The sequence below is a fragment of the Ruditapes philippinarum genome, unplaced genomic scaffold (genome assembly GCF_026571515.1).
Source record: "Ruditapes philippinarum isolate M1 unplaced genomic scaffold, ASM2657151v2 ctg133_1_1_1_1, whole genome shotgun sequence".
NCBI classification, from domain to species: domain Eukaryota; kingdom Metazoa; phylum Mollusca; class Bivalvia; order Venerida; family Veneridae; genus Ruditapes; species Ruditapes philippinarum.
In genome coordinates, this window is record NW_026864453.1 from 474,046 (window position 1) to 618,224 (window position 144,179).

At 32.3% G+C, this 144,179-nt stretch overlaps 5 protein-coding genes and 1 long non-coding RNA gene across 7 annotated transcripts in view; 4 read left to right on the plus strand and 2 right to left on the minus strand.

Annotated features, from left to right (window-relative positions):
- Nucleotides 1–24,615: 24,615 nt before the first annotated feature.
- Nucleotides 24,616–32,634, minus strand: LOC132725648 (putative autophagy-related protein 11). The gene is made up of 5 exons (XM_060710826.1): nt 32,461–32,634; nt 31,246–31,475; nt 30,910–31,022; nt 30,109–30,209; nt 24,616–26,338 (listed from the first exon to the last, which is right to left on the minus strand). Exons 2-5 carry the CDS (start codon nt 31,469–31,471, stop codon nt 26,104–26,106), a joined length of 675 nt encoding a protein of 224 aa, XP_060566809.1. The 5' UTR covers nt 31,472–31,475; nt 32,461–32,634; the 3' UTR covers nt 24,616–26,103.
- Nucleotides 32,635–55,527: 22,893 nt separating this feature from the next.
- On the minus strand, nt 55,528–75,533 carry LOC132725645 (acyl-CoA 6-desaturase-like). 2 transcript variants are annotated; one of them, XM_060710823.1, is made up of 13 exons: nt 75,341–75,533; nt 72,556–72,762; nt 68,140–68,280; nt 67,174–67,320; nt 63,865–63,966; nt 62,207–62,266; nt 61,757–61,822; nt 59,540–59,600; nt 58,757–58,833; nt 57,978–58,075; nt 56,723–56,899; nt 56,243–56,368; nt 55,528–55,756 (listed from the first exon to the last, which is right to left on the minus strand). In XM_060710823.1, the coding sequence occupies exons 2-13, from the start codon at nt 72,736–72,738 to the stop codon at nt 55,696–55,698; spliced, it is 1,299 nt and encodes a 432-aa protein (XP_060566806.1). In that variant the 5' UTR covers nt 72,739–72,762; nt 75,341–75,533; the 3' UTR covers nt 55,528–55,695. The 2 variants fall into 2 exon arrangements, with proteins under 2 accessions (XP_060566806.1, XP_060566805.1); XM_060710822.1 differs by lacking the exon at nt 75,341–75,533 and adding an exon at nt 74,226–74,357.
- A 3,126-nt stretch (nt 75,534–78,659) lies between these two features.
- LOC132725660 (uncharacterized) lies at nt 78,660–80,390 on the plus strand. Its single transcript, XM_060710838.1, has one exon. The coding sequence runs from the start codon at nt 78,660–78,662 to the stop codon at nt 80,388–80,390; it is 1,731 nt and encodes a 576-aa protein (XP_060566821.1).
- Nucleotides 80,391–82,813: 2,423 nt separating this feature from the next.
- Nucleotides 82,814–108,556, plus strand: LOC132725647 (dnaJ homolog subfamily B member 11-like). The gene is made up of 10 exons (XM_060710824.1): nt 82,814–82,927; nt 88,457–88,613; nt 89,666–89,760; nt 92,312–92,441; nt 104,124–104,266; nt 104,679–104,761; nt 105,118–105,175; nt 105,699–105,810; nt 106,735–106,894; nt 108,023–108,556. The coding sequence occupies exons 1-10, from the start codon at nt 82,857–82,859 to the stop codon at nt 108,085–108,087; spliced, it is 1,074 nt and encodes a 357-aa protein (XP_060566807.1). The 5' UTR covers nt 82,814–82,856; the 3' UTR covers nt 108,088–108,556.
- A 5,672-nt stretch (nt 108,557–114,228) lies between these two features.
- On the plus strand, nt 114,229–116,753 carry LOC132725646 (uncharacterized). The gene is made up of 2 exons (XR_009625091.1): nt 114,229–115,804; nt 116,157–116,753. It is a non-coding gene; the product is annotated as an uncharacterized LOC132725646 (long non-coding RNA).
- Nucleotides 116,754–120,282: 3,529 nt separating this feature from the next.
- LOC132725649 (thrombospondin-type laminin G domain and EAR repeat-containing protein-like) overlaps nt 120,283–144,179 on the plus strand; it is a 26,347-nt gene continuing 2,450 nt past the window's right edge. The window contains exons 1-8 of the mRNA XM_060710827.1: nt 120,283–120,485; nt 132,881–133,067; nt 136,730–137,253; nt 140,208–140,319; nt 141,065–141,214; nt 141,711–141,970; nt 142,561–142,747; nt 143,921–144,150. Coding sequence (XP_060566810.1) covers nt 132,989–133,067; nt 136,730–137,253; nt 140,208–140,319; nt 141,065–141,214; nt 141,711–141,970; nt 142,561–142,747; nt 143,921–144,150 — 1,542 coding nt within the window. The 5' untranslated portion in view covers nt 120,283–120,485; nt 132,881–132,988. The remainder of the gene's footprint in view (nt 120,486–132,880; nt 133,068–136,729; nt 137,254–140,207; nt 140,320–141,064; nt 141,215–141,710; nt 141,971–142,560; nt 142,748–143,920; nt 144,151–144,179) is intronic.

The following is a 144,179-nucleotide window of genomic DNA, read 5'->3' on the forward strand; positions in this document are numbered from 1 at the left end:
TTCTTTCTGTATTTAAATTGTTGACATTTTCGTAAAAACCTCTTTATTCTCGAGAAAACCGTGAAGAAACCATTTGCCTTATTTCAATGCGGATTTAGTTTGGTTCCAGTTCTTTTTTTTTTGGCGTTTTCTTTATAGTAATATAGAGCCTAAAACCCAAACCCAAACAGTAGAAATTTTGTTAAAAACATAATATTATCGAGACCTTGAAAGAAATGCCTAATTAAAATATAGATTGTACAAAATTAAATCTGCATTGGAATCAGGCAAACAGTTTTTTACACGGTTGTCTCGAAAATGTTGTGTTTTATACGAAAAATTATACAGTTGGTATACAGAAAGAACAAAACTGCAAGTACAAAAAATGACCATAACTCGCTGAACCTTGCAAAATCTAATCTGCATTGTACTCCAGCAATTTGTTTCTCCCGTTTTCTAGAGTTTTTTTTTTTCCTTTTTTTACAGGTAACATAAGACCGAATCGCAAGAGCAAAAACGCCCATGCCACGCGGAAATCCACTGGCATTGTTTCTTTTTTTTGAGCTGTGGGCCTTATATTACTGTCAAAATGACTTTTTTACAAACTCCAATCTGCATTAGAATGAGGCATATGGGTTTTACGGTTGCCTCGGGAATAAATATGTCGGTAGATTTCCGCGTGACATGGTCGTTTATTGTTCCGGCGATTTGTTCTTTCCATATATAATTTGTATAAAGAACACCATTTTCCTGAACCAACCGTTTAAACACAATTTGTCTGATTCCAGTGCGGATTCAATTTTGTACGAGTTTGAAGGGTCGTCTTTGCAAAATATAAGGCCCAAAGCCCCTACAAAAGGAATATGTCCAGCAGATTTCTGCGTGGCATGGTCGTTTTTCGTTCAGGCGATTTGTTCTTTCTGTATATAAATTGTATTAAAAAACACCATTTTCCTGAGCCAACCGTTTAAACACCATTTGTCGGATTCAATTTTTAGGATTCGATTTTGTACAAGTTTGGAGGGTCTTCTTAACACAATCTGAGACCAAAAGAGCAAAAATAGCATAGGCATGAAATTTCCATAAAAAATATTTAATATCCAATTGTTTACACACCATTTTGATGGTTTATAGGGCAATGTAAGGCTCATGATAGCAAGCGGTTCGCATCAAACGGTCGCTACAGTCTACCGTTTAAACACCATTTGTCTGATTTCGTTGCAGATTAGTTTTCCTACAACTTTGGATGGTCTACTGTGCACAAAATGAGCACCAAAGCCCTAACCAAAGCGACATGTTCGTGAGATTTCCGCGTGGCATAGTCATTTTTGGGACCGGCGGTGTGTTTTTTCTCTATAAAATGTGCAAGAAAAACACCTTATTGTAGAGCCAACCTTTAAGACACCATTTGTTTGATTCCGTTGCTTATTCGTTTTTGTCCAACTTTGGAGGGTCTTCTTTGCACAAAATGAAGAACAAAGCTTTAACCTAAATAATATGTCCGAGAGGTTCCCGCATAGCATGGCCATTTTTTGCACCGGCCTTTTTTTCTTTCTGTATATAAATTGCATAAAAAACACCATATTCTAAAGCCAACCATTAATAGGCCTACACCATTGATCTGATCAGTGTGTAAAGCCAACCTTTAAGACACAATTTGTTTGATTCCGTTGCAGATTCGTTTTTGTACAACACTTGAGGGTTTTCTTTGCAAAAATTGAGAACCAAAGCTCTAACCCAAAAACTTTGTCCGTGGGATTCCGCATGGCATGTATCAGTAAGCATTCATAAAAACTCACATAATTTCAACGATGCGCGGGACTGTCAGTTTCTGATATAAAATATCAAAAGAAGCTTACCTCGATCAAAACTCTTCGATATTCCAGGATTTTCCATCAACTCGACATCGGGCACGAACGATGTCGAAAGACTGCCACTGATTTGAAAAAATATTTTTCACACGATACGTTGTCACAGCTTAATAAAAGTAGATGTCGTAGAAAATGACTTTATGTTCGTGAATAAAACAAAGGACTACATTTGAATAGTAAATGAGCTTTTAAACGAGGTTTACACATAATTCTACCAGAAAGAATTACATCTCTCACGGCCCCGTCCGACAACTATGTGCGCATGCGCAAGTCTTACGTTCCTCAAAGGATCTGACAAATTTCACGCCACATTGATGTAAAATTGTAAGAAATTTAAAAGAAAAATGATAAACCCATGGAAACTCTAGAATGTGAATTGATAAAAAACAATGTTCCTTTTTGTTGCAATTTACCTTTATCTTTACCCAAAACAGATAAGTATTTACAATTCATAAGATATCAAGGACATGGTAAACATTTTTATTATCACACTTCCTAGCTTACAATGTCATATATCATACCTCATGTTTGGTTTAAATAAATAGTTTTTCCTAAAGTCCTATTTTTACTATTTAATATTGGGGCGGTGCGCCAAATGCCTATGATACAACAGAGAAAGAGCATCAAAACACTTGACAATCTGATTTTATACTTCCCCTTGTACATATCAGATCGTCCCGTGTTCTAATTCTCACACGTCGATATTAAATTAAGTATTTCAACCTCTTGAACTGCGAAGTAATTGAAGTAATGCACGTTATAACAAAATATAATTACATAATGTTAAAAGCACGGGTGCGGTCGAATTGTAAACACGTCGGACTAGGAAACTAAGACTTTAAGTCAGCTTGAGTTCTTATCATGTTAGGGTCAAGACATTATTCCTTGAAAAAGACACCTTATACAAATTTTAAAGCACTCATTACACCATGTAAATAAAATGAATAATGTATAAATAATTGTACTTTAGCTTTGAAATATTTTATGACGATTTATTTTCTTTATAATATTTTAATTTTAATGGATCAAATTCGTTCGAAAATGCAATCCTTTATCAGATAGCAACAACAACAACAAACTTATTTCAATAGCTTAAATAGTAAAAATAGCTTAGAGAAATAAAGGTATATAAGTATACGCGTACTTGTGTTATGTTGATATATATTTTCTCAGTCTGCACGTTATCCATTTAGATATTCCTCATATTTCAAAGAATTTGTGTGGTGAGTGTTTTATTTAACAATTTCCATAATGTAAAAACAATGTAGATAATTTATTTTATTTTTATTTTATGTATTGCAATTAGCATTATTTCTCTGTGTAATAAAATGTATCATCTGTCATACTTGGTGAAATTCAGTATTTATTGAAATTGCGATTTGTCTGGAAATATTTTTTTTTCTCTGAATTTTACTACAATTTATCTGAATAATAAAACAATAAGTGCACATAAACGCGAATAAATATTCAAATCTCAAATATTTTACCACACGTATGTTCAGAACAATGCCATGCGTACTTGCAAAGCTAATATTAACTATCAGGTTACACTGGGCTAGTGTCATTTTATCATCTTCATTTCAATGGGATATTAAAATATCATTGATATATGAAACGTTGTGTGAAGTTGAATAAGATATATTCTATATATTGAAGGATACAGTAAAAGATAATGCAAAACGAAAAAAGATTTTCATGACGTCGCGTTAAAGCCAAATAAAACACCCTTATAAAGTGTAATTGTTACCACAAACTTAAAAAGTATTACATAACATATGAAGATGATATAGAGTGACTGTTAGTTCAATACTGAATTCATTGCACGATTTGAATAACATGATTTTATGCGAGCCTCTGGCGAGCAAATATTATTGTATTAAACGAGTTCAATAAATTCAGTAATGAACTGACACGAATGTAATATTCTTTTTATCACACAGCCAAAATAAAGACAGTTTAAATTGAAAAAAGTCATTTTTCACTGACGCGCCTGTAGTACTTATAATGCTAACATTGAGCGTAGCGTATGTTTGTATAACGCTTATGACGTGACGGTCGTGCAATACCATTTTTACGGAGTCACACGATCGGCATGGGTGTGTGATAAACATAGAATTTGATTGTTTTATGTCAGTATGTGATTTTATTCACATCAAATTGAAATCTTTTATTTTTTATTTTTACTCGCTCTTTGCCCTTCATAAGTTGTTCTCCTTAATGAGTAATTTAAGCAAACAAATATTCTCTAAACATTCTAAGTGTAGAGCCGTGACACTCTGTTTGCATGCAGAGGAGTTTATGTAGTTGAGGTGTGTGTCCAGAAAGGCAAAAGGTGGTTAATTGTCTTTTCTTTCGTTCCGTATTTGTCATATAAGATTCCACTTTAGTTTAGTGGTCTTATTTTTTACAATGGAACGTACCACTTAAGAATAGCAACATTAGGGCATGCGTGCTTTCCAATTATATACATATATACTATATACTTTAATATACATACTACACAGACAATGTCAACACCAAAGCCAGGAGCTAAGATTCGTACCGGAAATTATGTTATTACCACTTAATTGTTTGTTAAAGAATACTTGCTGTTGTAACTGATTTTTTAACGTGAATATACTAGCACGTAAACTTGTCATTAACTTGTCGTTTTAAATAGAACTGATAACATCAATACAAGACAGCCACGTGCTTGCGCAGTGTCTCATCGGTTGATATGAGACTAAATGTCGAAGATATTTATTATACAACCTTATATTTTATTTGGTTGTCAATGTAAGTTTGTCATCAAATTGCTATACAAAAACAAATTAAAAAGCAGCTTTATACACTTTTATAATGTTTCTCACACATTCAATTAAATGCCTCCCTTGAAGTTCTGTTATTTAATTAGAAATATTAACATTGTGTTTGTCTTTGAAATTCCATTCACCCCTATGACTTAATTAACTTGTCACTAATGCGTCGCATGCCAAGATGGAAAAACATCTTAAATTACATAACCAGTTAAACAACATTTGCATGTCAGAACTAATAACATCATTTTAGTCTATGGCTTTCTGCAATGAACTGACTGTTCTAGTTATAGCATTCGTCATTGTTAAACTCTAGAAAAGTGAAGACTTGTACTTTTATATTTTAACATAGTAAAGGCCCCGCCTTGCGTAGACAATAGGGAAAAAACCATGATAAAACCAAATTTCTTTGATTTCAACAAATCTCTGGTTACATTGCTTCAAAAACAAATCCATTGCTTTGTCCAAGAAGTGCTGGAATGATCGAAAGTGGGTATCTATGTTACCCTAGCATTTTCCTAACGAAGGGACATGGTAACAATGACATAATATACAAATAAAACAAGAATGCATTTTTTCCTTGAAATTGATGAACTAGCAACAAATGTGGGTCATTGCAAATAAAGCGTTAATTTAATTATTGTCATTAACCAATGCATTCTATGTGAAGCTTAATTTTAATACTGGCATATTTCATTGCAATATCATTTTACATAAGACATGTGTGGTAGAGATAAACATGTTTCTCCCTGTGCAAAATTTCAAATCATTCGCTTAGTACGTTGTTCCAGAACGGTAATTTTTACTGTGAAATTTGGTCTAATGGTTGCAACCTTATTCACTCAAATCGAATGCTAAGCTTAAGAATTACACAAAACTACGATTTTCAAATAATTTCTGATTATTTTTTCTTATTAAAATTTTGCAAATATTTCTGTTTAAAATGCCCAAGCTAATCTATAACGGAATCTAATTTTATGTTTATAGATATTAGGACCTCCTTTAAGATAGATAAAAATTAGGCTGGTGTCTAAAAATCGTACATAACAAAATGTTTACAATATTCAAATTGTTAATGCATTTTCGTCTTTACTGTCATGCTTATATTCTTCGATAATACAGTTACAAGTGGAAAAGAACGTTCAACAAGCAATAGCTATGTTCACTGAACAAAAGTGTGTAAAAAAGAGAGGACCTGTATCAAAAGCTGCTTAATAACTAAAATTTCAAATCAAAATTATTATAGTAATTTTAACAAATGCGTAGCAAGTATGTAGGCATGGTACCTTGAAGGAAAGACGACGGTAGTTTAGAGAAGAAAACATTTCTCAATATTAACTCAAGTACCATCGTGTTTTTCATGCATTAGGACTTGTTCCTATGAATTTCAAAAATTTCTAGGGATTCATAAAATGATGTAATGTATGTCTTCATGAACTAAAAGTATGTTATAATGCTTGTATGTGAAATCAGGAAATAAAAAAGTTACAAGTTAAAAAATATGATAGGAAATAAAATGAAGACATTAACAACGGTATTAGATTACTAGAAGGACTGAATCAGGAATTACAGGAATAAGGGTCTAGGGATAATGGAATAGGTGTTAGGTACTCAGAGGGAAACCAATTAGGACAAAGTGACCCAAGTATCACTACATATAAACAAGTAACAAGTCATGCTTTTAAGGGGCACATATGGTCACCGATTTGGAACGGTCAGCAGTAAAATCATTTCTTGGAAAAATCGCTCTTGATCCAAAAAAAGCACCGTCTGCAATTGATGGAGCAAAGAATAGTAAAGAGGAATGTAATTACGAAGGCATGAGTTTTAGACACTTTTGATATTGTGTTTGACATTTAGAAAAGTCAGTACGTCAATATCATATTCGTTGACATATATCGCCTATGTTTATTAGAGCAAGGCATACTGACATTGAACATAACTTTATGATAACGTTTATCATACTGGTTCGCAGCAAACGCCCGATCGACGGTGTCTTGGTTTTTATCCATATCTGTACATGTAGGTCATCGGAAACAAATAACCAAAAATTAAATATACACATTAAAAAGACTTGGCATTTTGGTATATTATTATACTATTATATATAGGCATTTACGCGTCGGTTAATACTTCTTGAGCCGACGAAAGAGGGCTTGAGGGATGTTGCAGTTAATATTGTCACTCATTGAACCGAGTCTGCGATTTTCAACCATTTCGATTTTTGCAAGTTCTTTCGAGGGAATCTATTACCTACGCCGTCTTTTGAATGTCGGTCTTAACATCCATATATGTAGTTTAACAATTTAATCATTTTCTTTATCGTGTGTTGCTCTATGAGATGCATATAAATCTGAAATTCCTGGCCCGTGTTCTCAAAAATTTAAGGATCAGGATCAAGAACAGGATCAAATTTAAAAACTGAAATATTCTCTATTATTTATCCTCATAGATTAATTTTACAGTTACAACTTGATTAAACTGGACTAGAAATAGCATGTTTATGAAATTTTTGAATGAATTCATTGTTATTTTTACAAGATGGGTATTTGACAGTTGATCCAAATTTAGATCTTGATCCTAAAATTGATCCTCATTTTGATCCGATTATTTTTGTATTTGTTTTGTTATTTGTTGATTTTATCCCAAAACAGTTTGGTTTCTTTGCAAATAAGCAATTATTTATATTTAAATATTTACCATTTAATTCTAGCATAATACGATCAGTTTTAGTTTTATAAAACAATGAAAATAAGATCAGTATCAACTGATCCTTATCCTGATCTTTTTGTTTTTGTGAACATAAGGCCTGATTATGTTATTAGATGGTTCATAGTGCATCAAATATTTTTTCAAAAGAGAGTTGTTTAAATTCTCGAAGTGTCCTTTCTCCGTTTCCTATCTTAAAATAAAAAATTTGATATCACTGATTTTTTTTAAAAACACTCTACACATTCATGTCTAAAATTGCGAGTCGAAAATCCTTAGTAAAATTTTGTTCTATCTCCACTGATTGGACACATTGAGAACACTATAAATGCTTTGTCTCTAAGATTTAGAACATGTTAAGGGTTAACGTCAAAATCAGACTCGTTAATTATATCACATGACCACTGGTTTTACTTACTGGATGATATAAGACTCTTGTTAAGAAGTTGGAAGTGTTGTAAAGATAGCTAAGCGTAAACAAAGTAATATTTTAGGTCCATACAAAATACCAATTCAATATAAATATACCAATAATTAACAGGGCGAAAGAAGCAAAAGATAATTTCTGTACGAGTATATGTTAAATGAGTATTGTTTTAAGGAACTCTAACAAAATACAAATGATCAATATAATAGCAAAACTGAGGTTCAGCAAGAACATCAAATTTACTTTTTTTCTAATATCATCAGACATTTTTATCGTTTTATTCCGACTTTAGCCGATATTTTTCGAATCATTCTATCGTTATATATTTTACGAAATATCTAATCATCTTAATTACAATTAAAAATCCTAATATATGTTATAACATTTTTTGAGGTCTCATATTTAATCAAATATCATCGTTCAATGACAGAAGGTAAAATACTTATATTTTTTGTATTATTTAGTACAAATAAAAAATATTGTGCAACCTTCAAACATTGACACACTCTTGGTGCTGAAGATTTGACATTTGAGGTTGAAACTTACACTCTTTAAAACATTGAATATTTACTATTCATACTTGTCCTGCTAAACCAACCTTGTCATAAATATCATAAAAGTTTACTTTGTCGCGTAGAATATTATTAAAAAGGTTTTCAAGGAATTCTGTAACAGTTATACCATAATTAAAAAAATTACAATAACCGGTGAAATAATTACAATTTTGCATTCACAATAAAAAGTCCGGAAATTTTTTTTTTGAATTATAAAAAGAGTAATTAATGTATGCCTTTAATGTTATGGCATTGAAACAGTAAAACTAGATTTATGTTTAAAATTTAATTTCCATATTCGTTTTCAGTAGCCGTATATCACAACTAGCCTTCTCAAACGTCTCCTTTATTTGTAGCCTATAAATTTAATTTCTTTGCATTCATACATGTGGAATTTTCTAAAGATATGTTTGGGCATTATTTGATATATGTAATTTAAAAGGTCTTTATGTTTATAGAACAAGCGTACTAAAATGATCTCCAGTTATATGAAACCAAAATGTATTAGTTGGTAAATGAAATGTCGATTGGTAGTTCAAACTACACCACCTACAAATAAAAACTTAGTAAAGCGCATTGTTTTCTTGTTATGTCTGTGTCCTTTATTTTACTTTCTTTTGCAAGAGTGTTAATACGTCCAAGGGCTTCTTAATGTGTTTAAAGCACGAAAACATTTACAAAGGCTCTCTTCTTGCATAGCAGTATTATTCAGATTTTCTTTATGTGTATTGCTTGTAAATACAACAACCGGGGCCGTCAATGCATTAAGTTGCTTGTACATTTCGCCATAAGTCACGCATATAACAAAAGGCTAGTGGTCACGAGTGTCTTTTTTGTCATCCGTAAATGTATACCTGTGTGCGTAATTTGTATGCAATATTGTGAGTGAATTAAAAAAAAACACAAACACCATAACACGTCAATATAAAGTGTTTTGTAGATTGTATTTTTTAAGTAGCCTAACGAACAGGAAGTAATGAAAGTTATACAATGTACTTTTAGTTTAGAGTGTGGACGCGGCCTAATGGTGAACACGTCGGACTAGGAATGTGAAATTTTTTTTTGGAAGCATGGTACTAGCGCTGTTAAGTTCCTTGACAAAGGAATGTTAAACTTATTTTAAAGTTCTTGTTACACTAAGTTTATAAAATAAATTATGTATAGGTAATTGTACATTAGCTTAAACATATTTTATGACGATTAATTTTCTTGTTGTTTTTTTTTAAATTCAATCCTTTACCAGTTCAAATCAACAACAACTTACTTCAATAGTAATAATAACTTGAAGAAATATTTGTATATAAGTATACGCGTACTTGTTTTATCTTGACATATATTCGCCCTAAGTCACGCATATAACAAAAGGCTAGTAGTCACGAGTGCGTGTTTTGTCCTCCATTAATGTATACTTGTGTGCGTAATTTGTATGCAGTATTGAGAGTGAATTAAAAAAAAACACCCAAACACATTGTAATTTTTAAAAGCCTAACGATTAGGAAGTCATGAAAGTTATACATACAACGTACTTTTAGTTTAGAGTGTTGGCGCGGCCTAATAGTGAACAAGTCGGACTCGGAATGTAAGATTTTTTGGAAGCATGGCACTTGCGCTGTTGTTAGGATTTAATTGTTTCCTTGACCAAGGAATGCTAATCTTATTTTAAAGTACTTGTTACACCAAGTGTATAAAATAAATTATGTATAGATACGATAATTGTACATAAGCTTTTACATATTTTATGACGATTAATTTTCTTGTTTTTTTAATTCAATCCTTTACCAGTTCATAACAACAACAACAACAACTTATTTCAATAGTAATAATAACTTAAAGAAATAATTGTATATAAGTATACGCGTACTTGTTTTATCTTGATATATATTGTCTAGGTCTGCATGTCATCCATTAAAAAAAAATCCTCATATTTCAAAGAATTTGTCTGGTGGGTGTTTTGTTCCACAATTCATTTGATGCAAAAACAATATGAAGATAATTTATTTTATTTTCTGTATTGTAATACAGCATTATTTCTCAGTATGATAAAAGGCGTGATATCTCGTTACTTGGTGAAATACAGTATTTATTGAGATTGTAATTCACTTACTTGTATAGACATAATTTTTTTATCTGAACTTAATACAATTTATCTGAATAATAAATAAAAAAGTGCACATAAACGCGAATTGAATTTCATTTAAAGCTATATCAAATGTATTGCTACGAAGATATTAAAAGTCGCAATTACTAAGTTACTTTATATTATCACGGTACTTTGGGCTATAATAATTTATCAATTCCTTTTGCATGTGATTTTAAAAATATTATTGATATATAAAACTTTTGTTAAAGCTGAATGAGAAATTGAATTTGGTTCCCATTAGATATATAATATATATATATATTAATACGCATACTACATAGACAATGCCAACACCAAAGTTAGGAGCTAAGATTCGTACAGGAAATTCTGTTATTACCACAATTTTTTTTTTAAAGAATTCTTGCTGTTTTAGTGAATATGTTAGCATGTAAACTTGCCATTAACTTTACATTTCTGTAGCAAATAAACCTGATAACAACAATAATAGGACAGCCACGTGCCTATACAATATTTGATCAATTGATAAGGTATGGGCCTAAATGAACATTTTTGTTAGGCAACCGTAGTTTCATTCTTTTTTATTTTATTTTTTTATTTTTTTTAATGCCAAGGTAAGATTTACATAATTTCAGCAAAAACAACTTAAAATGCAATTTACTACATTTTAAGACTGCCTCTTTCACATTCAACTGAATGTCTCCCCTTGATGTACTATTATTTAATTATAAATATTAAAATTTTGTTCTCTTCTGAAATGTCGTAAATCCATTTACCCCTATGACATAACCTTTCACTTATTCTTCGCATGACAAGATAAAGTAGACAATGCAACAAAAAAAAAACACTTTAAAATTACATCAACAGTTAAACAAAATTTGCATGTCAGAAATAATAAAACATCATTTTAAAACATGGCTTTCTGGCATGAATTGACAGTTCCAGTTATCACCCATATGTCAATGAAACACCGGTACACTCTCGACTAACGGAGACTTGTACTTTTAGATTTAAACATACTAAAGGCCCGCCTTGCGTAGACGAGTCGGAAGAAATCTACATTAAAAGCCCAAACTCTTTGATTTGAACAAATCTCTGGTCACATGGGTACAGAAACAAACCCATGGCTTTGTCCCAGCAGTGCAGTGCGAAAATGGTCGAAAGTGAATTCCTGGCTTAATTACCAAGGTATAGAATTTCCCTAGCATTTTCCAAACGAAGGGACATGGCAACAATTACGTAATATACGAACAAAACAATTACATAATATACGAATAGAACAAGAATTAATATTCTTTCTTAAAGTTCAAAAATATGACAAAGAAGATCAACAAGGAAAGGCGGCGTTCAATGAACGCAATAATGTTGTAACAAAATACGTAGGACATTGCAAATAAATCATTGATTTATGTAATGTCATAAAGCAGTGAAATCTATGAGGCTTAGAATTTTAATAATGCCACATTACATTGCTACATAATGTTACATAAAAACATGTGTGGTAGAAATAAACATGTTACTACGTAAAAAGGAGAGGACCTTTAGCAGTAAATGCTTAATAAATGCTCTTTCTCCAAGAGATAGAGCATGTCAAGGGTTAACGTCAAAATCAGACTTGTTAATTATATCACATGACAGCTGCTTTTACTTAAAAGATACTCTAACTCTCTTGTTGAGAAATCGTCAAGTACTCTGTCTACTCGTATATTGTCCATAAAATAGTGAAAATTTATTCATTTATTTATTTTCTTGTTTGTTTGGGGTTGTTGTTTTTTTGTTCTAGTTGATTTATTTTTATTTTGTTCTTTTCTTGTTCAAAAATGTGAAATGATATAATAAATTCATGAACAAAAATGAAATAAAAAGTAATGTTCCGTCATATTGCAAATAAATCTTTACCCAAAAGAACAGATTAGTTTTAACAATATATAAGATATCAAAACATTGTTAACACTTCTTAAATATCACATTTCCTTACAATATAACAGTTTATGTCTGGGGGAAATTAATGATATTTCCTTAAGTCCTATTTTTCCAAAGTTGATATTGAAGTGGTGCAATAGTGTCGTTTTGAAGAATTTAACACGGAAACTCATTATGAGCACAGTAGGCGAAGTAGCCTATGCTTGTACACGTGAGCAAGAACATCAAAATTACAAGTAATCATACCCTGAGGATGCCTATAATTAAATGATGTATAATTAGTATGTAAAAGTGTCGCTCACAAGTCTTCCTGTGACAATTCTATGTCGTCTTTTTGTTGTTCTTGTTTTTTTGTTGATGTTGGGTTTTTTTCAGAGACAATTTGCCTGTAGTATGTAGTATGTCCTTATAAAAGCAATATTATTTTTATGATTTTTCTTTCACTACAATGAATTAGAAAACACCAGATCACAAAGAGGTTAATTAAATTTTCTCTCTAAATACAGGATTAATTTTTATGAAGTGGTATGAAAAATAAATATTTCATGAGTGGCGGTAGCCACGAGTGAAACAAAACAATTTTCGTACCACAAGATAGTAATATATCCTGTTTTTATTTATAGAAACAAAATGAGTTTTCTGTTTAGTATATGCATTTATTTATTCTGACATTACAATTTAAAAGAATTTCGGAATCCGTTAAATTCTGTGTTCTGGCAGAATTTAGGAAAGCAGTCCGGCATGACACCAGTGAAATGAGGAAAATATATTTCACTGCAGTGAAAAATATTTTTTTACAGTGAAAATACGGAAAATGAAAAATATGCATTTTCTTACATCAATAATTTTCAATATTTCATTTAAAGTTTATATTAAAACATTTTATTACATGCTTATCAGAAGAAAGTGAAAGTATATTTTGATAATTTCACCTTGAAATTATATTTTGATATTTTCACCGTGAAATTATATATTGATAATGTTGACTGATGAAAAACAATTTACGTCTGATGTTTACTCTGAAATATGTTTCGATCTTACATACAAAACAAACAATAACATTTCAGCAATGTAACTTCACAAACATACTTGAAACGAACAACCCCATTTAACGTATTATTATCTTGACCGAAAACTTGATATGTCTTAAAACATAAAATGCAATTAAATGTTCAAATATAATGTTTCAAAAATTTTGTATTTGTGATGCAACGAAATATCTAATGTTATTATGTTATAATAAAAGTATGGTAATCAAATTATCAATTCGACATTGCATATCCATTTATCCCTTTAACATTGTGTCATTTTATATGGGAAAAAAATTGAAAATATTTCCTTTTTTTATTCACAAAAATAGTTCAATTTTTACTCTTTATAATCCGGGAAAATTATAGTTAAAGAAAAATTAGAAAAATGCAATCTATGATATAGATATTTGTAAATCGTTCATTGTAAAACAGGTCAATAAATCAATGTAAGAACAAGAAATCAACTGTAATCGGAAATACTTACACGGACGTTTCTACAGATGTACCTAGATTCTAAATTCACTTTTATCTTGCAAATTATCAATTGATTAAATTCTAAATATAAATGTTGAAAAAAGTTTTTGTTTGTTTGTTTGATTGGGGTTTACGTCACACCGACACAGTATAAGTCATTTGGCGACGTTCCAGCTTAACTGGTAGAGGACGACCTCAGGTGCCCCTCCGTGCATTATTTCAGGCACGAAAGGGCACCTGAGTAGAACCACCGACGGGATATCTTCCTAACATGAAAGAATTCAAAGCCCCTGTCGGGATTCGAACCGACAGCGGTGAGGGGCAAGTGGTTTGAACGACCTTAACCACTCAACAACGTGACAACTTCAAGATGTCATACGTTTTATCGTACCCATTGTAAAGAATTGTTGTTATAAATAAAAATATATGAAATATTTTGGTTATCCTTCTATCATAACTTACAAAAAAAGATTTGTTACTTTCTTACAGGCACACACAATTTTCTTGAAACGAAATTAATTGATCTACCGGTAATCAGACTAGCAAATATTGGTCGCGGCCACTAAATACAATTATCATGACGCATCGGTATGGTAATAGCCTGAACAATTAAATGCTTTTACATTTTAAAAGCACCTTGTTTATGTTTTTGCCAGCAAATATTAACATGGACGCTTGGCACAAGACAAAAAGGCGTGTATAAAAGAAAGTAGGCTAAACATAGACTACAACCATTAAACTACAAAAGGTTCAGTAAAAAGTCAATGGTCATCCGAAGTTGAAAGGAAAGCAAAAAGTCTATTAACATCTCCGCATGACCGGTGGGAACATTTCAACGTCATTTATTCTCGATTTCATCTTTGGGAAGTCTCAATTTAAAATTTGACGAAGATGAAATCGGAAATACGTAAAAGAGAAATGTCCTCATCGGTCTTTCGTTAAAAATGCATTCGCTCGTTTCTGTACGCGTGAGATAAAAAGGATTAGCATATGTATATATAAGTAAACCCAAGGTAACAACTATGTTAACAAAGGTACATACTTAGAAGGAATATATATATATTTTCTCATTTCCTTCGTTTTTCCAATTGGAATCCAAATATATATGCAAAACAATCATGCGAAATGTCCTGTTGTAGTCCTGAAAGACTTTCATTAAAATGTTATCATGCCACATGTCAGTCTGACAAACTTACAACGAATAACGCTTTCGTCGTGTAACAACTGGCCCAACGGATTGCCTCTCACAGGAAAGAATGACAATATAGCGTTAGAAAAGATAGACCCGTCAATAAAACATCGGTTAAATACGCACACAAAAATAAAGGGTAACTTCCAAATAACTTTATTTTAATAAAACATAACATCAAATGGGAAGGAATTTGATTTCACAATTATTCAAATAAAATGCTTGTTTCAATCACAGGTGGCAGTATAAGTGTTTGGACACCCCACCCCTATTTGCCACTGAACCCCTACTACAACCCTGAAAAAAATAATTCAACACTCTAAGGCTTACTATAGGGGGTACCAACACAGGAGTGAGATGTCCAAACACTGATACTGCCACCTGTGGTTCAATATGTAACAATATGCACACAATGGGGGCGTCCGTGGCCGAGTGGTTGAGATCGTGTGTTCGAATCCCGACTGGGACTTTGGATTCTTTTATGTGAGGAAGCTATCCAGCTAGCTTACGGAACGTCGGTGGTTCTACTCAGGTGCCCGATCGTGCCTGAAATAATGCACGTAAGGGCACCTGAGGTCTTCCTCCACCAGTAAAGCTGGAATGTAGCGATATGACCTATACTGTGTCGATGTGACGTAAAACCCAAAACAAAAAAAACAAAAATATTCACACAAAGAAAAAGATACACTATCCAAATACATCCATATGTTCAGCGAGAACACCTTATTTTATTTTGTGTTAGATATTATCCTACTTAAGCCGATATTTTCTGACTCAGTCTTAAGCAAAATATTTTATCGTTATTTATTTTATGACATATCTAATCATCTGAATTGCAGTTAAAACCCCTTAACTATGACATTTTAGGTCTCATACTTTACCAAATTCCATCGTTTCAAAGACAGAAAGTAAAACACTTATTAATCTTAATCAACCTTCATCTACACAATATCAAATTTTAATGACCGACCACTGGCTTTTAGTGGAAGAAAAACATCTCATTCAATTCAAGGAAAAGACATGCAGACTACTTTGATGATGATGTTTTTGTTGTTGTTTTTGTTGTTGTTGTTGTGGTTTCTTGTTTTACACTATCATTTGCATTCAGAAATCAATAAATTTTGAAAACTTATTGAACACAATTTTTAAAGATTTATATTTCTACTGCCAACATTGGTTAATCATGCCATAATGATCACCGGAAAGAAATGTTACATGAGAAAGGTGGAATAATTCTGATAAAAAAAACTTGCTTCCTTGTCATATTTGGCAGTTTTCCAGTTTGAACTGATTCTGTCATTTTGAACAGGAAAACAACAATTTTTTAAAAATGTAAAATCTATAGCGTAGAATGCTATTAAAAATATTCGTGACGTTTTCCAGGAACTTCGAAACAATTGACATAAATAAAAAATAACCGGTAAAATAATTACAGTTCTTACAATTATTTTCCATTCACAATGAAAAGGCGGCCAGAAAAAAAACATAGTTGGAATTATAAAAAGTGTAATATATGTATGCATTTTGGTGTTATGACATTGAAACAGTAAATCTAGATTTATGTTAGAAATGTAATTTCCATATTTCTTTTTCACTAGCCGTTTATCACACCTTCTCAAATGTCGTCTTTATGTAGCCTATAAATTAAATTCCTTTGCATTTATTTTGCATAGAATCTTCTAAAGATATGTTTGAGCATTATTTGATAAATGTAATGCAAAAGATCTTTTTGTATATAGAACAAGCGTACTTTTATTATCTCCAGGTTTATAAAACCCAAATGTGTAGGTTGATAATTGAAATGTCGAAAACTACAAAACTAAGTAAAATAAATAAATAGGTGCACATCAACACGAATTGTATTAAATTAAAAGCTATATAAAATGCATTGCCACGCATATATTAAAAAGTTAATTTTTATTATCACGGTACTTTGGGCTATAATAATTTATCAACTTTTTTCAATATGATTTTAGAATTATTACTGATTTATAAAACTTTGGTTGAAGCTGAATGAGAAATGTCAATAAAGATATACGTTATTAATATACATACTACACAGACAATGTCAACATCAAAGCTAGGAGTTAAAATTCGTACCGGATATTCTGTAATTACCATTTAATTAGTTATCTTTTTAGAATTGTTGCTGTTGTAACTGATTTTTTAACGTGAATATACTAGCACGTAAAATGGTCATTAACTTGTCGTTTTAAATAGAGCTGATAACATCAATACAGGACAGCCACGTGCTTGCACAATGTCTTATCGGTTGATATGAAACTAAATGTCAAAGTATTTTATTACGGAACTTTATATTTCATTTGGAATTTTAAAAAAGAAATTAAAAAAGCGGCTTAATTCACTTTTAGAATGTTTCTTTCACATTCAGTTAAATGCCTCTCCTTGATGTACTATTATTTAATTAGAAATATTAACATTTTGTTCTTATTCACTTATGCGTAGCCTGACAAAATGAAATAAACAATACTACAGGAAAAAAGACACTTAAAATTGTTTCATAACCAGTGAAACAACATTTGCATGTTAAGACTAATTGCATCGTTTTAGTCTATTGCTTTCTTTGACTCATCGTCGGAACCCATGGTATATACTGTTATAGTTATCATTTTCAGTATAACATACTTTCACTTTTAGATTTAACATAGTAAAGGTCCCTCCTTGCGTATTCAAGTGGGGGCTCCATCATAAAAGCCCAAACTATTTGATTTGAATAAATATCTGGTCAAATGGGTGCAAAACAAACCTACTGTTTTGTCCCGGCAGTGCGCGTAAATGGTCGAAAGCGAATTCCTGTCACATTTAGCCCAGTATAGAATTTCCCTAGCATTTTCCCAATGAGCGGACGTTGTAACAATTACATAATATACAAATAAAACAAAAATGACTTGTCTACGTTGAAGTTAATGTAGTAACAAAATATATAGGACGTTGAAAATAAATCATTCGTTTAATCAATGTCGTAAACCAGTGAAGTCTAAGAGGCTTAGAATTTAAATATTGGCATTTTTCATTGCAATATTATGTTACATAAAGAATGTGTGGTAGAAATAAACATGTTTCTACGTCCTGCTTGTTCCAAATACGTCCTACTTTTTCAAGTAAAGGTGAGGAGTTAAATATACAATTGGCATAATTATATTATTTTGCAAAATGTAAATAGACTCCACTCAGATAACGGGACTGGAAATATTTTTTCGATGATTAATATTCAATTTTATGTAGATTTAGACCAATAACTTGCGTGCAAAATTTCAGATCAATCCTGAACTCCGTTATTCCTGAACATATATTCTAATTTTGAAAAAAATGGTCCAATGGTTGCAACGCATTTTCACTCAAAAATAGGATTTTCAATTTATTTTTCTGATTACATGTATATTACTTAATAAGCTTTTGCGTATATTTCTGTTTAAAATACCCCTGGAAGCTGATCTATGACCGACTTCAAATTTTATGTTTTAGACTAGATGGTTTAAAAGATCTATAAAAATCACTTCTGGAAAAATAAACGTTAACTCTTGATCCATTAAATCATCGTCTGCAAAAGGTGAAGCAAAAGTTAGTAAAGGGAAATCTAATTGCTTAGACATGAGTTCTAAGACACATTTTATCTTGTGTTTGATATTTACAAAAGTCAGTATGTCAATATCATATCTGTTTATATATCGCCTAGGTTTATATGAACAAGGCTTACTGAGATTGAACTTAACTCTTTGATTAGTTTTACCATCACGTTTGTAATATTGGTTCGCAACAAACACCTGAGCGACGATATCTTGGTTACTATATACATATACATGAGTATCACGAAAACAATAATCAAAATGTAAGTAAATTCCATAAAAAGACTTGGACTTTTGGTATGTTATTATAATTTTTCTATTATGTTTGTAAACGGGGGTAAATACTGCTTGAGGCGACGTCAGAGGACGTGAGAGATATTGTATTTTACATTTTCACTCATAGAAATGAGTTTGCGTTTTCACCTATTTGATTTTGTTGACAAGAATCTCTATTCATTCCCGAATGTTTACCTATGCCGTCAGTTGCAAGTCGGTCTTCTTTTCCATTAAGTCTATATAAATCTTAAAGTCCTGGTTATGACATAAGATGGTTCAAATTCAAAGTGCATCAAATACTCTTTTTTTAAATAGTCGCTTTATTCTTGAAGTGTCCTATCTTCATTGTTGTATTAAAAATGAGATTTTTTATTGCTGAATTCGTCTCAAATTAATCTACACGCACATGTCATAAAATGTGAGCCACTGTTTGGACACATTTTAACACTAAAATCGCTGTCTCCAGAATTTAGAGCATTTCGAGGAGAGGATTACCGTCAAGCTCAGACTTGTTTATTATATCACATGACAGTTTCTTGTACTTACAGAATGACAGGATTCTCTAAGTCCCGTGTTCTCCCTTGTGAAATATTCAAGTGCTCTGTAGCCTCCTATATAGTCCATTAAATAAGTGCCTATAGATATAACGCTTTTTTCTACCTCCAAATTAAAAAAGCAAACATGGGAACAACTTAATAAAAGAAGAGAAATTAATAGTTTCAAAATAATTACTTTGGGGGGGTCGAACTTGATCTTTGTTGTTGTTGTGTTGTTGTTGTTGTTTTCGATCACATTGCGTACTGTCGGTTTGTGAAACGTTTGTGGCGATTTCCTTTAATTATAGAAAATTTGTTGTTGTGGTTTTTTATTCTTGATGTTTTGTTTTGTTTGTGTGTTGTTGTTTTTTGTTTTTGTTGTTGTTGTTGTTTTTGTTGCTCCACGTACATGACAATATGGTGCGGTGAAAGTGTACTTAATGAAGAATCTTGTAAATGTTTTAAATATCGTTTATAAAGTACGAGTCTGTGTGTAACATTGTAAGTACAATAAGACAAAAATGATGAGGTACCATTAAAAATTTAGAAAGTGAAATGATATTTATCAAATAATCATCAACAAGAATACAGAAATAACAATGTTCCTTCTTGTTTCAATTAAATCTTTACCCAAAAGCCAGATTAGTTTTAACAATATATAAGATATCAAGGACATTGTTAACACTTCTAAAATATCACATTTCCTTACAATATAACATAGTTCATGTCTGGGGGAAATTAATGATATTTCCTGAAGTCCTATGTTTCCGATTTTTTCATGTTGAAGCGGTGCAATAGTGTCATTTTGAAGAATTTAAGATAATAAGTACGCTGAATAAATGGGAAATAGAATCGTACTTAATACATTTCTTGGATAGTCTAACAAACATATATCACTCTTACAAAACCACCACATTACTAAGGATTAATATATTGCTTACCCATTTAGTTTTACAGATTCCTGTTGTGCCAAGACGGTCTTTCTTTCTGTCATTTTGTCTGATTTGTAGTAATTTATAAATATCCCTTTTCAAAATTTCTAGTTGATACGCGGTAAACGTTCTTTTTTGTTGCAAAGTCACAAAACAAGTTATTATTTTTTCGCCTATATTGTCTTTAAGAAACTTCTTTCCCTTTTACTTCTAAAACGGACATGTCACTAAGAATGCGACAATTTATTGATATATTAGAAGAATTGGAGCCTTGAGTTTTCTTTTTTATATAATATATTTGTTTCAGCTATTTTGTTTCTTTAATGGGTTTATATTCCGTCTTTTTTATATATATTATCGATTTCTTATACAAACCAGCTGGGGCACTTAAAACAGAAAGATTTGCAAAAGATAATTCAGAAATATACTAAGAAATAAATTGACAATCGTACTTTCGTGCTGTTCTTAGCCCAATTTGCAAAGCTTCGTTTGTCAAAATAGAAAAATTATTCTGAAAAAAAAAACGCGTGAGTGAATGATCTGAAATTTTGCAGACAAGTTATAGGTCAGAAGCTGCATCATATGGAACATTTATCTGGAAAATTTATATGCCAAAAAATTGTCAGTGGACAGAAGTGGTAAGGTGACGTCATATGGGGCAATGCTTCTACTAAATAATGAGAGCATGGGAAAGGTCATTGCAATCAGATGGTTACGTGTCGGATATGAAGTAATTTATTGAATTCTTTGTAGTTTATTTGCTGTTTTCGATTCACGATTCTGTAAGAGATTCGTCATTTTAGTAATTAGATTTCCTGCTAGTAATTAAGCACACAATTTCGTCATTTGATTTACATTTTCTGTTGAAATTTAGCTGCGAATGTGAAGAAGTTTGCGGCAAAAACAAGAATACCTATGTACAATTTTCCAGTAAGTTTGTGGTACTTGTGTGAAATGTTAATATTGTTTCGTAAATTGTTGTTTCTAATGTTGCAATAAAAGAAACTTGTAGAGTCTAAATTAAGTACCATTAATTGATGTCAGTGTTCTATATCCTGATTCTAATTACCAAAAATGGATTTTTTTTGTTCCTATGGGAAACAGCAAGGCCAGATAAAGGGTTAACGTCAAATTTAGACTTTATAATTATATCACATGTTTCTTGTACTTAAAGGATACTATAAACTCCTTGGGGAGAAGTCTTCAAGTGCTCTGTCTACCACTATCAAGTTCTTTGGAAAATTAACAGGGAGATCAGTGTATAATTTCAAATTTTGAAAACAAAAATATAAGAATTTTTGCTCTTTCTCAAAATTAAAAAAATAAAAGCAAAAAAGAGCCACAAGCATGCAATACTATGGAGACACCAATTTCAGAAAAAGAGGATATTGAATGAGTGTAAGTTCAATACTGAATTTACTGTACGAGTTGAATACAATTATATTATGCGAGCCTCTGGCGAGCATAATATTGTTTTATTCAACGAGTGCAATAAATTCAGTAATGAACTTACACGAATTTAATATTCTATTTATCACATACCCAAAATAAAGACCGTTTAAAGTGAAATAAGAGTCATTTTTCATTGACGCGCCTATAGTATAACCAAATGATAACGCTTACATTTAGCGCGTCTTTACACTTTGTTTGTATAACGCTTATGATGTCACGTCAAAATTATATGCACGGCCGTGCAATACCATATTTACGGAGTCGCAAAATCGGCACGGGTGTGTGATAAAAGAAATAAATTTTCAAGTTGTTTTCTTTCTCAGGACACATTAAGTTGTTGTTTTTGTTATTGTTTGTTTTTTTTTTTTCTTGTTTTTTTTTGTCTGTTGATTTTTATTTTGTTGTTGCTGTTTTTGTTGTTGTTGTTGTTGTTTTGGACCTATTTCGACCAGGCATTGCAAACTGTCGGTTTGTGAAACTTTCGGGCGATTCCCCTTAAATATATAGAATGGTAGACAGTGTAATGCTCCACTCATATGGCGATATGTTGCGATGATAGTGTAAAAAGGCACTTGATAAAAATAATTAATAAATAAATAAATTTCGCATATTGATTTAAGACTTGTAAGGGTATGACATTACATTATTTTTGTAGAATTCACATGCTGATGAAAATGAGAATATAAGCAATTGAAAAAAGTCCGTTAAAATGGGCGGGGCTATTTATTGATATCAGGTTACTGACGTGATATCAAAAATAATTATCAGGCAAGTGTTATCGGGCAGTAACCATAGTAGTTGCATGATAAATATCTATAGCATAATTCTAGGTTAATGCTTACTAAGACAAAATGTTTTGTAAAAATAAATTGCTTTACATTATAAATATTTAACTCGCTTTTGATATTTACCCTTTCTGTCTAAAATGCAAACGGAGACTCGATAAAATATATATAGATATCTATATCATTTTATAAGACTACTTTAATCTTTTTGGTCAAATAAAATGCTTTATGTTGGGTCATAATATTTAGTACTTTGATGATAACCTAGTCATAGATACCTTTAAAAAATGGTCCCGTTGATGGGGACTCCTAATAAATATATCTGTTTATAATGCCGTTTTTGTGTACAGATCACCATCATGTGCTCTATATTTTCGTTTTCGTTTTTCGATGGGGCATTTATGTGTTGGTGAATGCATCATATTTAGCACTATGTATCATTTGTGGATAGCGCCCCTTTCCAAGAAAGAGCAAAATCCTTAAATGATATCAACAATCAACATATTATCTAGGAGCATCCAACCTCGTAAACCATATTATTGTTATATATATAGAAATTAATATTTTTTTGTTTTATTGTAATATTTACATTATCCTGCCTCTCCCAAGCGAGATGTCATGTGAAACCACGCTTTGTTTAATATTGTTCCCTGAAGCTCTTTGGTTTTGCAATTTTATATGACACAGTGAATCAACTAAAAGTGTATGAGCTATTTTCCCATTTATCAAAGAATTATTTCCCGTGAATGCATATGCCATCTCGACTTCTTGTCACGTATTGCCATGTTTCTATTTTTTGTATGTATATATATTGATGCTTTGTCAATGGCTCTTTTTAGAGCTTTAGTGCAAATATAAGTTCTTCTTCTTCTTCTTCATATTGTATTATGTGTCATAACTAATTCATAGTCCATTTTTCATCGCCTCTTGCTTAAAATCTGATAGTTTTGAGTAAAATTTCCAATTTTTTTGCCATTTGCCAAGTATTGACCTGTTTATTTCAAGTCTTAATCCTTGCCACACATAATTACACTATGACAATACAAAATTGCAAGCATAAAGCCCCGACTAACAAATTTATACCAGATTTTTCAAATGTCCCGGAGTTCTTGTGATGACTCAAAATATCTCCCAGAGTTCTTATGCTGCCAATGTGTTTCTTGTTCACTTCCTCCTACGTGTTAAACATTTCGAACTTTTTTAAATTTTCGAGTCCGAATGTAGCGTCATGTGTAATACAAAGGTAAATTCTTTCACTAAATTTAGTAATGAACCTACACGAATATAATATTTTATTTGTCACATTTCAAAAATAAAGACTGTTAAAACTGGAAAACAATGTTCGTCAATAACTACATGAAGATCTATGACACTAAAATTTGATTCAGCTAAATAGCTAAAAAACGGTCTCTAAATTGAGGAATTTGAATTTTACTTTCCCGCACAAGGAAAGTGAAGTACGCTGCCAATCGGACATAGTTTTTTTATTTATTTATCTATTTATTTATTAATTTATTTATTTATTTTTGTAAAGGCAAACGTGAGTTTTATGATAGCGTTTGAATAATGGTTTTAGAACCAATAACAACAACAAGTTCAGTATGCTTTGTGATCCAAAATTGTTTTTATTTATATAATGTATGTATCAGGAAAACGTGTAAAAAACTGTAGATGTATTTATTTTATTGATATACCTATTTTAAACCTTATTATTAATGGTGCAATGTTAACAGGAAGATAGATTGTGTAAATTTGAAAACAAAATGCCAAAATGCCTAAAAACACCAAAGCCGACAACATCCCTATAACAGCAGGCCAAAGGGTCTTTATGCCTTGAAATATCGGAGCCATGTCACGTGAATAGTCATTTAAATAATTTATATCAATGATATTTATAGCCATATTGGTTTTTTAACTGTTATTCGAATGAAAAAAAGAAAGATTTTCTGTAACATTATTATGATGAATTATCAAAAATGTGTAAAACTATTTGTATAAAAAAAAAACAGTTAAGATAGTAAGTATAGTGTTTATAAATAAATATTTCCCTGTTGCTAAGATAATAATGTCCAAAAATATGCGCAATGATGTGTGGGCTGTCAGACTAACCATATTTTGAAAAATGAATGAAAATTAGGAAATATAATAAACCAGTTATTGTAATGTACATTTAGCCTGACGTAGGGTATGATAAGAAATGTATCTTTTAAAGATTTAGAGTTTTCTTAAACTGTAAGTAAAAGACCATTGCCTTGTTTCTTGAAGTTTTTTGATGAATACATGGATGATTGGATGATGAAATAATATGAGATTTTTTTTGATAAGTATCATCATACTTGACCTTGAAAAATCAAGGTCAAAATGTAGATTTGATACTTCTTTTTCGTGGTTTTATGTTTGTTTTTTTTTGTTCAAGGCAGATGATATTCATCATGGTTAGGTTGTTAACATAATTATGATAATTATCAAAAAAGTGTAAATTTAAACTTTATTGTTAAAAAAAAAAAAAAAAAAAAAAAAAAAAAACAGTTAGATAGTATGCATAGTATAAGTCGAAAATATCTCCTTGTTGCTAAGATGAGAATGTCCAAAAATATACGTAATGATCTTACTAACCGATTCTTAAAATGAAAATAAAGAAACTTAGAAAATATAACAAATCATTGAATGAAATTTACACGTAGGGTATGATAAAAAAATGCATTTTTAAAAGGTTTAGAGTTTTCTTAAACTGTATGTAAAAGACCATTGCTTTGTTTCTTGGAAATTTTAGATGAATACATGGATGATTGGATGATAAAATGAGATGAGATATTTTTGGTAAGTATCATCATACTTGACCTTGATAAATCAAGGTCAAAATGTAGATTTGATACTTATTTTTCTTGGTTTTATGTTGTTGTTTTTTATTTTGATCAAGGCAGATGATATTCATCATGGTCAGGTTGTCAAAAAGATTTTAAAACAAAGATGTTATTTTTAATTAAGGAAGATAAATGTAAACTTTGTAAAGTTAATCATTTAGATAAAATAATATATCGACTTTGTATTACTTCTGAAAATAGATCTAAAATATAACTAGTGTGTTGAAATTTCACAGAATTTGGTCAATTGAAAATTTAACATGACTAAGAGCGAAATGATATTAGCTTGTTTTCCAAAAACAAGAGTTTAAAAATGAAGAAAGTAAAGACAAACTGAAAATAAATGCTTATCTGAATATATTGTCATGGACATAAGTTACACACAGCATTATTTGAAATTCGTATAGAAGGATAACGAAAAAGTAAAGACTGAAACGGCGAGAAAAGATGGTCATCTGATAATAAAATGAAAAAAAAAATTACATTATAAAATTAAAAATGAGTAAGGGAAAAAGGATTAAGTTGCTTTTTGTAGTTTATGTCAAGAAAACGTCCTATCACGTGACAATAACATAATGTATGTGGCCTACTATTTATAGGGAGTGTCGGCCGGCCTAAAATTTAATGAGAGCTGTCGACCTTGAGGGCTTTCTTATTGCCCTCGTCGACAGACTCTGAAGAGGAGGAAACAGCCAGTGAGCTTCTTGCTCTGGATGACATCCGGCTCATACTGGCTCTTTGAGACGACATGCGGCTCCTATTTCGTTCAGCGTCTGCCTGTCTATGGCTGATACTGAGTCGCACTCTTTCCTGAAACTGGTGTTCGGCTTCGTTTTTTCGCTGCTTGCATTCAGTTCTAAAATATATCAAATAAAATTGTGACAATTGAATGTTATCAATGTCGTTGAGTAATGAAGATTGCATATATAAAATTATGTGTGTTGTGATGTAAATGATAAAGTATCTGATGTGACATAAATGATAAAGTATCTGGTGTGATGATAATGATATAGTATCTGGTGTGATGTAAATGATACAGTATCTGGTGTGATGTAAATGATATAGTATCTCGTGTGATGTTAATGATAAAGCATCTGGTGTGATGTAATTGATATAGTATCTGGTGTGATGATAATGATATAGTATCTCGTGTGATGTAATTGTTATAGTATCCGATGTGATGTAAATGATGTATTATCTGATGTGATGTAAATTATATAGTTTCTGGTGTAATGTAAATGATATAGTATCTGATAAGATGTTAATGATATAATATCTGATGTGATGTAAATGATATAGTATCTGATGTGATGTAAATGATATAATATCTCGTGTGATGTAATTGATATAGTATATGATGTGATGTAAAGGATATATTATCTGATGTGATGTAAATGATATAATATCTCGTGTGATGTAAATGATATTGTATCTGGTGTGATGTAAATGACATTGTATCTCGTGTGATGTCAATGATATGATATCTGGTGTGATGTAAATGATATAGTTTCTGGTGTGATGTAAATGATATAGTATCTGATGAGATGTAAATGATATATTATCTGGTGTGATGTAAATGATATAATATCTCGTGTGATGTAAGTGATCTAGTATCTGGTGTGATGTAAATGATATAGTATATCGTGTGATGTCAATGATATGATATCTGGTGTGATGTAAATGATATAGTATCTGGTGTGACATAAATGATATTCTATCTGGTGAGATGTAAATGATATAGTTTGTGGTGTGATGTAAATGATATAGTATCTGGTGTGATGTTAATGATATAGTTTCTCGTGTGATGTAAATGATTTAGTATCTAGTGTGATGTTAAAGACATAGTACTGGTGTGAAGTAAATGATATAGTATCTGGTGAGACATAAATGATATAGTATCTGGTGAGATGTAAATGATATAGTATCTGGTGTGATGTAAATGATATAGTATATGGTTGGATGTAAATAATACAGTATCTGTTGTGATGTTATTGATATAGTATCTTGTGTGATGTAAATGATATAGTATCTGTTGTGATGTAATTGATATAATTTCTGTGGTGATGTAAATGATATAGTATCCGGTGTGACATAAATGATATAGCATCTGGTGTGATGTTAATGATATTGTATCTGGTGTGATGTAAATGATACAGTATCTGGTGTGATGTTAATGATATAGTTTCTGGTGTGATGTAATTGATGTAGTTTCTGGTGTGATGTAAATGATATAGTATCTGGTGTGATGTTAAAGACATAGTACTGGTGTGAAGTAAATGATATAGTATCTGGTGTGACATAAATGATATAGTATCTGGTTGGATATTAATGATATAGTACAGTCGACTCCACTTATAACGAACTCGCTTATAACGAATTATCGTTAATAGCGAACTAAATCTGACATCCCCGGCCGATTCCTTCTTTATTTTACATTAAATCACATCGCTTAATACTAACTCGCTTATAACGAATTTTCGGCTATAACGAACCATTTTATCAAGCCCCAAATGACGGAAAACATGTAAATTTCCTCGGTTATAACAAACTGTTATAATTGAATTATCGGGATATGCTCGATTAGGATCAGTACATGAATAACGAACGCTATCCGATGATAATAATATCGAATGGTTGCACAAGTTAGTTATGGCTGCAGGACATAAAGATTTTGATAAAATGTTCTCACAACATAATTTCCTACTTCTTAAGGAAAATTTGTATTTCGCACCCTCAGTTGATTGCTGTAAATACCCAATAATTACCAAATGATCGATTTTTTTTGTTTGCAATATTAACCAAACAATATAAACAAATAGCAAAAGAATAAAAATGGTAATCACTTTTATAGACAAGTACTACATGTACATGAATAAATACATAAACCATGTTCATAAAATATTGTTCCATTAAAAAACCGCTGCAGTAAAATACCGGTTACACCGGTAACCAGTTAAAAGTATGGCTTTTTCATGAAAAATTTCGCCATCCAAACAAGTCAGCAAGTTGTTGCTACTTCGCTTGTAGCGAACTTCGGATATAACGAACGATATTTTAATGTTGTCCCATTGAATTCGTTATAACCGGAGTCGACTGTATCTGGTAATATGTAAATGATATTGTATCTGGTTGGATGTAAATAATATTGTATCTGGTGTGATGTAAATGATATTTCACTGGTGGGAAGTAAATAATATTGTATCTGGTGGAATGTAAAGGATATTATAGCATAAAATCGGCTATTTTCCCCTATTTTTCCCATGTTATAACGGGACCAAAACCATGTGTTAACATAGTCACGCGCTCTTGTTATAGCCAGGTTTCACCTATGCGCAATACATACAGGGCCAAGCAAACAAACAAACAAAAAATGACGATTTGGCCTGTTTGCCGAAGAGTCATGTGCTCTTGTTATATTGAAATTTATTGATTCGAGGGCCTCAGTCGCATATTCAAGTAACTATGCCGGAAAAACGGCGTATGGACATCGGTGCTAAATCTTGGTTGTCGCCCTTTCTAAGAAACGGACAGTTGTTAATGTAAACAAATACAGTAGAATCTACCTGTCATTCAGTTTAAAACTCCGATTAACTTACAAAACTAGATAACACAAAATTAACATGAGAAAATGTTTTTTTATTTATGTCAATGTTGATAAATGCTTTTTATATTTCTTTGATAGAATAATGCTTAGTGCCTGATTTTTTTATAAACTTGTTTGCTTGAAAAAAAAACCGATTCTGATGTCACTGATCTTTTTTCTACCGTCAATCTGAAATCATTCTAAGAATTTCTGAGGGTCATGTTTTGTCTTGGGTAGAGTAATGTTACATTTTTTTTCTTGAGATAATAAATTTCCAAAGGCCAAGCTTTGTTAAATTAATTAAAATTCAAAATTTCGTTCGATTCCGAGAATTTTCAAAGTTGTTGGCCCCGGAAAAATGAAACGCATACGTAAAACATAGAGTTGGATAAATACCGTCCAAGCACAATACTTTAATGTAATTGTGTTTTGTATAAACTATACATCACGAATCTGTTTGAAAATTTTATGCTATAATAGCGTCAACGCACGTTTATTTCGTGTTATAAAGTCTGCAGAGTCCCTCGGAACTGTTGGAGCCCTCGCCCTACCGGGCTCGGGCACCAACCGTTCCTCGGGACTCTGCAGACGTTATAACACGGAAAAACGTGCGTTAACCCTATTTTGTATAGATCTGGTGTGATGTAAATGATATAGTATCTCGTGTGATGTAAATGATATAGTATCTCGTGTGATGTAATTGATATCGTATCTGGTGTGATGTCAAAAATAAAGTGTCTGGTGTGATATTAGTAATATATATTGATGTGATGTAAATGATATATACCTGGTGTTATGTAATGATTTATTGTCTGATGTGAATTGATGCTATTAAAAAACATGTGTTATGTAAATAATATCTTTTTTAATGATAGAGATCATATCTAAAATGTATAATGATTATGCGAAATATAAAACTTTGTAATTATTGTCTGAACATCAGGTCTACGAAAACACACATTCCTTTAAAGAAGGTAAATTCTGTTATTGAACGTACGTGTATATGTAATCAAACGGTTGTTACGCAAAATAAGTGAGCTTACTTTTTTCTCTGGTGCTCTCTTGCCAGTATTTTCTTTTTGGATAACTCCTCATTTCTTTTGGCCTCGGCTTTCTCTTGCCGAGCCTCACATGCTAGGCGTATCTGTTAAAAATGTAACAAAATATTAAAGGCAAACTCAAACTTTCCTTTTGAAACTTCTCAATTTTGTCTAAATTGTATATAATCATAGTAACAATATAAAAAAAATATAAAAGTCCAAAGTTTCAAATCTTAGACTATTGGCTATTCCTTACGTTCCATATAGTGCCGTTGTTTGTCTTGTGAATTTATAGATGTTTTTAATCAATACACATATTCGTCAATACTCGGCTAATCTCGTTTTTTTCTCTCGTTAATTATATAGCGTTAATGGGATTTAGTTCATTTGTAGCTTTTGTTTGCCGGATATATACATTGGATTAAATATAACTTTATGTTGCAGATTTAATATATCATCTTTTAGTTGATGTTGAAGAGCAAATTTCAAATGGCTTTTACACTTACTATTCTAATTACATTTTGTACGTATGTTATATGAACCTCAGTCTGGACAAATTAACAAATCGTTTATTAAGGAAATTTTGACATTTTTATATACTGACTAAATAGCAAATAGTGCAGTTACATAGATATATCTTATCAATACATATATAATTTTCAAATATACATCAGAAATATTTCCAGGCGGAAGCATAGAAAGTATGTTGTATTCAAAAATACAATTTTCAAACATACATCAGATATATTTCCAGGCGGAAGCATAGAAAGTATGTTGTATTCAAAATATAAGATTTATACTTACAGGCCCGTCAGCTGTCTTTATTGGCGGCAATATCGGCTTCATCACTATCGGTTTGCAGTCTACCTCAATGGTAAAAGACTCTCCGCCACGTGATTTTCTATGCTCATATTGAACTTAAATAGAAAGAGTATTGCCAATGAATTATCTTGTTAAATAAAATAAAACAAGTTTTGTCTTCTCAGTACGCAGTTTCTTCTCTTTAAATATAAGTTTGACGAAAATATACTTACAAGCAGGAAACATATATTCATATATTTTCTAACTGTCACAAAATGCGAGCAAGGTGTGTGTTTGTGCGTGTTTGCGTGCGTGCGTGCGTGTGTGTGTAATTCTTACCTAGCGTTGGTGTGGGGGCGCGGCTTGCTATAGCCTTCTTTTTCTTTTGACGTCTTTTCTCCTTCCTTTTGGCTATCCAAGTTGAAATGAAACCAAAACAACTTGGAAGCTTCATCTTCTTTTTCTTCTTTTTCTTGTCATTTTCCTGGTCAGTTTCGTTAGAAGTGGTCGCAATGTTATCATTTTCTGCTTTTACATCTTGAATCTTTTTTATCAAGGTCTTCATTTTCCTACAATTGAAGAGGAATCCCGAGGGTGATAGTATTACAAATGTGGTGCAGCTTACATCAATTTCATTCAAAGGTTTTTCAAAAATGTACAATTCAAATTCAACAAATAATGCTCTTCGATGTTACCAATCCTTCACATGAAAAGAATGAAATCAACCCGGAATATCTAAGTACCAAATTATAATTGACAACAAAACTATTCGGAATAATAATCTTAAGCAAGAACGTGAACTGTCAGGTACAGTAACAAATAAGATACACTTAATGTCATTTTGTTCTGTATCTTTACATACATATTGTAAATTTGATATAGATTTGTGGATTGCACCTGTAAGCTTGGACTTACAATCTTAGCTTAAAAAAGATACAACTCACTTAAACCACTTTATAGGCCATTTTATTGGGAAAGCCAGAATTATTGAATATTTTCTGTGAAGTACAAAAGCATGCTTGTTTCATATCTATAAAAAATAAAATATAGATATATCCCTCACATTATTGTCAAAACCCGCACGAGGCATAACGAGGACGTAGACATGTAACAAATAACAAATACACCGTGTATATCCAGTAACGTCGGAATGTAGTCAACTCATCATTTTCACGAAATTAAACAATTTCGTGGAAATAATCTTGATGATTGATAAAGAGTAATGTCTTTGCAGCCGTATGCAGCTATTCATTTTTTACAGTTCGGTTCTATAAAAAAATATGTTGGCCAGTTAACTTACCGCGTTGGAAATCCTGCCAGGTATCGGCCATTTATTGCACAATTCTGCGTTACTTATTGCACGAATCGTGCGTAATTTTCACATTCCAGCGTTACTGGATATACACGGTGAAACACATAATATGCATTAGATATAATATAAGTATAAGTCAAGATATTTGCATCTGTGATTAATTTATAATCATTTTAGTTAGTTATAAGTAGTAGATCTACTGAAGTATTATGCTAAGCACAAGGGTGGAACTCGAACTTTACCTTATTTCCCGCCTCGTATTTCATTTTCGTGTCTGTACAAACTACCCCTGTATTGGTTGATACATCCATTGATTCTCTATGATTTTCCTCTTTGTCTTCTAAACTCATACTTATATCAACTGCCAGTTGTCCTGCTTCCTGCTTTGGTGTATTTGTTAACTTGACTTCCTCCTCTTCTAATTTCTTCGTCCCCTTGAATTTGTTTTAAAAAACATCCCCGATATCTAGGTTTAAAATCTGTTCCCGGGGCATTGGGGTAACTTGAAACCCCTTTTAAAAACCTTTTGTCGGGTACAGGGAAAGAAAATTTTGGGTTTTCCTGGCCCCCTTGGGACGTAAAAACTTTTTACTTCTTTTTTTTGCCAACATAAAACTGTTGTTCCAAAAAGTTTCTTTTTATCTGCCCTCACTGGGGGAATGATCCGTACCATCTGAGGGCTCAACTCTTATGACTCTCACCTTATGCGAGGACATTTTAGCTAATGGCAAATTGCAGCGCCCATCATGGATCTCTGTCTGTCCTCATTCTGGTATTGCTAGGAGACGTTGTCAAATGACGTCGTTAAGTGACGTCATCTAACTGTTGGAAAACATTTGAAACATGATTATCACACACCTGTGCCGATTTTGAGACTCCGTAAATATGGTATTGCACGGTCGTGCATATATTGTGACGTCATTAGCGTTATACAAACATAGTGTAAAGACGCGCTAAATGTAACTAGCGTTAAAGTATAGGCGCGTCAATGAAAAATGACTCTTAATATTTCACTTTAAACGGTATTGATTTTGGGTATGTGATAAATAGAATATTAAATTCGTGTAAGTTCATTACTGAATATATTGCAATCGTTGAATAAAATAATATTATGCTCGCCAAAGGCTCGCATAATATAATTTTAATCAACTCGTGCAATAAATTCAGTATTGAACTTATACTGGAGTAATGGACACGAATTTAATATTCTATTTATCACAAACCCAAAATAAAGACCATTTAAAGTGAAATAAGAGTCATTTTTTATTGACGCGCCTATAGTATAACGCTTACAATTAGCGCGTCTTTACACTATGTTTGTATAACGCTAATGACGTCACGTCAAAATATATGCACGGCCGTGCAATACCATATTTACGGAGTCGCGAAATCGGCACGGGTGTGTGATAAATTTCAAACTTACATGCAAAACAAACAAATATCCTCTACTGTATATAATCAGTTTCATTTAAACGGAAAATTGAAATGAGAACCGCATTTTAAAACCAGTAAGACAGGCATTGTTTGTTGCCGTTTGAAGATTAAGATTTACCATTTCATATGTTGTTCATCCGTTCGTTCGTCTGTCTGTCTGACTGTCATTCAGTCGTTGCTATAACAAATTCATATTATAGCATATAGTCATTATAAAGATAAAGATTAAAAAAAAATTATCAACATGACTAGTAAAACTTTTAAAGGATGCTAACGGTTTATTTAGCGTGCGCCTTTAACACGGGGGAGGAAGTGTTACACAAGGGATGGAGTTCTTATGATAACTTATTCAGGAGTTTTTGTGATAACTGTCACGGAGTTCGTTGGAAAACTATTGTATATTCTGCAAAAACACTCGTAAAAAATGGTAATTTTCATCTTTGAAAAGTGAGTTTTAGGTGCTAAATTAAACTGCCTTTACAGCTGGAATGTAAATTTTTGAGTGAAAGCATCAGTGTTTTTTCTCTCTTTATTGGGAAGAGGCCTTTTGATTTTAGGAAAAATTATCACTAAAATTGCTGATTTGGGAAGTACAAAAGCTGGTTTAAGTTTAGATTTTTGGGAGAACTGCATGATTTTAAAGAAAATTTCAATTGGGAAGAAGCCTTTTTTCGGAGTCTGTTTAATAAGTAGAAAAATCACTAAGCATATACTATTGGAATCACCCTACTGTAGTAATTTTAAATTTATTTCTCTTATGAATACAGAAAATGTTACAGAAATTCGTAATTTATGTATAAATTTACACGTTTTATTAAAAGTCAGCAAAATATCGATTCACTGTAGATTTGCCAATTTTACATGTAGATATAGAGAATAACATGTTACTGTCTTTTGATATCAATTTTATCAGGCGAGGATTATATGGGCTAGAAAGGGCGAGGCTTGACAAACCCTTTCTGCCCATATCAGCCGAGCCTGATAAAATTGATATCAAAAGACAGTAGCATGTTTTCTATTTATCATGTAACACATAATAACTGTCAAAATAACAAAATAATCTACTTTTAGATAGCGAATTTCGTTAAAAAGGGGGAGTTTTGTTCAAAGAAATAATTCTTGAAAACAAATTCCTCCGCCCCTGAAACCTAAAATTTGTAATTGGAGGCCATTTCTTCTTTCGACTCGGATAAAAGATACAACAGAATGTAGGCCTAATACAATAACATTCTTACCTTTAATTTAAACATCGATCCAAAAATCCGCTTAGAATCACATAAACTAAACTTTACTGCAATTTTTGTCTTGAATTGTCAAATCACATGCAAAAGTTCACGATAATTTCAATAAAAAAAAATCAAATCGGCAATCAAACACAAGCTACACAAACATGCGTCTTATTTTTTAAACGAAACAATTTGTTCACTTATTAAATAATAATCCGGCGAAATAAAGTAAACATTTACAAGTTCTCAAAGAAAATCGTCTAGTTTGTTTGTTATGATTACATGTAGCCTATAGTGTGACGTGAACATCGATGATGTCATTTGCAATATAAATTATGACGTCACTTAATTTAGTTGGTGCTAAAACTATTCGCTATCTAATTTATTCGTAATTGAAATCGAAATAATAAAATACGAAATATTTTTAATTTAAGTTCAAGTATCAGTTTTAAATTGAAAGTGTTATAAGACTAGAACATGTTAAAGTACAAAATAGCTCTTAAATATGAAATGATATAGAGTATTCATGAACAAAAATAAAAAAAATAAAAAAACGTTCCTCCTTGTTGCAAATAATCTTTACCCAGAATCAGATTAGTTTCAACATTATAGAAGATATAAAGAACATTGTTAACACTTCTAAAATATACATTTCCTTGCACTATTATATAACATAGTTCATGACTGGAGGAAATTAAAAGTATTTCCTAAAGTCACATTTTATCCAATCTAATATTCAAGCAGTGCAATAATGTCATTTTAAGAATCTAAGACGATTACTCTGAACGCCGAATAAATGGTTGCCTCAGAAATAAAAAAGTACTTAACACATTTTCTTGAATATGTTAACAACCATATATTACGAAACCGCCATATAACTAAGGAATAATAAATTGCTTTACCATATAGTTTTACAAATTCCTCATGTGGCCAGACAATGTGTCTATTAAGCAACTGTCATTTTGTCTGATTTGTAGTAATTCATAAATAGTCTAGGTCAAATCTTAATCTTGATACATAGTTAACGTTATTTTTTGCTGCAAAGTCACAATAGAAGTGAATTTATTTCGCCTAAAATGTCCTTGAAAAACATTTCCTCTTTTACTTCTGATTTAGAACGGTCATAACAGCATCCGGAATAAGTTTGCAATCCGGAATTTTCGCAAACTCAACTACCCTTTTGAATATAGTTTCATTACAAAAAGATAAATCAAACAGTAATTTGGATGAAAATAGACGCTTATTTGCCTTTTATATATTGATAGCACAATAGTTTTGCTCAAAGTGTGGCCTCCCATGCTCTTTTTCCATACTCCCATTGGGTTTTACACGTCCCATGGGCTCCACAGTGGGTTATAAACCCCATTTTCACTTTACATGTGTTGAATATATAATACTTATAATAAACTTGTATTCGCTTAGAATGCGACAATTTATTAATATATTGGAAGAACTGGAGCATTGAGTTTTCTTTTGTATCGCCGGCTTTATTTGCTATAAATTGTGTTAGCTACATTTGTATTTGTTTCTTTTATGAGTTTGGATTCCATCTTCTTATATGTATATGTATTAATTTCTTATAAAGACCAGCTGGGACACTTAAAACAGAAATAATTGCAAGAGATTATTCATAAATATAATAATAAGAAATGTATTGAAAAACATATTTGTGTGCTGATCTTAGCCCGATTTGAAACACTTTTTAATTTTGGATCGTTTTTCACAATAAGAATAGTTTTTCTGAAAACGGCATGAGCAAATAATCTGAAATTTTGCAAACAAGTTAAAGGTCTAGATCTGCATCATATGAAGTATTTATCTCGAAAATTTATATGCCAAAAAAAACTTCAATGGACAGAAGTAGTAAGGTGACGCCATATGGGGCGATGCTTCTACAAAATAAGAAGAGTATGGGAAAGGTCAATGCAATCAGATGCTTACGTGTTGGATATTCAGTAATTTATTGAATTCATTGTAGTTTATATGCCGTTTTCGATTCACCATTTTGTTAGATATCAGGTTAGTAATTAAACTTCCTGTTTGTAATTAATTACACAATTTCGTAATTTGATTTACACTTTCTCTTGAAATTTGGCTGAGAATGAGAACAAGTTTGTAGCAAAAAAACATTAATATCTTTGCGTTGTACAATTTCCAACAAGCTGGTGTTACTTTGTAGCAAAAATTTACTAATAACACAATTATAACTAAAACATGGAAAAGTAAATAAAGAATTAATAGTAAAATAATATAAAAAAAATAAGTTAAATTTTAACTACCTTCACAATCAACTAAAATAAATTCTGTATCAATTATAAGAATATCTCGCCTTATTTGATATAACTAAATAATAAAACTTTATTTCAGATAGAACAAAATTCGTTTTTCTTTAAATTTAGATTAAAGGGTCTCTCGCCAAACATATTTTATCAATTTTAATAGATTTTACACATACATTACAATAAACAATATAAAAATGTGTTTTAAGATGTCCTTATATGAGAACTATGCATGATACAAATTCAATTCAATGGTAGATAACTCGAAAACAACTCGATGGTCTTCGCATAAAAAAATCCTTACAAGTCATTCTGACATAAATTAGATCAATTTCTGCCTATAGCTATAATTTAATGTTATTGTAGAATATGCCTTAGATAGAAATATGTAATTACTATCCGAAAGACGCGCCCTGAAGCTAGTGAAATATATCCTGATTTTAATTAACAAAACTATATAGTTTGTTGCTTAAAGCCAATAATTATTCAAAATAATTTCATTGTATAAGTATTTTGCGAAACATCCCTTAATTACATCATGCGACAATATTGTTTTAATTTAATTTCAGTGTAAAATAGTCATATATAATACTCTACATTCTCTTAATTACATTTCTTAATTTTATTTCTTTCAATTTATATCTATCTGTCACTGTTATTGCAGTTATCACCAACAGCCAAAAAAGAAATTAAATTAATAAATGAACGAATAAATAAGATAAATAGATAAATTATTGAATAAGATAAATAAATTAATTAAATTTGTAATACGTAGTAATACATAAAATTGACATTTCTTTTAGACATGGTATGGCATGCGTCTTCACAATAGTTCAGTCGTATAGAGGTGCTTAAGCTCTTTAAAGAGAGCATCGGATAAGTATTCCAGGGGTCGCTGGTTAGATCCTCGGTCTAGGTATAATTTCTCAGTGACATCTGATCTCGAACATTGATTCTACGTGTCATTTGTCTTTCACCGGTTATTCAGAAATCACATGCGATAAGTTAGTTTCACGATTCAGAACACTATTTAGGTGAGAAGATGTGTAAGAGGCCGGATAGCTCAGTCGGTAGAGCCGCGGTACTGTATTCTGAGGGTCCCGGGTTTGAGTCCCGGTCAGGCTGCACATTTGCCCACCTTGTGACATAAGTATTGTATAATAGTTTAGGGACCTTCCTGCTGAAAATGTGTCAGAAAAGGGTATAGCGACAGAGAAGGGTATAGCGACAGGAATATCATGTTCAGATGCTCGTTCAATGGTTATCGTTTTCTGGGGTTTCATAATGTGACAACAAGGAACGTGTTTTTACCTTTGCCTATGATAAAAAAGAACATCAAATCACTCGGCAATCTGAAATATACCCTTCGTACAAATCAGATATCATCTTATTTCGATACTCTTTCTATTACTATTATTGTCGCACATGGATCACTTTTGGAGAAAATGCTTTTTAGTGGTTAATTATCCAGGAAAGCCGATTGGCGGAGATATGACCGAAAAAAATGTGCTAAAATCAGTATTTTATAAGGAGAAAAAAAATTCTTAACAAATTTCGTCGAAACAAAATGTTCTCTGTCGCTTATTCCGACAAGAGTGACTTGAAAATAAGCATTGTCTATGAACATTAAATTGCGAACATCTCATTGGGAAAATGTAACAATTTCCTTAATATGTTTCATCCGATCAACTAATGCTACAATATTTACTTACTTATTTTAAGGACAATTAATCCGAATAATCCGAATGTCTGGCATTCGTCTGTAACTGTTGCCTGACAAAACAACTTTGCTACATCTTTCTTAAAAACGGCTGAGTAAACATCTATGTCAAGAAAATGTAACTTTTGTCCCTTCGTAATGAATCCTCGTTGAATAAAATTTAAGAAGCAGAATTTTCCCTAGATTCACTTTATTATTGCACGAAACACTGTGTTTCGGCGCTTAAACGATTGACATTAATATTTGTTGCCTTTGATACGGGTATACTCTATCATGTATAGACTAACTTCTGCAATCTTTCTAGTGTACTCTAATTTCTTGCTTAGGTATATTAATTGACCCATGAACTAATTTAATTAATTAAATAATTACGTCAACAGCGTTACAGCGGTATTTTACCACAAACATCAACCAATGATGATTTAGAGCGGTTGAGCGGTTTGGCAAATTTTTTTAGAAATTTCTTTACAAAGGAGACGCAATCATCTATATTTGGTTACGACTGGTTAAAGGGAAGTGAGGTTATCACTGTCTTATCCCAAGAGGGGGTAGGGTGACATTTGACATTGTCCTGCCTGCAGAAGACAGACAAAACACTGGAATGTGAGTGCATACGTGCCCTACGGACACATTTCTTTTTTTCCTTCAAATATGGATTTTTTATTGTACCGTATACAATATATTATCTTTGAATTTAATGAAATTACACCGGGCCGTTTCATATGGATTAGTTCGTTGAATAATTAAACGCAGCTACATAAAAGTATCTGCAAATTAGTCAAATTTTCTGTTAATAAAAGTGTTTCAGGTGTCAGCATCAAAGTATAAAACCCTAATTCAACAAGAGGCCGTCGAAGACGGATGATGCTCCCCGAATGGGTACTTTGTCACAAAAAAAGTTAGTTGCACCGCCGACAAAAGTAATGTTGCGCCCATATATATGTAACAGCACACATGCATGCAAGATAAGTTTATTTGTGTCTCATCTGTCTATAAAATTATTCCATGCTCTACTCATTCCTTCTTCTAGCAGACCACTGAAACTGGCTATTTAAGTAACACTACTTAGTATAATGAAGTATAGTACGCACAGAGCCAAAGAATGGGCAAGGTAGCGACCCAAATATTGCGCTCAACACGTCGTCACAATATGGTGATCATTTCTGTGAAATAGATGTTAAATCCGACTTCAAATAACAAAGTTATGAGCGGGACACGATTTTGCTGCAAGGTCATGCTGTGACTTTGACGTTTAAGGTAGCCACCCAACTTTTGCGCACGACACGTCGTCTCAATAGGGTGGTGTTCTGTGAAATAGTTGTAAAATCCGACTTTAAATAACGAAGTTATGGGCCGGACACGATTTTGCTGCAATGTCATGCTGTGACCTTGACCTTCAAGGTAGCGACCCAAATGTTGCGCGCGACACGCCGTCTCAATATGGTGATCCTTTCTGTGAAATAGTTGTAAAATCCTAAGTTATGGGCCGGACACGAATTCGGGACGTACGTACGGACGGACTGACGGACGGACAACCCGGCGACTATATGCTCCCCCGAATTTTTTCGGGAAGCATAATAACTCTTTCGTGTGACAAAAACTTTCACGTTTTTTATTATTGCATGCTTTCCTTCTTTTTACTTCTGATTAATTTATGCAATTCTACTTTTTTGTGGTTATGTAAGGGATTGTCTTTCAAAGAGACTAAAAAAATGTGGAATATTTCTGGTTTGACATTCAACGGAATGTCAATGTCAGAACTTTCCGTTTATTCAAGTATAGTGTTACATATTACTTTGCATTTAATATCGTGACTTTCATAAGAATATTAAAAACGATTTGACACTTCAAAAAAGAAAGGAATACTATAATCAGGTTAATGTCTCAATGGAACAAAATTTATATGCAGACGACAAAGGGGAAGGTAAGATGTAAAGAATATAAAAAGCAGACGTTTCATATAAAGAAAGGAGAATTCATCAATATTTGAGTTATTACAACCGGTGGTAACTTGAAACGCTGGCGTTTTATCAGAATATATGACACTATCAAGCTTCTGGCGTTAAAACGATCTTTGGAGATGAATAAAAGGTTAAAAGCAAGTTATATTATACCGCTTTTCAGCACCTGACTTAAAAAGACGTAGAAATTATCCAATGTGCCGATTGTGTTGAACGTTCAATGCTTGCTACCATTTAATATCTTATTATTAAAAGTATGTTTTGTTGATAAAACATTATAAAACTGATTCTCTCTCTCTCTCTCTCTCTCTCCCTCTCTCTCTCTCTCTCTCTCTTCGGGGTGGGGGTGAATTAACGTCACACCAACAAAGTAGTATAGGTCATATGGCGACTTTCCTGCTGTACTGGTGGAGGAAGGCATTTGGTGCCCTTCCCTGTATTATTTCAAGCACTAACATACACCTGAGTAGAACTAACGGCATTCAGTAAGCTAGAAGGAAAGCTTACTCACATGAACGAATCCAAAGCCCCTGTCGGGATTCGAACCCACAGCAGTAAGAGGCAAGTGGTCTGAAGTAAACGACTTTAAAAAGTAAAAAGTTGCCCCGTACTTCACTTCAGTGTAGTTATATTTTTCTGGTCCTTCGGGATCATTGATGCCAGCACTATTAAGTGTTGAGAATTGAGTACCGCTCAAGCCGGTGCTAGGGGGCGTGAGGGATGTTGCTCTAATTCATTATCCCTCATGTACAGACTCAATCAAACCGAGTCTGCAATTCTCTTGTAATTTTGTTGTGATTAATGCTTCCGAGGGATCACTTTGTTTCCAGATTTTTATACTCCACAACAGCAGGTGTCAAGTGCTGTGTGGCAGCTGTAAAAAGTTGCCCCGTACTTCACTTCAGTGTTGTTATATTTTTCTGGTCCTTCGGGATCATTGATGCCAGCACTATTAAGTGTTGAGAATTGAGTACCGCTCAAGCCGGTGCTAGGGGGCGTGAGGGATGTTGCACTTATTCATTATCCCTCATGTACAGACTCAATCAAACCGAGTATGCGACTCTCTTGTAATTTTGTTGTGATTAATGCTTCCGAGGGATCACTTTGTTTCCAGATTTTTAAACACGGACGCCCCTTTAAAAAAGCCAGTATTTTTATGTTAAGTATTGAATAACTACTAATCAATGTAATATAGCATTGTCCATGATTAAGTTCTATGTATACATCAAAATAAACTTATTTTTTGTTCTGTTTGTTTTGTTCCTAATTTTCATATGTGGCAATTGTTACAAAGCAGTAAATGTCTGGTATGTATAATCTTAAGTGAAGAAAAAGATGGATATGTTCCTTGAGAAGTTGCTCCGTTCAATAAGTCTTAAAACTTTTCAAGTGCTAAAAATTAAAATATATGATATAACCATTGGACGTTGAAAGTAGACATTACACCTGCTACAGAAAACCTTTTATAGACTTCATATAATTTATAACCTCTTTGCACTTTCTTCTAATTTATGAAATAACTGACATCTGATGGAGCGAGTTGTCCACATGGGTTTTGGCTTTATGTAACCGTATGCTTTTCACAGCGCGTAGGCACTAGAAAAATAATTTGGTTTTCGGGGGGATTTTTCTTAATTGTGATTTATTTTTTCCTTGCTATCACAACTGCTACAGCGAGCGAGCATAAATGTAAAACGATAAGACATAAAGAACGCTTCCCTAACGTCCCTAGAAGATCTACGTTACACTATTACACAGAAGAACTTGACAGAAAGGTCATTCTTGACAAGTATTTACACGATACGATACTTTTCTTTCGCCACATGATGTCATAACTCTTTTTAAAGGTCACAACTATTTCACGTGTCTTAAAGTTCTTCTGTTTGTATAAATATCACATCCTTTAACTTTGTATCGGTCAATGTCTTCTACTCATTTGTCGCATCTAATAGTTACTTCCCTTTTCTCCGTGTACGCCTTTTATAACTGTACAGTGAAAAACATGTCTTAGTATACTACAAAACGTGTAAAGAAGACCACTCTATCTTTTTATTGCAATAATAAAAGGCAATTTTGAAATTTCTGTTCAGTATTCTCGAGCAACACGAATTCTAAAAAGACCTATCCGTGAACAGTGTGCTTAGCTATTATCGGTGCTGGACAAGTGTGAGAATTTTCAACTTTCTACCAACTTGCATGCAAACCTTAACTGAAGTGTGACGCCGGCACAAACGCCAGAGAAAGTACAGTAGTTCTCCCTATTCTCCGAATAAACGGACTAAAAGTCACACATTCCTCGTGTGATATTTGAGCAACTATGTCAATGTAATCTTGTCATTTGATATCAACGATTTTCGAAAGCAACTATGTCAAGAGCTGTAGTTTTGTCATTTGATCTCAACGACTTATGAAAGCAACTATGTCAAGAGATGTAGTCATGTCATTTGGTCTCAACACTTTTTGAAAGCAGCAATGTCAAGAGTCATGTCATTTGATCTTAACGGCTTTCAAAAGCAACTATTTCAAGAGATGTAGTCTTGTCATTTGATCTTAACGGCTTTCAAAAGCAACTATTTCAAGAGATGTAGTCTTGTCATTTGATCTCAACAGCTTTCAAAAGCAACTATTTCAAGAGATGTAGTCTTGTCATTTGATCTCAACAGCTTTCAAAAGCAACTATTTCAAGAGATGTTGTCATGTCATTTGATTTCAACAGGTTTCAAAAGCAACTATTTCAAGAGATGTATTATTGTTATTTGATCTCAACGGCTTTCAAAAGCAACTATTTCAAGAGATGGAGTCATGTCATTTGATCTCAACAGCTTTCAAAAGCAACTATTTCAAGAGATGAAGTCATGTCAATTGATCTCAACAGCTATCAAAAGCAACTTTTTCAAGAGATGTAGACTTGTCATTTGATCTCAACAGCTTTCAAAAAGCAACTATTTCAAGAGATGCAGTCTTGTCATTTGATCTCAACAGCTTTCAAAAGCAACTATTTCAAGAGATGTATTATTGTTATTTGATCTCAACGGCTTTCAAAAGCAACTATTTCAAGAGATGTAGTCTTGTCATTTGGTCTCAAAGGCTTTCGAATGCACTATGTCAAGAGATGTGGGTATGTCATTTGATCTCAACGGCTTTCAAAAGCAACTATTTCAAGAGATGTAGTCATGTCATTTGATCTCAACAGCCTTCAAAAGTAACAATTCCAAGAGATGTTGTCATGTCATTTTCTCTTAACGGCTTTCAAAGCAACTATTTCAAGAGATGTAGTCATGTCATTTGTTATCAATGGCTTTCAAAGCAACTATCACAAGGGATGTAGTCATGTAATTTGATCTCAACAGCTTTCAAAAGCAACTATTTCAAGAGATGTAGTCTTGTCATTTGATCTCAACAGCTTTCGAAAGGAACTATGTCAAGAGATGTAGTGTTATCATTTGATCTCAACAGCTTTTAAAAGCAACTATTTCAAGAGATGAAGTCATGTCATTTGATCTCAACAGCTTTCAAAAGCAACTATTTCAAGAGATGTAGTATTGTCATTTGATCTCAACAGCTTTCAAAAACAACTATTTCAAGAGATATACTTTTGTGATTTGATCTCAGCAGCTTTCAAAAGCAACTTTTTCAAGAGATGTAGTCTTGTCATTTGATCTCAGCAGCTTTCAAAAGCAACTATTTCAAGAGATGTAGTCTTGTCATTTGATCACAACAGCTTTCAAAGGCAATTATTTCAAGAGATGTAGTCTTGTCATTTGATCACAACAGCTTTCAAAAGCAATTATGTCAAGAGGTGTAGTCATGTCATTTTGTCTCAATACTTTTTGAAAGAAACTTTGTCAAGAGATGTAGTCTTGTCATTTGGTCTCAAAGGCTTTCGAATGCACTATGTCAAGAGATGTAGGTATGTCATTTGATCTCAATGGCTTTCAAAAGGTACTGTTCTTGTCATTTGATCTGAATGGTTTTCGAAAGGAACTATGTCAAAAAAAGACTCAGTACTTTGGTTCAAGGAGTTGGATTTATTCAATTCTAATCAAGCTCTGAAACAATTACTAACAATATGTAACAACAATCAGTTTATATATACATGTCATAGTATTTAAGTAATTTTACAGAAGTTTAATATAGTATTTATTGGTATGCTTGCCAAACTTAAAGTTGGCAGAAATTTTGTCACAAAACCAGGTATTCTGCCAAAATAACAAGAGAAATACATCTTTTTAAGGAGAATATATTTTTAAATGTTGACAATATATCCACAGGCATGTTAAATACATGAAATGTAACATGCAAACAAGTTAATCACTTTTGCTTTTCCACGGATCTTAATTACATATGAATCTGTTGGGGTTTTTTTTAGTCATTTTCTTGTTCTTTTTTAATTGACAGGTTATACAAATTAGCATTTTTTCTATCGCTCTTTTTTCATTTTTCAATTTATACATTTTGAACTTTTTTAAAAAACAGTTATGCTTTTGCCCACAGAAAAACTAAACAGAGAGCACATTGTGTTCGAACATTTTTGAAACAACAAAAACAAAAATTAAATTCCTCACGAAAATTGTCAGTAACAATTACAGTTCTTGACAAGAGTGACACACTTCACAGCAAAATAAGTGTATCATATTTATTACCTATTACATTTATCCGTAAACACTTATTATACATCAATACATGATATACTATGCTCATATTTGATATTAGACTACATTAGGTAGTCCCAATATGAATGTTAAGTGTCATTAAAAAAAATGTCAGTTTTTTAAAGAAAAGACCAACTTTACTTGAACTGTAATATGGAATGCGGCTTCCCATACATAGTCCATTTATTCTTTTTTTTCAAGTTAGACATATCCAGTAAGAATTTCATAGATTTCAAAAAATTTCTTTTAAGTAAAATATTTTACTCAGGGATGAGCATAGTATATATTTAACATTAAATTGCTTGAAAAAGAAAATAACAAAAATAACATATCAGATTCAAAACATTCTAGTTTTATTATTCTTATATTATTATTATCATTGTAATGCCATCTGTTGCTAATATATAATACAATTAAATTTAGAAATATAAAACATATAAAAATGGAGTTATTCACTTACAGTCCAATGAAAAAGATTTTATTGTGTTCAAGCTTTATTTCATTGAAATTGCTTATTCTGTAATAATATATTATTACATAAATAGCAGCATAATATCAACAAAGCAACATTGCATAAATAACAGTGCCAAATAAACAAATTCCTAAAAAATAAGTGCAAAAAAAAATAAGTTAATTGTAAACAGTACATGTATGTTTACACAAATATCCTGAAAACATATGGAAAAAAAACATGTATATGCTCAGGTAATGAAAACAAAACTGTAAACAGAAAAGAATTAGTGACAGTATTGCTTAAGTTGAGCTAAAAATTGTTCATTACAGATATGCTTAAGTAAAAAAAAAATAATTGTCATCGACAGTAATCCTGCATTTACAAACAGACACCAATAACTATCTACCTATATCTCCTACAACAACTACAAATGAGCCCCGTCATGACGAAACCAACATAATGGGTTTGTGACCAGTAAGGATCCAGACCAGCCTGCGCCTCCGCGCAGTCTGATCAGGATCCATGCTGTTTGCTTACAAACCCTATTGCAAGTAGAGAAACTGACAGCGAACAGCATGGATCCTGATCAGACTGCGCAAATGCGCAGGCTTGTCTAGATCCATGCTGGTCGCAAACCCATTATGTTGGTTTTGTCGTGATGTGGCTCAAATGTTTATGCACCAAAAACACATCAGGAACCTGACTTTAAAAAGAAACAACTACATAATTTAAATCAATATATCTTATTTCATTGACGAAAAGCATGCACAATTGTCTGCCACAGTTAAGACAGAAAAAGAACTGCATGTGTTTCATCCAATGATTCTAGGCACTGACCTGAAAAATATTTTTAAATTAATTATACCATAGCTGGCAGTTTGGAATGGCTAAATCAAAGTCAGACCTTTGCAAGGATTTGTACTTATTGCAGATAATTTTGATTCCATTTACAGCTTCTCAAAAGCAGCTCGAATTTAACACTCCCAATTCATGCCCTCTTACAAACTGGCTCAAATGTGACATTGTCAAAAACATCAAAATCGCCAAATGGTTTACCTTTAAGTCTCAAGAGTATATATGTAAACAATCATGTAACAAAATTTAATAATAAAAAAGCATAAATTTAAAGAAAAACTTATAACTATATTATCATATTACTGCCATATAAATTTTAAATATTATATAATATGTATAATATTAAAATATGATATGTTATGCAAATAATTGCCTTATAACAATGCCATTGCTTCCAAAAATATACCAAGACAAGGTAAACACATTAGCCTGTAATGACAAGTGTTTGCTGATATGTACGCATGTATTTGCAAGCTACTGACAAAGTACAAAAACTTGCTTACAATTTCAGTCCTGGCATTTATTTGAGACAATTGAGAAAATACACAAAACTACTTGCAATTTCAGCTCTTTTTTTCTTGTAAGCAAACTTTCTGTAACAACTTATTTCAGCATTTAAAATAAGAAGTTTGCTTGCAATTAAGGGCTTGCACTTATCTTTAAGCACTTCAAAAAAATATACAAAAACTTGCTTGCAATTATAGCTTTTACTTGCAACTATTTGCACTTACAAGCAAACAAAGCTTTTTATTTCCTCCATTAATTCCAATAATTCAGAACATACAAGCTTCTTTTTTCAATTACAAATTTATATAGCAATATCCCATTTTTTAAGGAAATAAATGAATTTGTCTGTATCTAACTCAACCCTAATCAGTTTTGTTCTTAAAGACACAGATTAAAATATTTGGTCATTGTATGTATTTTGGGGAAAAAAATGTATAAAGGGAAACTTGTTTTGATTTTGGATTGGTTTTAAGTCATACTGACACAGTTATGGTCATAATGTGACATACAGATTTTATAATGGAGGGAAAACCTCAGGTGCCCCTCCATGCATTAGTTTAGGCACATGCCAGCCCCTACGTATAGAACCATGAACTTTTCATAAGCTAGCTGTATAGTTTCCTCAAATGGGAGACTCCCAATGGAATTCCAAAACACAGCAGTGAGGGGCAAGTGGTTTAAGTCAATGCCCTTTACCACTCCGCCTTGGATGCTACCAAAAAAAATTGTGAAAATAAGAAAAATTCATTACACTGACATGCTATATTGTAAAAAAATTAAACAAGAAGAGTAGTGCAAAGCATATTTATGTCACAGTTCAGAACTTTTCACTACTTAGGGGAGAAGATGTGTAAGTGGCCGGATAGCTCAGTCTGTAGAGTAGCGGAACAGTGTTCAGAGGGTCCCGGGTTCGAGTCCTGTTCAGGCTGCACATTTTTCTCACCCTTTGACATTTATATAGTGTAATAGCATTTTAAACAAAGTGACAATCAGTCAATAATCAGCAAATAATTAAATAAACATATAAATAGTGACAAGATCAACACAGTATCAAGCTGAAAAAAAGTGAACAAAAACTTGGTACGACGTAACTCGAGAACACAAACAGGTTCATGTCTTACATGATCTATATACACATGTAAGACACTTACATTTTCAATGCAATAAAAAAAATAAAAACTCACATCGCCATATTAATAAGCTAATCAGTTAATTAACTGTCTGATTATCATAATAAGCTTTAGACAATATTTATTATCTAAATGCATTTAAAGCAGGATGCCTACACAATAATACCAACTTTAAAATATAATAAAATGATACTATTTTGTAAAAAAAATGTTCTTATTAGAGCATTTTTATCAGATGTACAAATACATTTATTTAACCCTGGCCTAAGTTATATACTGTTCATAAGGGTTGTTTTGTTACCTTGAGTTAAAAAATATGCTGCAAAAGCCTTTTCTACTTTAGTTAGTGTGTACCCAGTAGAAACATGCTGCCAAAAATAGAGAATTCAATCAAATTAAGCATTATAAAATAATGCAAAGTGCCATTTATCCATTTATATTATGAATACTTAAAGGTCTCTGGCCATGAATAGGTATGTTTTGTTTCTGTTTTCAATAGATTTTGATACATAGATTACAATAAATACCATAACAAAAGTGTTTTAAGATATCCTTATATGAAAAAAATATGACTTAGAGTTTCCTTTCTTTTTTTTATTTTCTCGAAACTTTGTATAATGAAGAACTGCTGCTTTTATTACCAAATCTTGATCATATTTATACATGTAGTCATTTTTTGTGAGACAAAAACAAACAAACAACACCAGGCAAGAAAACATAATAAGTGTGAAAATTATTTGACTAACCAGTCGCATATATATATAAGGACTTTTCTATACAACATATACTATACAGGGTTAAAAATAATTACTTTAAGTACTTTGATATTGAAATCTATAAATTGTTACAAATTACGAAAATAAGACAATGTATGTTAAGCCAGTTACAAAAAAAAAGAGTATTATAGTCTATTATCACATAACAATATCTTAAATGGATATAATAACATCTCAACAAAGTCAGCCATCTGAAGTGGGCAAAAGCCATTCCAAGAATTATTAGAAAGAATAATGACTTTGTTTAAGAAAAAATTAATGTACATGTATATCAGTCCAAGCCAGTGGCACCATAAATATACCTAACAAACAACAAAGAATTAAACAACAACAGAACAACTTACCAACAACATTATTTCATGTATATCTATTCTAAAACAACAGCAAAGCTTTTATGTTGTAAGTCTGTTAATTCTACACATTCTTTTAGAATAATCATCTATAATTAATTGGTTATTGACATTTGAACAGTAGCCATTTCTTTACATTACAAAAAAATCAATTGTGGGGACATACAAACAAGCAGAAAAAAAATACAAACATTATGAAATGTGGTCAAAATTATATAAAAAGTCTATCAAAGAAGTCATAAAAAAATCTAGTATAAAATGCATAGAAAAATCTAAATTATGAGAAAATAAAAAGTTGTTCGCACCAAAAAGCACAAAAATCACAAATATTTATTTGTTCACACTAAAAGCCATTGGTCCCGGACTAATGTAAACAGCTCAGGTATGTTCTTCTAAATAGAACATTCTAAAAAAAAGTATCAAACATCTGAATGTTTTGAAAAATAAATCACAAAAAAAAATTTAATGAATTAAAAATAGCATGATGCCTATGAAAAATTCATACTCATCTCAAGACTATAAATTTTCTCAGATAACACTTTATTTGTGTTAGCCATGCCCTTCCTTGTGATTAGCCCCTCGCTTCCATATGTTAAAAATTGAACAAAATATTGCTTTTCTATTAATTCTGGACATATTTCTGTTTTATCTCCTGCAATGGTTTTCCATTTTAAGTTAACCAGTTCAACTATGCAAGAATTTCCAATGTTATTATTTGAGGCTCGTGGACCTAAGTGGAGCACCTTTAACATTTGTCTGAAGTTGCAAAAAAAAAATTTTCAATTATGGCTGCTAAATTAAAGTGTCTTTACGAAAACCTAATACCTAACAATTGACTGATTCCAAATTTATACTAGGACAAATGCATTAAATTTAGATTCAGCACAGTCAGTGACGTCTGCTGCAGTCTTTATTTGAATTTAAAACATGTAAAATACTCCCAATAACAATATGTCAATGTCATACCAAGGTGCACAATTATTAAAAATTATCCCCATGCAAACAAGAGCTGTCTGTAGGACAGCATGCTCGACTATTCTAAGTGCTTGATAGTAAAAGAGCCTTGATAATGTTAAATTTTTTAAGGTCACAAAAGGGCTATTTTTTTTTTATAAATTCGTGTTATACTGGCCTTAGTGAGAGTCTAATTATACAGTATTGGCTTGACTATTCAGAAGGTAATGTCACAAGGGTGTTTTATTGAGTATAAATTCGTGTTATACTGGCCTTAGTGAGAGTCTAATTATACAGTATTGGCTTGAATATTCAGAAGGTAATGTCACAAGGGTGTTTTATTGAGTATAATAATACTAATTACCTATGAATACATAAATTTGACAGAAAAGGTACAAAGGCTTGTTATTAAGATGTTTTATCAAGTAAATCACTGCTTTATTATTATGAATGCATAAAATTGTCCCAAAAAAGGCACAAACCCTTCAGTAGTTATTGAGATAACAGCTTACAAGTAAAATTTTACCATGAATTTCTAAGTTGAAAAAGGGGAGAAAAATCAGCCTAAATGCAAGATAGAATTATGGATCTTTGTCAGTGACCTACAATTATGACCCTAAATGCATATGTGAAGTTTTAAATAAATATCTTTAATAGTTATTGAGATATGTAAAACTTGCATGTAAACATTTACCAAGAGACTAAGTAGAAAAGGGGATATGAATCAGCCTTAATGCAAGATAGAGTTATGGAACTTGGTCAGTGACATACAATTATGACCCTCCAATTATGACCCTAAGTGCATGTGTAAAGTAGTAAATATCTTTGAAGACCTTTAACCTTTAACCAAAATTTCTAAGTTTCAAAGGGGCAAACAATTCTGCAAATATTGCAGGCAGAGTTATGCAATTTTGCAAACTGATGTACATTGTTACTATAAAAGAGTGTTTTAAATTTCAATTGAATATTTCAAGCAATAATTGAGATATTTGACTTTACAAAAAAGTTTAACCAAAATTTCTAAGTTAAAAAGGGGCATAATTCTGTCAATATTGTAGGCAGAGTTATCCAACTTGTCAATCTGATGTACATTGTTACTAAAAATAAGTATTGTAAGTTTCAATTGAATATCTCAAGCAATAATTGAGATATTTGACTTTACAAAAAACTTTAACCAAAATTTCTAAGTTAAAAAGGGGCATAATTCTGTCAATATTGTAGGCAGAGTTATCCAACTTGTCTATCTGATGTACCTTGTTACTAAAAATAAGTATTGTAAGTTTCAATTGATTATCTCGAGTAATAATTGAGATATTTGACTTTACAAAAAACTTTAACCAACGCAGACGCCGACGCGGACGCTGACGCCGACGCGGACGCCGACGCCGGGGCGACTACAATAGCTCTCATATTCTTCGAATAGTCGAGCTAATAAATTAAACTGGTCAATAATTCATTGTTATATAATTAACCTTTTCACTTATATAAGCGTGTTTCAACGGCTTTCTGACCCCCCCACCCCCCCCTTTTATTGAGGTTGCAGCACTTTGAAATCAGTTTTGATGGAAAAAAACAATACAAAATAGTGATTTTTGGCAATTTTGAGACGTCCCCCCATTGCCATGGTAACAGGAAATTTACGATTGAGCATGTTGTTACAGAGGCTATGGTCAAGTCAACATTTGTGCCAAGTTTCATCAGTATTGAAGCATTTTTCATAGTTTCATAGCAGTTTGAACTTGTTACAGGAGGCTTTTCAATGAAAACGGCCATTTTTTGCAATATGCTCATGGGGTAAAATGTTAAACAAAATCGCCTCTGCCAGAAAAAAAACAAGAGTATGTCATGCGGTATAAATGCTCATCTGTTAAAATAACCATTTTTGTCAAAAATTTTAGGTTAAAAAGGGGCATAAATCTTAAGTTTAACTTTAAGAGTTACACTCTTTGTCTAACAACTGCATCTTGTCATGATAAATAAGCATTCCAATTTTCATATTGATACCTTTTAGAACTGTTTGAGAAATGGGCTACATGAAAATTTTAGCACAACGGCAACAACAGCTGCAATGATGACCTGCAGCAATTATAATAGTTGGACTTTTTTTGCGAAATAGATGAGCTAAAAAATATTATTTGTTCATGTCAAAATTTTACAATTCTAAATTAAACTACTACAAGGGACTTCAAATACAACAGACTTACAGTCACACATATTATGCAAGATCTCAGATAAACTTATAAATGTTACTATAGAAACCAACTCACAAAAAAAGCAAAATCTAAATAATAAATCAATCACTGTAACTTGAACAAAGCAAAAATAAGACATCTCACAAATACCCTGAAAAGCCACATATAAACAATATAAATATGGTATCGAAAGATAAATAGAAATAATAAGAAATGGAGAAAAATACCCTTGAAAATTTGATACGCCATTTTTCAGCACAACAAAATTATGAACCCTGTACCTGCTGGAGCTATAAGTGATTAGCTTTTTGCCATCAGCATAGCAGTCAAGTCAACCTGCACATAAATTTGGGCTATAATTTTGAATTTTGATAATCAAATTCCCTTTAACTTTGAATGGACTGTTCCAATTTCAAAGCTTGGCAAATCCATTACACAAAATCAGCAGGATTAAGGTTAAAATAACATGAATACTCAATTTTATAAGTGTCATCTGTGGATGCGCCTATATATGCTGCCTTGATACAGCTACCATGGCACTGGCCAAATCATAATATGGTTAAGTAAAAAAATATATACATGTAAATCTACATCAACATGTACATGACATGATCCAACAATCATTTGCTGTAAATGCCTGAATATTAATCATCTTTAGCCAAAGTGACCTTGACCTTGAACCAATCTATTTTAAACATCATCAAAGCTTAGAATATGACATTCATTTAAGTTAACCACCAAAAATTAAGATAACCCTCACTAAGTGATGGCGTTATGGGGAGACACATTAAAAATTATTTTCAGTCCTAATATTTTAACCATCGGACAGTAACTATGAAAGGTTTGTAAAAAAAAATTTCGCATTCTGATGACAGAATGACATCACAAGAAATCATGACAAAATTTTCCCATGAGTAATGACAACTATATAAGTAATTTCCCACAAGTAATGATAACTATATAAATAATCAATAAAGTTAAAATATCTAGGTAAGTAATAGACTCATAATAAATTAATTTCAATTAATTTAAAGCGGCCTTCAACTTTTTCTAAAGGTTAAATGCAAAATATGTTATTTTTAGAGAAATAGTTCTCATATTATTGACAAATCAAAAGAATTAAGGTGGAAAATGAAATTTGCCAACGATAAAAATACATAAAAAATAACCTTATTTTTTAAATAAAAGTTGAAGTGGAATGATTCGATATTTCCCGATGTTCTAATTTTAGAAACATAACATCACTGACACTTTATAAATAGCTCTCGGGACGCTGATTTAAAGAAGAGTTAACAGTGATATGATGCACTTTTTCAAGATAAAATAATTGATATACTTAGTTTGAAACAACAAAGAATTATTTCTTTTGAACAGAAAACAAATGCTGAAGGCAGCTTTAACCATAACTGGCACATGCACGTCATATTTAGCCAAGAATGTACCATTCTTATCAATGTTAATACCGTGTATCAAACCTATATATAGAACCAATTCCAGAAAAAGAAATCTACAGTTGAATCATTATTGTCAAATTATGTAAAACGTTTCACTTCATGTAAATTAACAGAGATTTGAAAGTACAAAAAGTCCAAAAATACTCCCTATCTAAGTTTCATAACTACTTGTTACTATTGCCATATTATGCAAAAGTTTACAGGAAATTGTCAATAGTTAAGTACATGTAACACTTTAAATCTTGGATATAATAACACTACAAAACAAGTGGCAATAATAAAACTATGAAAGAAGTTGGCAATAATAATAATACACTGAAAAGTGGCAAAAGAAAACAAAGTAGCACTTTTTTTAGCACATTTAGGCAAGAATACATCTATCACAGTTGAAACTTCAAAAAAAAAAAGAAAGACAGAATGCCTTTAAAAGGTACACATACTATATAAGTATATAGAAAACATAAGGGAATGAATTTGTGTATAGAATGCAAAATATCTAAAAGTGATATGCTCTTGCATTAAAATTGCTTATACATGTATATAAAAAGACAGACATACAGAAAAAATAAATTATGGATAATAATTAAACTTTATTTGTTACATTTTGTAAGTTTAAAAGTTTTCGTAAATTTTTTTCAAGTGATCAGTAACAAAGAGTGAAAATTAACAAACCTTGGCAATCCTTGTGTATTTGATTGTTTTACTTAATTTTTTCAGAATAATATTCTAAATTTGATCATTTGATTAATTTTTGAAAACATTATTCTACAATTTTAACCAATATTTTTTAATCAGACTGGCTTAATGTTTTTTTTTATTTCTACCAGGGAAAATTACTTGACTATGTCAACAGTATAAAATCAGGTAAGCCTGTAAAATTACAATCTGACTGGGACTCCTTACAGTTGACTTTTAAATCCTATTTTTTTAATATTTTTTTTTTAATTGGAACCCGCCTGATACTTAAAATGAGAAGTTCCAAATTCAAAGCATGGTTGGTTCATTACATGCAAATTTACTAGTTAAAGGGTAAAATAAATTATGCACCAATACTAACAAGACATCTATAAACATCCAACTCTTAAGTGCAATTATTGCTACCATTCTTTTTATAAATAGCTTTCCAAAATTACTACACTTTAGATGTTTGACCCTTTAACTTTGTTTCAGAATAACAATAATTGAAATGGCAACTTGGCACAAAATTAAACATTATTGCAGACTGTGTCTAAATTAACAATAGTGGACTGTGTCAAAGTTGTTATTATTGTGGACTGTGTCACTCTGTTTTAATTAACATTATTGAAGACTGTGTCTAAATACTGCTGAATGTGTCTCAGTTATTTTTATTGTCGACTGTATTCTGTTTAATGCTTTATCTAATTGATCCAAAGCAGAATCCAACAGGCTCATACAGACTGATCCAGATATTCAAAGCAGGGACGGTCCATCTATGGGGAAAATTATTGGCGAGAGTGTAAAGATAAGAAAAAGGTTTGAAAGACTATTAAGATAATAGTAAAAATAAAGCAATCAGTCACTATGGAATTCCCTGTACGTCTCTTCCCAAAGTTCACCAGATGACTTCAACGCCCTGAAATAAATCAAATAATCAGCATGTAAGAAGATTAATTGTTTTTAAGATAATGACATATGCCTTAATTAAATCATTTTGGGAAAGAGATGCGTAATATGCCTTGCATATATCTTTTACATGGAGTAAAAAAAAGACTTATGTTTACACTAGAATGAAAGATTTTGTTTCTAAGAATAAAATCATTTAACATCTTAAGATTGGTTTGTTTGATGGGATTTTATGTTGCATTTACACAGTAAAGGTCATATGGCCACTTTCCAGCTTTACAGGTGGAGGAACATCTCAGCTGCCCTTCCATGCATTATTTCAGATACAAAGGAGTTAACTTAGCTGGATAGCTTCCTCACATGAAAAAAACCAAAGTCCCTGCCTGGATTCGAACCAACAGCGGTGAGGGGCAAGTGGAACACCTTAGCTTGGAGCGGTTGACAAGTTGTTCCATGACAATAAATTCAGTGAATAATTGTTATAAGATCAACATACCTTACAATATCCACAAAGGACTGCCACAGCGATTTCACTGTGTAGGGTACACCATGCTTCTCACACAGACTTCGAACCAACGGAGCGATCTTGTACAAGTTGTGACGGGGCATCGTGGGGAACAAACTGAAAATATCATTAGATATTTCAAATTTATATTAACAGTATAGCAGTATGCTATATTTTTAGTAGCCTATCACCTAACAAGAGCTGTTTATGCAAGAGCATACCTAACTTTTAACAATACTGGATAAACAAAGAAATCTCTTATATGACATAAAAGAGGCAAAATCATGTTAAAATCTATGATAAAGATATGTAATCATGCCTAGTAATGAATGTGAAGTTCAAAACATAAGTATTCTGTCCGAAAATTTCTAATCATTTATCCTTTATTTGTTTATTAAAGACAATTCCTTTATTTGTTTATTAAAGACAATTTAAAACAGAATACTAGGAATAAGCTAGCATTTCACTCACTGGTGTTCAATCTGAAAGTTCAGATGTCCCGTGAACCAATCATTGAAGAATGACTTCTCGATATCACACGTGGCATGAATCTGTAGCTTTAACCAAGGATTAGCTTCGTCATTCTTTATATGCATTGGTAGATGGTTAGACTGGGCTACCCACGTGAACCAGTGACTTTCAATACACCTGAAAAAAACAACAAATTGTTGAGATGGTTATTTTGAAAATTTTGTGAAGTTGGAAACTATCTGTTCTAAATTATACTGGAATGGTTCTTAAAGTATTTTATTTCAGTGAAACTGTTAAAAAGCACAATGATAAATGTGAATATAGAATGCTGATTTCATGAATAAACCTAGAGGAGACAGTTGAATAGTATTTAATGGAGCCTAATATGTTTAAATTTTTGAAATTAAAATTTGGGAATTTAAAACTTTGACACCTTTTTTTTGGGGTATTGGGAAAAAAAATAATGTATTTGGTTTGTAAAATTTAATTTAAAGGGGATCCCAAAAATTTTCATTAAAGTTATTTCTATTTACATTTTAAAATTTTACCTTTTAGGGCCCCCCTTTTCCCCATATTTTTCACGCCTTTTTTAAAACCTTTTTTACGCCCCCCCCCCCTTTTTTTGGGCTCAAATGGTTTAAAAAAGCCCCTTTTTTAGGCCCCCAAAAACTTTTTTTTGTTGAGGAAAAAAGGGTTTTTTTTAAAAAAAGTTACCTTTTTTTCGGCGCGCCCCCAACCCAAAAAAAATTATCAGGGGTTGCCAAAAAGGGCCGGGCCCAAGAAAAAATTTTTACTTGTGAAGAGGCTAAAAATGATCCCAGATCGATCATAAGGTAACGTGTAACCAACGCTGAAAAGTCAATTTTGATGGAAAAATCAACGCAAAATAGTGATTTTTGGCAAATTTGAGATGTCCCCTCGTTGCCATGGTAACAGGAAATTTAAGCCTGGGCACGTTGTTACAAAGGCAATGGTCCAGTCAACATTTGTGCCAAATTTGATTAGTATTGAAGCAGTTTTTATAGTTTTATAGCAATTTGAACTTGTAACGGGAGCCTTTTCAATAAAAACATCCATTTTTCACAAAATGCTCATGAAGTAATGGGTTAATGCATTTTTCTAAAGTTTTGTTTTTTTTGTTTTGTTTTGTTCTTTGCTTTTTTTAAAAAAAATAGTTCAATTAGTTGAAAGTATGCTTCCTGGTTTTCCTATGAAAATTATTTCTTAGAACAGAAAGATGTATAAGAGCTGCTACCTGACTGCAAAGAAGAATCCAATACTTCCAGCTACACCCAACATTGGAATAAAGAAATAGAAGAAACAAGCCATGGCAGTGACTGCTATTGACAACTCCTGCAAAAACATTAAAAAATTAATGAATATTATATTTTGCTTAATTAAAGGCCCATTATGCCTTAGAAATCCTTTTTTTTTTTCATTCTTTACATATGTGAAATATGTGTTTAATAATGTTTAAATAATGGATTAAGAGGATGTAAGATGTTTAGCAACTGAAGAAAATAGCACTGAAAGTGCAGCAATGTGTCCGAGAGATAGCAAAATGTAAACAAAATAGTTTTTTGACCTCCATACAAAATACTAATTTACTATAATTACATCAATTGTCAAAAGAAGTAAAAGATAGTTAATCACTTTGACAAACTAGAAAAAAACTTTTTTAAACTGTGAGAAGATACCAAAAATAAAACGTTTTTGAAAAATAAAAATTATGGCATATCTGTGGCATAATGGGCCTTTAAGATCTGTTAACTATTCTTTAATTTCAAATCGCAATGTAGTAAATGCATTGTTATTCAGTTTTACAAAATATCATAATAAACTTGTGACAAGATACAACTTCTTTAACTGACAGTGACAAAAATAAAGATTTGTACCCAATTGAACTTGAACCTATGAAAGAGTAAGAAAATTTGATTTGATTTTCAAGATTTTTAGTTTTCTAGCATCAGAAAATGTCATGGAGAATGCTCCATAAACTAAATTATGCTAGTGATGAAGAAAATACTTTCTTACCATCCATAATTTCCTAGTGAACAAATGTCTGAACAACATGGACTGGAAATACACTGGAAACAGCAATGGTGGTCCCACTGTAGTAACAATATATTCAATAAAAATTACTTATTATTTATTCATTATAATATTTAATAAAAATTTTATCTTGAATTTTCAGTTTTCTTGTGTGCAAAAAGTTAGCAGAATTTATTATGCTAGAAAAACCACTTATATTTTTTCAAGTAAAGTTAACATACAAAATGTTTTAATTTTGTACAAAGGTATGTAACTGTATACAATATTCGAAAAGTTGTGACTTGAATTCTCTCCCTTGTTGTTCATGACCTACTTTAAATTGATCTGTACTTATTCTGAAAAAGCTTAGTTCTTCAATAGGGTTCTTAATTAATCATTATCTTACTAGAAATTCATTCTCGTGAGTAAAAGCACTCTCATTCTGAAAGGATTTTTTTCTTTCACAATTGGTTCACAGTCAGAAGTATTAACAATCTATTCATGTTCTCATGTCCATAGATTGTTTATAATTGTGTGAGTCACTCAAGATGTTTTCACTTCCATAGATTCGATTGAAGTTTTATCCAGTCTATGAATATAAGGAAATTCAATGAGATTAACAGATTTATATCCTATCTATATGTTTTATACTATCTATGGCTATGAAATATTTCTATGTGGATCACAGATTTATATCAAATCTATGGACATGATGACACAGTGTCTCATACGGGGAGGTCTGAACTTATTAACAATATTTCACAAAATCATTATTATCATACTTACAAGCAAAGAAGTACCTATGCTGCCAATTAAAGGGCATGCTCTTCTTCCTTGTCTTTGCTACCTTTAAGATTAAAAGATACATGTCTCAATAACAAGAGCTGTCTGTAGGACAGCACGCTCGACTATTCTAAGTGCTTGATAGTAAAAGAGCCTTTATATTGTTTAATTTTTTAAGTTCACAAAAGGGCTAATTTTTTGTTATAAATTCATGTTATAGGCCTTAGAGAGAGTCTAATTATACAGTATTGGCTTGACTATTTGGAAGGTAATGTCACAAGGGTGTTTTATTGAGTATAATAATACTAATTACCTATGAATACATAAATTTGACAGAAAAGGTACAAAGGCTTGTTATTAAGATGTTTTATCAAGTAAATCACTGCTTTATTATTATGAATGCATAAATTGTCCCAAAAAAGGCACAAACCCTTCAGTAGTTATTGAGATAACAGCTTACAAGCAAAACTTTACCATGAATTTCTAAGTTGAAAAAGGGGAGAAAAATCAGCCTAAAATTAATGCAAGATAGAATTATGGATCTTTGTCAGTGACCCTAAATGCTTATATGAAGTTTTAAATTAATATCTTTAATAGTTATTGAGATATGTAAAACTTGCATGTAAACATTAACCAAGAGACTAAGTAGAAAAGGGGATATGAATCAGCCTTAATGCAAGACAGAGTTATGGAACTTGATCAGTGACGAAGGGAGCGTACATACAATTATGACCCTCCAATTATGACCCTAAGTGCATGTGTAAAGTTTCAAGTAAATATCTTTGAAGACCTTTAACCAAAATTTCTAAAATTCAAAGGGGCAAATAATTCTGCAAATATTGCAGGCAGAGTTATGCAATTTTGCAAACTGATGTACATTGTTACTATAAAAAAGTATTTTAAATTTCAATTGAATATCTCAAGCAATAATTGAGATATTTCACTTTACAAAAAAACTTTAACCAAAACTTTTAAGTTACAAAGGGGCATAATTCTGTCAATATTGTAGGCAGAGTTATCCAACTTGTCAATCTGATGTACCTTGTTACTATAAATAAGTATTGTAAGTTTCAATTGAATATCTCAAGCAATAATTGAGATATTTGACTTTACAAAAAACTTTAACCAAAATTTCTAAGTTAAAAAGGGGCATAATTCTGTCAATATTGTAGGCAGAGTTATCCAACTTGTCAATCTAATGTACCTTGTTACTATAAATAAGTATTGTAAGTTTCAATTGAATATCTCAAGCAATAATTGAGATATTTGACTTTACAAAAAACTTTAACCAAAATTTCTAAGTTAAAAAGGGGCATAATTCTGTCAATATTGTAGGCAGAGTTATCCAACTTGTCAATCTGATGTACCTTGTTACTATAAATAAGTATTGTAAGTTTCAATTGAATATCTCAAGTAATAATTGAGATATTTGACTTTACAAAAAACTTTAACCAACGCAGACGCCGACGCGGACGCTGACGCTGACGCCGACGCCGGGGCGACTACAATAGCTCTCATATTCTTCGAATAGTCGAGCTAAAAATAATTGGCATATAAAATTCATAGTTACATAAAAGTGTGTTTACAGCCAGCCTTAATTATACTGAACATTTCAGTTGAATTGGCTTCAAAAAACAATAGGGTTACTTTTACTTGAAAATTCGATATTTTAGCTACTTCTCTGTAGCTCTGTAGATGGAAATCACAAAGAGGTTAATTCTAATCCCTTTGGTCTCTTAAATTTCTTTTCAAAGGGCATGCAAAAAGCATGCCTGTGATGATATATAATAACTTTGCAAGAAAAGGTAGACGGTATGCGAAAAATGAAAGAAAGCATAAAAACGACATTTGCAGTCATTATGTACATATAGTTAGCCTTTCAAACACAGAAGTTTGTATTCTTGTAAAATTTTCAAGATCCTTAAGAATTGGGGGGAAAAAACCATTTCAGTTTATTTTACTAGAATAAAACTAAAATTATTCACTTTTGGATACTTCATATATCTGTATGTGTATGTATTGCTTGAATAAAATTTATTAAAAACATTTCAAATACATAAAAAGTTCAAAAGAACACAAAGAAATATTTGAAAATTTAAACCAGTCTAAATTGTACAATATGATTGGTTCATGCAGAACACTTATTCAAAATTGACCAATGGTCTATGTTTATTTGTAGACTGGTTTACAAACTTGATTCTAAAATATGTGACTTAGTACCTCTACTGGCATAACTTCCCCAACTACAAACAACTTGTCAATTCTCACATCTGGATCTTTGTCAATCTATTAAGAGAATAAGAAATCACAATATTTGTTATAAATTCACGAAATTATAACATTAGGCAAAATACCTTTATTTTAAATACTACCGTATTGGTTGAAATTTCCCATATAAAACATACTCTGAACGATAAAAAGTTACCTAAACATTTTTACATTAAAAAATTATCAGAACAACTTCACTCAAAAGTCAGCATTTTGACATTCATATAGAAATAAGTTTCCTGTTTAAGTTACCAGGTATTAGTTCAATAGATGAAAAAATGACGAACTAACCGTATTGCAAAATAAATTTACAATGTTAAATGTTTAACTAAAAAAAAAAATTCAATATATTTATAAAAAATAAAACACTGATTTATTTACAATATAACATAAAATACTTACAATATTTGGTTTAGCATGATGCTGATAATGCATGTGGTTCCACCAATGTGCTGAAGCACCCTGTTATCAAAAGAATTAATTTAGTGTGGATAGTTGGTAATCTTTGAAAATTAGGAAAAAGGAATAAAATCTACATTAAAGAAACAGGTACTTGAGAAAAATCTTCATAAACTATTAAAGGTCAAAGAGTTGAAAAAGATTCTTCATTACTTTTGGGAATATTACAATTTACTAAAAAAAAATCCTAGATCTATTTGGGAAAATATCAGATTTAATTGCAGTATTTTGACATAGAATAAGTATTTATCATTAATTTAACTGGAAATTTTTCATCAATTTTGTCATTTGGGAAAACTACCAAAATTTGACTTCTGTTATACATGTCACTGAATAACAAGCATTTGATAGTATTGCGGGCAATACAGTAGTCCCCTACCGGTCCCTCAAAAAGTTCTTTAATTGTCATACACTCCTGTGTATTGCCATTTATAATGAATTTGAGGATGAAGTCTGTATTTGAAAATATCGACCACAAAACATAATAAAATAAGTTTGTCTATATCACAGTAATGTGTTAAGTTTCCATGCTTAGTAAGGAAATTATGTTTATACAACCTTGTCATATTATTACGATGTGGGATTTTAAAGTAAATCCTATAAGGAATGAAGAAGTTGGAGTGAAAATACCAGTTTCTCGAAAAAAATCTAAGTTCAAGGGGGACATAATTCTGGAAATAGTCTTGCTAGAGTATTTAACCTTCTCAAAAATGTCGAGTGATAATAAGAAACATATATATGAAGTTTGAAGTAGATACATTAGGAAATAAAGAAGTTATTTAAAAAAGACAAGATTTTTTCCCCTAAAAAATCTAAGTTCAAGGGAGGTAATACTGATATTTTTGTGCTAGAGTTATAAACCTTGTCACATATGATGTGGTTGATGACCAGAAACTTATATTTAAAGTTTGAAGTAAACACCTTAAGAAATAAAGAACATATAGTGAAAAAGCTGAAAAATTTAAATCAGAAATCTTGAAATTCAGGCTATTTGTTGCCATAGCAACCAGAATTTTCAACATAGGAAGAAAAGAAAAAGATGTGCATAATCTCCAGACTGCCATCTACCCATATTTCAAGTTTCATAAAAATATTTTCAGTACTTTTTGAGTTATCACTGGATCCAGTTTATGTGTTAAATTTGCCATATTTTCAGACTATTTGTTGCCATAGCAACCAGAATTTTCAACATAGGAAGAAAAAAAAAAGACGTGCATAATCTCTATACTGCCATCTATCCATATATCAAGTTTCATAAATATATTTTCAGTACTTTTTGCGTTATCGCGGGATCCAGTTTTGTGGACGGACGGACTGACGGACTGACAGACGGACAGACAGACGGACGGAGGGTAAACCTAAAGTCCCCTCCGGTTAAACCGGTAGGGGACTAAAAACATTGATGTCAGTGTTACCTCTGCAGAGCAGCCCTTTGTAAAGCAATTACCTCTTTACAACAACTAAATCACATCTTCCCATACTAAGATTTTTAACTACATGTATATTTAACCCCTCAAAAACAACAACTTCTCTACAACAACCAAACCCTATGTCTCTCAAAGATTGTTGCTCTACACAGGTTTTACTGTATATATTTTTACCTTGATACATCCCATTGTAAGATGATGAAAGAAATGATCTATCTTGGAATTCTTGAAAACAGATAAATGACCATAGTCATGCTGTGTCCATGCTGCCTGAGCCTAGTAATGTAATAAAAGAAATAAACTAGAAATGTGTCCATAGGACACCGATGCCCCCACACGCCACTGTTCTGTCAATCTTATGACTCTAGGTCAAATATTTTTTGGACTACATGTGCCACATTTTGAAAACTAAAAATCAACAAAGGGCAATAATTCTGTTAAATTTGGTTGCAGCAAAAATTCCTTCCTTTACTACCATCTACACATTAAGGTTGTTAATCCCTGTAAGTTTAAGCAAAATCTGCTATCCGGTTTAAGAGGAGTTGCGTTCACAAAATTTCTACACAGTATATAATGAAAAAATCAACAAAGGGCCATAATTCTGTTAAATTTGGTTGCAGCAAAAATTCCTTTCTTTACTACCATCTACACATTAAGGTTGTTCATCCCTGTAAGTTTAAGCAAAATCTGCCATCCGGTTAAAGAGGAGTTGCGTTCACAACATTTCTATATAGTATCTAGTGAAAAAATCAACAAAGGGCCATTATAAATTCTGTTAAATTTGGTCGCAGCGAAAATTCCTTCCTTTACTACCATCTACACATTAAAGTTGTTCATCCCTGTAAGTTTAAGCAAAATCTGCCATCTGGTTTAAGAGGAGTTGTGTTCACAAGATTTCGGGACGTACGGACGGACGGACTGACGGACAAGTGCAACGCTATATGCTCCCACATTGTGGGGGCATAAAAAATTATTTAATATGAAAGTAGGCGATCGGTGAGGTCTACGAATAAGAAAGTCAGACAAAGATTAATATGGTCAAGGGCTATTCTGTTCATTTTTTTATTGTACATTTTTTCATTACATAGGTATTTTTTCAGTATTTCCATGCATTGTTTCCATTTTCTACTGTTGATCTTGTCCCAAAAGTTGCAATTGTTTTGCTGTTATCGGATTACGCTGCCAAATACCAAATGACAATGGAAATTTTATTGATAGGTATATATACATTTGGTATATATACATTTGTTTATTTAAATTATGTTCCTTTTAAATATACACATGTAGTCTATACATATTGTAGCTAGGAAAACTAGAACCTGTGTCAGCAAATTGTACTTCCCAATATCAAATACGTTATTTATTTAACAGATTCTACCCATGCAATACATGTGATGTCTGATCATGGTCTGCACTCAGCGGTTTACTATTCAGTCGGTACATACACTACAGCCTCATTATAACACTCATGTTGGGGTCCAATGTCTCAACACCTCGTTCTAACAAGGCTCTCATTAGAACGCTCATTGGGAAATTACCGCATTACCCCACCCACCGCCTATACATATAACGCTGACGATTTTTACTTACTGTTAATGAATATCCACATTATCTTTTTCTAAAACAATTCAATGATGTAAACATATATTATATTCACAAATAATACTTATTAAAATTAAAAGAAACAAAAAACTTTTGAAAGAAAAACAAAAAACATGAATGTAGTTAGCCATTAGTCCAGCTTTAGTTGTGTCCCCTAGTTAATCAAATGCCATTTACTTCCTGTCTGGGCCGTTCTATTTACAGTGCAGGATTTTAAATTGATTTTGGGCTTGTGTGGGTTATTAATTCAGCGAGGTTTGCATTTCACAGATATGTATGTGAATTTTAGTTTATTTATACTCACCACCGGTTGTCCATGTCACAGTTATGATATGAATTTGAGATTTTGGAAACAATTTGATGCCCGACTGATGGACAGGTAAAACAACAGAAGAGCGGATAAACGCTAACCTGGGCATGTTTTTCCCACCTTTGGCACTCATAAATGTCCTAATTACAATTGTTTATTGTACTTGACTGTCAAATTGAACAAGCGCTATAACACGCTTTAAATCTAGATTTACTTAATTTTTTTTTTTTTTTTGGGGGGGGGGGGGGGGGGGGGGGGTTGGGAGCCAAGGTCTATGAGCGCTATACTGAGATTAGCATTATAACGGAGAACAATATATAGAGAATAACATGCTACTGTCTTTTGATATCAATTTTATCAGGCGAGGCTGATATGGGCTAGAAAGGGCGAGGCTTGCCCTTTCTGCCCATATCAGCCGAGCCTGATAAAATTGATATCAAAAGACAGTAGCATGTTTTTCTATTTATCATGTAACACATAATAACTGTCAAAATAACAAAATAATCTACTTTTAAATAGCAAATTTCGTTAAAAAGGGGGATTTTTGTTCAAAGAAATAATTCTTGAAAACAAATTCCTCCGCCCCTGAAACTTAGAATTTGTAAATGGCGGCCATTTTTTCTTTCCACTCGGATAAAAGATACAACAGAATGTAGGCCTTATACGATAAAATTCTTACCATTAATTTAAACATCGATCCAAAAATCCACTTAGAATCACATAAACTAAACTTTACTGCAATTTTTGTCTTGAATTGTCAAATTCAAAAGTTCACGATAATTTCAATCAAAGAAAAGTCAAATTGGCAATCAAACACAAGCTACACACACATGCCTCTTATTTTTTGAACGAAACAATTTATTCACTTATTAAAGAATAATCCGGAGAAATAAAGTAAACATTTACAAGTTCTCAAAGAAAATCGTCTAGTCTGTTTGTTATGTTTACATGACTGTGTGACGTGGACATCGATGATGTCATTTGCAATATAAATTATGACGTCACTTCATTAAGTTGGTGCTTAACTATTTGCTATCTAATTTATTCGTAATTGAAATTGAAATCGAAAAAATAAATGAGTAAAAATCGCATATTGATTCAAGAATTGTAAGGGTATGAGATTACATTGTGGAATTCACATGCTGATGAAAATGAGAATACCTGTATACATATAAGCAATTGAAAAAAGTCTGTTAAAATTGGCGGGGCCTATTTTTGATATCAGGTTACTGACCTGATATCAAAAATAATTATCAGGCAAGTTTTATCGGGCAGTTACCATAGCAGTTGTATGATAAATGGAGGCTACAGTGTATTTTGAAATATTCCTGAAAAATGATTCATGGTTTCATTACCAAAAGTTATTAGTATAGACCTACATAAAATGGTACACAAGTCTTGAAATAATTTTTCCCGTCCCTTCATGTCAAAAAACCACAATGGAGTCCCTTTAAGTCTAAATCTATGATTCAAACATTTAACACATTGCAATTCCTAAATAAGAACTTTGTATTCTTTTTGTTAGGCTTCATGGGTCTTTAAACTAAAATAAGAAACAAAAGATTAATTACCTGGGCAGTTGAAAACAGAATGAGGGAGAGAGCCACACTCCACCATGTTACACCGAACCATTGTAACACAAAATATGCCAGAACTATCAATAACACAATATGTCCCAATATTGCTGCATAAAACGTGTAGCTTGGTTCATACAACCCCTGAAAAATTGACATATAAACATATACACATACCAACACATAATTTATGATGAAACTTTCAGTTACATACATATTAAACAAGGTATTTCCATTATAAAATTAAATTAACCAATAAAAAAGCAGTTAAAGGGACTTGCGATCATGTGACCTACCTTTCTGATATACTGATTAAACATGGATTGTCACACTGACATTGAGCTGCTTTAATACATAATACTACAATAAGCACCAAGGAGATATTACTAAAGTTCACAAATAGTATCTAATAATTGAGAAAAAAATTAAGCTTGAATTATGGACCTTTGTATATGTTTGACCCACAATCATTGTCCAAAAGACATGCATGAAAATTAAGATTAATACACATGTACCTTTGACAGTAAATAGGAAATAAGCAAAACCAGAACCAAGTGTTATACCGTTGGCAATGCAAATATCTGAAGACGAGTTCTCAAAATATTTTTAGTTTGGCCAGGTGGTTAATGCATCAGACTTGTAATTTAATGATCCCTGGATATGTAAGTTCAAACGCCATCAGGATAAGCTATTGTTTCTGTTAGCAAGAAACTTGATGCTCATTGCCTGGAACTGGTTAGTTCAAGAAACAGATTGGAGTGTTTCAATAAACTTATAGCTTTCTACACAACTTTACATAAATTCTGTATAAACTGTAAAACATTTTGATATAAAGCTAAAACTAATGTCCTAAATGATACTATTAATTATTTTCAAGGCAGTTTTTCTTCTTTTTTTTAATAAAGTGTTATTTATCTAAAAGCGAAAAAATAAAGTGTTATTTATTTAAAAGCGAAAACTTACCATAGATTTTGCAACCTCTTTCAGTTTTCTGAAGTCTGTGGCAATATCAAGTTCTACATTGTTTTCTACAGTACCAATGTGCATAGATTTAAGGTATTTGTTCACCTGTGTCTCGTTATTGTGAAATGCACCAACTGCTTCCTGGTAAAATATCAAAGAATTTATTATTGAAATTAAATTGCTATCACATAATAATTTTTTATCCATTTTCCATGTTAAAAAAAATTGCCTTGCAGTGACCTACAACCATAGTCGCATTTTCATAATGACTTGAAATCAACATCAGGTTCATGATGACCCAATTTCAACACTAGGTTTATGATGATAATCATAAGGTTCATGATGACCCTACATCAATATAAGGTTCATGCTGACCTTATATCAACACTAAGTTCATGATGACTTTGTATCAACACTAAGTTCATGATGAGCCTGTATCAACACTAGGTTCATGACCCAATATCCACATAAGGTTCATGCTGACCTTATCTCAACACTTGGTTCTTGATGACCCTACATCAACACTAGGTTCATGATGACCCTGTATCAACACTTAGTTTCATGATGACCCTGTATCAACACTAGGTTCATGATGATCCTATATCAACACTAGGTTCATGATGACCCTGTATCAACACCAGGTTCATGATGACCCTGTATCAACACTAGTTTCATGATGACCCTGTATCAACACTAGGTTCATGATGATCCTATATCAACACTAGGTTCGTGATGACCCTACATCAACACTAGGTTCATGATGACCCTGTATCAACACTAGTTTCATGATGACCCTGTATCAACACTAGGTTCATGATGATCCTATATCAATACTAGGTTCGTGATGACCCTACATCAACACTAGGTTCATGATGACCCTGTATCAACACTAGTTTCATGATGACCCTGTATCAACACTAGGTTCATGATGATCCTGTATCAACACCAGGTTCATGATGACCCTGTATCAACACCAGGTTCATGATGACCCTGTATCAACACCAGGTTCATGATGACCCTGTATCAACACCAGGTTCATGATGACCCTGTACACCAGGTTCATAATGACCCTGTATCAACACTAGGTTCATGATGACCCTGTATCAACACTAGGTTCATGATGGACCTGTATCAACACCAGGTTCAAGACGACCCTATATCAACACCAGGTTCATGATGACCCTGTATCAACACTAGGTTCATGATGACCCTGTATCAACACCAGGTTCATGATGACCCTGTATCAACACCAGGTTCATGATGACCCTGTGTGTATCAACACCAGGTTCAAGACGACCCTGTATCAACACCAGGTTCATGATGACCCTGTATCAACACTAGTTTCATGATGACCCTGTATCAACACTAGGTTCATGATGATCCTGTATCAACACCAGGTTCATGATGACCCTGTGTGTATCAACACCAGGTTCAAGACGACCCTGTATCAACACCAGGTTCATGATGACCCTGTATCAACACTAGTTTCATGATGACCCTGTATCAACACTAGTTTCATGATGATCCTGTATCAACACCAGGTTCATGATGACCTGTATCAACACTAGGTTCATGATGACCCTGTATCAACACCAGGTTCATGATGACCCTGTATCAACACCAGGTTCATGATGACCCTGTATCAACACCAGGTTCATGATGACCCTGTATCAACACCAGGTTCATGATGACCCTGTATCAACACCAGGTTCATGATGACCCTGTATCAACACCAGGTTCATGATGACCCTGTATCAACACTAGTTTCATGATGACCCTGTATCAACACTAGGTTCATGATGATCCTGTATCAACACCAGGTTCATGATGACCCTGTATCTACACCAGGTTCATGATGACCCTGTATCAACACCAGGTTCATGATGACCCTGTATCAACACCAGGTTCATGATGACCCTGTATCAACACCAGGTTCATGATGACCCTGTATCAACACCAGGCTCATGATGACCCTATATCAACACCAGGTTCATGATGACCCTGTATGAACACTAGGTTCATGATAACCCTGTATCAACACTAGGTTCAAGATGACCCTACATCAACACCAGGTTCATAATGACCCTGTATCAACACTAGGTTCAAGCAGGGTTCGACACTAACACAGTCCCGTGATCCCGGGGACACCAAAAATTGGCAAGGGATTTCTTAACTTCGAAGTCATAAGTTCCGTTGGGACTCCTGAACTTTGAAGAGAAACATAATGACTATGAATTTTTTGTCAATTGTCAACACACATTTTCACCTTTCTTAAGCTAAAACTGAAATTAAAAAGTAATGCTTACAAAAATCAAGCATTTATTACCTGGTATTATGCCTCACTCGATAAATATATTGCATTTCAAAAATGTCCCCTCCCTTAGATTTTCATTAGTCATAAATAATCTCCCACCCCATTAATATAATTACATTTTGAGGGACTTCTTATTTTAGCAAGGGATTTCTGATTTCAAAGTTGATGTCCCGTAATGATTCCTAGTTTAACTAGAAATGTGTCCATAGGACACGGATGCCCCCACACGCCACTGTTCTGTCAATCTTATGACTCTAGGTCAAATATTTTTTGGACTACATGTGCCACAAGTTGAAAACTAAAAATCAACAAAGGGCCATAATTCTGTTAAATTTGGTCGCAGCAAAAATTCCTTCCTTTACTACCATCTACACATTAAGGTTGTTAATCCCTGGAAGTTTAAGCAAAATCTGCCATCCGGTTTAAAAGGAGTTGCATTCACAAAATTTAAACATAGTATATAATGAAACAATCAAAAAAGGGCCATAATTCTGTTAAATTTGGTTGCAGCAAAAATTCCTTTCTTTATTACCATCTACACATTAAGGTTGTTCAGTCCTGGAAGTTTAAGCAAAATCTGCTATCCGGTTTAAGAGGAGTTGCATTCACAAAATTTCTAGATAGTATATAGTGAAAAAATCAACAAAGGGCCATAAATCTGTAAAATTTGGTCGCAAGCGAAAAATTCCTTCCTTTACTACCATCTACACCTGAAGGTTGTTCATCCCTGTAAGTTTAAGCAAAATCTGCCATCCGGTTTAAGAGGAGTTGCGTTCACAAAATTTCTACATAGTATATAGTGAAAAAATCAACAAAGGGCCATAATTCTGTTAAATTTGGTCGCAGCAAAAAAAATCCTTCCTTTACTTCCATCTACACATAAAGGTTGTTCATCCCTGTAAGTTTAAGCAAAATTCTGCCATCCAGTTTAAGAGGAGTTGCGTTCACAAAATTTTCTACATAGTATCTAGTGAAAAAATGAACAAAGGGCCATAATTCTGTTAAATTTGGTCTTAGCAAAAATTCCTTCCTTTACTACCATCTACACATTAAGGTTGTTCATCCCTGTAAGTTAAGCAAAAATCTGCCATCCGGTTTAAGAGGAGTTGCGTTCACAAAAATTTCTACATAGTATATAGTGAAAAAATCAACAAAGGGCCATAAATTCTGTTAAATTTGGTCGCAGCAAAAAATCCTTCCTTTACTACCATCTACACATAAAGGTTGTTCATCCCTGTAAGTTTAAGCAAATTCTGCCATCCAGTTTAAGAGGAGTTGCGTTCACAAAATTTCTACATAGTATCTAGTGAAAAAATGAACAAAGGGCCATAATTCTGTTAAATTTGGTCGCAGCAAAAAATTCCTTCCTTTACTACCATCTACACATTAAGGTTGTTCATCCCTGTAAGTTAAGCAAAAATCTGCCATCCGGTTTAAGAGGAGTTGCGTTCACAAGATTTCGGGACGTACGGACGGACGGACTGACGGACGGACGGACTGACGTATTGACGGACGGACAAGTGCAATGCTATATGCTCCCACATTGTGGGGGCATAAAAAGTAAGTGTCAAACCCTGGGTTCAAGACGACCCTGTATCAACACCAGGTTCATGATGACCCTGTATCAACACCAGGTTCATGATGACCCTGTATCACCACCAGGTTCATGATGACCCTGTATCAACACTAGGTTCAAGGTGACCCTATATCAACACCAGGTTCATGCTGACCTTATTTCAACACCAGGTTCATGATGACCCTGTGTGTATCAACTTAAAAATTCATTCATATGTATATTATACATAAACATTTTATCAATTTTATCTGTGGTTCAGTAGTAAATGCTCTTGACTTCAAACAACTTGCCCCTCACCGCTGTGTGGGTTCGAATCCTGACAGGAACTAAGGATTCTTTCATGTGAAGAAACTATATAGCTAGCTTATGGTTCTTTTCAGGTGCCTGTTCATGCCTGAAATAATACGCAGAAGGGCACCTGAGGTCTTCCTCCAACAATAAAGCTGGGAAGTCCCAATATGACCTACACTGTGGTGCAACATAAAACCCAAACAACAACAAAGTTATCTCCCTGTTTAAAACTTACAGTTGCATCTTGGCCAGCATAATGTCCAATAAGTCTAGAACCACCTGGATGTTTGTATGACCAGGAAGTGACATCATACACCTCTCCTCCAATCACAATCCATCTGTCATCCCTGCTATTGTGACGTTCAATCTCACTCCAGGGAAGTTTAGGCTTCTGAGATCCTTGGCCACCTCTACCCATTATTATTTATTTATGCAAAATCTTCTGAAAAAAAAAATGAAGTTTGTAATATATTAAAAATGTCTTTTTAAGTAAATGTTAAACCACAAACCAATCAAGATAAATTATGCATTTATAAATTATATTTATGCCGCAAAACCCCCTAAGACAGCTTTTTCTAGCACCTTTGTGAACAGTAGATAATCTGACACACTGTATTGTCTAGCCGTAGGGCACTTTTCAAAATTATATGAGAGTCGAAAATGCATATGTTATTTGTGTCTTTAAACGAGGATTTTAACCAAGTCCCCGCATTTGTCCTCGTGTGTTCACTTTAACTGTTTAATAAAGATGCTCCGCCATTTTGTAAAAAAATGAATACGAAGGTAAATAGATCTACAAGCGTTGTAATCTTGATAAAAGTGTCAAAGTTGCATGTTATAAGTTATGTAGCGTCGTTGTTTTTCATAATTATGATTTGTTGTTTTATTTGTATGAAAGATGAATTATTAAATCTATTTTTTATTTGTTAATTATGCACATGAATCGAATATATAATAATCACGGCAAATGAAGCGTTTTCATAACGACATGATCGGAGAGGAATAAATAAATAAAGAACATTGAAAAATAATCAACGTTGAAAGCGAAAATAATTTTATTTTTTTCAATACAGTAGAAGGCACAATCAATTAGCGTTAATTAAAGTCTATCCAAATTTTTGAATGCGTTTCACGGAACATGCAAACTTTCCCTAATGATAGTCGGTAATTGACGCAATTATCAGAGCCCGACAACAATTATTTTCGGTGCTTTTTTAATTTTTTAAAGGTGCTCAAAATTAAACGTATTGAAACAAAAAAGGATTATTATCACAATTTTGTAAACTATTTCAATTGATGTTTTTCAACTGCAACCAATTTTTAAACGCTCTTTTTTTCTCGCCATCTGGAGATGACAAAGATTGATATTCATACTTAATTCTTTACTGTACTGTAGCCAACATGGCAACGGATTAATCTCTAAAAAGTAAACATACGAAGACAATTGCTGTTTCTTGGTTAAAATCCTCGTTTTAAAGTCATAAAATAACAGATGCATTTTCGACTTCAATATGATTTTGAAAAGTGCCGTGTAAACTAGCCAATACAGCGTGTCCTGGCTAGCCGTACGTGACTCACGTACGGCTTGAACTTATGGCTAGACCTACGGGCCCGTACGGCTAGCCACTTCCTTAGACTTAACTGTGTTCCTAAATGTTGGAATATGATTTTCCCCTTTTTCTGATTTATCGTGCTATATTTTCCTCTTTTGAAAGTTGCAGGTTTTTTGAAAATTGAAAAAAAAAACACTGTCTTGCAAAAAAAAATATAATTTGTTAATGTTATGCAACAACTGAACTGAACAGATTTGATTTTGAGCACGACGCACTTGTATAAAAATTGCAATTGACTTTATATCAGAAACATGTCAAGTCGTAAAATAAGATTTATTAGTCAAATAATTACATAAATATTGTAAATACTCAAATTGTGCATGTAAAATTGTCGCATTTATCTCTTGTTCGTCCGGCAGTTGGCAACCAGTGGCATCGGATTTCGGATTTTGGCAACTGTAACTCGGTGCGTCGTTTAAATATCAAAATGTGAAGAAGAAAAAAAAACAGTTTAGGGTGAACACTGCTAAATGTTGTAAAAAAAAGGAACGGTGAGAAAAGAAATTATTGGCCAAAAATCTAGAAAATGAAAAAAAAATGTATATAAAAATGTGTCTGTATTTTAGATAAATATGTATGTTTATAGTTTTTAGTCCATACTAGCCAAATTTTCCCCGTCATCTCTATTAAATGGATTGAAAAGGTCGATCAGGATTACACGAGGCTTACATTGTATAATATAATTATTATTTAAATCAATGATAATGTTAAGTCAAGTAAAGTACAGTATATATGTAATTAATATATTCATTGATATTGACAAATCTAAAAAAAAGTAAAACGAATAACCAGTACATGTTTGATTTTTTATTTGTTTACCACTAAATAACCACATTTGCATTTTTTGTTAACCTATCATTTCAGATGTAAACATATAGCTTTTTAAGTCATATCACGCAGCATATTAAGCAGCACGCCTCCAGATTCCTGCTAATGTTCATGAAAATTTTGAAAATGTATTCAGAAGTAAAATATTATTAAGCTGACAGAGAAAATAATATGCACATTTCAAAAGGCACTTACAACCAATGTAAATTACAAAAAAGAGGTCAAAATGTGCAAAATTAACCCTTACTGCGTTAGTAACGCAGTAGAAATATGGTGAAAATTACTGAAAAATTGGCCATCAATCGCAAATAACATGGAGATTATTACTTTTATCTTTAGTCTTTTTACTTTTCATAAAACCTCAATACATTTTCTCAAGTTTTATTTTCTTGAAATATTTTGGCTCATCTGGAGGCATGCAGCTTTAAAGAAAAGGACACTCATCGTAATTATGAGCACTAATATTTGAGCAACAGGGATATACTATGCTTACTGTCTATATTCAAACATAACGAGATAAACATCAGTATATTAACCGTTTTGTATAGGAAGAAAAAAAACACACACCAAAATACTTACATTTTGACAACAAAGTATATTAAAATCTAAACGAAAATCCAAATACCCGAATCCATGCACGTTTTATAACACTCGATCATAGCCTTAATCCACCCGTCCTAAAAGTTAATCCATCCGTCCTAAAAGTAGAGTTGTGCAATATGTTACAATTAATTAGAACTAAGTACACATGTCCGCTAACTTTAGTTAAGGTCATTTAGATTTACATAAGCTAGGTTAAAATGAACGTCGAACATAAATTCCAACTATTTTATTTTATCTGTGATATTGACGCGTAAATTTGTTGACATATGAAGATAAATATTTGTTTAAGATATTAACTTTTTTGCCCGAATGTAAAAATCTAATAGCAAATTTAAATCTAATACTTTAACACATACAGTTAATTGAAGTTTCTGTATCTATAAACAATATGCCTCTAATCTAACCTTTTTCAAAAATTAACTCAAATTTCAGATTTTAATCGGTTTTACATGCTTTCTCGTGTACAAAAGGGAAGTAGCAAAAAGATATATTTTAAGCACATGTAGTATCCTTTTAAGATAATATCATTAATTTTTTTAATTTTCTTTCGAAATAAATAAGTTGACTATACATGTAGGTGGGACGTTCTTCTCAATAAATTTTGTCACCGACACGTTATTATACAATAACAATTTTTCGAGCAATGTCACAACTCAAGAGTGATTTTGTTGTTGTTGTTTTTGTGTGTGTGTTTTCTGCGCGTGTGTGTGGGAGGGGGGTCGAATAGAGTTCGATAAGAAAATATTACACATTTTCAATGTCAAGTCTATTTATGTAATAATGCAACTTCTCAAATTACCTTTTAAAAATATTCGAATATTCATGAAAGCGAATTTATAAATTTATAACATCAATTGCAATTCCTATATCTTAGGGCAAAATGAAAATTACGTCATAAATTGACAGCAGCAGGGTGGACGGCTGGATACCCAAACAATTGATTGTCTTTGTGTCACAGGGTCATTTTTATTATATATACATGTATATACTTTACTATTATTATATCCTATATGATATATAGTGCATTTCTTATAAATATATTCTTCCTTGTCCATCCACTATTCATCTCATATTTACTCCCATAGCCTCATTAGTTATCATTCAATCATATATCATACACTAACTATATAGTAACTGGTGACGGGCCTCATTTTTTCCGCTCATAATTTACCGCCACGCATGCGCACGGCACATTTGAATTACAGTTGTAGAGTGAAAACCTAACTCGGTTATTTAATTATTTTGCTGTCTCTGTGTGTTTTTGCAGTTCCAACATAAAAGAGAACTATAGAAACCCCTCGACCAATATAGAAGGTAATATTTGGCAAACGTGATTGTAGTAATATATATTTTTTCGAGCATTTTATTGAAAATCTCGATCACCACTTCTGACAAGATCCACGCAACTAATTAATGTTTGACAACTGAAACACAAAATTAATGACAAGAAAAGATCGCTTTGCCAAGTTTGCGCTACCAATTAATTTCATTTCCTTTAAGTTTCATACTTACATTTTCGTCATAAGAGTTTCAAATTTGACAGTTTTTTAAAATACAATACAAACTGTAAAATTAAGGAGTTTTTTAAAAATATAATGTGACAAGTAAAAAAATTCTGTGACAAAGTAAAAAAACATTTTACTACCTTGTGTTGTCTCGGTCACGGGTTATACATTAAACCAGTCACTTAAAAACTGTGCTTTTTTTGTAAAAACGCCTTTTTTTCTAAAAAGTGTGCTTACTAGAATCGCCCCCGTGGGTTATTGTCAGTATAAAAATTTTTACTTGTTTTAACAGTTTAGGGCTTTAAGGAAAAAACCCCCAACCATGCGATCACTAAACTTGTGGAATTTTTAAAGGATGAATATTTTAATGAATAAAATCATTTTTATAGACAAATTTTATAAAACACGAATTTTTACAAAGTTTAATAATAACAGTTTCGTTTCAAGCCCTTTCCCTTTTTTTTCTTAGTGAAAAAATTTTTAAAAAAGAGTAGCATCCGCTCTGCGCCAACATGTTTATATAGTCTCGGGCCTTTTTAGTTTATTTCTAATGCGCATTAAGTCCAAGTAAGGCCTGGTTATTGCCGGTGATCAAACACATGCAGTAAATGTTACTAACTGAACTTTCACCAAAGCTACGAAACCTTAATTGTTGCCCTTTAGATTGGATATTAATGTTTATATGGAAGTGATTTGTACGTAGTTTTGTAGATGGTTTCTATATCACATATGGGTCCCTCCTAAGCACACATGGGCTCAAAATTCAATTTTGAAGCTCGTTTATTCTTTCGTTTGTAGGCAAATCTCAATACATTGTTTAAATCAGGATTTGTTTCGAAAAGTTTAAACATTGTCTGTGGTGAGGATTTCGTGAAATCACTGTATTTTGAGTCCGTTTAGTGACATTTTCTTCATATGCATTGCATGTTTATGACACGCCAGCAAGAACCCACGACAGAAGAATATCTCGATGAAGACTGTATAAAATTCCAATACGAAAATGGATAATAAAGAGGAGAGTCAGTAGGGTAGAGTCACATTTCGATTTTCTTTAAAAACAAAGGTTTGAATTTTATATACATTTGTAAGTGTTAAAAGTTGAAAACTGACCCTGCGATTGACCTATAGCTAATTACACATTCACATCTGATGTTAAACCTCTGGATGAGCGGAAATTCACAAATACTTTTTACCGATGCTCAATTTTGAGCTCCATATGGGGTTCCATCTCCGTGCTTTCAGAGCAAAATTTAAGAAACTATATACTGGTTGCTTAGTACTGGTTGGTTCCGGAAACGGATTCGAAAGACTTGTTTCATTACACAATCGGATTATTAAAACTATATTCGTATAAACAATATATCCTTTAAAACCATTAAGACTAAAGCTTAGATATTTGGCAAGAAATAATATTAAGTGATATCGGTTGACAATTTGTCACAATCGATTATCGGTTCAATCGAATGGAGTATAATCGATAACGTTCCGATTCATAACCGGTTAATTTTAGCAACGAACCTAATTATATACAGTTACACTTTGCACATAATACAGTTACACTTGGGTCATGTACCATATCATGTGGCAGGTTCAAGTAATTTAAGGATTATTTATGCATACATGTATTAAAAAATTCATATAAAAGTGCCACTACATTGTTTATAACTTAACATATCTTATAAACCAAAGTTTACCCGCAAATATCGTATACATATACACTCATTATCATTTCTAGAGCACTTAAATTTTATCTATTTGAAAAAGTCACACAATCAGTTATTATTTTCAAAATGGCGGAGATGGGGTGTATCTATGAAGAAAATTATGAAGTACCCGGGAAGGTGAAACAAATTAATTGTCAACCATGTTTAAAGAAGGATAAACAAACAAAAGCGGCAAAGTTTTGTTCAACTTGTGATGAATTTCAGTGCTTGGATTGTGCCAACGTTCACTACACACACGCCTTCTTAGGGAGTCACAAATTAGTGAACGCGAATGAGGCGAGAACGAAACAAGGCTCGTGCAATATGAAAGGATTAGACCAATGTGATCAACATCAGGAAATTCTAAAATTCTTCTGTGAAGATGAGAATCAGCTCTGCTGCAATACATGTGCTATTGTTGACCATCGTAAATGCCACAGCGTTGTGGAATTTCTAAAGGTCGTTGAAAGGTCTACCTACAGAAGATCAACTCTAAAGAATAAACTGGAGGAAGTGAGACAGAAGGCTAACATAATCGTAGACACCATTGACTCATCAAAAGAGAAACTCGATGAGGATATTACAGAAATGCCAATTAAAATCAGGCGAATGCGGGATGAAGTAATCAAAGTTTTTGACGAGTTGGAAATTTCCGTTGTTAAAGACGCCGAATCGTTTCAGAAAGAAACATTAGAAAAGCTGTCGATGAAGCAGTCACAGACAATGAAATATCTAGCTGATATAACAACGTTTATGGAAATGATTGACAACGTGTATCAGAACGGATCTCTGATACAACAGTATATAGTAGACCAGAAGATGCAAAATGACGTCAACGATCTTCACAAAAATGTCGATGCGGAATATCAAGGTTTAGAGACAGTGACTGTAACTTTTGATTTTGATGAAACATTAAAACTCCCCCCTCTACCAGTCACTGATTATGTTCCAGGACAACTGTCTGTAAAATTCCGTCTATCAGATGTTCTAGCTTCTGTTGACAAGGCAATGAGTATCACACCAGTTAATTGCATTAATTTAAAGCAGAAAAACAATTCAGAAAAAGAGCCCTTGTATTCGGGGATTGATTTTTTAGCTGATGGTAGACTTGTTGCTGTTGATAATAACAACAAGAAATTTATAGTTTATAATGAGAAGCTGGAGGAAGTAGGATCATATCAGTTACCGTATTCTCCACAATCTGTTGCTGCTGTATCTAAGGATGAAGCAGCAGTAACAAGTGGCGGTGCATTAAAGTTAGACATTCTACGCGTTAACATATTTAATGACATAACTTTAGAGAGAACAATCAAAGTGGCAACAAAATATGGCTGGATATGTCGACAAGATGACGAACATTTTGTCGGCGGGACAATTGATCATTCAACACCTGTTCGTATTATAACATCTACAGGAGAAGAGAAAGATTTCAGCATTAACTTTCCGAAAAAGTCATATCGTAGAAACACAAGCGCTTGTACTTACATTAAGAGCAGTGACAAAGTGGTGCTTACAGACTGCGATGAGCATACTGTCTATATATATGATATCAAGACAAACACGAGAGTCTTGGTAAAGGATGATCAGATAAAGGAACCATGTGGTGTAGCGGTTGGTCCCTCTGATACTATCCTGGTTTGTAGTGATAGAACAAACTCCATTGTACAGATATCACAAACAGGGCATATCTTAACATTGTACCAGACAGATATGATTTATCCAAGAAGAATGTGTGTCTCACGTGATAAATCATTTCTGGCAATAACAAATGCATGTAACGGTAAGAAAACACTACAGAAGATTAAGATATCATACTGATCGAAGACATGGACTTTGACAATATTATGTTTAAAAATTAATAAAGTACGATAAGTCATCAGTGAGAATAAATAACAATAACAAAAGTTAAGAATATATTTTGAATTTGTCAACTTTATACTACAAAAATAAAATGTCTGTCTTTATAATAAGAATTAAAAAGAAATCAACGTGTTGTTTATTACTGAAATATGTATCTTACAAATCATTATCAATATTGTTTATACATTCATTAATATGTCAGATTATAATCTATGAAATCTGACATTTTGAAATTTTCTTCCGCATTAGAAACACCAATTTACTGGTTGCTTGCATCCTTGTATAATGGACAAAGTTTACATGTACATGTATCTCATCTTCAATACAGCTTCTGTTACATACATCAATGTTTTCACAACGACCAGTTTCCAGATGTATCGGTACTACAACAAACCTTAATGTGACAATATATGCTAAAGGAATATTTTTTTCAACATGTCATTCTGTTTTAACCTTTTACCCCATGAGCACATTGTGAAAAATGGCCGTTTTCATTGAAAAGCCTCCTGTTACAAGGTCAAAATACTGATGAAACTTGGCACAAATGTTGACTAGACCATAGCCTCTGTAACAGCATGCTCAATCGTAAATTTCCTGTTACCATGGCAACGGGGGGGGACGTCTCAAAATTGCCGAAAATCACTATTTTGCATTGTTTTTTTCCCATCAAAACTGATTTCAAAGTGCTGCAACTTCTCAATGAATTGAGATAGAGTGAAAGGCTTTTCAGCGTCGGTTACTAGTTACCCTAAGATCGACCCTAGGCCATTTTTAGCCTGTCACATGTCCAAAATTTTCTTGGCGATGAGGGGGACTACCGCCCCCCTTCAAACCCCCCTAACAGAAGGGGTCACATCCCCCTTCTGGCAACCCCCTGATGTACCATTTTGATGGGGGCGGCGCCGAAAAAGTGGTCACTTTTTTAACAACATTTATCAAACGAAAAACAGTGTTTGGGGCCTAAATAGGACATTTTTTTCACTGTTTGAGGCCTCAAAACACGCGTCTATATGAGGGAAAATGTTAAAGGGAAATGCTTTTTTAAAGTGTAAAAATTTAATAAAAATTAAAAAAAAATGAAATGTTTTCAATGCTTTTTATTAGTCGAAATGAATTTTATTACTTAAACTTTTCCTTTTGGTTTTTTATTTTTTAAATGGTTTTTTTGGGAAGTTAAATTACTAAAAACCCACATTTGAAAAATACAAGTCGTTTTTATCTGTAGTATCTTAACTTTAATAAAGAAGAGTTATTTGTCGAAATATTATATATCACCTTGTTTACTTGTTTCTTATGCCCATATGGTTTGATTGAATTTATCAATTTTCGGCTGACATAGAATTTGGTGAGATAAGTAACACCTGACAATGTGAACATTTGTGCGAAGTAATATTGAAATCCCTCTATGTATGTAAAAGCGACTTTTTGTTTTTTGTTGTTGTTTTTTTTTCTTAGTAATAACTCGTGGGCACGAGATAGCAATTATTTTCTGAGCTCTATGTGAAGAAGTCCTAATTAGGCTTTTGAAACTCTTTATTACGACTCAAGAACGTTAAGATTTTGAACCCGATGGTTGCTTATCAAAACACTTGAAAACGGTGTCATTTTATTAGAAATTTTACAATATGTATTTATATCATTATTTCACAGACAAATATAAGATAAACGTACTTGCATGGTCTCGTCTGATTAAGCTCAAATGAATACAATACAATACTTAAATCTCTTGGGATCGGACAGTTTCTTGAAAAAAAATCCACCCTCGGGATCACGGCCCCTAGTAAGCCACTTTGAATTCAAATTGTATAAAGTTCAGCCACCACATCGTTCATGGGCAGGCTGTTTGGCAATTTTCCAGTACTACGGCTACATGTAGTTCTCTTCACATTCGCCCGACTAACAGTTCTAGTCCAACGCTTATGTATTGAGCTGACCGGACGATTTTACATTACATTGGCTTGCATGCAGAAGATATACGCTGATGTTTCCCGCCATGATATGCACGGGCAACATGCCGTCTGGTTGCTTGCAAGTATCTACTATAAGGTCATTCATCAATAATCTGCATTTTGCATATCACCTGTTAAAACTCCATTAAAAAGTGCAAATAAAAAGTTCTTGTATGTTCTAGTATGCATGCATAATTTAAATATGCCCAATCTCCAATCTCGGCAAAACAGTGCGCCAATAAAATTATTTATAACACACGTGTACATACTACAAAAACAAATAAAGCAAAACGAATCCCGTAGAATCCCTTTCAAAACCAAATGCTGCTTCTCTTTTCGAAATGTCAACCGTTTTGTCTAGAAAGGAGCGGAACTTAATTTTAGAAAATCTGCTGACGTCCATATGCAGCCTACAACAATACTGAATTTGAAATATTCGCCAATAATAAACCGGAAGCAATGTGTTAAATTCAAGATGGCGTCGATGGGGAAAGTTGTTTTGTTTGCGATTTCGCTTTTTGTAATTTTCGTACAAATAATGGCAGGGTATGTCCAAAAACTTAAAAATCACACAGATTATCATTTTTATTTTGTAGCTTTTTAATTTTTAATTAATTCGTTACTTATTTAAGCGATAAAATTCATTTTATTGATGCCGGTTTGCGTGTTGTAATTTGATTGGCTGAGAGACGCTACCCATTTTATGGTTGAAAAACTACTTTTTAAGATGCAGTGTTGCTCTTATAACATTATTTTCATCTCGCTCTAAGTAATTCCAATTGAAATGTCCATATTGAAATCAAGTGTAGAATGTATTTAATTTTAAGATTCATTTTCATTCAACATTTCAATAGAATCAAAGTGAAAGTAGGTCTAGCAAAAGTAACTTTAGCCCAGGTCTTTCATAAATTTATGGTTTGAGACTGGGGCCAGTGTCCATGCCAGTGGGGGTGGGGATTTAACTTAAAATGAAACATTAAAAACTACTAATATGAAATTAGGCAATGCCTATGAACGGGGAAGTCGTTAAAAATTCCGTTCATTCTTTCCGTTTTAAAGGTGTCATTCAGTATTACATGCACCGCTCCCGTTTTCACTCGGAACACTCGACGATTATCATTTATCCGAAAAGTTGAGATTTGTTCCGTTATCGGAATACCCGCCTATTATCATTGAGTTACATTGTAAATGGCGGCGCCGGACTAGAACTGACACTGAAAATTTCATTGATAGGTATAGAATTCTATATATTTTTTAATTGTTTTTTATTTGATTTTCTTTTAAATATACACGTGTAGTCTATAGCCGGGCAAGCCAAAGCCCGGACCCGCTTCGCGGGCCCGGTCTTTGACTTCCCCGTATTACGACTAAATTAGAGATTTATCTTATTTTTAATATGAAAAAGGCAAAGCCTCAAAGCGAGCTTGATTTTCTTTAACTGTAAAATAGTTTAAAATAATGGTTCATTTTTAGCTCGACTATTCGAAGAATATGAGAGCTATTGTAGTTGCCCGGCGTCGGCGTCTGCGTTGGTTAAAGTTTTTTGTAAAGTCAAATATCTCAATTATTGCTTGAGATATTCAACTGAAACTTACAATAATTATTTATAGTAACTAGGTACATCAGATTGACAAGTTGGATAACTCTACCTACAATATTGACAGAATTATGCCCCTTTTTAACTTAGAAATTTTGGTTAAAGTTTTTTGTAAAGTCAATTATCTCATTTATTGCTTGAGATATTCAATTGAAACTTACAATACTTATTTATAGTAAAGGAACAAGGTTCATCAGATTGACAAGTTGGATAACTCTGCCTACAATATTGACAGAATTATGCCCCTTTTTGACTTAGAATTTATGTTAAAGTTTTTGTAATATCTCAAATATTTTCAAAGTCCATTGACATATGGCTTTGAAACTTTGCACACATGTTCCCCATCATGACCCCAACCTTTAGACAGGAGGAGGTAACTGTATCCAGAATTTTGACAGAATTATGCCCCTTTTTCGACTTAGAATTTATGTTTTAAGTTTTTGTAATACCTCAAATATTTTCAAAGTCCATTGACATATGGCAGGGCTCATCCTGGGGGGAAATTTTAGGGAGAAGTGACTTCCTCTCGAAAAAAAAAGAAGGGAAACAACCCAATGTGTATGCATTAACATGCATGGCTATACATCCTTTAACTATAATATAAACACAATTAATCTATTTATCAGGTATTTTTAAGCTTTCTCTAAATATTTGTTTATATATTTTCATGTAGATTTATTGATAATAATGTGTAAGAAAAAGTATGATGAATAAATTAATTTTATGTTATTACATTCCTCACTTTTAAAGATCCTGTATGTTTTGTAATTGAGATTGCATACCACTCTTCATTGAATTATATATGTATGTAATTATGCAAATTTGTCAATTTTCAAACATGGAAGAAAATGTAAAATATGTATTGCAAATATTTGTACATATTTAAGGTAATCATTAAATTATATGCATTCATTTCTTATTGGAAAAATTTACTTAGAATTTATAGAAAACTAAATTCTAATTACCTCCCTTTATTTACATGAAATATTAAATTCGGTAATATCTTTATAAATAATGTTTTTTGAAACTTACAATATCGATAAATCTTAATTTGAGCATGATAATTTGTATATAAAACCATAAAAATAATGTGTAAACTGTTACAGGATCATTAATAGAAGATACAGTTACATTGGATATTGTAATATACTGTAATACAATATCTGTCTGTTCTGTTAGAATGATTACAGAAATTCTTTTATGATCTCATATGTTGTAATGTCAGTTTTATGTGCATATAATTATGCTTATAAAACAATTTTCAAACATCGAAGAATATGTAAAATATGTACTGCAAACATTTGTGCACATTATATTTGATCACTAAAATTATATACATTCATTTCTTATTGAAAAATTAGACTGAGATATTATAAAAAATAAATTTCTAATTACCCCCCTTTATTTTCATGAAATGTTTAACTCGTAATATCTTTATAAATAATGCTTTTTGAAATTTACAATATTGATAAATCTTAATCTGAGCGTCATATTTATGACATTAAAACAAATATATATATTGAAACTTTAAGAACACTTCTTTCCTGACAAATTTTGTTGTTATATACATGTACACCTGATATACGACCGATATGTAGCATGCCGATCATGATTCGTAGTTTTTCCGAGATGTTGGCCCACGTGCTTAAGCTGTGTCAAATTTGGCATTTCTACAAAGATAACAATGTCAAACACTCACTGTCTACAACATATCAATCGTAAGATTTTTGCGAATTGGCTTTCTTAAATTTTCGCGTAGGTGTATCATTAACTTTCTTTTACTGCTAGGTTTGGGCATTTCGCCCTGTAGCCATGATGTGAGCGACATAACAATTTTTAATTCATGTTAACGGACTGAAATCATTCAAAACTATGTTTAAGTTTTTAATCCGGTCGCTGATCATTTGCGAAATTGATTATTTTTAATTGACTAACAGTGTTGTGATAGCAGTGAAAAACCCATTGTACATCGCCTTTACTCGGGTTAAACACCGCATGTATATCAATTAGGGAAGATACGCACGTGTTTAGATGATCGGGGAAAAAACAATCTATAATCATCGCCTAATCCCGTATTATACTCGCAAAACTGTCACACAATTATACCCGTTTTGGGCCGATGCTCTCATTATTTACTGTTTAGAGTAGGCGGTCTATCGCTTTGCATACAGGTAGAAGGGTAGTATAAAGCGACGCTCTGATTGGATAATGATAATTAGCAGTCGTCATATGGGCGGATACAATCTCTGTTCTTTACATCGCCAAGTAATTAGTCTTTGGGAATTAAGATTTTATCGGCGATGTTGACTTCTCTTTGATCATTTGGGAGAGCGAAATGGAAATATACACGGCGAAGTTTTCGCCTGAATCGCCCTTCCGGATGAGCCCTGCATATGGCTTTGAAACTTTGCACACTTGTGCACCATTATAACCCCAACCTGTAGACAGGAGGAGGAATCTGTATCAAGCATTTTGACAGAATTATACCCCTTTTTCAACTTAGAATTTACTTTTAGGTTTGCATTCCACCTCAGATATTTTCATATTCTATTGAAACAAGTTGATATTTTATACTTTGAGAACATAATAGGACTCTGTCCAAGGCCTATAACTTTAACATGGATTTAAAGAAAAATTTTGTCCTTTTGTTATTAACTCTGAAAATTTTACATTATCAAGGCTCTTTTACTATCAAGCACTAAGAATAGTCGAGCGTTGCTGTCCTACCAACAGCTCTTGTTATTTACATTTTCCGTTTTAAAATTGTCATTTGGTATTTTATACACGGCTTCCGTTTTTTTCTGGTACCTCCTTTCTATTATGGTTCCCAAAGAAGTGTGCAGGACACCAGTCTTCGCTTCCGTTTTCAATCAGAGTTCATCTGCTTTTATCGTTATCTTGTAATTTGAAAAGTTGCGATGTGTCAATTCGGTACTTCAGACGAAAGTTTTCAAAACCATCACCTAGCAGGTACTCGCGTTACTGTAAAGCTCGCTTTGATAGCAGGCCCTTCGGGCAAGCTTGTCGAGCTCGCTATAAAATATAAAATTTATAATTCTATAAGTTTTTTTTTTAAAGTGCAGCAAACTCTTGATAAACTGCAATTTCTGAGCCATTGAAATAACCAAATTGCCTGAAGCTTGAGACAAGATAGATAGCTTAGTGACATACAAGTAAAAATTTATAGACACATGACTGTAGTCTATAGCCGGGCAAGCCAAAGCGCGGACCCGTTCTTTGATTTCCCCGTATAACCACTCTATTGCTCAGCCCAGACTTCCCGAAATACCAGGGTCCGACAGACATGCCGATAAAATTTGATTAGGTCAGATGATTTTTTTTTCCGGATCGGTCTGACTGTCTGGCTTTTATCCAAGTCGCATGTATACAAAATGGCGTCGCTAAAGATGCCAAACCTGGGAAAAAACAATAATTACCATCAGAGGAGCGCGCAGAACAGCAGTAAAAGGATGAAAAGTCGAATAGACCTGAGACAAAATTTAATGAAAAACGGAAATGGAATCAGGACCGTGAATGGTTGGTGTATGACAGGGAGCAGTGTTTTTTTTCACCAAAATATTCGGCGAAATTCGGCCCCATTCCCCCACAAAATAGTATGTTTTTTCACCCCCTTAAAGCCGAAATTTTCCCCTATACGGCAGCCTGAATTTGCCTGCAATGAATATTATTTTATTTTGCAACTAACTGCCGAAATAATGTTTTATTTTATGCCTGTAACACTTACTAGCAAGATTGTTTACAAATTGTTCTCGGGTAGGTAAGGGGTCAGCTTCTCCTGGCGTCCCAACAAGTTAAACATTCGGCGCCTCGATATTTTAGATCCATATATTAAGAAAAAGCGATGTATTTTAAACCTGTAATGCAAGAGTTGATCCCCTTTCCTTCCTAAAAGAAAACAATACAAAATAAATTTATAACCAAATAAAATTTCCCCTCCTATTGCATTTTTCCCCCTCCAAAGGGCACTGACCCCCTTCCCCCAAAAGATAAAAAAAAACACTGGGGAGGAGATCAAAATGCGCTGTACGGACTGTGCCGATTTTTACGACAAAAAAAAAGAAATACAAACACAAGTTTTCCTTTGATTTTGATAAATTTTATTTGGATTGACAAATTTCATTTCTTTCTGACAGATTTTCATGGTTTGTCGGACCGAATGTCTGACACTTTTTTTAACTTTCGGGAAGTCTGCAGGCAAATTAAAATTTGATTAAAACTGTATATGTACATAATTTTTATTAGTTGCGCTTGTTTAATCAAGGACTGTTTGTAGACATATAAAATGGCATTAAAAATTAAACATATACCATGTTTTAGGCAAATGTTTGCCGATTCCAACTACAAAAGTTCTCATTTTCTTTCACTCATAAATTTAGAGAAAGATACAAGAATTTGAGTGTCTTCTGTTTCTTGTAATATTGAATATCGAAGTTTATATGCAAATGTTTTTATTTTAGACGTGACTTCTACAAAATTCTTGGTGTTTCCAAGAGAGCAACTACAAATGAAATCAAGAAAGCTTACAGAAAACTTGCAAAAGAAATGCATCCAGATAAGAATAGAGGTGATCCGGATGCTGAACAGAGGTTTCAGGACCTAGGAGCAGCTTATGAAGTACATAGAAATTTTTTAATGAATTTTGGTGTTATTTAAATTTTAATGGGCTTTGTAAGAATACACATTTGAATACTTTTTATGCCACCACTTGGGCGTCGGTTTTAAAGATTTGCCCTTGTCTGTCATGTTGTCCAGCTGTCAAACTGAGTGTCATACAGTAATGTTGGGCCATCCCTGTCTTATGGACACATTTCTAATTTAACATCACTTGATCATTAGCAATAATAAAGTTACCCTGCTCAAAACATTTTTGGAATAGATTAATGGATTGAATTGTGAAATTTAAAGTTGACACAAAACAGTCTCTCTTTTTTCTTCACGACCTCCTAGAAAAATGTTGGAATCATTTGTCAGAAAATGCAGCAAAAAGTTTTTAAAATTGTTGTCAGCAAAAAGCCTTATATCAGGCATTGTGAAACTTGTAAAAATTTCAGCTGATAACAGATTGATTTCAGCTCTTATTTGTTATCTGAAAAAGCTTAGTTATCAAAACTTAAGCAAGCAGATGACTTTATCAGAAAAAAACCAACAAAAATGATAATGTAATTATACCTATAAATAAATGCTTGATTAAAAAAGAAATTTGATTAAAAGAAGAAAATTAAAACATAGGTAACTTTGTTGACTGTACATTATACCCCAGGAGCAAATAAAGTTTTACTTTTTTTAGAAAGGTCATAGGGCAAACATGAATTTTATAATGTTTAAATAATGGTTTTAGAGAATGTTTGATGCTTGTGATGTGAAGGAAATGGCAATCAATGTTAAAATAATTGTCATAAAAGTAGCAAAATAAAAACAAAGTAGTATTTTGACTTCCATACAAAATACTAATTCACTATACCTGTAGCCAAAAGACAATAGTGAAAAGGATAGTTCAGAGATTTGGACAATTAGTTACTTTTTGAATACATTTTGTACTTTAAAAGTACACCAAGATAAAAGTGTTTTTAGAAATATTACTAAAAGAATTTCTGAGGCATAATTGGCCTTTAATGAATAAAACAAAATATAGCGCAAGAAATAAGTCTGTCATATATTATTTTTAGGCTTTATCAGACTCTGACAAAAGAAAGGTTTATGACAAACATGGAGAAGAAGGTCTAGGCAAGAGTAATATGGACGGAGGTGATGTATTTAGCAGGTAAGCAAAAAATTTAGATTGAATCTTAAGAGTTCTGGTGAAGATAAAATGTTTACTGTGCTATGATATCAGGAAGGATCTTAATGTAGGTCAGTCTTCTAATCCGTGATCAGAATAGGCTCTTTATTGTTAAAGCAGCATGCCTCAAGATTCATGCTAAATTTCATGAAAATATTTGAAAATTTATTAAAAAGTAAAATATTGTTAAGTGAACAAAGAAAGTAATTTTACACATTATAAAAGGCACTGTGAGTGACCTATAGATGCTTTTCACTTAGCAGTTAGAGGTCTTCCTCCACCAGTAAAGCTGGAAAGTCGCCATATAACCTATACTGTGCTGGTGTGAGTAAAACCCAGTCAAAGGAACAATCAAACATAATATTTTCCTGCATATGTATAAAAGAATTTGATTAATCCTTTTTCTATTGTATTACATAGAATATTGACCCCCTAAATGGCTGGCAAGGGAGATAAATATTGTAAAAATCAGGAACTGTGCCAAATCAGGTCTTTAAGAAATTTGAAGGGTCAAAGAGTCATTTCAAGGATCAAATGGACACCCTGTTAGGTCAACCTGCATATCCATGATCAGAAGAGGCTCTTTATTGTTAAATCAACATGCCTCAAGATTTATACTTAATTTTGTGAACATTTTGAAAAAAAAAGTAATATATTGTTAGGTGAACAAAGAAAGTAATTACACATTATAAACAGCGCTTTCAATCCACACAAATTCATGTAGGCAAATAAAGGTCAAAATATGTAAAAAAAAGCCCTTACTGTGTTTGACTACGTCAAACAATAGAAATACAGTAATAAATACTACAAATTAGTCATTCATTGTATATAACATGTAAATCATTACTTGAATTATGGATATTTTTTTCTTTCCTTAAAATCCTAGTCGATTTTTCTCAAAAATTGATTTTCTTGATTTATTTTTTTTTGCTCATCTGGAGGCATGCATTTTTAAATATGCAATTTTAGCATGAAAATATTGAAACCTCTTACAATTCTGGAATCATTCCAAACAGGAAGTAGGACAAGTTGGTACTACAAATTTAGCAAGGATTGAATGATATTGTAAAATATCATTTGCTTGAAAAAACAAAGTGGTTTACAAATAAACAAATTGTTGTTTACATGATGAGGTATCAGATTTGCTCATTCAGAAAGAATTTTTTTTCTTGTTGATTTGTTGTGAGTGACCCATAGATGCTTTTCACTTGGCAGTTAGAGGTCTTCCTCCACCAGTAAAGCTGGAAAGTCGCCATATAACCTATACTGTGCTGGTGTGAGTAAAACCCAGTCAAAGGAACAATCAAACATAATATTTTCCTGCATATGTATAAAAGAATTTGATTAATCCTTTTTCTATTGTATTACATAGAATATTGACCCCCTAAATGGCTGGCAAGGGAGATAAATATTGTAAAAATCAGGAACTGTGCCAAATCAGGTCTTTAAGAAATTTGAAGGGTCAAAGAGTCATTTCAAGGATCAAATGGACACCCTGTTAGGTCAACCTGCATATCCATGATCAGAAGAGGCTCTTTATTGTTAAATCAACATGCCTCAAGATTTATACTTAATTTTGTGAACATTTTGAAAAAAAAAGTAATATATTGTTAGGTGAACAAAGAAAGTAATTACACATTATAAACAGCGCTTTCAATCCACACAAATTCATGTAGGCAAATAAAGGTCAAAATATGTAAAAAAAAGCCCTTACTGTGTTTGACTACGTCAAACAATAGAAATACAGTAATAAATACTACAAATTAGTCATTCATTGCATATAACATGTAAATCATTACTTGAATTATGGATATGTTTTCTTTCCTTAAAATCCTGGTCAGTTTTTCTCAAAAATTGATTTTCTTGAATTTTTTTTTGCTCATCTGGAGGCATGCATTTTTAAATATGCAATTTTAGCATGAAAATATTGAAACCTCTTACAATTCTGGAATCATTCCAAACAGGAAGTAGGACAAGTTGGTACTACAAATTTAGCAAGGATTGAATGATATTGTAAAATATCATTTGCTTGAAAAAACAAAGTGGTTTACAAATTGACAAATTGTTGTTTACATGATGAGGTATCAGATTTGCTCATTCAGAAAGAATTTTTTTTCTTGTTGATTTGTTGTGAGTGACCCATAGATGCTTTTCACTTGGCAGTTAGAGGTCTTCCTCCACCAGTAAAGCTGGAAAGTCGCCATATAACCTATACTGTGCTGGTGTGATGTAAATCCCAGTCAAAGGAACAATCAAACATAATATTTTCCTGCATATGTATAAAAGAATTTGATTAATCCTTTTTCTATTGTATTACATAGAATATTGACCCCCTAAATGGCTGGCAAGGGAGATAAATATTGTAAAAATCAAGAACTATCTATAGATATAATAATGTCTATAGATTCAGAATAAGTAATAATTATACTCCTTTGTTCCCTTTCTTTTAGAAAACTATATAACTATAATCATTTGAATAGTTTTATTATACACATACCTCATAATTATGATATACTGTTTCTATAATTTACAGTTTTTTTGGCGGTGACTTTGGATTTTTTGGAGGTGGACATCACGAAGATAATGACAGTCCTAAAGGTGGTGATGTAGTCATGGACTTGGAAGTTACATTAGAAGAATTATATGCTGGTAATTTTATAGAGGTAAGTCGTTATTTTTTAATTAGTAACTTAATTGGAAAATTTGACTTCCAGTTTTCTCAATGAGTTTGAGTTTTTACTGTTGAATGTTATTTCTCGATATACAGTAGAACTTCTATGAGTCGAACTTCGATTAGTCGATTTTCTCGATGTGTCGAAGTAAAATGAAAGTCCCGATTTTTTCCCTTATATATTCCTTATAAAAACCTATTTATGAGTCGAGATTTTATGTGTCGAGTTTTTCGATGTGTCGAAGTTTTTTCGTGGTCCGTATAGAATAAATCTAGTACAATTTACCACAAATAAGTCGAAGTTCTTCGGTTATTTTGACACCTTCGATCTCGAGACATTTTCACACCTTTTCTGGCCGCGAAGACGATTTCCGATCAACTTTAGTGACAGGTGTTAATTACACAGCCGAGTGTTCAAACAGCCTTTGTATGCGTTTAAATGTGTGAAAAAATGCTTTAATCATTACTATTTTAATTGCCGTAGCGGTATTTGAAAGTACATGTAAACAGTAAGAACTATCATTTGAGTACTTCCGTGACCCGGTGTCGCGTGATAATCACACGCGAAATATTTACTATAAGCTGGTTAAGTTATTGCCCTTTCGTATTGTTACGCCTTTTGTAACTTCATTGTATACGTCAACAGGAAGTCCAAATCATTAGCCGTGAAAAGTTACTTAACATGTCATATTTATCATTGTATAATGTAAAATATCAGATTAATGAATGAAAGAAAAACATGAAGTAGGTTACGTTATAGATCTTGTAATAAAGGCTAGCCGCGGGTTGAAACTTTGTCATGAAATTCAGACCGATTCGTGAGTCGAAGTCCCGATGTGTCGAAGTTTTTACGCAAGTCCCTCCAACTTCGACTTACCAAAGTTCTACTGTAGATGACATTAAATGTTGGTGTACTTGTATGTCAAGAGCTTTTTGATTCCTTTAAGTAATGGCATCTGAAGAAAAGACTCGATTGTTATTGATACACATCTATTAAAAGGATGCTATGCTATGAACTGAAGTAACAGTATATATTTTTGTCACATCCATCCTCTATTGCACTGAAATTGTTATTTTGAAATGCATAGGCTGTTGAAAAAGGTTGTCTGTGATCAAGGTCAAGGTCACTGTTACTAAAAATAGAAATTCAGTTTTTGCTCAATAACTTGAAATTGCTTTGGTCTATTGACTTAAACTTGGTGTATGGATAGCTTATATCAAGAGGCAGCTTTGGATTGCTACCCAGATGTCTGTGATCAAGGTCAAGGTCACTGTTACTAAAAATAGAAATTCAGTTTCCGCTCAATAACTTGAAATTGCTTTGGCCTATTGACTTAAACTTGGTGTATGGATAGCTTATATCAAGAGGCAGCTTGGGATTGCTACCCAGGTGTCTGTGATCAAGGTCAAGGTCACTGTTACTAAAAATAGAAATTCAGTTTCTGCTCAATAACTTGAGTTTGCTTTGGCCTATTGACACCAAACTTGGTGTATGGATAGCTTATATCAAGAGGCAGCTTAGAATTGCTATCCAGTTGTCTGTGATCAAGGTCAAGGTCACTGTTACTAAAAATTTAAATTTGGCCTATTGACACCTAACTTGGTGTATGGATAGCTTATATCAAGAGGCAGCTTAGAATTGCTATCCAGTTGTCTGTGATCAAGGTCAAGGTCACTGTTACTAAAAATTTAAATTTGGCCTATTGACACCTAACTTGGTGTATGGATAGCTTATATCAAGAGGCAGCTTAGGATTGCTACCCAGGTGTCTGTGATCAAGGTCAAGGTCACTGTTACTAAAAATAGAAATTCAGTTTCTGCTCAATAACTTGAGTTTGCTTTGGCCTATTGACACCAAACTTGATGAATTGGTAGCTTATATCAAGAGGCAGCTTGGGATTGCTACCAAGGTGTCTATGATCAAGGTTAATGTATTTAGTTTTCATGTTATACCTTGAGTTTGCTTTGACCTTTTGACACCAAACTTGCTGAGTGGCAGCTTCGGATTGCCACTAAGATATCTGGGAGCAAGTTCAAGGTCCAGTGTAAGAAATTAGGATTTGAATCCACTAGGCTGGTCGGACTACCAGATTGAAATATTCACTAGCCCAAAAGACATTTCACTAGCACAATTCATTTGTTCAAAACAGTTGTTTATATTCCCTCTGAAAATACAGTAGCCTGGTCGGGCTTGTTACTGTGAAAAGTTGGTAGCCCGAGGAGAAATTTAGTAGTCTGGGGCTATAGGACTACTGCTAATTTCGAACACTGAAGGTCATTTGCTTACAATAGAATTTTCAGCTTCTACTCAATTTCTTCTGTAACGATCGCACCTCAATGTAAAACAAATATTTACATTACCCCACCCACTTTCTTTGCCTTAGAAATATTGATATGTATTTTAAATGTACAATGTATAATATTGTAGTACTATAATACTGTTCATGATTTCATGTTGTATATTTGTTATATGTGTTGACTATTCATGTTGTTTTCAGGAAATAATTACTGTGCACCCTAATCTACGCTTTAAAAGTGACGTATTTTTACGCTTGAATTCGCCGCTATTTATTTCAGCAGATAATCGTGTCTTATTCATATATTCTTAAAAGGTATTAAAAATTATTGATAAATATCAATAATATAACTGTTATTTTCACAAAGTGTACCTTTCAAAACATTCTAAGTGCTTTTATAAGTTCAAAATCCAGAAAAGAATAGTGAATTTTGAGTTACTTCCTGGTTTATGTCCGCCATTACATTTCCTACTACGTCATCGCTGATGACGTCACATCTGACGAAATTTTCATATAAATACAGCGGCATTGTTATTTTTTTGGGGAATACCATTGACGAGGGTATTCCGTGTGTCGCTCACCAACGAGAAAATAAATTCAATTGGTAAAATAACTATGGGCACAGAAGAGGTAAAGTTCCCTAAATCAACCAAATAAATAAAAATGTGGTAATTCCTAAGTGACTCCATCTCCAGTGTTTCAAAGTGTTAAGTCTTGTGTTTACCAATTTAACCATTCTTTTTAAAGTGTAAAGTTCGTTAAATTTACCTTGTTAGTTGGTGAAAATTATAAACCATTGAACCAACGTGTATTTCTCATAACTAATCTCTATCATGCGTATATTTCAAGTGCTAATTTATTAATGTGTACAATTGTTCAAAGATGTTGATAAACTGTGACGAGGATTGTCGAAGTTGCTAACATTTACCAACTGGTAAAATTCACCAACTGGTAAAAGCTACAAAAGGGTAAATCTTACGGCGTAGTCTAACTATATTTGATACTAGTTTCTTTGTGGTATGAAACCACTAAATCGGTGAATATAATATTTAAGTGTATTTGTTTCTCGGTGATAACATATTAAAGTGTGAACTTGCTTAGAAGACTCCTACATTAAAACTTGGAACAAATATCTTAGGAACAATTTGACATTTGTGTTCGAAAAGAATTCGTTGTATTTATTCAGATGAATTAAAAGAATTAGGGTGCACAATATTACTATTTGTCGTAAATACAAATAAACATTTCAATAACTATATGATGTAATATTATTAGCTGTTCGTTATAACTGTTTAATTCCTTTAATAAAGTTAATCGTTAAACTTTAAATTGCCTCCGTTATTCCTTGCCAGACAGGCAGTAAATATCAATTTACCAAAAAGCCGGGCCCAGGCGAACTCATGTAGTTTGCCCCCATGTGTTCTTTGTAACTCTTATAAATTATCGCTACCTAAACAGGGGGTAACGCTACAAATTTGGTGGCAGCGGTGGGATATCACTTTAAATAATCGGAAGAACAACATACTTAGGACTTGTTAATTTAGTTTGTGCACGTGCTATTGTGATCTTACCTGGTACCGGTGGTAAATTTGGTCTTGTGCATTAAATGGAGGAATCAAATATTGTAACTTTTAATCAGTTAAAGAGTTCAATCGTAATGGAAGACAGCGATTGTGAGTCAGAACCTGGTGTTAGTTCAATGCAGACTGAGAATGAAAGTCCGTTCATTCCACCTGAGGGAGTAATTTTAGAAAACACTGGAGATGGAGAAAATAACCACAATACTTTAGAGAAATTAGTTATTGATTTAAGCACACAAGTACATCAAAATTTTGTGTCAGTTCAAAATGAAATAAGAAGTTCATTGTCAGTGTTCGAATCTAAGCTAGACCATTTACAAAATCAAATTGATAACGTACAACCTAAATGTGGTAAGAGTGTGACTTTACAAAAAGATAATTTTATACAGAAGGCAGGTCCCCATGACGTATGTATTGGACGAGGACCTATAAACAGTACTCCTAACTGTGAAGACATTAATAATAATGGCCCACAAATGGTTATTCAAAATTCACAGTTGGAAATAGTGGGGGACACCCCAAAAACTTACAGGTACCATAGGGTCAAAAATTTTTAATAGAAAACGCCCTCCCGGGGTTTTAGTGACGAAAACACATAAAAAACCCAAAAACCAACAGCATAGAGGGGGCCCTAAATGTTTTTGGGACGAAATTTAGCTAAATTTTAAATATTGTAGTTTTAAATTTGAATAATTGGAGTTTATCAATAAATCGTTTTTTTCTTGCGAGTAGTATAGTGGGGGGGCAGGGCGATTTTTATGCGACTAGATAAAAAAAAAAGACGTTTTTTTGATTCTATTGTAAAATTTTATGAAAAATCTTTTAGGGTTCTGTTCCCCCCAAAGCAGAAAAAATTTCGCTCACATTTACAAAGTAGAACACTTGGGTAGAAATGAAAAAAACCAAAATTTAGACAGTCTGTTAGGAAGTTAACTAGAAAGGCTTATCCGAGTGCTTCCTCTGAGGTCGTTGATTTACTAGCATTAGATTATTTTGTCGATGCTATACCAGATACTGACATAAGATTGAGATTAAGAGAAGTAGGCCCAAAGTCTATTAATGAAGCAGAACGAATTGCAGTAAGGTTAGATGCTCATAAGGAAGCTGATAAAAGCAGGGGTGGTAGGAATCATGTAAGAAATATTGCACCTGAGGTAAATCAAACAGACAGAAAATTAAATGAGTTGTCTTATCAAATGAAAATGTTAACAGCTCAGGTTCATGACAGTAACAACCTAAAGCAATTTCATAGGGGTAATGAAACAAACAAAATAGGGCATAGGTTTGATAACAAGTTTGATAGGACCCCTAATTATCAAGGACGAGGAAGATCATTTCATAAAGGCCCAGACAAGGTCCAAGCATTTAAGCAAAATAACTACTCGGGAAACGGGCGCGGCTCGAGTTTAAGGACCGAAATTCGAAACCCGGCCAGAGGTCCAAATCAGACACAATAAATGCTAATCAAAATTTGACGAAAGATGATGGATTTTTCTTGCCTGCTCAGTTATATGATATTAAAGTTTCTATGTAAGTTGATACAGGATCTAATGTTACAATTCTCCGTAAAAGTTTGTATGATAAAATTTCGGAGGACAAGAAGCCGGAAATAATACCAATTAACATGACGCTTACTACTGCCACTGGTGAAACGGCTCCTTTTTATGGCAAAATTAAGTCAATGATTACAATAGGTTCACAATGTTTCGAACAGAATATTTTCCTGGCAGATATAAAAAGTGATGGAATATTGGGTATGGATTTCTTTAAAGCTAATCAATGTAAGATTGATGTTGCAAAGAACAGTATTATACTTAATGGAGAAGATGTCTCTTGCTTTCATAGAGATGAAAATGCGTTAGCTACGAGTTGTCGAATTTTGGTAAAAGAAAATACAATTATACCACCAGAAACCGAAGTAATAGTGTTAGGGAAATCTAATGCAACTATTCGTAATACAGTAGGAATTATTGAACCAAATGCTAGATTCTCTGAAAAGAGTGGTCTTTTGGTCGCAAAAGCTCTTGTTGATATTGAAAGTGGAAACATACCAATACGCATGGTTAATTTAAATACCGAGCCTTGTACAGTTTATAAAAATACCGTGGCTGCATTTTATGAAGCTGTGATGCAACCAGATATTGTTAACGTGGAAACAGTAGGTGTCTGTGAGAGTAATGATACAAAGATACCAATTCATTTAAAAGATGTCTTAGAGAAGGCCGTTGAAAATTTAACAAATGCCGAGGCAGAAAAGGTTAAGAATCTTTTGATTAAACATCAAAATGTGTTCTCTCGAGATTCTGGTGATATTGGAAGAACACATATTGTTGAGCACACAATAGAAACAGGAAATGCTAGACCAATAAAACAAGCTCCTTATAGGGTTCCCCTTGCAAAACGTTTAGCCGCAGAAAAAGAAATTAAGGAAATGGCAGAAAAAGGTATTATAGAGCCTTCCACAAGTCCCTGGAGTAGTCCTGTTGTCATGGTTACGAAACCAAACGGTGCAATAAGATTTTGTTGCGATTTTCGCAAATTAAATGAATTTACTGTTAAAGATAGTCAACCATTACCAAGAATTGATGATACTTTAGATGCTTTATCTGGGTCTGTCTGGTTTAGTACTCTTGACTGCAAATCTGGATTTTGGCAGGTCGGAATGTCAAACACTGATAAACATAAAACAGCATTCTCAGTACAAGGTGTAGGTTTATGGCAGTTTACAGTAATGCCATTTGGTTTATGTAACTCCCCTGCGACATTTGAGAGACTAATGGAAAGAGTCTTAGCAGGTCTTACTTGGAACCAATGTTTAGTATATCTTGATGATATAATAAGCTATTCTAAAACATTTGACGATCATCTATCTAGTCTTGATGCTATATTCACACGCATGAAAAATGCAAATTTAAAACTTAGTCCCGAAAAGTGTATTTTATTTCAAAAACAAGTTAGGTTCCTTGGTCACTTAATCAGTTCAAAAGGAATTGCAACTGATCCCCGAAAAATTGAAGATGTGCAAAATTGGAAAACACCAAGAAACGTACGTGAGGTGCGTAGTTTCTTAGGACTGTGTTCTTACTATAGAAAATTTGTAAAATGCTTTTCGTCAATTGCTAAACCATTGCACAAATTGACTGAAAAAGGTGAACGATTTCAATGGTCAGAGGCTTGTGAAACCTCATTTCAAAATCTTAAATTTGGATTGATAAATGCTCCAGTATTGTCATATCCAAAGTCTGATGGTATATATATCTTAGACGCTGATGCAAGTGGAGTTGGTATCGGCTCTGTATTGCAGCAGATGCAAAATGGTGAAGAAAAAGTTATTTCATATTTTAGTAAATGTCTTTCGAAAGAAGAAAGACGGTATTGTGTAACCAGAAGAGAGCTTCTTGCCGTGATATGTTCAGTGAAACATTATCACCATTACTTGTTTGGACGTCATTTTATAATAAGGAGCGACCATGGCGCTTTAAGGTGGTTAACCAATTTTAAACAGCCAGAAGGCCAAGTGGCCAGATGGCTAGAGACGTTGTCGATTTATGACTATGAGATAAAACATAGAGCTGGTCGTATTCATTCAAATGCTGATGCGTTGTCCAGACGACCTTGTAGTCATAGTGGATGCACGTACTGTGATAAAGCAGACGTCAGATATACAAAGCCAGTATACGAATTAGGTTTGGATATGAAAGATAGGCTAGAAGAGGGGATAAGCACAACATTTAATGTTGAAGTTAATGCTTGTCAGAACTCATTAGAACAAGAGGAAGAACTGCTTAATAGAAGTAGTAGAAAGAGTTCTGAAATCTTGGGTGATATTGATTTGCAATTAGAAGGTGGGCATGACGATGCTTTTCACCAAGCTGTTAATGTGATCCAAGATCAAGAGCAGGTTGTTGGGCTTCAGAAAGTCAGCAAGAGTGTAAACATGCAGGACATTGAAACTGTTGCTGATGATAGTGAAGTATCAACAGAATGTGAAAGTCATAGGTCTGAGATAGTAAATGAACATCAAAGGAATATTCCTAATGAAACATGTGGTATGGGTGACATAAAGTCTAAGATCCCCACATGTTGGAATAATACTGATGTTAGTAACACACCAGTTAGAGAAATCCTAATTTCGTTGAATGGCAAATCTATTGCAGATGTCCAAGATAAAGACGAAATTATAAATACTATAAAGATGTGGTTACAAAATAATGAAAAACCTAAATGGTCTGAAGTATCTCCAAGATCGGTGGAGTTAAAATATTATTGGAATCGATATGATTCATTAAAGATAGAAAATGGAGTTTTATACCATCTTTGGGAAGAAATTGATGGGAAATCTATTAAGTACCTAGTGGTGTTGCCTAGAGTGTTAGTCAATGAGGTGTTATTGGAGCTACACAATAGACTTATAGGAGGTCACTTAGGGGAACGTAAAACTAATCTGAAAGTAAAGCAGCGGTTCTTTTGGTTTGGATTATCCAAAGATGTGAAAAGTTGGTGCAAAACCTGTGACCTGTGTGATTCACAGAAAGGCCCTCCAAGAAAAGCAAAAGCTGCTATGAAACAGTATCTAGTAGGTGCCCCTTTGGAAAGAGTTGGTATAGATATAACTAGACCTCTGCATAAAAGCAATAATAGAAATAAGTATTTATTTACCATTGTTGACTACTTTACTGAATGGATTGTAGCAATTCCATTAGTAAATCAAGAGGCCCACACCGTAGCCAACAGTTTTGTTGAAAACTTTGTTTCAGTATTCGGTGTACCTAAGCAACTTCATTCCGATCAAGGTACTAATTTTGAGTCACGTATCTTTAAGGAGATGTGTGAAATTTTAGGGTCGGAGAAAACTAGAACAACGGCCTTCAGGCCGCAATCCGACGGATTGGTAGGAAGAGGACAAAGAACGATAAAAGCTATGTTGTCAAAATTTGTGACAACAAATCAGAAGGACTGGGATACATACTTACCGATTATCTCAATGGCATATAATTCTTCTGTACAAGAAAGTACAGGGTTTACACCAAGTATGATAATGTTTGGACGAGAGATGCAATTACCTATTGATCTAGCATTAGGACAACCTAAAAACATAGAAAGAATATCTGAAACTGAATATGCATCTCTGCTTACGGATAAATTAAATTTAGTACATGAGGTTGCGCGAAAACATATTTTATTGGCAAGCGATTCACAAAAACATGTTTACGACCACAGATTAATGCAAACTGCATTTGATGCGGGTGATTTAGTTTGGTTGTATAACACCAAAGTTAAGCCAGGTGTAAGTGCAAAATTATCAAGACAATTAGTAAGATTGACCAAGTGAGTGTGGTAGGAGCCAATATTGTTCCTCTTACAGGGTTAACTGCTCAGAAACTAAAGTGAGTAATATGAAGTGAATAAAAAAGTGAAATTAAATGTTTTTGAAAAGACAGAGTGTATAGTAGGAAAGTTACATTTGTTAAAGGGTTACTGTGCTCAAGATGTGTTTGTTGTTTTGGTGATTTTTTTTAAGCACATAAACATGTATGATAGTAACTGACAATAAATCAAACGTTTTCAAGTATAAAGTCTTTAAAAGATAAACATTTGTCACGAATCATAAATTCTGTCATAGTAAATAACTATTGTTGTAAATATTTTCTAAGTTGTTTATTAAGATATATAGTGTATAGTTTAATGTGTAAGTGAATCAACTTAAGTACTTTTAGCTTGGTTCACCTTTAAAAGTTTTAATTGAACACATGTATTTTTTTTTAATTGTATTGTTGTTAACTTTAACTTTGAGAGAGAAAATGATTGTGACTGTAATGCTCACATGTTAAGTACTTTTGAGGAAATTATTCATTTTGAAAAATAACTTCACTGTTCCTAATATCTAGTTCATATAGTTTAAAATATTGTAAATATATTTCTTTTCTATTCTTTATGACAAATTTAATTACAGTTAAGAAAGTTAAATTGAATGGCTTAAGTATTTTACTTGAAGTTTGTCTTAAGGTCTTACTTGATGACAGGTGAAGTCTTTAAGCTAATATTTTGAATTTGGTAAAATGTAATTGTTTTATTATTGTACTTGTTCTTCTAAGGAAATTTAAACTAATATATAATGTTTTGGGGACCAAAACTTAGATAGTGTGGGGCAATGTAACGATCGCACCTCAATGTAAAACAAATATTTACATTACCCCACCCACTTTCTTTGCCTTAGAAATATTGATATGTATTTTTTAAATGTACTATGTATAATATTGTAGTACTATAATACTGTTCATGATGTATATTTGTAATATGTGTTGACAATTCATGTTTTTTTCAGGAAATAATTACTGTGCACCCTAATCTACGCTTTAAAAGTGACGTATTTTTATGCTTGAATTCGCCGCTATTTATTTCAGCAGATAATCGTGTCTTATTCATATATTCTTAAATGGTATTAAAAATTATTGATAAATATCAATAATATAACTGTTATTTTCACAAAGTGTACCTTTCAAAACATTCAAAGTGCTTTTATAAGTTCAAAATCCAGAAAAGAATAGTGAATTTTGAGTTACTTCCTGGTTTATGTCCGCCATTACATTTCCTACTACGTCATCGCTGATGACGTCACATCTGACGAAATTTTCATATAAATACAGCGGCATTGTTATTTTTTTCGGAATACCATTGACGAGGGTATTCCGTGTGTCGCTCACCAACGAGAAAATAAATTCAATTGGTAAAATAACTATGGGCACAGAAGAGGTAAAGTTCCCTAAATCAACCAAATAAATAAAAATGTGGTAATTCCTAAGTGTCTCCATCTCCAGTGTTTCAAAGTGTTTAAGTCTTGTGTTTACCAATATAACCATTCTTTTTAAAGTGTAAAGTTCGTTAAATTTACCTTGTTAGTTGGTGAAAATTATAAACCATTGAACCAACGTGTATTTCTCATAACTAATCTCTATCATGCGTATATTTCAAGTGCTAATTTATTAATGTGTACAATTGTTCAAAGATGTTGATAAACTGTGACGAGGATTGTCGAAGTTGCTAACATTTACCAACTGGTAAAATTCACCAACTGGTAAAAGCTACAAAAGGGTAAATCTTACGGCGTAGTCTAACTATATTTGATACTAGTTTCTTTGTGGTATGAAACCACTAAATCGGTGAATATAATATTTAAGTGTATTTGTTTCTCGGTGATAACATATTAAAGTGTGAACTTGCTTAGAAGACTCCTACATTAAAACTTGGAACAAATATCTTAGGAACAATTTGACATTTGTGTTCGAAAAGAATTCGTTGTATTTATTCAGATGAATTAAAAGAATTAGGGTGCACAATATTACTATTTGTCGTAAATACAAATAAACATTTTAATAACTATATGATGTAATATTATTAGCTGTTCGTTATAACTGTTTAATTCCTTTAATAAAGTTAATCGTTAAACTTTAAATTGCCTCCGTTATTCCTTGCCAGACAGGCAGTAAATATCAATTTACCAAAAAGCCGGGCCCAGGCGAACTCATGTAGTTTGCCCCCATGTGTTCTTTGTAACTCTTATAAATTATCGCTACCTAAACAGGGGGTAACGCTACACTTCATTGCTTTTTGGCCTATTGATTGCTGTCACATCAAAACTAAGTCGTTAAAAAACCTGGTTTTCGTCGCATTGCGGCGCTTCTTGTTGTTTTCATTAATATGCTATAAAATATTTACATTTTCTTTCTTTTATTGTATGTGAAAACATATTGTTATGATAATCAGACATTAATTTTGACTCTGTTTCTTTTGGTAAAGGTTCTAAGATATAAATCAGTTGCTAAGCCGGCTAAAGGTACAAGGAAATGTAACTGTCGTACAGAGATGGTGACAACACAGTTAGGTCCGGGACGATTCCAGATGCAGCAGCAACAAGTTTGTGACGACTGTCCTAATGTCAAGTACGTAACTACATTGCTTTATTTGGCCCTCAGTGGCCAAGTGAATGAAGTCGCTGACCTATTTTCCACTCTCTGCGAGCTAAAATACAGATTGGGACCTCTAATTGTTTCATGCTAGGATTTTATTAAGCCAGACTCATAGATAACATGTTTTCTACATCTCTGATTTAGCCAGGTTAGGAACAGTAGTGGTTCGACACATGTGTTTTCATGTGCCTGAAATAATACAAAGATCGGCACTTGAGGTCTTTCGCCACATTTTGAAAATAGAAAAAAGCCAATAAATGGCCCCTTCGTCTGTCAGTTTGACTAAAAAACCAAACCCTGAAAAAAAATGAATTTATTACTTTTCCATAGAAATTTAATTGCACTGCCCCAGAATAGAATATTTTCATTTCTGGTTGATTTTCAGGTTTGTACCAGAGGAGAAAATGTTAGAGATTGAGATAGAGCCTGGTATGAGAGATGGACAAGAATATCCTTTTGTTGCTGAAGGTGAGGTTATAAATATTCTTATGTGCTTTGTGTCATTAGTGTTTTCAAATACACGAAACTCAAATTAACTATAGTGCTAAATAAAGGCCTTCGGCCCAAAATACATAAAAAGTGAAGCTATTTACTCCAGAGATGTATATATGTTTATTATGTACCCCTAGATTTTTAGAGGGTTGTTAGTTTTTCTCTTACTGAAAGAGTAAAAATTATCTAAACTTCGTAAAATTTTCCAGTTATTTTCAACAAACTGACAATATTATAAGATATGAAGTACTGACAATATTATAAGATATGAAGTACAGTCTAAAAGCTTAGTAAACATAAGCCAATAATGAAGTATTATTTTTTTGTTACAGGTGAGCCACATATAGATGGTGACCCAGGAGATCTTAGATTTAAAATTAAACAGCAAAAGTAAGTGTTTTTAATAAAATTTTGATATCCATGTTTTTTTCACCCAGTTAGTTTATACAGAATTATTTTAAAATGATTGTTTAGAAACTGAGGTTTTTATTGTGAAAAATGACCAAAAATTGAAAAGCGTTGCATTGTTTTTCACTCAAAGCAGGCAAAGGATAGCAAAAAATATGTTTTTCAATTAATTTGAGTGTCTTAATTATCTTGTATATCTTTCTGTTTAATGTGCCGTTACTGATATTTGATCTCTGATTTTATGTTTTTAGGCTTTTGAACCTCAGTGGAGTTACTTTAAAGCATGGACACAGTTTTATTTACATATTGATATTAAAAATAACAATTGTTATGAAAAAACAAACAAAAGTCTTTGTCACCTGAATGGTGGGCAAGTGGTTACGTTTGAATGTATTTATAAAAATGTAAATATTGACTAAAACTTAACACAACAGTAATAATACAACCAAGTGAACTTTCACATGTGTTATTATCTTATTTGTATGTGTTTTGTGTCTTGTTTTAGGCATGCCAGATTTGAGCGTAGAGGGGATGATTTATATACAAATGTAACAATCACATTGGTGGATGCTATGATTGGTTTTGAAATGGATATTCCTCATTTAGATGGCCATACTGTAAGTTTATCATAAAACTACATGTGCATCAATGTATCAAGTTTATTTGTTGTTTGTTGTTTGTTTTTTGTTTGTTTTGTTTTTCCTTCAAAAAAGATTTAGTCATCTATCATGTGTCTGTTTATCCTCATGGACCATTTGTTTCAATGGAATATTTAAAATAAGCTTATTTATATTATCATATATATATATCTGAGTTTTATGAAGCCGCTCTGATCTAAGAAGAAGAATCAGAAATTCACATTCAGAAAATCTGCATTGAAATTAGTTATATAAAGTTGTATTAAATGCAGTTGTTCCAAGCAAAATAACCTATTATCATCATTCAAAATAGTTATTTTGTAGACTGAAAAATATTGGCCCATTAAAATAACCTATTATCATCATTCAAAATAGTTATTTTGTAGACTGAAAAATATTGGCCCATTAGAAAGCAGAACTTGTAAGATTATGGCTTTTTTTAGAAATATTTTGAGTATGTAACAGAAACATGCATCAGAAAAGATCGTACAGCAGCTTGGATTCAAACTCGTGACCTCCCACTTAGCTAAAATGACAGTGCTCAAAACCACTTAGGCAATAGATGTTATCCGAAACTGGCAAATACGGGTTTTTCCATGCTAATCCCCCCATGCAAAGAAACTTTTACCGTTAAAGCTTCACGTTGCACTAACAGTCACAATATATTGGTCAGTCTGTTGTGCTTATCGTTAAAGTGTTTTTACCCCTCGATTAGCTGGGAAATCCCAAAATATTCTTAATTCCAGAGTAAGTCTATTTATTGATTCCGTGATACTTTTGTAAGAATTGAACTAACAGGAAGGTAGGCGGCTCTTAACCATTCGACAATCTACACACAGGTATAGATAATCATTGATTTGTAGTAAAAGATATTTCAAACATGTGTACTTGTGTTTATTTCAGGTACATATAGTTCGAGATAAAATTACTTGGCCTGGTGCCAAAATGAGGAAGCCTCACGAAGGGATGCCTAATTACGACAACAATAATGTTAAAGGCAATTTATTTTTAACATTTGATATAGATTTTCCGAAAGGAACATTAACTGAAGAGCAAAGAGAAGGTATTTGTCATATTTTTCATTTTGCATGTTTTTCTTTTTACTCAAGAGAAATAAGTAAGGTTGACCTATTGCACCTGTCAATCATAATTTATTATGTTTAGTGGTTTTTTTTAACTGAGGCCATCCTTAAAAAAATGTTTGTTTGCAGTAACCCGACCCAGAATTTTCAAGGTGGGTAGGTAGGTCGATTTTTTTTTTGATTTTTTTTTTTAATTATTGAACTGTACTCCCAAATAAACATGGAATTTCAAAATGCTGGACAATTTATGCTTTGATAATCTGGTAACAATTAATAAATTGATAAATGAATTCTAATTAAATAATACCTACATTAAATATTTCTTCTATTAACCTTTAAAAGAACAAAAACAAAGCACAAGGCATAATTTTCTGATTAAAAAAAAAATTGTTTTTATCCAGACCATGAAAAAAACTTTTGAGTAGGGGCAAATTTTGTGAGTAGGTCGCGTTACTGCAAACAAACATTTTTTTAAGGATGGCCTGAGCGCTGTATGAAAAAGTATGGTAAGCACATTTCAGGCTAGATAGATAATTCATTGTTTTGGTCAGACCCTCTTGAAATTTAATAAGCTACAAGACAGTTTCCATACTTAGAAATGCAGAATTTTACCATTATTTTCTTTTAATCCTTGAAATTGATTAACTAGTTGATGTAAAGTTTCAAATTCAAGAGAGGTTAACTGATATACTCTAGGTTAAACCTCCTGCAATGACAGAGTGGTTAAAGTTGTTAAGGAAGGTATCCAACTAGTTCACTGAACGTCGGTGCTTACTCAGTTCTACTAAGGTGCTTTCTTGTGCCTGAAATAATGCATGGAGGGGCACTTGAGGTCTTCCTCCACCAGTGAAGCTGGAAAGTGGCCATATGATGTTTACTGTGTTGGTGTGACATAAAACCAAACCAATAATAATAAAAAAAAACAGTAGTCAGTGTATATTTAATTAACAAATCAGCCTCAGTTTCCAAGATAGTATTAAGGCCATTTGATTTATTATTTTGAGATATTTTTGCGCATTTATCATTTACAATATATATTGAAGTTTTACTTGCAACCTATATAGATTATTATTACCTTACTTAACATTTATCTATGTTTCTGTTTTCAGCTCTTCGAAAACTTTTAGATCAAGAATCAAAACAGCGAATATACAATGGTTTACAAGGATACTGATCCTTAGGGCATTTAGGTTAATTTTACATCTTTAGGTTCTTTGTTCATCTTTAGGTTACATTGTCACCATTTTCAAATAATTTCTATTTTTAGCATCAGATGTTTATTGCTTTAATATGACAAATTGAAATTTTTTATTACCAGATAATATCATAATTTAAGTAAAAGAGGTCAATAACTATTTTAAAGTTACATATACGCCTTTGAATGAAATGAGATATATACTAATGAAGGTACACTCTAGTGCTAAAAATAGATTTTATTGTTTATTTTTAGAATGCTTATGTGTTATTGTTAAAAGAATCTGTCTGTGAATGTGGGTAAAATAGGAGGGAATATTTTGACTGTACCTGTCACTAATATTTGTTTACAAATGTTTCATAACATTTTTGTTGCTAATTTTGTAAACGAGAGGGGAGATTTATATATATTTCTTTCTTTCTGTTGTATGATACTCAAAATTTAATGTTTATTACAATACAGTAAACTTCGCTTATAACGAACTCATTGGGACATTCAAAATCTGTTCCTTATATCCGGAGTTCCTTGTAAGCATATAGCAAATTAGTTCCTTGTATCAGAAGTTTTTATAGCGAACAGTTTTACATATAACGAACTAATTGTTTACCATCGTCCTCCATTTTGAAGATCATTTGATTAAGAGAAATAACTTTCGGGTCCGTCAGTGTTGTCTCCCTTATATTGATTCAATAAAGAAAAAAAGGAATAATTGCAATGTTGTTTCTTTTTAATATAATTTTTATGTATAAATATATCTATAAGATAATTATATGATATGTACAATATATGCAATATTGTTATTTATTAACAATACAGTATCATGCACAGAAATAATCACTTTGCTTTGAAGAAGTCGCTAAATTTAGTTTGGGAATGTTTACAACTCTTCAGGTTTAATTAAATATCCAATAAACTTTTAAAAACTGTTTCTCTAACATGTGCATTAGACTCGAAATATGACCTAATCTTGTGCAAACAATCAATAGCTTCATTCTTTGACACAACCGGCAGATCATCTAAATAGATCTCGTCTTCGGATGATTGACTGTCATCGTCATTCATTGTTCCTAATGTATCCGCTACATTCGGCCAAGTTTTTTACTCTGTGCCGATGAAAACGATGATAGAAAATGTGTGACCTGTTCACGGATAGCCGATATTTTGGAGTTCGTTATAAAGTACTTTTTATGGCATTGGGACTAAAAAATGAGTTCCTTATAAGCGATAATTCCTTATAACCGTGTTCGCTGTAACCGTCATTTTTTACATGAAATGAAGAAGGGCAAAATTCGGGCCAAACAATTTTGTTCCTTATAACCGGAAGTTCGCTATAACCGTGTTCGCTATATGTGAAGTTTACTGTACTATATCTCAAGATTCACTTTTATCAAATTTTGGAACCAGTCTCAAAATCCATCATTTTGATTGGTCAAGTTCTTGTTTTATATGAATTTGGCCAATGGGTGAGTGGCTTTCTAGACTGGTTAACAAATTATCGATTTGGTCCAGATTTTGTCTTCTGATTGAATAGCTGCATATAAAAGTTGTGTCTGAAAGATAATTTAAACCTTTAACTTGTAGAAAAGACATACAGAATTTCATAAACTATAAATAAAGGAATATGCCAGTCTTAAATGCTGCTCTTTCAGACCACTAATGATTTAGTACTTTTTCATCAAAACCCTTGAAATAAAGAATGAACTGATCCCTATTCAAAGCAGGGCAAATCCATTACAAAAATCAAGCAGGGCAAGGTTTTGACTATTACTGATTGATATGTTTCAAGGCAACTTTATAAACCTCGGGAATTAGTCATGACATTGTTACCATTGACTCTTGCTAAACATTTTCGTTATTTTTAGTGTTTAATTTAGAAGTGATTACTTTGTGGCCCTGTTAATGAATGGGAAATTTGAGAAATGTTCATTATTTCTTTTACTTTACACATTTTTTGCAAAGTTTTTACTTTAATGTAGCAACAAATCATTATGTGCTTTAATTTATTTTCTTCCCCTGACAAGTTTTTTTTTGTTAACTGAATACTAAGAGGATATTTTTTCGTTTGAGTGAATATGGAATATATTTTCACGAAACATGATAAAATGCCACATATTTTCACGAGCCGGGACGGCGAGTGAAAATATGAGGCATTTTATCATGTTGAGTGAAAATATATACCATATTTCACGAAAAAACGAAAAAATAACCTTTTTATTTAATTCATTATCAAAGAAAAATGGTTATGAACCCCCTTGCCTGCTACGCAACTGCAATTATACAGTGCGCAGTAATATAAGTATCGTCTTTTTGCACGCGATATTTAGCGCTAGATTGTGACGTCACGTAAACAACTTTTTAAACGTCTGTACAGCGTTAATGACTGAATTAAAGATATTGGTGTCCGGATTTATTCTTAGTTAGACCATTTTCTATCATTCTAGATAGTTTTCAAAACAAAATTCAACAAAAAAGTTGTTTGTATTTATCAGATTTTCTAAACAAAATGGCGAAAGAAGTCCCTTAAAATAAATATGAGTTTTGACTCCGCCCACTTTCATATTTATATTTCATATTTATTTTTAAAAAATATGAAATATATTTGACTGATATAGCACCATATTTCATAGGTAAAATTAAATAAAAATTAGTATAGCATATGATTACCTGTAGGTGTAAACACATAAGAAATATTATTTTTTATGATGAAAATGTTGTTAAACGATGTGAGTTTTGTGTAATATAGAAATATATTTTATCAGTTTGATAAAAGGGGGTGCATGAGTTTTGACTGTACATGTATAAAGATATGAGTATATATATATAGGAATATAATTTTATCAGTTTATAAAGATATGACTTTACAGTATATATATAGGAATATAATTTTATCAATTTGATAAAAGGGGGTGCTTGAGTCTTGACTGTACAACAAATATTCATATATAAATGAGGGAGCATAAGTTTAAAAGTAGTTTTACTTTAAAGTGTTTAAACATGGGTTTAATTTTTTTGTTAAGTATTAATTGGGGCCATAGAATCTGTTGGAAACGTTTTATGTTCACATTTATATTAAATGTTGCTTTATTTAATGATCCAGCTCAAGAATTGTGTACATTTATTTTGCTTTTGTATTTAACTTGATCATAGAAAATTAAGAAAGCTACCTATAATGTTTTAATGGAACTCCACTTAGGTCCAAAACCCTTTTTAACATAAAATTTGAATTTCTTATGTAGATCAGGTCAGATTACAAAAAAAATGTAAAAGATATTTATGAAATAATTTCTCAGAAATAAATTGAAAGTCGTATTTTATGCTTTTCTTAACAAGATTTGAGTGAAAAGTGTTGCAGTGCTTTTTAATTTGTATGACATAAATAGACATGTATGCTTTTGAAAGTGCAAATAATAAATTGATAGAGAATTCCATTAAAGCAGTATTCATTTATTGCATGAAGCGTGTAAATATTTTTCAATTTGAAAATAATTGATATATTTTTGAGGCCATCTGTTGTATTATAACTTTTGATTTACCTGAAACAAGTGTGACAAAAAAAAATCAAATTTTGAGATCTGCCAGATTATTTTTATATACATTTGTGTATATCATATCAGATATTTGAGAATGAGCTTAAAGTTTTTTAGCTCACCTGTCACAAAGTGACACGGTGAGCTTTTGTGATCGCTTTTCGTCCGGCGTCTGTCCGTCCGTCCGTCTGTAAACCTTTACTTTAAATGACATCTCCTCATAAACCACTAAGCCAATTTCATCCAAACTTCACAGGAATGTTCCTTTGGTGGTCAACTGTAAAAATTGTTCAAAGAATTTAATTCCATGCAGAACTCTGGTTGCCATGGCAACCGAAAGAAAAAACTTTAAATATCTTCTTTTAAAAAACCCTAAGAGCTAGAGCTAAGATATTTGGCATGAAACATCTTCTAGTGAGTGTCTACCAAGTTTGTTCAAATAAAATTTCTGGGGTCAAAATTGGCCCCGCCCCAGGGGGTCATTGATTTTCCCTATATGCATATAGTAAAAACTTAAAATATCTTCTTTTAAAGAACCCAAAGAGCTAGAGCTAAGATATTCAGCATGAAACATCTTCTAATGAGTGTCTACAAAGTTTGTTCAAATAAAAGCCCTGGGGTCAAAATTGGCCCCGCCCCAGGGGGTCATTGATTTTCCCTATATGCATATAGTAAAAACTTACAAAATCTTCTTTGAATGAACTCAAAAAGCTAGAGCTAAGATATTCAGCATGAAACATCTTCTTATGGGTGTCTACCAAGTTTGTTCAAATAAAAGCCCTGGGGTCAAAATTGGCCCCGCCCCGGGGGGTCATTGATTTTCCTTATATGTGTATAGCAAAAACTTAAATAATCTTCCTTGAAAAAACCCAAATAGCTAGAGTTTAGATATTAAGCATGAAACATCTTCTAGTGAGTGTCTACAAAGTTTGTTCAAACAAAAGCCCTGGGGTCAAAATTGGCCACTGGGGGGTTTTGATTTTCCCTATATGCATATAGTAAAAACTTGAAAAAATCTTCTTTGAAAAAACTTAAATACCTAGAGTTTAGATATTTGGCATGAAACATCTTCTAGTGAGTGTCTACAAAGTTTGTTCTCATAAAAAACCTGGGTTCAAAAGTGGCCCCACCCCAGGGGGTCATTGATTTTCCCTATATGCATAAAGTAAAAACTTACAAAATCTTCTTTTAAAGAACCCAAAGAGCTAGAGCTAAGATGTTCAGCATGAAACATCTTCTAATGAGTGTGTACCAAGTTTGTTCAAATAAAAGCCCTGGGGTCAAAATTGGCCCCGCCCCAGGGGGTCATTGATTTTCCCTATATGCACATAGTGAAAATTTACAAAATCTTCTTTGAAAGAACTCAAAGAGCTAGAGCTAAGATATTCAGCATGAAACATCTTCTTATGGGTGTCTACCAAGTTTGTTCAAAAAAAAAAGCCCTGGGGTCAAAATTGGCCCCGCCCCGGGGGGTCTTGATTTTCCCTATATGCATAAAGTAAAAACTTGAAAAAATCTTCTTTGAAAAAACCTAAATACCTAGAGTTTAGATATTTGGCATGAAACATCTTCTAGTGAGTGTCTACAAAGTTTGTTCTCATAAAAAAACCTGGGTTCAAAGTTGGCCCCGCCCCAAGGGGTCATTGATTTTCCCTATATGCATAAAGTAAAAACTTAAAAATTCTTCTTTTAAAGAACCCAAAGAGCTAGAGCTAAGATGTTCAGCATGAAACATCTTCTAATGACGTGTACAAAGTTTGTTCAAATAAAAGCCCTGGGGTCAAAATTGGCCCCGCCCCAGGGGGTCATTGATTTTCCCTATATGAACATAGTAAAAATTTACAAAATCTTCTTTGAAAGAACTCAAAGAGGTAGAGCTAAGATATTCAGCATGAAACATCTTCTTATGGGTGTCTACCAACTTTGTTAAAAAAAAAAGCCCTGGGGTCAAAATTGGCCCCGCCCTGGGGGTGTGATTTTCCTTATCTGTGTATAGCAAAAACTTAAATAATCTTCTTTGAAAAAACCCAAATAGCTAGAGTTTAGATGTAAAGCATGAAACATCTTCTAGTGAGTGTCTACAAAATTTGTTCAAATAAAAGCCCTGGGGTCATCAATTGGCCTGCCCCGGGGGGTCTTGATTTTCCCTATATGCATATAGTAAAAACTTAAAAAATCTTCTTTGAAAAAACCTAAATAGCTAGAGTTAAGATATTAAGCATGAAACATCTTTTAGTGAGTGTCTACCAAGTTTGTTCAAATAAAAGCCCTGGGGTCAAAACTGGCCCGGCCCCAGGGGTGTCATTGTTTTTAACTATTTGTGTGTAGTAAAAACTTAAAAACTTCTTTTAAAAACCCAATGAGCTAGAGCTTAGATGTTTAGCATGAAATATCTTCTTATGGATGTCTACAAAGTTTGTTCAAATAAAAGCCCTTTGGTGAAAATTGGCCCTGCCAGGGGGGGGGGGGGGTTTGGGGGACCTTGAGATCATTGTTTTTTATAACATATGTGTAGTAAAAACTTAACATTGTGAAACATCTTCTAATGAGTGTCTTCTAAGTTTGTTCAAATAAAAGCCCTGGGGTTTAAACTGGCCCCGCTCTGTGGGCCTATATACAGGTGAGCAACCTCAGGGCCATCATGGCCCTCTTGTTATTTTTACCTCACAACCTGCTTTGTTCAAGAAATTGGACTCAAATAAAAATCAGTATGTTTACATTGAATTTAGATTTATTTACATATAACACAACAAGACAATAAATTTAAGTGTGAAAATAAATGGAAGGTGATTTTACATAACTTACAGCTTAAGCACATGATTTTTTTCCTGACTTTCAATGAAATTTCCATGAATTTGTTTATAGTTTTTAATGTTATTGAATTCCCTTTATTATATTGTTTCAATGTATTGTATTTAAACGCCTTAAATTAATAGATATTGTAACATTATGTTTGAATTATGTGCTTTTCTTGTGAACTTTTTTAAGGTCTTTGGTATACATGTTATTATTTTTGACGGATGGTTGATTTGTTTTAGAAAGATCATATAAAAATGTTGCCATCCCATGTTTTCATTTATTTATCATTCAAATTTTACAATTACTTTTTCTCAGAGAGTGAAATTGTACTATTTTTAAATGTAATTAAGAGAAATTAAGTCATTGTTATTGCATGTCTAAACATGTGGGTGATTTTTCTTCTATTGTAAACTGTCTTCTCCTTATTAGATTTTACACTTTCTGAAGTTTTTGGGTGTAGCGAATTCATGTTGGTTGTTTCTGAAATTTTATGGTGTAGCAGATTCATGGTAGTTGTCAAGTTAGCCATTCCTTCCTTCATTCTCCTGTCACACTTAATGTTTCTTTCTCCCACTGACATTTTGCTTTGGTACTTTCTATGGTCCATGAACATGCTTTGAAGGTTGGTGATGTTCCATTCACTAAAGATATTTTTTTCTGTTTTCAGTTCTTTTGTAACTTAATGCATGGCAAGACTCTAAGAGTTTCATCTTATATTGATTTATTCAGTGGCAAAAGGTTGTTTACCAGAGGCGAAATAAAACCATATTTGTGGTCCTTAGCATATCACAATGTACTTTTTAGCACCAGGATAAAGAAAATTATTTGAGCTGTGTCATGACAAAACTAACATAATGGGTTTGCAACCAACATGGATCCAGACCAACCTGCGCATCCCCGCAGTCTGTTCAGGATCCATCCTGTTCGCTATCGGTTTCTTTACTGGTTATAGAGTTTGTAAGCGAACAGCATGGATCCTGATCAGACTGCTCGGATGCGCAGTCTGGTCTGGATCCATGCTGGTCGCAAACCCATTATGTTGGTTTTGTCATGACACAGCTCATATGTGTCTCCATAAATCTACAGGTCCTTTGATCAGTGCCACATGTGGAAATTAACCAAAACAAAAATAAGTACAATATGTAAAAAGGAGAATATTAATAAAACATTATATGTAAGAATAGTTCAATTTTCTGTATTTTTGATATTGTGTGTTGTAAATATGTAAAAGTTTGACATGTGTTGGTCGTCATGCAAACTGTGTTGTCTTCTAGGCAACATGTGTTGCTTTTTGCATATAAAAATATGTTTTGTTTTGTTTTTTGACAACTTAGACTGTTTTAAACAACGTGTACAGGGTTTCCATTAAAGTGACATTCTGCCCATCCAAGGGTATATAGCGAATAAACAGTTAGAAGTAAAAATAAGTTTACAATCTGCTATAATTCCTTTCAATTTTATAATCCAATTCACGTGAATGATGGTTAACTTATGTGGCCAAAGGAAATAACATTAAATATATATCAGAATGTACTTGTTACATTAAATTTATAAAAAGAGTGGGGCAGTCTTTTTATATTTTACGCAAATTTTTATTCTATGCTAAATATTTTCCAAATATCAACAGTTGGTCAAGTACCATTATAACAGTCAATCTTTTGAAATATACAGTCAATTAGGCTCAACTTGACAATGAAAAATTGAGCATAATGTCACTTTAAGTTAAAAAAATTGGAAGTCAGAGACTGCAAAATCACTGACATTGGGAGTCATATTACTAGGAAAAGCATTAGTATTTGAAAATCACAAGCCAAAAACAAGGAGTAAATGACTCCCAAACTTCATTAATGGAAGCTCTATGTGCATTGTACAAGTATTATGTTGTTTCTGGTACATAGCGTGATTTACATAGGCCAACTGGTGTAAGATGTAAGGTTTTGATTATCCTTTAATATCTAGATTGTAGTTTTAGTAATCGCTGAATGGAAAATCCAAAAGGAGGCTTTGCAAAGGCATGTACATTTTTGCCAAAGTGTTGTGTATCACATGACTATCAAATCCATTTAAAATAAAGATTTTTGGTCATGAATATTGTACTTTGCAATCCATATAAAGATATAGTTACATAAGTACCTATAATGTATCGAAATACACAAAACATCTCTGATTAGCACTAGTTTGAAAGAAGTAACAAATGTTTTTTAGGCAATGCATGTTCTATTTGGTTACCATGTCTTACTTTATGTGATAAAGTTTTTTCTCAAAATCTATTATTGATAACTATATTGTCTGAAATAAAAATTAAATTATGCAAAAATTTCTTCTGTTGTTTTTTTGTCTCGATACCGACGCCAATTTTTGGTCGGGCTGCACAGGTGCAAACCCGGGTTATAGTATGGTGAATGTCGGGCGGGCGGGGAAATATTTTCGTAACAGTTTTCTCAGCAACTGATTATCACAGCCTCTTGATATTTGGTATAAAGCATTAACATGTGGTCCCATACCGTGGGATTCGATTTTAGGTCTGGCTCATTCACTTCTTGTTTATCGACTAAGTTAAATTTTCGACATAATTGTCAATGGTCGGAAATTTTCTTAACAGTTTTCTCAGCAACTACTTATCACAGCCTCTTAATATTTGGTATAAAGTATTAACACGTGGTCCCATACCGTGGAATTCGATTTTAGGTCTGGCTCACCCACTTCTTGTTTATCGACTTTTAAGTTAGATTTTCGACATTAATTGTCAATGGTCGGAAATTTTCGTAACATCACGGCCTCATGACATTTGGAATACAAATGCAACCCGGCCTTTTTTACTTTGACCAATATTTTTAACATTTTCAGGAAATATTCATTCTTCCATTCCTACAAGATTTAGGATATAATATGTAGTACTGTTTTGTGTTCATGATAACTTGATGGAGTGTGTTGCATTTGGAAATCCATAAAGGCGAGTAACCCGAGAGAACTGAGGACAATTTTATTTTTTGGAACCAACATATTTTCAGAAGTTACTCATTTTTAGCTCGACTATACGAAGTATATGGAGAGCTGTCCTACTCGCCCCGGCGTCGGCGTCCGCGTCCAGATTTTAGATTAAAGTTTTGGTGCAGTAAAATATTTTTCACTATAACTTTGTCATTTCTTAAGGTATCAACTTCAAACTTCAAATATATATTCCTTATCATCAACCACATCTTATGTGACAAGGTTCATAACTCTAGCACCAATATTTTCAGATTTATCTCCCCTTGAACTTAGAATTTTCCTTAAAAAATACTATTTTTTACTGTTACTTCTTTATTTCTGAAGGGATCAACCTCATACTTCAAATATATGTACCTTATCGTCATCCCCATCTTATGTGACAAGGTTCATAACTCTAGCACCAATATTTTCAGATTTATCTCCCCTTGAACTTAGAATTTTCCTCAAAAAATACTATTTCTTACTGTTTCTTCTTTATTTCATAAGGGATCAACCTCATACTTCAAATATATTTACGTTATCATCATCCCCATCTTGTGTGACAAGTTTCATAACTCTAGTAACAATATTTTCAGATTTATCTCCCCTTGAACTTAGAATTTTCCTTAAAAAATATTATTTTTTACTGTAACTTATTTATTTCTAAAGGGATCAACTTCATACTTCAATAAATGTACCTTATCATCATCCACATCTTATGTGACAAGGTTCATAACTCTAGCACCAATATTGCAAGAATTATCTCCCATCAACTTAGATTTTTTTACTAGAAAAAATGTTATTTTTTACTATAACTTTTTTAGTTTTAAAGGTATCTACCTCAAACTTCAAATACTTATTCCTTATAATCAATTATATTTTATGTGACAATGTTCATAACTCTTGAAGTAATTTTTACAGATTTATCTCTCTTTGAACTTAGGATTTTCTTTAAGAAATATTAATAACTTTGTTACTTTTTAAGGTATCTACTTCAAACTTCAAATATATATTTCTTATCATTACATACATGTTGTGTGACAAGGTTCATAACTCTAGCGTGACTATTTCTAGAATTATTTCCCTTGATCTTGGAATTTATTTTAACAAATGTTATTTTTTTACTATAACTTAATACATAATTACACATAATTGATTTTTCTTTCATAGTTTTGTCCTCCTTACTGCGTCCAGTATTTTATTAGTCGAGCTTGGCTGTCTCCTGTGACAGCTCTTGTTAAGAGAAACAATGCATTCTTTTACGGCAAGGGGAAGTTTAAAATCTCACCGAAACGGCTAAAGACTTGCCTGGTAGTAGCCCCGCCAAAGTTTTTCATAATTTTCCCAGGGGAGCTTACTCGTGTAATGAAAGTTTTATCATTATTACACCCCTTTGTAAAGAATGGACACAACCTTTGCGTCCTTTTCAGACTCACTGGTAAAAAAATTCTAGCCAGTTTTTATTACGGAAGGGTTGATGTGTATTATTTCATTGAAACCCTTATAGCATAGTTCAAATGGGCTATCAAAATTGTTTTTAAGTATTTACACACACATACATTATACAAACTGAACGAAGCATAGTTGCACAGAACGCGTAATTAATGTAGTTCAAAATGCATAGCTTGCTGACTAGCGTTGAATTGTTCAATCATAAGAAAATAAATTCTTCCGCCACGTCATACTTAATTGCGGGCTTCCGTGATCGAATGGTTCGAAACACTCACTTCTCACATCTCACCGCTGTGGGTTCATATTCGTATAGGTAACTGTATTCACGTGGAGGAAAAACAACAACAAAACATTTATTTCCTGAATTAAATGCTCTTGTCTTACATACAACTTTATGTAAAATTGAATTCATAATTCGAATTGCATGTTGTTGGATGCAGTAATAATAGCACCGCAATTCAGCGGAAACTGAAGGACCAGCTGGATGTACATACTCTAAAAGGCCCATTATGCCTCAGAAAATTTCTCAAAAGTTTTGTTTTCTTTTTGGTGTACTTTTCCAAAAAGTTACTCATTGGCTAATTATCTGAACCACCTTTTTCTTCTGCTGCCTTTTGGCAATTAGTAAAAATAGCAGTTATTTAGTCGTTTGCATGGAAGTCAAAATACTACTTTGTTTACATTTTGCCACTTTTATGACAAATAATTTTACTCATCGTGTAACATGCTCTAAAACCATTAATTTAAACGTTATAATACTCGTGTTTCCCTTTCTTAAGAAGTAAAAAGTATATTAGTTTCCGAGGCAGAATGTGCCTTTAATTTCTTGTCTCACATATTGACCCAAAGCTCGTCATTCGTCACATTGACGTTGTAACTAATGTAGAGGACATTATGATTCAGCTGGACATTTCTATAATGGCAATTCTGTGAATGTGGTAGTGGAATGACCTATTTTCGTAATTTCATCCTGTTCTTTTTTTATAATAACACTGACTAAGAAATAAAAAAGAGTGCAAATCAGTAAAAAGTTTTTTATTAATGCTGCATTGTATCGGACGCTGCGATGACATCAGTTTTTCACCATTTACACTACACGTTTAAGCACTGTGTCTTTAATTAATTTCAGTGTTCATCTCTTTATTTTATTTCCCTAACACAATTGTACAAGAGATGGTTTTACAATAGATTGTCGGGACGAAATAAACCATAGGACAGGTCCGTAATATCTATCCACATATACAGTCAACGCTATCATGTGAAACTCTATGTAAATTTACAGAAAAGTCGAGCTTATTTACAATGGAGACTTCAAAAGGAATAAATACTTTAATTGTTAAACTGGCAAAGGCCATTTGACGAAAGCGAAGTTTAACGAACGTTGATATCTAAAGCTTACGGAAATTACCGAGCGTAAAATCCCGATGTCACTGCCTTGACTGACTGTATAAGGCCAAGTGCAAAAGTCACGGATGCGTTTCAGTTTAAATAATTAACTATTTATGTATATATATATACCCAAAATATTAAGAAATTTCAGCCTGTTTTCGTTTATGTGATTATAGTGTATAATAATAAATACTGGAGAACATTTTTTCTTGAAAAATTGGAATTATATTATTTAATGAGGTAAGAATGGTTTCTTTTATTAATTTTGAAAAAAAAAAATCATTTCTTCATTTAAAAGCTATTATTAAAAATTATTTACATTATTTATGCGTTATCTGTTGTAAAATTTGAAAATGCTTATTTAATTAGTATTTAAATATCGTTTAGATGTAAGATTTATTTTAATTTAAAATTAAATCTTTATCAAACCTTTATATGTCGATCAAATAAATATAACCATGACTAAAAGAAAAAAGAGATAAGCTTTTAAATTGTAATTTATATATCAAAATCTTCTCCAAAAAAAAATAAGGTAAAATATGGCAATATATTAAGAATGAATACTATTGTATACGAATTTTGTTTTAATTTGTAAATTTTCAAATTTGACATTTTCTGAAATTGGCGATTTTTTTATTTCCAGCAATTAATATATTGTTATACATTTCAAATTTCAGTCTACTTCATCTGCAAAACAATATGGAATAGCATTTTATGAATATTCATATAGATTTAAGATACGATAAATTGGCCCTAAGAAGCTTTAATTGAAAGAGAATAACTATGTATAATAAAACATATGATTTTAAAGAAAATAATGGTCAAGAATTAGTTTTAAAACATCAAATTATATTTTTTTTAAAAAAGAAGAAAAGTTGTGTTCATTGACGGCCAGTATTTAGTTTTTTTTAATAGACTTTCATCGGTAACATTTGATATCCATTTGTTTACACGTATCAATTATTAAATGCATATTTATAATGCTATTTTTGCATTAATCTGTAATTTATATTAATATCCCTTCGATCGCCAGAGTGAGATAAAAATGATATCTTTCATCTAAAGTCAATTTTTTACACAAAACGAAAAAGTCTACTTATTTATTATTTAAGATTTAATGATGAAATTTTTGCACATTTCTTTCCAAAGATATGCGGCAATTTATGTTTTATGTAGAACAATATAAAAATAATAAACATTTTCGTTGGAGACGCCTTACAAAAATTTATTGCTTTAGGATTATTTTACGTTACCAACTTTTAATTGACGATAACTGTAATTTTCGGGGGGAAAAACTGTACACGAATTCATGTATGTTTGAAGCTTTAATAATAACAACACAATTTATGAAGTTACAAAGCATTATTCTTAAAGGCCCATAATGCACCAGAAATGCTTTTATCTTTATTTCTCAAGGCTTTTGAATGTTGTTTTTGGTATCCTGTATTAATTAGTTATAAAAACTCTTTTACCAATTTTATGAACGATCTTTTGACTCCTAATTTTATCAAAAAGTCCAGTTATACTGATTTAGTATTATATACGGAAGTCAAATTACTACTTTGTTTATATTTTCTTACTTTCATGACAAAATTTTCCATCGGCGCTTTTTTTCCTTCAGATAATAAGCGTCTTACACGTTCTAAAGCGATTATTTAAATTTTATTGAACTTATGTTTGTCCTTTCTAAAGAAGGGAAAAAACTGGTTCGTTTCTGATGCATAATGTGCCTTTAAAACACATTTTAACCTGTACGCTGCGAAGATGGTAATATATTCTACCTATGTGCACAGAGACCAAGATCAGCCAGCGCAAAGTTTGATATTCAGTCAGGACATATTTTGAAATTTTTGAAAAACGGTGAATGGCTTTGTTCAGAATGAAAGATGGACATGTCTCTCTTTTTTTAAATTAAACGTACGTTAAACATATATATATTATTCCATTGGGTTAAAAATGGGTTGGAATATTACAGAAATCCAACTTTATTTTCGTATTGCATGTGTGCAGTCACTTGAAATTGTCATAACAAAAGTCCGAGAAAATCATTTTCTGTAAACAATTTGGTTGAATGTAATATCTTGGGAGGGTGGAGGTTAGGGGTTGGGGTAGGAATATCTTGGTGTAAAAAAGTAAAAGTCACTTCAAAAGTTAATGGATTGATTTAGTTATAATGATTATATCGTATTTTGATATATGAAAAAATAAGCATGACAAAGGAGTGTGCTTTCGTTTGATATTTATAAATACCTCGTGTGTATTTGTTACTAATTTGCAACGTATGTGTAACAAAGGTTAGTGCAAAATGCACCGTCATTTTTGGTGAGTTTTAACTTCATTGATAAAAAACATGTATACATAAATATCTCAATAACTTAAGTTAACTATCTTCGACAATATATAACTTTAAAATGAAAGCTTTTCTTTGATCTGGGGAGTTTTATCTTTTTAATATCTATTGATATTTTGTAGCAATTTTGTCAAAATACCTTTAATAGCTCTAGAAATCGCTTATATTAGATGTAATTGATTAAAGGAAATGAAGTTTATTACCGAAAGGAGGGAAAGTATAAAAGGCGAATTGATACATTTAGTGATAGTAAAATCGCACGATCGGTTAGTTTTTATTAGTATAACCCTTCAAACGTATTAAACGTTTAAACACCTGCTGAGCTTAAAAAAATAATTTCATCATATTAATTTAACCCTTTTCCTCGTTCATTTTTTTCTTTCTTTAAAGGTGAACTATTCTTAAATAAGGAGCAAAGATCGCTGACAAATTACGCATGTCATAAAGATTGTATTGTATTTAAATTTCTGTCATGAACCATTAAAAGTCTGGCTAAATAACTCATCTTTAATTGGTAACCTTCTTTTAAACATTTTAAATTCGTAATGAACCAAGTGTGAAGATAACGATTCTTACATTTGAAACAACATCTATCATTGTATTAGAAATGCACGTGCTCACGTGCTATTTGATCTTGATATTAGCTGATATGACATATATAGATTTGATTCACAAAGCATAATTTATGTTTGAAAAACATTTGCCGACTCATTCAACAAATTATTATTCAATTTTATCAAATCTTTCGCATATGAAAACAAAATATATACATTGTACATTATTGTTAACATTGACTCATTCTTTATATTATACAGTGATATTTTTTTAAACATGCATATGTTACGTCATATTAGTCCCCCCCCCCTGGCCTATGCGCGATCTGAAATTCTAATTTATACCTAAGTTCAAAACATGCCATGAAATTATAGGGCAACTTGCACTTGTAATAAAAATCTGAAGCTGCATAAAGGAGTATATCACATAAATATAAATTATTTTCCCAATTTCTGACTTGAAAAAATATGAATATATTTTCAGCGCCAAAGAGTCGAATTGATGCCGTAAAATTTAGTAATTTTCACATATGAGCAATATTTCTTTCAAAACATGGCGAAATTTATCTCGGGCATAGACTCAAAACACTAGTAAAACATGCTTAATGTTAGAAGTATCCTTTATACATCGGCGAAAATTAATGTCGTAAAAAAGAATAGGGTAATTTGCTAATTTGAATATTTATGTCGTAAAGTGGTCTATAAAGGAATTGGTCATCGAATTAATTCTTCATGTTATAAGCGATCCGCCAGTCATGCGCAAAATGATGACAAAGCTGGGCCTAATAATATATGCACTTAGTGATGCGATGTAGGCATTATAGTTACAATTCACATTTTCCTTGGACATATTAGTGCCCAGTTAACATCCAAGTAAATTTAACAAATGAATATTTGTTGATAAAATTCCATACTGACTAATGGTGTATTTAATCTTTAAAGTTCTTAAACATTGCTTGCCCTTTTTATTCAATTGCATAAAATGTGCAGGAATGGAATTAAACTATATCATTTTGTGTTCTCGTATATGGTCAAAGGCTGTGCCGAGTTCTTCATCGCCATTGATTGTTCGAATATGAAAACCATTGATTTTTAGATAAAAAATATATATAGCTAAATGTTTTCTACATTCATTAAAACACAACAAAGAATCTGGAAAAGTCGAGATCCTCGGAAGCAATTAATATAAGATAATTATATAAAAAACGAGACTCGGTTTAATTGAGTCTGTTCGTGAGAAATAACGTAAAAGTCCAATATCTCTCATACCCCCTAGCACCGGCTTCAGTGGTCTTCAGTTTTCAATACTAAATATGCTGGAATCAATGATCCCAAAGGACCAGACAGTAACAATACAGTAATAAGACAGAAAACTGATAAAGTCATTATTTCTTTTTTTAAATCAATAATATGATACATGTGAATTAAGGTTAACAGCATTTACACCCAGCCTAATGGACCTATAAGTCACCATATACGAGTATATAGAATCAATTTTTTCCCCAGCTTATGTTGACAAATATCAAAGTATTATAAACAGAGACGTCGTGAATAAGTGTATGACAAAAGTTTTATAATTATTATAAGCTTTATTATAAGTTTATTTTAAAATAATGGTCGTTGCTCAGTATAGCATATGTTCATGGGAATATTTTGATTAATAACATAGTTTTGTAAAAAAATTAAATACACGACAATAGTAAAAGAAAATATTTAAGCAATACAAAAGTTTGTTTAACTGACATACGTTAAAAATCGTCCACATTTTTGGTAATACTTAAAACTTCAATTCAAACACTTTACACTTAACTAATATATACCTTCCAATTAAAAATGAAGATTGACTTTGTCTAAAACATTTATTTAAGGAATCAAGTAACACTATTGTTTGACAAAAGTTTTGAAAAAATATAAATGTTGTATGCGAAGTAGGTGAAAAGTTTGTAGTAATCAAACAGGGCAGCCTTGTGTACCCATATTTGCAAATATGTAGGGTGGAAGCGATCGTCTAACGTATGTCAAATACAGATGAAAGCTTTAGAGGGATTACACTCGAGTGATATGACACTTATATCATCAAAAACAATTAATACATTCATCTAATACCACGTAAGCGCTGATAGCACGTGACTATATTAGCAGACGGACGCATTTGCAAATTATTTTTATTAGATCTTTGAAGTTATTTTCTGCACAGCCGCCATGGCATGATACTTTGTTTAAATTAGGATTCAAAAATTCAAATGTTTGTTACGCAAGATCAACATATGAAATAAACATGCTTTCTCTAGTATTTATTAATAAGTCAGCTACCAAGCGAAAAGGGACCGCAGCAAATTGTAAATGTGCATACATATAATGTACAATTTACTGTGGAAACAATCATTTTATTTCCAGCTCTTAAAGCAGCATGCATCCAGATTCATGCCAATTTGCATGACTTTTTAATGTATAAAGATATTAATTTAAACTTACAATCCACGTCAATTACCAAAAAGAGGTCAACATATGCAAAAATAGCCTTTATTGCGTTAGTAACACAGTAGAAATATGGTGATAAATACATGTACAAAGAATCAGACATTTATCGCACAACATGAAAATTATAACTTGATTCTTGAATAGTTTAAATTTTCTATAAATCTTAGTAAATTTTCTCTCAAGATTTTCTCGAAATGTTTTGGCTCAACTTTATATTTTGGCATGCAGCTTTAAATGTTTTGTGGACGCAAAAATCGTAGCTACCTTTACCAATACAAAACTATTTAAAGTACAATTCAAACAATGTGCATTGAATACGAGCATCTAAACATGGAGCTTTGGGTTAGTGGTTAACTGGTATATGATAATTGATTATTGCAGATAATTGATTAACTGGTCTCTAAGGGCAGGTGGGTGGTTAACTTGTCTCTGGTACAGGTAAGTGGTTAACTGGCAACCAAGAGTAGATATGTGGTTAAGTGGTAAAAAGTCTCTAAACTGAATTACGAAACTTCGCAAGTAAAGTGATGAAAAACAAGATATCAAATAAGGACACAGTTATCGTTATTATGTTTGCATGTAGAATTTTTCGCCATTTTTCACCAATATACGAAAAACCAATAATATTTAACTGAAGGTTTAACATGATTGGCCTGATTTCAATAATTTATGTTCCAGGAATTGTTCAATTTTCTTAATGTAATTTGAAAAAGATTAGTTTTAATGAGCAATAATTGCCGAACGACTGTCGTCTGCAAATAAGCCTCCGCTAGAAAAATCAATGACGTAAGCGACAGATCAAAGTCTTGAGACATCTGCAGTATGAGCAACTTGAAAATCGTTATCGATTTTTTTAAAGATTTTTAAAATCTGGAATAGCCCGGAACAAAAATAAACTTGCGTTTCTCTTGAAATTAAGCGACTATTGATCTTTGAGTATTAAATATTTTTTAAAAGATTGTTAAAATCATGTACATGCAAAATACTTGCTATTACAGTCTTATGGCATTTTTGTTAGACAAGAAACCGATCGAAAAGATAGTTACTGTCCCACAGAAGAATTTTGTTAATTTTATGTCCAGGTTCATTGCTACAAATTCAGATTTTCAATAAGTCTTTCTTTCTATTGATAGCCATTCCCTGAACATATTTTAGTTCAGATGTTTCAACGAATTTCCACCTTCGCGTCGAAGTGGTAAAAGTAGTTCACTTTAAGGCATCTGCGCCCATTGGTTATGGGTTGAATACAGCAAAAGACGATATGTGGATTATTTCATTTAAGGAAACAAATTTTATTCAGTCAGCTTACGGAAGGTTAGTTGTTCTTCACATACGCCCGCCTGTGCTGGAAATAGGGAAAGCTGAGGTCTGTCGTCGCCAGTAAAATGAACTATTCTGCAATTGAAATTTTGACTATAAAAGAGGATATCATTTATTATTGTTCTAAATAAATCAGTTCCAACTTCTTCTGAAAAAATAAATCGTCAGAAATGGTCTAAAAAGGCTGCAGACCTTGTGCAAAACTTTATAGTTAGAATTGCAGTAAAGAACGGTTCCTGAAATTTTCTTCAAAGAATTGGTTTGTCAGAATTTGCTTAAAAGGGTTCATTGTTTTCTTTTGATACTTATACTTTATCAGAACTTGCTCCAAAGAATGCAGCTCTTAAATTTCTTTTGGTGAATATGGTTGTCGTAATTCCATGCAAACAACAGTTCTAAGTTAAAGCATATTGGCAGAATTTGCTCCAAAGAACGCATACTTTATCTCGTCAAAGAAATGAAACAGCATTTGCTGGGTTTTGGAGAAAAAAATACTTAGTCTGGTAAACATTTATTCTGAGATTTGTAGCGTTTGAAATCATGTCCACACTATTATATGCCGCACTCTTATTATATAATAAATTACAATATACTATATAGGAGAAATATATTATATTTATTACCCCTGTCCATGGTTATTATGTTAAAACGATTATGTAGTAGATCTTACGGTGTAACAGTGCTTCATTACAGATTTACATTATGTACCATATATCTTAAGTCCTAATTACGTAACACAGGTGTTACCTTTAATTTTGTTGACAATATCTCTTTAATATAGTACCATTTACTTAGTTACTATCTCCGTGAAGCAATGTGCAGCCCTTTGATCACGAGGCTAACTCATTGAGTAACGGTGCGACCGTAATATTATATCAGTCGTGAAGTTTACTTTACACTTTATTTATTTCCCATTAAACTTCTGTTGCAGTTTATTAAAATCTTTAATTGTGGGATTTCTCGAGTAATTCACTCACATAAATTGTGTAAATTGTGTGCGGTTTAGATATTTAAGAGAGGGGGAGGAAGTGGTTCATTGATTTCTTCGAGTGTAGTTTATATTTATTCCACAAAATAATGTACCAGTGCAGGGTATATTAAATTAATAAATTAAGGATATTATATTAGTTTAAATGGTTATAAAAATCCTTAATCAAATTAGAAATCCTTCCTATTCAAAGCATTATGAAACTGGTTTGATTAAAAAATGTCATTTGACGTATCAATGTAATTTTGATAGCTAAGGTAAAATATAAATAGAAATGTTGAAATCAGAATGAGTTTGTAAACGTATGTTCAAAATTTATCTACCAAATTTGGAACAAAATATGTTTTGAATACTTTTCTTAGATTCTATGTAACTTTATCATCATTATGAAGGGAACTATCCAGCTAGTTTACGGGAGATAGTTAGTTCTTCTGTTGAAATAAACTCCAATGATTCATCAGTAGAAATACCGAAGAACCTAGCAGGACTAGAAATACCTAAGAAAACCCACTTGTCCCTACCAAAATCTTTCCAATTGCATTGTTTATTGCAGGAAAGTATTTCTTACCAAAGGCCGCTTTAATTCTTCAGAAAATTCCTTCATTTTGTGCCAACCTTTACAAAACCATGTTTTGTCTCCTTTTTTGACAGTCGTTTTTCTTTCTTTCTTTCTTTTTTCTTTCTTTCTTTCTTTCTTTCTTTCTTTCTTTCTTTCTTTCTTTCTTTTGGTATGTTGTGCACCATGATATTGCGCGGCTTAACTGGGTCTAAACCAATTAATAAAATTTGACAGAAGTTAATTTATTCAAACATAAACGTATAATGCCAAACATAATTTTAGTTTAACAAAAGTTGTTTTTTAACATCGCGCTGTTATCATAGTTTCAAATTTGTTATTCCATCGAATCAAATTAGTCTTAAAGTCGGTAACAACGCCGGGCTCTGTTGTGCTGTGCTACGCCGTGGGCATGTAAATACTTGTAAAAATATCATATTTTAACTTTCCTTTGTATAACAGCATCATTGTATGAAAACATCAACGGATAAGCTTTCACGGTGCTTAAGGGGGTTTAAAGGAAAATAGCAGTTTCGAAAAGTGAAGATGTCGAAATTGTGACGTTTCTATTCTTCTTGAATTAATTGGTCCGTAAATTTTTGTTTGGCGAGATGCGTACTCAAATCCCTGCATTTTGATTATATTTGATAATGATTTACAAGTTTTGGAAACAGGATAGTTTTTATTATTTTGTTCGAGTATTGAAACTTGGCTACACGACTTCATATGATAGTATCTTCTCTTTTTTACATGCTAAAAATAAACAATTAAGGTAATTGACTATTGAGTTAAAGTTATATGTGATATTACCCCGAGGATCCTTTTTTGCGTACATTTTCCCCACTTCTATTTTTTGGCTGTATGCTCTGAAACAAAGATTTGAACCTTTAATGACTATTGCGGGACATCCCCCTTTTTAACGTATAATTAAACATCTAAACGATTTGCGTCTGATATCTTAAATACTGAAACATACTTGTAAAATATTCATTACTTAATAAAGTGTGAAAACTATTTGCTTTATATATTAAGAAAGAAAAAAAACCTTGGCGGATTACTTGATTTATGAAATAGGATTATGTAATAACATAAGAATGTTCTCATCAGGCGACACAGAGGAATTTATTTGATCTTTAAAAATGTTAAAAAAAGGAGAAGGCTTGTTTCAATAATGAATAAACCCAGTTGTTATATGTATTTGACATGTGACTAAGTTTATTCATTGTACAGAATGTGAAAGGAAAAAAAAAAAAAACCCGGCGCATATTTTGTTGTCATATGTACAACGTCATAGATACCTTGAAGTATTTAACATTTTTCACAGTTTGAACAAATCTTTATAGACCGTATTATCTAAAAACGGTGCCAAAATTCAGTTAAGCGAAATTGTGAATTGCTTGAAAATTATCAACGTGTTCGAGTGCTTTGTCGCCTGATAAGAAACTGTTCACAGTTCATAGGTAAATTGTAATCACGCGAAGATTGTCCGTATATATCATATTTGCATATGAACGGAAAAGAAATGGTTTTAAGGGGCAGAATATTTAAATTGTTTTAAATTTAGAAACGTTTTCATTGGGTATTAAATGGAAATATAAACACGGAGCTTTATTCTGTATTATAAGTCTCTGATATAAAGAACTATTTTGCGGGAGAGTTTATCATACTTTAACCCGTTTACCCATTTTGTCATGGCACCTTACAAATTCCTACGCAATGGCCCCCTTTGCCTCTCTACACAGAGTAACAAAGCAAACAAGTAGAGATTTTGATGCTAAAGCATCAAGTCGCCGGATAGAAATATGATTGTATTATCATAAATAAAAGAAAATATCAGTTTAATAGAGTGTATAAAGAAAAGAGGAACAATAAGTTGAGTAATGTTTATTCATAAACACGTTTTCATTTACTTGCCACAATTATATCTTTCTTGATGAGAGTTTTATGCAAAAATTTTATCTTATGTTATAATAAAACATCATATTTGAATCAAACTTGCTTAGCAATTTTGTCAAGAAACTGTTATCATTATTAAATAAGCAAGTATTGTTTGGCAATATTTACCCGAGACTCAATAATTTTCGGGAGCTGTTTCGTTTGTTTACATAACTTATTACGATTAATGTAAACGATTTTATTATAAGTATAATTACATATATAATTATATCAATTAATACTGCTCGATGGCCTAGTGGTAAGTATCACGAAGTTGTAACCTACATGTAGTTGGCGCAAGTGCGAATCTCGGACAAATCCTGTGTGTAGTTTTCATAAATAGATTTTTATTATATCTTTCAACTTTATGAAACATATATAATAAGCATATAAGTTGATAAATCGTGTGTTTCATTTCTAGCACTTTTTTATTTCATAATTTTGATAAACGGTCAAGTTTTGCAAAAAACAAAAAGTATTATAAAAGAAAACATAAAAAAATCACTTTATCGAACCTACAATCTTCAATTTGAAACTAACTTAAAATCTAACACCTTGTCATCGAGGCTTGTAAAGCAATTGATATGATTATAATTCTACTTGTAATTCTACTTTATACATATACCGTTGTACGTATGGTATTCTTCAGCATCCGATAATTACCGACAAATTATTACCGATCATCGAATATTTGCAAAGTGGCTATGAAAATATATATGCTTAATTTATTATTATTGTATAAAACAATGCAATTCTGCTGTAAAAGTGGTGTCTGCATAAACAAATTATTCTTATGCAATATCGAAAAAATATATTATTTAGCTGAAATCAATATCCCTGTCGTATTAACCTGTCAATTACATACTGATTACACGGTCGATGCACACAGTATATTAATCTTCGGTAAGTTCCGTGAGAAGTACGCTATACGATAGAATTTAATTTAATTTGTATGTACTCAGCGTTATAGCGCAATGGGGTAGATCACGAGTTTATAATCTAAGTGCCAAACGTGTTTTAAGTTCGAGGCCGCGTTGGGCCATGTTTTTTTCTTATTAATACTTTAACATTATTGAATCTATAATTATATGATTAATATATGTTGTTCGTTTTTTTATGTTTTACTTAATTTTGTTATGTATATACTCTTTTTAAATAACATGTTTTTTAAGAATTCATATTTAAAATTAAAACGGATTAAAATCAATAAATGTCTTTTCAATGCCGTAAAACACACTACAAATCTGTTCCATTAAAATACACTGCAAAAATAAAGAAAGAGTACTAAAACAATGGCAACAGTGAGGATCGAACCACAGACCTCTCATTTATCAGGCATTCTCTTTACCGACTGTCCTATTGTGAATTAACGAAAACCTTCACATAAAGTTGGCGTGACTTTCAATCCATGACTTATATACTCCACATTAATTCTCGTAAACTACACGGACCTAACCGAAGTGGGATCGATTATTTAAATGAGTCCTATAATGTATTTATAATTGACAGGTTAATAAAATCAGACTATACATACGATAAAGTTAATGTTTAATTGCTTTCAGTGCGATAAACTATCAACAAAAAGTAGGTTTATTAGTTTTCTCTGTGTATCCAATACGATTCCGACCCCTACTGTCATACCGAGATTTTTCATACAAAATTACTTTGATTTGCACTTTATCAGCTTTATCATTCACATGTTACCTGTATGTCTATCTTGCCAGCCATTTGTTACTATTAATAGATTTCATAACAATAACATACAACGTGTAGCCACGTGATTCTGGGAGAAACTGTTTATAATAAATAAGATAAAAAATGGAATAGGTCTCATAAGATACAAACAACCAGATAATTTAAAAGTGTCATTTCAAATATCATGCATGATTTATTTATCATAAAATAACAACGCTTGACACTTTAAAAAAAGTAAAAGCATCCCTAAATTCAATGACTGGTCCATAGGGATACGTCATTAATTCATTTTATAAATATTGTAATGTTGCTTTTTACGATGTCGGTATTTGAATATTTCATTTCATTTAGCAACATTATTGTATGTTTGAATTTTTGAGATTACTGAAAACAATAGAAGTGTTTAATTGTTCAGTAATTGTTATGCTTTTATTTACAGAAATTAATGCCTTCTCCTACCATAGGTATAATATTAAACTGTTACAAATATAGTCGCCGGTTTCTACCGGCGACTAATGAAAGCACTGTGAGGAGTTTGGGCACCTTAAACATCCGATACCGACATTTATTTTTGCCGATACATTTCTGACAATAATTCTTATATATGTACACGATGTTTTTTTAATTACATTGTTGTAGCAGCAGAAATGTGAAAATTTGAGTATAACTAAAATTCCATTTTTTTTAATTGAGGCTAAGGGAGTACTCGTATCATCCCATGTATATTATAATTTGTACATATTTTGTCACCTTCAGGCACCATTGCTGTGAGCGAAGCGGGGCTCGTATTCAACCAAACAAATGGCAGACGTAAAGGGGAGGTAATGCAAAACTTAAGTTGCCGCTTTGTACAAAACAAGAATCATGAGACTAGAAATCCTGATAATCGTGAACACCATAATAAAAGGGATGGCGTTGTTGAAAATCCCGACAGCATGTACAAGTAAGTATTTCACCGTATAACCAACATCCGGTCATTTCTATGACGTTTTATGACGTTATGTATGACGTGAAAAGCACGAAATACCAAATGGAGTATAATTTGCAGATGCATATGCCAGTCATTTGCTTTGTAGCACATTTTCACAATATCCGTTACAATTTTTCGGTTCAATGTTAATAATTATTTGTCTGTGGTTGAAATAACTGTGGCATACCGCCTGTGGTTGAAATATTTTTATCATACCTAGTATCTAATAGCATCATAAAAATTGTCACTGAAACCCAGGCAAGAGACCATAGTGTAATTTGAACGTTTATGTTTTATAAATACATTTTTGGAGGAGAGAAAAACAGGGCAAAATTTTAAGAAAACTTTTCCTGGGGATTTTTAATTACTTTATTTTTTTCTTTTGGAAAGTAATTAAATTCTAACAAAAAAATTTTAAATTTTTAAAGAAAACTGACAAAAAATTGTGCTTAATTTTATAAAAGTTATTATACCCTTTATTAGGCCTTTAATTATTCTGCCCCTGGGAATAAAGTATAATTTTGGGCGTTGAAAATTTTTTTCTCCGGCTTTTAAAAAAGAAACTGTCTTTGGGTTTTAATGTTTTAATTTACGAACCGGCAGAGGAAATAAAAATGTAGAACTTTTTTCTCATGATATTATTATATACGGGATATTTATACGGAAAACACCGAATTCCAACGTATGGAATGGATACATATTATATCATATAATAATTGCCTCAACGGTTCGCAAATAAACACCACCCAGGTGCTAATCGCCCAGTCTTTTGCAAGACCACGATTTCTATGTATACAAGGGAATATCTTTTATTTAAAATATTTAATGACAAGCAAGGAGAGCAGGTTTAATATTTTTGGTTGACTTAACTTACTGGCGTTAACAATAATACGTGTATTATCCGTGCTTATTTACTCGGGAATCAATATGTTTACTGTACCCACAAAGATAACAAAACATATATTTATACTGTTTGTTAGTTTTAAACAAGGCAGTGTTGTAGAATATACTACTTGCTTGAAATAAACAAATATGACATTAACCTGTTACCTTTTTTCTGTAAAAAGTCGTGTTTGTTTTTAAACAACTGTAAAATGTAAACGATGATTGTTTATATTTTTTTCTTCTATTAACCCGGTTACCTAATTTTTAATTTCCACTCTCCTGAAGTTGTAAATTGGGAGGAATTGTACTGTTTTGAATGCAGTCGTGTTTAAGAGATGTTAATTATAAAATATTGAAACCTCGAGTAACCTGACAGTCTTGCCATATACACCATGATAGCACAGACCTAATGTTATTGCAGTTTACAATAATGGTTATATGAACCTTAATGCCAACAAAAAAAATACTAAAAAATAAATAAAATAAAATAAAAAATAATATTGATAAAATTAAATAATGATAATAATGATAATGATAATAATAATAATAATAATAATAATAATAATAATAATAATAATAATAATAATAATAATAATAATAATAATAATAGTAATAATAATAATAATAATAATAATAATTATAATAATGATAATAATAATAATAATAATAATAATGGAACATACTCATTTAAAAAAGGTGACGCATCAAAATGTTTGAAGACGCCTTTGAGATCTTCTTTAAAATATAAATTTTACTAAATACTCCCTTGTAATAATATTAAATTGCTGTTGCATTTTATTAAATCTATGAGTAATCTATGAATAAGCAAATATGTGTGTTTTTAATGAGAACCTAATAAATTGCATATTACAACAGGCAAGAGTAAAGTACAAAGAATACAAAAAATAACAAAGTAATGTAATGTGGCTGATAAACTTTAAAATAACTAACTGCAACCAAAAGTTAATGAATAAAAAGTTGTCGCACAGAAAACTTTAACAAGCATTTCTCACATCTGGTAAAGTAATAATATAAACGGTGTAACTATAAACGATAAACTATAAACAGTTTTAAAACCATTTTTAAACACTCAAAGGGTAACAGTTTAAATTAAGATGTTTGAGATTAGACCGAAAATTACTTGAATTTAGAGACCGGAGTGAAATTAGTTGTTCAATTAGCCAAACATTTACGAGTACTTTGACAAACATACTGTAACGTAGTCATTTTGATTTTGTTTCTATTATCACGGACACCGTTCGTAAGAATAACTTCTCGTAATTTCTTATAACCGCAAGCGAGGGGGGACTATTTAATTTTGCGGGTGTGAAAAAAGTTTAAATTATTCCGTATGATTTAGTTCTTTCGTCAAATTGAGGGAAGAAGTCAAGTCTCAATTTCACATCATCGGCCAATATCAAAGGGTTGTGATATTTGTCCACATTGAGGCGATACATGGTAAATTCATGTTACAAATTAGATTCAAATCCAAATAAACTTTTGGAGCGTTAAACACGAAATCTCCGCCCATTTGAACGCGGTTAACCACTTTTGGTAGACAGCCTGTACTTGTAATTCAGTATGACCTCGTAAATTGAAGTCTGTATCTATATATGTGTGTATATCACTGACTATGAAAAGATTAAATGAATACAAAAATATAACTTTTTTGCGCGTTTTAATTAACGAAAAAGATTTATATATAAATTATAAAACACCTATGGCTATTTGCCAATTGGTCAAGGCACAATTTTGATCATCATTTAACGAAGTCGAAATGAAAATTTATTAAGATAACTGTTAAAACATAAACCAAGGAAAACATAACAAAAATGTGTGTTATATTTTTATTAATTTTACAATTAAAAAGGACAATTTTTGGCTTCTGGTGAAAAATAACATAACGGAAGACGAACATGAAAATGTTCGTTGCACAATTTATAACAATAATACATCAATAGTGAAAAAAGATGCATATAATGGCGAAAATGATGAACACAATAGCGAAATTGATGTACACAATAGCGAAAATGATGTACACAATAGCAAAAATAAATGTACACAATAGCAAAATGAATGTACACAATAGCGAAATTTGATGTACACAACAGCAAAATTGATGAATACAATAGCAAAATAAATGTACACAATAGCGAAAATAATGTATATAATAGCGAAAATGATGTACACAATAGCAAAATAACTGTACACAATAGCAAACTAAATGTACACAATAGCGAAAAATGATGTATATAATAGCGAAAATGATGTACACAAGTTCACAATAGCGAAAAATGATGAACACAATAGCGAAAATGATTTTTGGATTTTTTTTCCTGTTCTGGATATCACTTTCTTTTTACTTATCTTCCAATATAATCGCATAGATGGAGCAAAATAAAACATTAGTTCATCCAAATCATTCAATGATTGTTACTCGTATACTTTACCATCATTATATATGGCAGTTTTTGAAGTCGAAATATTTCCAGCACAATGTAATGCGTTTGGTTGGTGCTTTGTCCAAAAGGCACCAAAACGATGGGTACAAAATTGCGTCCTTGATATCAGCCAGAAAGTACCCGACCTCGGTTTACCCGTATACTCTTCCATGCACTCCTATGTTATTATATTTCTATATTTTCTCTGTATTAATTATGATACTTACAAAATATATTTTTCTTTAGTGTGAATGAAATAGAAGCAATGTATTATAACATTCTGAAATATGTAATATAATATACTTTCAGACGTAGGACCTATAAACTTCATAGACGAAGCAATGCCAAGAATTGGACACCTACCGGAAGGGGTCAGTGTGGTTTATGACGTCAAAAGTCACGTGCATGCTCTCCAGTTTTTACCGGAAATGGATGAAATAAAGTTTCCAACCACCGCCATATTTAAATCTTGCCAGTATTTACCAGAAGAATTTTCAGTATTTTTTATTTTAAAACATGGCCAATCGTACTTAAAAAAAGAATGTGTATTCTCAATATCGACTCCGCATAGAACATATGTGTCTGTGTGCATGACAAGTAAAAAGATAATTTTTACATATAACAACAAAAAATCTAAATTTAGAAACGCAATACTGACTGACAGCAAATGGCATACAGTCGGCTTTAGTGTCACCGGAAGTCATGTAACAATGACAACCGACTGTCTACATAGAAGAAAGCATAAGTTGAGAAGAAATTTCCCAAGCTTTCTTGAAATTCAGAATTCTGTGATAAGAATAGCAAAGTGTGAATCGTGCAACTCAGCATTTCAGGTAAGGCTTTTTATTCCCAAGACATTACAATTTATGTATTATTTTCCTCTTAACAGTCGCAAATGTATATTTTTTTCTATAGCATTATTACTAAAAGTTGTTAAATAGTCTTTACACTTTACCCTATCGCTTTCATTTCTGAAAAAAGCACTCTTCATGTTAGTTGATGAAGTATTATCATGTGAATTCTGCAAATGACTAATTTCAGTTTAAGTTTTCAAAATTTAATTTTATATATTAAGAAGACTTTTGGAATGACCAAATACTGAAATAATTCTTTAATCTTCATCTGGGCCGATTTTAACACGCGATCAAAGCTTTCATTGTTCAACGACTGAAACAAGTGACTTTCACCATAAAATGGACGAGTTGAGCCGTGCGGCAAGGTGATTTACTACGTCCAAATTTGTTTTATATGTTCATCACCCTATAATTAGTTTAGTTAATTGCCCGACATCTTTTGCTATCTCCCCGTATATCGTTACACCAAGGATTTCTTCAAAGGCTTTAATATCTCTTTTATCTTGCAAAAGTCGCTTGCATTATACTTTACTGACATCTACATTTTATGTTTGAATACATTCAAACATTTGCGAAATCGTCTTTGGCATTCAACGCGTGGCTGAATAATTAATATGTATTAACTATACTCGAAATTGATACTTTCAGTTGACAAATGGGCTCTTTGACATGACGGGTCGGAACGACTTATTTTGTAAATTAATTTATGCCCTATCAAAACTGAACTTAAAACCTTCAGTACTTCTTTGCAAGCTAGTCAAAAAGTTCATAAACGCATATCTTCTTTTTTCAATTACTGTCAATATTTGCTATGCAAAGTACTTTTTAAACATTTTTATATAGCTTTGCACATGAATTAATATTATTCATCTAAAAAAAACCACAAAAAACACAACAAAAACTCAAGTGCATTAAGCATAACTCATTTGCCAACGTTTTCTCTGTCTTAATTGAATTCTACTTTGTTGGAACACTTTGTAAAAAATGATATCCTTAAATATTATTTATACACTAAAGCACCACAGGCAAATTACGTAAAATCAGTAGATTTTCGTCGTGCTGAAAACATTTTATTTTTTCAAATTTGAATATTTAAAAAGTAAAAAAGGTGATAGTAATTTATCTGAATATTGGCGATTTGAACTTTAAAACATCAAATTTATAAGCATTTTCACAGAAAATGTGTAAATTGAAAGCATCAATTAATCTCCAACTTCATGTCAAGTCTTCGTCCGTATGTCTTCATACTCATGCAACGAATTTAAGTTAGGTGCATGGCTTATGATGACTTTGTATCCCGTCAGTGTTTTAAAAGATACACTGAGAATGCTGGTTCGAAGATGCGGTTAGATACCTTTTTCTACCGTTTATATAAATTTTTCGAACTTAAAAATACAAATTATACATTTATTGGGAAAAAAAGTTGGTTATGGTGGAATGCGAGATTATTCTTAATGCTTTTTGTTTATTCTAAATTTCAGTGTTTTCATTAATGTTATAAAGATGATTATTGAATTTAGATAATTAAGAGAAATATGTCGTTTTTCAGATTCCTCGAACGAGAATGTGTATATCTTTTACAGCTTAATTAAGGGGCAATTTGTTCAAGTTTCAACGTATTGCATATAATTACTGTAACACCCAGTTATTACTCGCAAAAGTTAATCGAGTGTGCCTAAATAGCCACATTTGATTGATAGCTTGTGGCTTTGAGAAAAAATGTGGACAGAAAAACTTTCGTGTAACTATACATCACAATGATAGTTTTAATTGGTACCTATGTTTCTGTAATTGATATATAACTCAGAGGAACTGTCTGTTTTGATGTAGCGCTACATAAATCCGAAATGGACACCGTTGACTTTTCGGGTTTTTGGGGGTCTGCCGCGGAAATTTATAGACTCTCATAATAGATTTTAAGTACATTTTGCGAAAACCACAACAGCATTTTAGAAAAGAATACTATATTCAGTAAAGTATTAATTATGATATCCTATTCCAATGGTAGACAGAAAAGATTGGAAGACGTCCATGTAGGTTAATCTGTTTTAGACGGACCTAACACGTCTTGCTTGCATGTTTTTGTGCTTTGGCTTTTCAAAACTATGATAGCTATTTGACCATGTAATCTGATTTAACCAACTTTGATCATCCTTCACTTTTGGTATTTTTGCCGGTGTTGCAATAGTAGCCCATTTTAAAGGAAGGAGACAAAAAGAAAACTCTGACATACTCTTACATCTTTTAACATTATACCAACACAACATAAAAACTTTTAATTTGTTCTATATATCATTCCAGAAGAAGATTTTAATTAATTTTACCTCGAAAGCTTTTTTATCCTGCTACTGTCTATATCATCAGTTGGATAAAGCCCTGCCGGATAAATTTATCTATCTCCAGTCTAAAGCTCGCCAAGATACACTTTCTCGCTCACCGGATAAACCTTCTCCATCCCGACATCAACCATGTATTCTCTATATTTTTTTGTTTGTTCTGTCATATTTTCCGAAACGTTCTCATAGGAAATTTTTGCTTTCTGGCCATTAGTAAAGTTAAAGTGATGCAGGATTTTGTATAAAAGACAAAATACTATTTTGTGCACATTTTGCTTCTATGAACAAATATATCACGTTCAATGCTTCTTTTTTCGCGTGATAAGCATAACAATTATTTTTGTTCATTATTAAAACATTATACAAAATAAGTTTGCCTCCAGAAGGAAAATTTTATTCGAAATTACACCTTCTGTTAACGAACTGCGGATAAAAACTTTGTTATGATTGTTTACCTTTTGAAATTATTCATTCACAGTTAAAGCATATTAACAAAATTGTACATAATTTTATGTAATTTTAAGTGAAAGCATGAATAATTCTGGACCATCTGTAATTAATCAATCAATCACGAAATTGATATTTTATTGATTACAGGGCTTACTGAAAGATGTCATATTTGTCCCCGGTGCTGATGTTGCAAGAAGGACCTGCCCTCCAAAAACTCCCAGAAACGCTTATATGGATAACCATATCCCGACTGACCCAGGTAAAAATAGCCTTTAAATACTTTAAAGGGACTCCACTGAATTTCTTTTTCATGACAAACAAGAATTTCTTTAAACCATTCAATTATGGTCTTTATCAATGTGTGCAAAATTTCAAATCAAAATTCGTTGTCTTCGTTTTTCCAGAATTTGTCATTTTATCATGCAAAATAAATTAAAATGAAAAAGCGTTTGGACGCTTTTTACTCTAATTGGTATAAGAAGTGAACTAAATATAGATTTTCTATTTAATTCTAATAAAAAAAAATCCATTATCTTTTTCATATTACATGTATTATGTTATCAGTACCCTAGTAAGTCCATGTAAAAATTTCAAATTTTATGTTATTAGGTTTTTGGACCATAGTTGACGTTCTTTTTTAATGTCCTTGAAATTTTCAATGACCCTGAACCCGCATTAGAACACTGCGATTTTTATGTTTCTTTGGTGTAAGCTTAGTTTGACAATAATTTTTGAAAAATGGCGAAGGAGTTGAGTATATTCTACCACGGATATTCTACTGTACAATTTATTCAATAATAATTTTGACCAAACTGAAAGAACCGTCGACCGTAATAATTGTATTTTCGCAGCACGTCGGCGGTGTTCATGTCAATGCGCCTATCACAAATTAGGCTCTGGTTCATTGACAGGGTTGGACTATAAGATTTCTTAATATTTATCATTTTCACTGAGCTGTTATTGTTATTTTCAAATATTACATATGCTCGTTTTGTTCTTTACAGACACCCATATTTCTAGTTATTCCTCTGTTGGTCCGGATTGGGCCGGATGTAAATGGATGGATGTTGGTAACTTAGCGTTTGACGTATACTCGAGGTCGATCAAAGTGTGTGTAAACGGCATTTGGAAACACGTATCCACTGATATGCCAGGTTTGAAACTATAATATTCGTTTATAAAAATTATCTTACTTACTTTAAGAGAGTATATGGCCTGGTTATATGGCAAAAGAATGCTTCTATGCATTCTATGTCATTCTTTTAATTACTATGTGCCTGCTTTAATGTATGGCATTTTATTATATAGTAGACTCCCTGTATCTTATCTATCTTTTTATCTATTGTTATTATTTTATTATTATTATTATTATTTATAATTTAGACCGCATTATAAATAAGGCGGTACAATCTGTGCATGTCTTAATGTGTTACCTTCTATAAATAAAGTTATTATCAGTATTATTATTATCATAATTATAATTATTATTATTATTTTATTATTATTATTATTATTATTATAATCATTGTTATAATCATTATTATAATCATTATTATTATTATTACATTACATCAGAGTCTTTTAAATAGAATACCCTGATTACATGTCTGCTTTCATATCTATCGCTGATGGTTTTTTGTCCTCTTGCAGTAGAAAAACCCGCTTATAGACAGCTAGATTTTCTCCAAGTGCATCAAGACATCATAACGCCGTCTGCTTCTATAGACATTGAACTATTCCATATGCCAGGAGAAGGTCTCTTCGCTGTTTTTGCAAATTCAAACCCCGTAGCAAGCAGAGCACGTGGCGTTTCCGGTTTATATAAATGGACGGAGAAGAACTTCCGGTTGTATCAGAGATTGCCATCAATATCGGCTCAGTGTTGGCGTCATTTCACTATAGGAGAAAATGTAAGGGGCTGGTTTGATTGGCTGATTAAGTCACATGATTTAGATAGATGAATTCGATACTTTGCATAATGCAATTCTAAAAAATGTTTAATGTCTAACAAATCCGATGGAAAAGAATGGGATATTTTGCAGGTTGAAATTAAAGGTCCGAGTCGCATAGATTTGACCTGATAAATGTTTAATTGCAATATAGTATCCAGATATAAAGAAAAAAGAAAAACAAATTATGTTTGGCGTCCGCCCCGGAGCGCGACGCTCTTTATTAAATGAATTAAGATTTTGTGTTGTTTTACTTATATAAAATCAGATTTTTAAAAGAATTTAAATATGGATATCATATTGCATGAATAAAAAGATAAAATAAATATATAAAACATTAAATATCTTTCAAATCAATGCGACCAGCATCTTTGGTTGAAAAATGGGTTTTTTAAAAAAAAAAATAAGTATATAGTATTGATTGCATGTTTTTATATCCTAGATATTGCAAAATCATTTCTCAATGATTTTAATCAACAAATTTGTTTATTTTTATGTGATAAACATAACCTTTGCATAAAAATGGACTAATTATCTATTATTTATACCAGTTTTATCTTGCCGTGGCTAATTATGGAAACGACACAAGTAAGCTTACGAATTCCACGATCTTTAAATGGCATCGACACCGCCGGAAGTTTCGTGAATTTCAAGCGATCGGGACCTACACAGCACGTGATATGGAATACTTCACAATTGATAATGAGCATTACCTAGCCATTGCAAACCATGCTATAGGTATGAGTATGTAAAATAACACTCACATTAATAATACGGGAAAGTCAAAGACCGGTTTCGTGAAGCGGGCCCGGGCTTTGGCTTGCCTTGCTATAGACTACATGTGAATATTTAAAAAGGAAATCACATTAAAAGGATTAAAAGATATTAAGATTTCTATACCCATCAGTTTAAGTGTCATTTCTAGTTGGGCACCGCCATTTTTTATGTAACTCAATGGTAACAGGCGGGGGTATTCCGATAACGGAAAAAAATGCAACTGTTTGGCTCAGAAATAATTGTCGAGGTGTTCCGATTGAAAACGGAAGTGGTTCATGCACCTTTAAAACGAAACATGTTAATCAGTCACCCAAAGCCGGGACCGCGAACGACCATTATCATGATTATGCTGGTTTGATCCAGTTTAATTTAAACATTTACTTGTAACCACACAACGTGGAACATTGATAAGTGGGCATTGTACCTTTTGATTTATATAAAAATCCAGGTAAAATCTCACCCTTTTTGCATATTCACATCATGAAATACCCGATGTTTCTTTCCCGCAAAGTCCTTGGCAGAATAAATGGTTATGCGAAATAATACGGGCTAATCAAACAGAAGTAACGTTTATCTGATTAATTATTAGTTTGAAACATAGCATGACCCGATAAACAATATATGCTTTAATGATAAAAGCTTACTAAAGGGCCATTACTCAGACATAACAGCAAGAGTTAACGAAATTGAGTTGTCACCATCAAAGAATTTAGGTATATGTAATTATCAAATGAACATTGAATATATATTTTGACTCATATTATACAATTTAACCTTCCAGAATAATTTGCTAAATTTCATAGAAGCAAAGAAGGTATAGTTATAGTTATTTTTCATTGCGCTTCCGGAACCGAGTTGTTAAGGTCGTTGGCCCCTCACCCCTGCGAGTTCGAATCCCCACAGGGACTTTTAATTCTTTCATGTGAAGAGCCTAGCTGGCTTACAGAACGTCAAAGGGTCTTCTTAAATGCCCGTTCGTGCCTGAAATAATGCACGGAAGGGCACCTGGGGTGTTTCTCCACCATCAAGCTGGAAAAAGTCACTATATTACCTAAACTGTTCTGGTGCGAGTAATAAACCCCCGCAACAAAACAATCATCGCTCTTTGCTTATCCATGTATGTTTAATATTCAGGACCAAACCAAGAGGTTGACTCCGTTATTCTCAAATGGGACAGGGCGGCAAGGCGGTTTGTGGATTTTCAGACAATTACAACAACCGGCGCATACGACTGGACATACTTTAGAGTGCAGGAGTACCATTTTCTAGCTATTGCTCAGGCGTTTAATGGAAAGACAACTCTGATGGATTCTCTTATATATGTCTTTCAGAAGGACAAGTTCCTTCCCTTTCAAACAATCGAGGTAAGTAATATTGCCCAATTTTCGTTGCA

Bases quoted from the DNA above. Each gene is read 5' to 3' on its own strand.
- LOC132725648 (XM_060710826.1), bottom strand. From the start codon at position 31,471: ATGAAGACCTTGATAAAAAAGATTCAAGATGTAAAAGCAGAAAATGAT. The intron at 31,023-31,245 runs GTAAGAATTACA...TTTCTATTTAAG, and splicing joins CGCCCCCACACCAACGCTAG to TTCAATATGAGCATAGAAAA. The intron at 26,339-30,108 runs GTAAGCTCACTT...GATATATTTTAG, and splicing joins AGAGAGCACCAGAGAAAAAA to AACTGAATGCAAGCAGCGAA.
- LOC132725660 (XM_060710838.1), top strand. From the start codon at position 78,660: ATGGCGGAGATGGGGTGTATCTATGAAGAAAATTATGAAGTACCCGGG.
- LOC132725647 (XM_060710824.1), top strand. From the start codon at position 82,857: ATGGCGTCGATGGGGAAAGTTGTTTTGTTTGCGATTTCGCTTTTTGTA. The intron at 82,928-88,456 runs GTATGTCCAAAA...TTTTTATTTTAG, and splicing joins TTCGTACAAATAATGGCAGG to ACGTGACTTCTACAAAATTC. The intron at 88,614-89,665 runs GTACATAGAAAT...TATTATTTTTAG, and splicing joins ACCTAGGAGCAGCTTATGAA to GCTTTATCAGACTCTGACAA.
- LOC132725645 (XM_060710823.1), bottom strand. From the start codon at position 72,738: ATGGGTAGAGGTGGCCAAGGATCTCAGAAGCCTAAACTTCCCTGGAGT. The intron at 68,281-72,555 runs GTAAGTTTTAAA...ATATTTTACCAG, and splicing joins ATGCTGGCCAAGATGCAACT to GAAGCAGTTGGTGCATTTCA. The intron at 56,369-56,722 runs GTGAGTGAAATG...TGATATTTTCAG, and splicing joins AACTTTCAGATTGAACACCA to TTTGTTCCCCACGATGCCCC.